Source organism: Brienomyrus brachyistius, chromosome 14 (assembly GCF_023856365.1).
Source record: "Brienomyrus brachyistius isolate T26 chromosome 14, BBRACH_0.4, whole genome shotgun sequence".
Taxonomy (NCBI): Eukaryota; Metazoa; Chordata; class Actinopteri; order Osteoglossiformes; family Mormyridae; genus Brienomyrus; species Brienomyrus brachyistius.
Window position 1 is genome coordinate 24,856,233 of NC_064546.1, and position 140,423 is coordinate 24,996,655.

The 140,423-nt window shown below is 46.9% G+C and overlaps 6 protein-coding genes and 1 long non-coding RNA gene across 18 annotated transcripts; 4 read left to right on the plus strand and 3 right to left on the minus strand.

The window, feature by feature from the left end:
* Positions 1-657: 657 nt before the first annotated feature.
* eipr1 (EARP complex and GARP complex interacting protein 1) lies at positions 658-17,028 on the minus strand. Of its 2 annotated transcripts, XM_048975335.1 has the most exons (9): positions 16,871-17,028; positions 16,374-16,457; positions 12,531-12,663; positions 10,784-10,940; positions 7,973-8,072; positions 6,328-6,464; positions 2,257-2,424; positions 1,394-1,561; positions 658-1,136 (listed from the first exon to the last, which is right to left on the minus strand). In XM_048975335.1, the coding sequence occupies exons 1-9, from the start codon at positions 16,910-16,912 to the stop codon at positions 962-964; spliced, it is 1,164 nt and encodes a 387-aa protein (XP_048831292.1). In that variant the 5' UTR covers positions 16,913-17,028; the 3' UTR covers positions 658-961. The 2 variants fall into 2 exon arrangements, with proteins under 2 accessions (XP_048831292.1, XP_048831293.1); XM_048975336.1 differs by lacking the exons at positions 10,784-10,940; positions 12,531-12,663; positions 16,374-16,457; positions 16,871-17,028 and adding an exon at positions 10,070-10,256.
* A 131-nt stretch (positions 17,029-17,159) lies between these two features.
* On the plus strand, positions 17,160-32,718 carry trappc12 (trafficking protein particle complex subunit 12). Of its 3 annotated transcripts, none has more exons than XM_048974408.1 (12): positions 17,160-17,215; positions 17,824-19,051; positions 19,477-19,593; positions 24,771-24,884; positions 25,582-25,720; positions 26,871-26,983; positions 27,079-27,151; positions 28,222-28,295; positions 30,291-30,389; positions 30,839-30,942; positions 31,369-31,456; positions 32,044-32,718. In XM_048974408.1, the coding sequence occupies exons 2-12, from the start codon at positions 17,834-17,836 to the stop codon at positions 32,290-32,292; spliced, it is 2,388 nt and encodes a 795-aa protein (XP_048830365.1). In that variant the 5' UTR covers positions 17,160-17,215; positions 17,824-17,833; the 3' UTR covers positions 32,293-32,718. The 3 variants fall into 3 exon arrangements, with proteins under 3 accessions (XP_048830365.1, XP_048830366.1, XP_048830364.1); XM_048974409.1 differs by having other exon boundaries at positions 17,204-17,257; XM_048974407.1 differs by lacking the exon at positions 17,160-17,215 and adding an exon at positions 17,301-17,473.
* On the minus strand, positions 28,290-30,284 carry LOC125707336 (uncharacterized). 3 transcript variants are annotated; one of them, XR_007382258.1, is made up of 4 exons: positions 29,472-30,284; positions 29,343-29,428; positions 29,128-29,170; positions 28,290-28,955 (listed from the first exon to the last, which is right to left on the minus strand). It is a non-coding gene; the product is annotated as an uncharacterized LOC125707336 (long non-coding RNA). The 3 variants fall into 3 exon arrangements; XR_007382257.1 differs by having other exon boundaries at positions 29,085-29,170; XR_007382259.1 differs by having other exon boundaries at positions 28,948-29,041; positions 29,085-29,170.
* Positions 32,719-34,233: 1,515 nt separating the features above from the next.
* Positions 34,234-36,848, minus strand: adi1 (acireductone dioxygenase 1). The gene is made up of 4 exons (XM_048974410.1): positions 36,692-36,848; positions 36,141-36,260; positions 35,698-35,877; positions 34,234-35,567 (listed from the first exon to the last, which is right to left on the minus strand). Exons 1-4 carry the CDS (start codon positions 36,806-36,808, stop codon positions 35,433-35,435), a joined length of 552 nt encoding a protein of 183 aa, XP_048830367.1. The 5' UTR covers positions 36,809-36,848; the 3' UTR covers positions 34,234-35,432.
* On the plus strand, positions 36,805-62,972 carry LOC125707332 (filamin-A-interacting protein 1-like). Of its 4 annotated transcripts, XM_048974404.1 has the most exons (9): positions 36,805-36,929; positions 37,954-38,015; positions 38,574-39,181; positions 39,607-39,667; positions 50,451-50,699; positions 52,055-52,228; positions 53,139-53,317; positions 57,818-60,605; positions 62,057-62,972. In XM_048974404.1, the coding sequence occupies exons 5-9, from the start codon at positions 50,457-50,459 to the stop codon at positions 62,252-62,254; spliced, it is 3,582 nt and encodes a 1,193-aa protein (XP_048830361.1). In that variant the 5' UTR covers positions 36,805-36,929; positions 37,954-38,015; positions 38,574-39,181; positions 39,607-39,667; positions 50,451-50,456; the 3' UTR covers positions 62,255-62,972. The 4 variants fall into 4 exon arrangements, with proteins under 4 accessions (XP_048830361.1, XP_048830360.1, XP_048830362.1 ...); XM_048974403.1 differs by lacking the exon at positions 39,607-39,667 and having other exon boundaries at positions 39,036-39,181; XM_048974405.1 differs by lacking the exon at positions 36,805-36,929 and having other exon boundaries at positions 37,991-38,015; positions 38,587-39,181.
* A 2,433-nt stretch (positions 62,973-65,405) lies between these two features.
* On the plus strand, positions 65,406-71,502 carry LOC125707868 (cell cycle control protein 50A-like). Of its 2 annotated transcripts, XM_048975249.1 has the most exons (9): positions 65,406-65,831; positions 66,066-66,155; positions 66,536-66,855; positions 67,255-67,374; positions 68,362-68,469; positions 69,102-69,189; positions 69,289-69,435; positions 69,759-69,965; positions 70,382-71,502. In XM_048975249.1, the coding sequence occupies exons 3-9, from the start codon at positions 66,607-66,609 to the stop codon at positions 70,573-70,575; spliced, it is 1,113 nt and encodes a 370-aa protein (XP_048831206.1). In that variant the 5' UTR covers positions 65,406-65,831; positions 66,066-66,155; positions 66,536-66,606; the 3' UTR covers positions 70,576-71,502. The 2 variants fall into 2 exon arrangements, with proteins under 2 accessions (XP_048831206.1, XP_048831205.1); XM_048975248.1 differs by lacking the exons at positions 65,406-65,831; positions 66,066-66,155 and having other exon boundaries at positions 66,397-66,855.
* Positions 71,503-75,896: 4,394 nt separating this feature from the next.
* col12a1a (collagen, type XII, alpha 1a) lies at positions 75,897-133,504 on the plus strand. 3 transcript variants are annotated; one of them, XM_048975375.1, is made up of 66 exons: positions 75,897-76,191; positions 77,172-77,279; positions 81,504-81,620; positions 82,041-82,184; positions 82,674-82,727; positions 83,050-83,313; positions 83,959-84,123; positions 84,268-84,441; positions 84,551-84,841; positions 85,025-85,627; positions 86,739-87,017; positions 87,157-87,432; positions 88,433-88,705; positions 95,015-95,284; positions 97,313-97,582; positions 98,275-98,467; positions 98,567-98,691; positions 100,470-100,619; positions 100,728-100,847; positions 100,945-101,109; positions 101,213-101,359; positions 101,840-101,982; positions 102,929-103,058; positions 103,341-103,486; positions 103,787-103,916; positions 104,018-104,151; positions 105,531-105,660; positions 105,878-106,017; positions 106,138-106,270; positions 106,373-106,393; positions 106,482-106,621; positions 107,809-107,938; positions 108,726-108,865; positions 109,213-109,342; positions 111,330-111,472; positions 112,568-112,697; positions 113,002-113,144; positions 113,649-113,778; positions 114,153-114,272; positions 114,432-114,578; positions 114,751-114,867; positions 115,516-115,668; positions 115,791-115,865; positions 116,395-116,534; positions 116,651-116,774; positions 116,979-117,122; positions 117,208-117,372; positions 117,480-117,518; positions 117,860-117,998; positions 118,930-119,072; positions 119,400-119,509; positions 123,889-124,035; positions 124,214-124,291; positions 124,777-124,863; positions 125,279-125,332; positions 125,675-125,770; positions 126,177-126,230; positions 127,385-127,438; positions 127,653-127,706; positions 127,931-128,002; positions 128,688-128,723; positions 128,819-128,885; positions 128,982-129,164; positions 129,645-129,722; positions 130,926-131,096; positions 132,391-133,504. In XM_048975375.1, the coding sequence occupies exons 2-66, from the start codon at positions 77,210-77,212 to the stop codon at positions 132,543-132,545; spliced, it is 9,345 nt and encodes a 3,114-aa protein (XP_048831332.1). In that variant the 5' UTR covers positions 75,897-76,191; positions 77,172-77,209; the 3' UTR covers positions 132,546-133,504. The 3 variants fall into 3 exon arrangements, with proteins under 3 accessions (XP_048831332.1, XP_048831333.1, XP_048831334.1); XM_048975376.1 differs by having other exon boundaries at positions 131,368-132,538; XM_048975377.1 differs by lacking the exons at positions 81,504-81,620; positions 82,041-82,184; positions 82,674-82,727; ... (10 more) ...; positions 98,275-98,467; positions 98,567-98,691 and having other exon boundaries at positions 75,911-76,191.
* The last annotated feature ends 6,919 nt before the right edge of the window (positions 133,505-140,423 follow it).

A 140,423-nucleotide genomic window follows, 5' to 3' on the forward strand; every position in this document is an offset into this window, starting at 1 on the left:
CACGGCCCCCCCCTCAGCCACCCCCAGGATGACAGGCCCTCACTCACATGCTGAACGTCTCGGGGGACACCGCAGGGGCAGAGGACATCATGGGGGTGTACTGAACAGAATGCATCAACCCGAGGGTTGTCAGTCTGCCTAGGGTGAGCTTGGGGTTAGCGGGGACCCCTCCGGAGTGTCATATTCCCTCTGCAACCCCCTCCCCGAGAAATGGAACAGGCCACACACAGACTCTCGCATCATTTACGCAGACCTCCGGCTTCCCTTGACAGGGGGAGAAATTGAGGTGGGGTGGGGGGAATGAGACACAGTAACAGCTCTGTGCCGTGTCCGAATGACACCTGCCAAATCCACAGTGAGGAGGTGCAGGTGTGTGTGTGTGGGGGGGGGGGAGGGTGTTACACAACATGGTTTATTCCCATCTCCCACCCCTCCCCTTTTCCATTATCCAAGGCGCAGTGTCCGCGGAGCTCATTATCAGATCATGTCAGTATTCATCCCTAATAGCCATGCCCGATTTCCCCCCCCCCCCCCAGCTACATCCCTCTGGTTTCCAACACTTACACCACTCCCCCCATCACCCCAAATCAACAAGTCTTTATTTTTTTCAAAATCTGTCCTAAAATGCACAAACCCATACACTTAGCGGGCAGGAAATAATGTTCATGCCATAAGCTTTTTAATAAAATATTACAGTATATACATAATACAGCACTGTTTCTATATGTCTGTGGAAATCTACCCTTCCTTTCTTCATTTACCATGTATATAGCTTGTGCAGTTAACAGCGCTGGCCTGAAGGGGGCGACTGAAACAGCCTTTCTCCAGAGAACATCTCGCATTGATGTTGCAATGCACAGTTGTCTTCGGCATAGGGAAGATGGACTGACAAGCACGTGAATGGGTACAGAACTAATGAAACTCTCCACTGAAGGGCCTGGAAAGTGGGGGATGGGGGCGTCTACAGCAGGATGCGGTACTTGAGCGCCCGGGGAACCCTGTTGATGACCAGCCTCCCATCGTAGCTGAGGGAGGCGAAGAGCCATGGGTCAGCGGAGGACCACTCCACTGCGTAGACGCTGTCCTCGTGCTCCTCGTACGTGGCGATGATGCTGTCCTGGAGAGGCGCTCTGCTCCTGCAAAGGGCAGTGGAGGGGGGTTAGGGGTGAAATGGAGTTGGGTCCTCCTTGTCCACCTTCGAGACCCAACCTGAGTCCAGTCCGGGAGGGCAGAGTGGCTCTTACACTCCTATACTAGGTGAGGAGCTGGACAGAATGTAGAACGCAGGCTTTCCCTGTACTGGCCTTGGGGAAATTAGCTCTGTTAGCATAATAAGCTCTTAACAGAACGTTCCAGACTGAAAGCCCGGGGGTAGAGGGAGGAGGCGGCGTACTTCTCCTCCTGGTGGTTCTCCTCGGCGTCACTCAGCTCGTCCTCATCCACCAGGTGGCCAAAGGGCTCAGAGGAGATGGACACCATGTTGGACAGGATGACCCGGCTGTCGCTGCTGCCTGTGAGGACCAGCTGGTCGTGGGAGTGGTTGTACCTCACGCTCCAGACCCTGGGAGGACATGAGAGGGACGCGGGGGACGGGGGCGTTGTAAGATAAGCCTCTCTGGTGACAGAAATTCAGCGAACCTGCCCCTTAATCTCTGGCTTAATCTGTTTCCTGAGACAATCCCCTCCCCAAACACAATGTGCCCCCCCCTCCCCCCTGCTACCCCCACCCGGTGCCGGATCCGCATCACCGATGCCTTTGCTCGTTCCGCCTCCCTTAATCAGTCTCCCTGCGTGCGGCGTTTGCCGCGTCTCTGCCAGCGAGGTTAGCGGGCGTCCGACTCGCAGCGATTAGCCGTTAGCTGTGTGGCGTGGACTCCCCGCGGTGCGTTGCTCACGCCGGGGCTGCGTGGGATCCCTAATGAGGACCCAGACGCTGCGGGGGGGGGGCAGGGGGTGCGGTCTACGGCATGCTCTGACTCACAAAGCTGCAGACGTACGGTGTGATGTGCAGATGAGACGTCAAACACGCAGAAGCAGCACCTATATGGTACCTATATATAGGAATTATACATTATATAAATATAAATGACATAAATAGAGGCTGAGAGAAGAGGATGCTGCTTTAGCTGCCTGCCTAGGTGTGGGTTTGTATTCAGGAGATGCAGAGGGAGGCAGGCGGATAGACAGGTAGATAGATTTGAAATAAAGCGATACCCCCCCCCCCTCCCCCCGTGCCCCCACCCCCGCCGGGCTCACCAGTGGGAGTGCTCCTCCAGACTCTTGACGGGCTCGTTGATGCTCCGCACGTCCCAGAACCTGACCTTGCAGTCGTCCCCACAGCTGGCCAGATAGTACTGCTTGTTTGGATTGAAGTCCAAGTCTCGTACCAGCTGCCCGTGGGCGTTCTCGATGCAGTACATCTGACTGTAGCCCCAGATTGGGGGGGGGGGGTGGAGATGGGAGGGGGAGATGATGGGCGATATCATCATGCTGTGCAGGAACCGCAGAATCCTGAAACCCGAGCCAGTTCCCCCTTAGTTCTCTTGATTTAGTCATCTGCACCGGATCGGATCAGGAAGGGTGTGCCCTTGTTGGGGGGGGGGGGCTCCCAATGCTAAGGTGCACCTTTCATTGCCGGCAGTCTCCTCGCCAAACGCTCGTCTCATTATGCAATTAACGCGGCAATTAAAAATCTCATTAAAAATGGAGGGAGGGAAATGACCCAAGGGGGCATGGGGGGCTTCAATTAGGTCAGGATTAAACTGAGCATTTAGCCGGGCCGCCAGGCGCACGCCGGGTCGGACTCCATGCCCTGACAGGATCTGGCACCAGCGGAAACAATCATTAAAAAACTGTAACAAAATCATCTGTCGCATTTCTATGGAAACAGCACCCAAAGCCTCCCAGGTCTTCATAACATGCGACCCAGGGCCCAGGTCTGGATCCTAGCTTAAGCTCGGAGCCTGGATGGTGTTTGGTTCGCATCCCCCAAGCGGGAAAGCCGGCTGGGGAAATTCTGACAGCTCTCTACCTACAGCAGCATTTGATTTGAAGCTACTACCCCCCCCCCCCCAACCCTCTAACACAGGTGATCACGGTGACCCCAGGCCATGTGGTTGGGGGGGTCGGCAGGCATCATAAACTCCCAGCTCCGGACGACAGGAAATGGAGCAGGAAATTATATTAGTCTCACGGTCGCAGCCCCTTCCGGGAGCTTCCATCCTAAATATGAAATCGGAATCCCGCAAAGCCGGTCATGGAACACGCAACAAAGTTATGGAGATTAAGTCTCCCATCCCTAAGCCCGTGGACACAGTGAAACCAACTCTGAAGTCATCCTTCCTTAAAGGCAACAGAAGTTATTACAAGACATCCGTCTCCCCGCTATGCCGATAAATCACTGTGTGCTGAGGGGATAGACTGGATCTTTTAAACGTTTTTGCGCAGGTCCCTGTTTCTATGACAACCACGGCGCACAAAGTCATTTGCCGCTTTATCGAAATTACTCCACGGCCAGAGACGGGGCACGGGACGGTGGTTTGTGGCGGTGTGGAGACACGGCGGGATGCATGGGGGAGACGTCAATGCGTACAGGAAATGATGTAAAGGACTGGCAATCAGGTGTCAAGGCTGTCAGGGCGACAGGTCATGTGACCCCGTAATAAGGAAGAGAGAAACCGAAAAGATGGGGAAGAACAAGCTTAATTAAAATACCAAATTGAACCCTGAGCATCTGATTCAAACTTGCCTGCGTGGCCAGGCTAATCCTAAAGGAACAGACATTTTAAGAATGGTTCAGGCAGCGCACAAGACAGCTAAAGGCCGAGGATCAGCCTGGAGTGGGCAGGTAGGACCGTTCGCCAGCGTCTTTGGGCAACAGCACAGTGTGGAGACGTCTGACGGGGCAGAGTGGCGCATTACTGACCAGCCATAAAGGAAGGACTAAAGACAGCTGGCTGGGCTGGTGTTACCCACACCTGGTTGTTAAAGAGAGAGAGAGAGAGAGAGAGAGAGAGAATCTCTGCCATTCCACCATGTGTAGCCTGCAGTGAAAAGACGTGGCAGCCATTTTGTCTGGATACGCCGGCCCGCGGAGGCCACCTTTCTGTGACGCCATCGCTCTCCACAGGTTTTCACTGTGCTACAGAATATGGCTGTTAGAATATGTGCAAACCGGGGGTGTGACAGAAGATGGCGCTGAGGACGGGGTGGGGGGGCTGGGGAAAGGCGGGGAGCCGCAGCTGATGTGAGCCCGGAGGGGGAGCTCCGGGTGGATTCCGACTTTGGGAGCCCCCCCCTGGCGTGCTCTGCCAGTGAGCTCATGCCGCAGGGCCGTGTTGTTGCAGACACCCCCCCCCCCCGCTTGCACTCCAAAGCCCAATCAGCTAACCCCAGGGACAACTGGAATGTCACAGCAAGACGGTGCTCCTGGGGACAGGAGCGACCTTCCTGTTAAGCCACACCCCCTCCAGGAACGGGGCGGGGCTTTCGGGGCTCGCCAACATGTTGCCGAAAATACTGAAACAAAGGAGATATGGCCGCAGTAAGAGTAAGGGGGCTGCCCTGCTATGTTTTCCCGATCCACAACCTCCTGGGTCTGATCCAGTCTGCTGTTAAAATGGCGGAGATACGAGACACGGCTAAAGCAGTTCACTGTACAGCCCAGCAAGGTGCACGGGGGGGGGGCATGACGCAGACATGGGAAGTGGGGGGCAGTCGTGTCTGACAGGGTTGCGCCCCCCAATGGGACGCGGCGGGACTAGCCGTCACGCTCGCCTGGGCAGCGGGGGCCTCCAGCTGACAGGACGTGTCAAAGCCTCTTCCCCGGGGTCACGTGGTGGGAGGCGGCAGAGGGGTCAGGTGCTGGCGGCGGTCGAGCATGGAGGCACCGTACCTGTCTTCACGAGTGGTTACCCTGGCGACGTGACACACGGCTCCGAGGAGATGAGAAAGTCTAGGGTGTGAAGATGAGCATGGTGGAGGTGTGGGGGTGGGGGGCAGTGTCAGGGCTGCCCTGGAGAGAGAGCCCCCACGCTGTCTGGGTCAGTGGCCCACCCCCATCTCCTGGGTTATCTGAGATGGTGTCCCCTGCTGTCGTTACAAAATGGCCCCCTACCCAACAGTATGGTCCAATGCCACAGAGAAAGCCAGGGGGCGCTAATGAGAGGGATGGGGCAAGGACAGGAGTCACCCGGCTGCCACTTTCAGACAGCTTGTACGATTCCCAGCCCCCCATTTCGGAGACATCTTAGTCAATAAGACTAGAGAAATTGAATTTCAAATATGGTGCAATGAAATCAATTAATTAGGGGCGGGAGGTCTGCTCCGGGTGACTTTGATGGATTAACGGAGCAGAAAACGTTCCGAAATCACGCTGGTGACGGGCGCTAGATAACCGAGATTCCCAAACGGGTGCCCAGGGTGTGAAGACGGCAGAGCGGCTCGAACCCGGAGCCTGCCCAGCATGACACGTCTTTTCCCAATTAGATTCATGGGTTTCCTTGTTCGCTCATCTGCCAAAAAAGATGCAGGCGACGATGCCGCCCCCCCCCCCCCCCCCCCCCGTGCCTTTCTAGCCCCGCCCTCCAGGGTCACGGCTAACCACAGGAATGCTCCTGTGACGCCTATGATGTTCGCTCTCAAATTATTCTGCAGTAAAGGTAATCCAGTGCTTTGCAGAGTCCAATTCTAAATCAGGTACCCCCCCGCCATGTACCCCCATCCCAATTTGAGCTCAGTCGACGCCCGGTGCCTCTACTTTCATGCTTCGATCAATAGCACAGAGATTACTATTCCTTGGGCGAAACCCACATGTGTGCCGACCTTTCTCCATCACCCTGCTCACGGATTCCGCCTCCCTCGCTTGGCGCGCTTCTGTATCTATGATTTATCGAGCCGCTCCTCGCGCCTGGGCCTTCGTTAGAGCGCGCGCCTGAGAGATAATCGTTTCTGATTACTGACCTCACACGCGCCATTAGACCTCATAGACCCATGTAGACGGGATACAGTGATGTGGTCGCATTTTATCCTGCATTTTATCCTGCAAGCACCAAGGCTAGACTATGTGTCTCTAGTGGCTTTTAGAACAAAACAAATAAAATGGGACTGTTCCTCTAACTGTTATGAATAAGGCTACTAAGGGGTGGGGTGCTGGGGGGGGGGGGGGGAGGTGGACAAATAAACTCCACAAAGAAAGACTGCAGCTTTTGTATGGACTTTCCCTGGCACAAACGTCAGCGGCACTATCAAAATAATCGATGTGATGAGGCAGGGCTGACAAGAGGCTCTGCATGAAGGGTGTCGGGCCGGGGGGAGGGGCGACATTACCTCATGCTGCGAAGGTCCCAGCCGCGGATGGCCGTGTCATTGGCGGTGGCCAGCTGGGTGCAGTTGTGGTGCGGACTCCACTTCCCTGAGGTGAACTTTATCTGACCTTTGCCCTCCAGGGTGGCAGAGCTGGAGAGCTGGGCAGTGAGACATTCATTCATTCATTCATTCATTCGCTCACTGGCATTTAATGGGGCCTTTACCGGAAAATAATTGCGTATATTTTTGCCTGGCCCATAAGAGTCTGATTCCGAAATTCATGAATTAAATGTATTTTTTTCTTCCCAAAACGAGGACAAAAGCAGGATGTGACCAAAGCCTCCATGCTGGGTGGGTGGGATTTCACCCTGTGCATCTTGACTAAGCAGAACGGCAAAATAGCTTAAGGTCAGCTATCGACCGGCCGAGTCGTATCGACGGGCAGAGCCAATCGATCGGAGGACCCAGCCAGGTCGTTAAGGGGATCAGGATCCCGACTTGCCGTTTAATTGGCTACGAAAAGCGAGGAGCACATCCTCCCAGAAACAGGGCGCGTACCGGCAGAGAGCGGAGCCCCGTGGGTTCGAGCTGGGAAATGTTCAGGACGTGCAATCAGGCTGCATCTCCAAAGCGACACCGTCTCACTTTAAATACCTTGAGAAAATTCCAGACGCTTCCTTTTGTGATGATTTCCTGTGGCCCACGCGATGCCAGGGGTTTAAAGGACACGGGCCGTTTGTTTATCGTGACGCGTGCCCGGGGACTGGAAGTGCTCGCCAAGACGGACGACCGTGGTTTATTCTCTCAGACCTTGGAGACCGACCAAGGCCCCATCAATGTGCTGGCTTTTATCGATCGGGACCGGCGCCGGCCGCGGGGCGGAGTCCTGCAGGGAGCCTACAGCATCCAGCCACTCACCCCGGGCCGAAGTCTACCATCCTGCCAGTGTGTCCTATTACATGGTTGACGGTCACCATGGCTGAAAAATGAGGGGGGGGGTGCGAGTCTGGTCTGTGGGTGGTGGGGGGGGCCTGCGGGGTGGCTTCTCTATTCCTGATGCTTCATTAATTAACGGTGCTTGTTTGGGAGGGGGTATGGTGGCGGACTGTCTTAGATGAACACATCAGACAGAAGGGAGGCGAGTGTGCATGTGTGTGTGCGTGTGTGTCTGAGCTGAGCACCGCCTGTGGGGAGATTAGCATTCACCCCGAGCACTGGAGGAATCTCGCCTCGCCGGCAGTCTGCCCCCCCCCCCCCCCCCGCTCCATTTTTAATAGCTCCGGCGCCTTCAGAAGGCAGAGTCAGTCAATAGCGAGCTCTTGCCGCAGAGCTGAACCACGGGGGAGTGTCGGTGCCCCACGACCTCGCCGTCCAATCTGAGACACCCCTCTGCCTCCTGCCGTGGTTCACAGCCCCACAGACACACCGCTCCCCCCCCCCCCCAGTAATGGTGGCTGTAAGGCCAGCAGGGGGCTCTTCTGCAATCCCGCTGTCCCGACTTTATGATGTCATAATGATGGAACCCTAACATTCTGTTCTTTCAGGTGCTCCTGTACACAGCGTGAGCATCAGAAAGCCGGGCGTGTTTCCATGTTCTCAGGTTAGGAGCGTGCTGAATGCTCCGCAAGTGCTCCTTCTGGGTAGGGGGGGGGGGGTCTCTCCTTACCGTGGCCTGCGTGGAGATCTGCTGAAGGTCCCACAGGTGCACGTGGTTGTCTGTCAGCGTGATCACCCGCTTCCCGTCGCCCATGGGCTCCCAGAGGACACTGCAGGAGAGCGGGCGGAAATTTAGGGCCCACGGTGGTTCAGCAAGCGCGGCGACGGACACAGACACACAGGCACGCAAGGGCAGTCCCACAAACAAATGGGGTGCTTTAAGGGCAGACGGCATCTTCTTTTTGTCAGGGCCATAAATTAACCTGCGGTAGGTGCCTTAATTCAAGGCTGTAAAGGCATACATCATGAACTATGCCGAAAGCGTGCAAGGGGGAGATAAAACTGTGTGTGTGTGTGCGTGTGTGTTTGGGCATGACAGGTCGGGCCGCAGTAGAGAGTCCTCGGGAATTTCATCCGAGTCTGTAATTTGCATCAGTTTGCTGAGAGGAGGCGGATTGGCCCACTGCATGCTGGGAGGGGGGCGCATTTATTGAGGCTGTAAATCCCAGGCCCAGGACGAGACAGCTTTTACGGCCCTCCCAAGGTGCTGGGAGTCATGGGCCCCCGCTGTACGCCTGTGACAGCCCCCCCCTCCCGGGTGGAACAGTACCTACCTGGTCTCTTCCCACGTTCATTTATTTCATGAAATCAGGTCCGATACAAACCCAATGTATTCTGTGCTTTGCCATGTATAATAGAGACCCTCCCAAAAGTATCAATTAATCCTTAAAAGGAGAAAGGTGGCTTTTATGGGGCCAGGGGCTCATGGTGGGGGGTGGGGGGGGGGGCTGACCTTGACGCAGACGAAGGGACAGTCCTCTCTCAGCAGGACACGTAAATATTGCTAGGCTGGGGTGTACTTTAAAGCACTATATATTTTTAAAGGTGCCAGAAATGCCATTCCTTCAGCCCCCCCCTCAGGCTGAACTATCTGGACCTGCACTCTGGGAGGTGGGGGGTGCCTGGCAATCGACCGCGTGCCCCTGCCACTGCTCACTGGGCCTGTTCCATTACGCTGGGCAGTATCGACTGACCCATATATCGCTCTTCAGTCCTACTCAATCTTGGGGCCCCATCGATTTGCACCCCCCGACAGCCAAGCACACACTGATTACAATCCCCCCCGCCAAAAAAAAAAGCAGCATTTTATGCATTTTATAATTCATATAACCGGCTAAATTCGGAGTTCGCAGGCGTGGTGGGGAGCGTGGATACGCCTGCACAGGTGGTGGGTGGGGGGGCAGCGGAGGGTCCTGCTGCGAGGGCCAAGTGGGGTCGCCACAAAGATGGAGGAAAACAAATCGATCCATCAGCCAGAGCCCTGTCACTATGCCAGCAACAGCCAACCTCCCACCCCCTGGCCATACTGGAGCCGCCCATAGGACAGCGGCGGCTCCGAAGACTCCACCTCTGTTTGGGGCCAGGCCAGAATAGGACCATGCGTGCAATCCCTGTAGTCTGCAGCTCACGTTCAGGGTGGGGCCACCTGACCCTCCCCCGCCATCCCCCCCCCCGCAGCTTCACAAGCCGCCAGATTACCCAGCGGCTTTACATATTTAAGGATTTTCAATTTCCAGTGTGCCGGAGGCACGCTCAGCGGCGGGGAACGGCGTGACGTCCTGCGGACAGATTTTCCTCCCTCCGCGTTCAGTGAAGGAGCCGGAGAGCAGGTGGGGCAGGCGGGCGGGACGGCTGCTGCCTGGTAATTGGGGGAGTGGGGTGGGGTGGATGGGGGGGGTGCCTCAGGCCACACCATGACAGTGAGCTCCCCGGGTCCGGAGCGACAGACGGGCCACTGCGGAACTGGAAGGCTCATATCTGTCCGTTAGAGGCGAGGAGAGACTGTATCACCGGCTTGAAGTGAAACCCAGAGCCCCCGCAATGGCCCCCTCCACCCCCGCAATGGCCCCCTCCACCCCCCCGAGCAGGGAGAGGTTCTGCAGAGCACAAACCATCCCGAAATCCAAGGTACAGCAACCCATAAATCACAGGAGAGCAGTGACAGCCCCAACCTGCCGAAAACAGACAGGCGCCTGGGCCAATCAACACCTGCCAGGTCCGGCGGCCCGGCGATCCCCCCCCCGACGGCGCGATACGCCAACCCTACCCCTGTCGAAAGTGGCAGGCAGCCTGGGGGCACAGGGTGCGCAGAATCCCCGGAACATCTGTTCTGGGTGGACCTGGAACGGCCCAGATAAATGTCAGCAGCCGACGGCGGGCCAAGCGGAGAGGCACTCCCAGTGCGCCACCTTCCTGGGATGAGGGCTCGGTGGGGGAGACAGGTGCAGGAGCGTGAGCCATTCCAGTCTGTGGAAGTCCCCCCCCCCCCCGCGGCGTTCACAGAGCCGTGTGTGCACGAACTGTTAACAGGCACCTTGGAAAAAAGGGGGGCGTGGCGCGAACAAACCCCTCTACCCTTTTTTAAAACTGCACAGTCCTAATAAAATTCGCCACAAGTGATTTGAAAGAAATCCTATTTACGGAGCAGATATTCCCTGCCTGATAACCATCGCGGGCCAGTGACTGGAACATCGCGTGAAAACAGATTAGGTTTCTGTCAAGCTTTTCCTCTCACTCCCCCTGACCTGAATGACGACAGCATATGTCCATTCATCCAAAACATCCGGCCAAGGCTGCTCCACACTATGTAGGTCAGTCAGTGGCCTCCCCAGGGAAAAACAACAGCAGAAAAAAAAATCAAACTCTAAACCCCATCACAAGGGGGCGCCGGTGATGCCTGTGTGCGGTGCGGCAGGGTTAGCATACAGTGTGTCCATGGTGTTGGGGCGGGTGGGGAGGAGGGGTTAAATCAACACCGTACCAAGCCGTGTTGCCGTGGGCTATGTTGTCAAGGTGACAGAGAAGCTCCAGGCTCTGTGGGTTGTGCGATGAGTCGTCGGGGGACTCGTGGCTGCCCGCCTCCCAGTCATTCGGAATCCTCCACACTGCCGCACACGTCGCCACCCGGCTGTCAGAGGCTGCGGGAGCATGTGGACAGCCAGTCAGCCCGCGGGGATCGTCCGATCACGATGAGCCTTTTTGCTGAAATCCGAAAACAGCTAGGCAACACCGTATCGCAATTAACAACATCGTAAATAATGGTACGCCTGCAGTTTTATTTGGGAGGGAGGAAAAAAGCAGGAGAGCTCGACCTGTAGGATTAGACAAGGTTAATCCTCACTTTGATCCCGAACCATAAATATACTTTTCATTAGCCGCGAGTCGTACAATCGGAAAGCGTGACAACGCCCTGCGAAAACATCATTAGCATCGCGCTAACGGCGAATCATAACCGTGGCAACAGAGAAAAGCACCGGCCATCCATAATGGCGAGGACGCAGGATTCCAGAAAACGCACTCGGATGCACCATGCAGTTCAGATTCCCGATTAGGTTATTATTTTAGGGACGACCCTTAATGAACAGGAAGGGAAGATTAAAAGAGATTTTGGCAGGTCTCCCTAAATTAAATAGCTTCCACCATGCCTCCTCATATCAGCTGCCTGACTTGAATGAGCATCACCCTCAGACCCTAGGACATGCTGCCCCAAGTGGCCAGTCGCGGTATTTCACCCTACCGAGTCGCTCACTGACGCTGATTAGCAGCCGCGGTAATGACAACAAAAGGGAAATATGGTAAATAATAATCAAGACAGAGACAGCACTGCTATTCAGCCCATAACTCTGCAAATGATCCTCCATTAACTGTAACACTGGAAATAGCATGCTTCATAAAAGGGATGGTAACTATGGGGAATAACTGGATTGCATTGGGATTTTAGGCGCGGTGTCAGGTGAGGATGCTGTTCGCACCCATCCATCCTGCACCACTCAAGAAACGTAGAAACGCTATCAGTGCAGAGCAGAGTGAGACATTAATCCAAGATTAAACTTAAAGGAAATCAGAGATAGGCAGCGTTTCCTGCGAGGTCAGTGATGGATCCAGGACTTTGGTGGAATCTGCCTTTGTAAGGTGGGAAATTCCTGAACGGAGGAGCAGGGGCATGATTAACTGGCATGGAGCACGAGAGCGAGCGGGCACCGCCAAGGCGATGGAGGGAGCCAGACAGTAGTCACACTCCGCCTCTGGGAACGAAATGAGCATCACGGCAGGCTCCCAAACTCCGGAGGGCAGTGGGTGAGCTCAGCTCCGAAGGGAGGGAACTGCTTCAGCTTCGTGAGACTCTGGCATCATGGCGATAACTCGAATGCAGCCGGCACCAGACGCAATCAATCGGCTGGGGGGGGGTTGTGTGGGCGAGGGGGGTTCACGTTTTCCCTCGCTGTGGTTCAGATTGCCATGAAACTGGCAACGCTGTGGGCTTCAGTCTAATAAACTGAAATTTTAATTACAATCCCCCCCCCCCCCCCCCCCGTCAACCAAATAATTTCTTCACGTTCATTGAATTTTTTAATTGCCCTGTGGCGACCGCAGGCTAAGGGAGAGGCAGGGCACAGCGCCTCCCTCTGGCACTTCTGCAAACAGTGAGTGATGACACTGGGGGGGGGAGGGGTGGCCTATTTCAGAGGTCCGATGGGCAGAGATTGGGTAGGGGGGGGGGTTCTTACTTTTGTTGTAGCATGTCGTCAGCACGCTCTTGTCCGCCGGACTGGCACCGATGTGCCGTATCTCCCCTGCCTGGTGCAGTGCCACGCTTTTGTTAATGATGTTATTCTCATCATCAAAGTCGATGATGTGTATCTGCGGGAAGAGAGGTGGGGGGGGGGGGGGCAGGGGTGTAAGAGCGGGAGCGTGGGTGGCAGGTCCTCAGGGGGGCTCCAAAAGCAGCACAGCACCCCCCCCTCCCCGGTGACAGCTACATGAAAACGGACAACTCCATGGGGACTGACCAGCTGCATTTTCATCTCCCCTAGTCCAGAGGAGGCTCCTCCTTTACACACATAACATCCCTTAAAAAAGCTCAGGAGAATCCCCCCCCCCCCCGGGAACCTCCCCCCCACCCAGCCACCCCAGCATAAAAATCTCATTGGACATTGGACAAAAGCAACAATAACATTTCAGATACACCGCTACCTTTAACGCAAAGCGATTTTTGCCCATTTAAACGACGGTATGATTTCACCAAAGCCGCTCAGGTTAAGTGCGGCGAGTTGCGCTTCTGCATCTATTCAAGTACATCAGAGCAACAGCGCGTTCGTTCAGGGGACAATTTCATACTGCGCTAACCCATTAAGCCAACACTATGCATATATTATCCATGCTTCCCGTCAGAACTAGCCAAACCGTTTGTCATGGCACCCAATAGGACGCTCCGTCAAAATACGCACCACGAAAACACAGCCGTTTAAATTTCGAAATTCGTTATCCTCCCCTGCCTGGCAGTCGCAATCATGAGGGACAGTCATAGCTGTAATTGGTTATTTTTGTAATCAGTGGCAGGCAGACAAAGCGAGGACATGCTGGATTCCATTTGACGGGCACCATTCTGAAAAGCCAGAATCAATGGCTTCCGCAATTTTTGCCATGATTATACACAACGATAAACAACTTGCAGCCTCCCCTCTGATGTGCAATTTATTGCAGATAATTCTACAGATATAATAAAAAAAAAAGATTATTCTATTTTTATCCACAGGGAGGCTTTTAATTACTTATTAAGGTTTGGAAAATATGATAAAGGGGCCTGCACACATCAACTCAGAAAAAAAATTGTAAAACTGGACACGTTGAATGTTTTCCTGTGCTAGAAGTCAGGCCTCTGGGTGATGACACACCTCATTTGCTTACAGCGTACGGTGGCTGCAGAGGCTCAATCTTAGCATTGATTCTCCTTATTTTTAAACTCAGCCTCTCAAATATGCAAAGTAGGAGCCTGAATGCAAAAATGTTGGTTTGGTCTGTGGAAACACTCTCACTGTAAGACCTGACAGACTAGGTTCCGACGCAGGGGATTCTGGGTAAGCGATTGATGAGCAGCACTAGACAAGTGGTGCATTACTTCAAAATCAAGGCTCCTTAATGAGATGTTGTTTCAGATTATTAACTGGTTGCACCTGGCAGTAACCGGAGCGGCGCGCCTTCCCACGGCGGCTTTTTACGAGGAAGGCCGCCTTGCCAAGACAGACGTGCTGACACCTCCTTAGGCAGCTCAAAGTCAGAGGAAGCCATTAACCTTGGGGTGGACCACGCCGAACAAAAATTATGACGCAAAGTTATAATTTTATGGTGGATGGCAATACAAATAAATTCAGATGGCTGGACAGAATAATTGGTGCGGGGGAGCGGGGGGAGGGACGGGGGCTGTAATGGGGCCGGGAATGAACCGGCGGAAACCAGGGAAGCCACGTGTGATTTAGCGAGGGGTTTATATCCGAGTGGCGGAGACGTGGAGTGAGTCATCCCACTCAGGGCCTGGGAAGCTTCCCTGGCATTTTAATTATGTCGAAAAAAAGGGAGAAAGAGACAGAGGGAGAAGGTATGAAATGGCAGAGTTCTGGCCTCCTCTGCCGGGGCCTTCATTAAGACATCTCAGTTCAGGGGGATGAGTTAAGGGCAACCCAAACGTGGGAGACCAGAGCCCTGTCAAACTGAGGCGTTTGGTCTGGAAAACAGGCTGTGACGTTTAAGCCGGAAGCCACAAAATTATATATATAATTGTTAAAGAAAAAGGGGAGGTAAAGCTGACTTGGCATCCCGAAATCAACAGGTCTTGGACAGAGAGAATCTGGAGACGGAATTACCTCCAGCAGCACAGGCTGCCCACCTTTGTACCCTAACTTCCCTGCATGAATCACTGGCTTCTATAAGTAGCTGGCCGTATGGAATTTGAAACCATGTGAAAATAATGTATAAAAGTGTATCTGTAAATAAAATAAAAATAAACAGATCATAGGCACAAGAGGATGACTTCAAAGGGGTGAGAGGTGATGGGGGATAGGTTGTCACACATGGCCACCGATGCTGGAACTGGGGGGGGGTGCATACCTTCTCATGAGGTTACACTGGCCTGTGGTAATCTACCCACCACCAGAGGTGGGCGACATGGAGTAATTGGGGCCAGGCCAAGCCTGACCGGGCCCAGATAAAGGCAGAGGTGGCGGGAGGTTATGGCCATTGATGTGAGACGGGCCCAGCAGGCCCCAGGAGTAAAACCGCCTCACATTAAAGGGAGACGGCAGGTGACCCTCAACCAATCAGAAGCTGACTAACAAGACCCTGCCGACAACAAAGCAGAGAGTGGTGTGGCGAGCTGCTTCTGCCATTGTCCTGTGGCTCTTCGGCAGCAAATAACTAAATACGACAATAAATCACATGCCGAGAAGCACCGACACGGAATTCATATCGGAGCAGATTAGAGCCATTTTCAGCCGGGGCCACAGACAACCGCATCCAGAAATGGCAGAAACCGGCAGTTCACAAGCGCAGACGGATGGAAGAGTGTGCCCTCTGCACTGCAAATCCCTGCACCCCCCACCCCCAGAAAGGGTGTCATGGAGGCACAGTAATTAGGAGATTCTGATCTTCAGAAACTGCAGAGAGCACTAGGCCTTTGAGTCCAGGTTGAGCTGTTAGCTGACTGTGACCTTTCCACTGAGGCAGAGGGTAATTGGCTCGGCTCCATGAGTGGGGGAGGGGGTGTTTGAGCTCGGTCAGTGTCTGAGGCTGTACCTGCGACTTCTGGGGACCTGACTGTCACTCCTGAGTGACCATGTGAAGACAGGGACTGACATTCCGGACACCGTAGTTTACTGCCTGTGAGTGAAGTGAGTGAGAGCTTGGCAGCAGTTCTGGGGGGGGGTATCTTCATTAAAGGTAGGGGGAGCATTATCAAAGTGGCCACATGCAAAAGAGTAACTAGCAAAATGTTAATCACTATATTTGTGAGCCCATATAGTTTTTTGACAGCCAATAAACTAGTAGGTTTCAATAAAGCAGCCATACAGTGTCATCGATTCCTTTCTGTTAGATGTGTCAAGGAGACAGTGAAGCAGGAAAATTAAGTTAGGTGTCCTTGCCACAATTTAGATTAGCTTAAATCCAATAAGTTACCCCGATAAGCCAGTAACCCCACTTCGTAGTACAGGCCACAGGACTTAACATTATGTGCTCTTTGGCTGTTCTGCAGGAGAAACTTGTCAACACGTTGGACAGCACCTTCATCAAGAAACCACTTGACAACTCCTGATTCACACTGGTCTATAAGACAACATACCTGTACAGTCACAGGGTGAAACATATCTTGCAAAAAAAGCTGTTTTTCGACTTCAAACAATCAAAATACATCCTTAAAAATATGTCGCGGTGATTGCAGCCTGGACACAGGTAGCTTGACCCCCTAACGGGTGCTGTGCTCGTCACTCCACAAAGACGAGTCGTTTGTCACGGCAGATTTTCATGTGACAGCACAAGCTGACAGGTACAGGTGTGGCAGACGCTGTGGTCACACTTACCTGGTTATCGAATTTCAGGGACTGCGTGCCCACAAGGAAACGAATGGCATCTGTCTCGGCAGTCTGGGCTGTCAGTGCCCGAGCCTAGGGAAAAGACGCATAAGGGAAAAAGCGTGTTACAGAATAAGCTTGATTCCTCACCTATCGGATACCACAGGCGGCGTTTACAGTCGTGTTCAGGTTTTTAGGGTCACGCCTCCGTTCCAAATCTGACATTATTATTTAACCATGATTTAATATTCATCCATTGTTGTCTCCTAATCGCACAATTGAAGGGTTCGTAGCAACATTTGAGCAATAAAGAGAATATTCCTGAACTATTTGAAATAATCTGCGATTAAATTCCGGCAATTAATTTTTGTTTGATTAAAGCTTAATGTCAAGAACACAAGTCGTTATATAGTGATCAGCTTTAAAATTATAGTTGATTATTTATCTACTCGACAGCGAACTCGTTATCGTTTTTGCTCAGATATGCTGTGAATTTGGTACTATACCTGAAATTCAAGACCATATATAACAGGTGCATCGTCCTCCATGATCGGCAAAATATAGGTTTACTTGGTCAGATGTCGATTAATTGTGCAGCTCTATTCATTTATGCTTAGTCTTCTTGCTGGCGGAACACTTCCGCAAACCACAAAAATACTACGCAGATAAACACACGAAATGTACGCAATTAACACGCGTTAGAAGGGAACATGGCGTATGAAATACCGTATTTTTTTCCGGGAATAGCGGCAGTCCTTTTGCCGTAAAGTTTGGAGCCTATGGGTTTCCGTACTTAAGGCTTGCAGTGAGTTTTGCGCATGCGCATATCCTATTGTCGTTGTCATCCCAAGGTAAACCGATGGTGTTGTATTACTTTACCTCTAAATTATTAGGTACCTGAATAGGTGTTTGTATTATTTTAAAAAACGAAAATTAAGCGACGATGAAATTGACTTTTTAAGATATATTTTATGTATAACACACAGTAACCTGTCAGAATGCTTCTCTTTGCTTCTCTTCTCAACAGTAATGTTATGGTTATCGTGACTGCCAGATAACGCAGCTAGGTAGCTCTCTAGCTAACATTAATCGTGTGGTTTATTTCTCAGGTAAAATCTCGGTTTATGCTTGAATTGTCATTACTAGTTGTTGCTTTTCGTTAATACGTTAGTAGCATAGCGAGAAAATTCTATAATGGATATGGCTGAGTTACGTTTATTGCGTTCGTGGAGTTTTCATGTTTAAATTGTTTACTCATGCTGTCTGCATACGTGTTATCTTTTTCTGTCTAGGTGAGTCGTATTAGTGACTTGGAGGATGTGTAGTCATTTCATGTAGTAGAACTGACAGAGACTGCACCGATAATCGGTGTAATTTATACAGTGTTATGAATAAGCCATTCTTTATTTACGGTGGATTGGTCAGTCCACTCACATGACTTTTCTGATCTTATTGGCAGGGAACGAACGATGGAGAGCCATGAAAGTCAGACTCCAAGGCCCATGTCCCTGGACATTGTTGGAGACACAGGAAACAATCAGAGCGGAGACCCTGCACTCTCAGAGGCGTCCTCTGCTCAGCCACCGGAGGTCGTCTTCCAGGAGGAGAGCATCGACCTTGATGGCGAGGCCTTCATCACTCCGCAGGACGACAGCTCTTCTGATAACATGCTGGACAAGTTGAACGACCAGATGATGGAGAGCGTCATGATATCGGACTCTCCCAACAACAGCGAGGATGACACCGGCCACATGGAGTCTCTGCTGGAGCAGTTTGAGGACGGAGAAGACTCGGAGCCCAAAGAGTCAGAGCGCGTGGAAGAGACGAAAGAAAAAGCCATGGTTTCGCCTAAAATAACGGTGGAGGCACCGCCGCCGGCATTGGAGGACGAGGCGGCAGATGAGGAACAGCAAGTGTCTGCGATGGAAGGGGAAGTGGACTACACCAAGCCGTCGGAGGACACGCCCAGCCCGATTAGCACAGAGTCGCAGGAGCCCCTCAGTGCTAACAAGGTAACACCGAAGGAGGAAGCTATCCCAGTGTGCACTATCTTCAGCCAAGGGAGCCAACAGAGGGCACCAGGCCAGGCTTTGGCACCCGATGGCTTTCAGCCAGCACTGGTCAAGTCACCGAGCTTCAGTAGCAGCACGGAGGCCTCCAACCGACTGGCCCCACTGGTCTGTCAGCCGAGCCCCAGCCTTAGCAAGTTCTTCACCGACAACGGGCACGTCAACCCTGCCTCGGACTTCTTCGACTCCTTCACCACGTCCTCCTCCTTTATATCCGTCAGCAACCCCAACGCGGAGTCCATGCTGCCGGCCGGTGTCGCCGAGAGCCAGCCCTCGCCTTCTGCCGTGTCACCGCCGGCTCCCCACACCACGCCTCGGAAACCCACCACCCCCAGCCTCCTCATCGCTCCCCCTGCCCCCGAATCGTCGGCCCAGCCGGGTTCCGCTGGGACGACCCTACAGCCGGCATTCTCCCAGCTTCAGGCCGTTTTTTCTGGCAGTGACGATCCGTTTGCCACGGCGCTGAACATGAGCGAAGCCGACCGCAGGTATGACGCATGGCTGCCCTCCGACGAGACCCGGAAGGTTCTGATCTCCGTGGCAACTCAGCAGCACAGTCCCGTATTCGTGGAGCGGGACCGACTCTCCATGCCGGGGCTCCGGTTTGATAACCTGCAGGTAACCTAGGCGACGTGACCCCACCCTGCCCCTCCCTCGACTATTTAATTTTCCTTTCATCGACTAAATGAAGAATGAGGTTGTGTTTGGTTCCATATTGTCTGAGTGTCTGGCTTAAGGATAATTAAGTTCCTTGTGCTTTTTAATTATGCGTAGTAATGAATTGGCCATAAATTGTGCATAATTCATGCCTAAAACATAATAAAAATTGCACGTTTTAAGGGCTAATGGACCCTATTGTTAAATGAGAATCTGGTCTGAAACACATCTAGAAAATAGATTTTTTTTTTTTCTTCAAAATAGGGAATTAGTTAAACTGTAAGAAATAGCATGATAAAAGTGCCCCGAAGAACCAGTTCCGATTGTGTTACTGATAGTTTGGGGGTGATGGATTTATTTATTTTTTTTTGGTTTCCATGTCGTAGGGAGATGCAGTGAAGGATCTAATGCTGCGGTTTCTGGGGGAACAAGCGTCCATGAAGAGGCAGGTCCTCACCGCCAGCTCGGTGGAGCAGTCCTTCGCTGGACTCAAGCAGCTGATCGTGAGTATCTGTCTGCCTCCTGTATGGTAGGGTGTGATGGTGAGTCTGCAGTCAGGCGCTAGAACTGCAAGCTGCAACTGGATGTAAAATCATCCAGCAAATGGCTTATTATTAATGTTCTGATCCTTTAGTGTTTTATTATCTCGCCGCTTTATGTAGAGCAAACTGCGACCCGGGTTGTGCCATTGAAGATGATTATATTTATTTTCACCATTAAGGAACTTCTGTTCTATGTCCAACTATTAGGATTGTTAATGATGGTTCTAAGGCTTATAATTAGCATGAAAGAGTTCACACCTATGTAATTTACTATAAGTAATTACAGTCTAATTATACTATAGAAATATAGCATCTACTGTAGTATCTAGAATGTACAGAGGGTAGTCAATGCCAGTATTGTGTAAAATGGATATATCCGTATTTTTTGCTGGTTGAAAATTGCTGTTGTGTCGGCATGTTTAAGCCACATGGACTCACTGTGTTTTGATAAATAAAAATAAAATACAAAATGTTGAGGTGTAGTATATCAGAAATCTGATAGGGCAAAACTGGTGTTTATTTGTTGGGGGTTCTGTCCATTATTTACCATTGACGGAATGGCAGCCCGCTGTGAAATGCACACCCAGTGCTGTGTTTCTGGCTGGATTCGTTGGATTGATCCACATATGGATGGTTCAGTTTGCACCTCTTCCCCCGCAGTCAGCAGACTGTCCGGGGCTCAGTTACGCTCCGAGTTCTGTGTCAGAACTTCCTCCGTGTCATTCTTAGTGCCACTGCCCGCCAGTGGTTTAGAGGCAAAACGAATCAGACCTAAAGAATGCCATGAGCCTGGGGGGGTGGGGTGATCATCTTAGCAAGGGATAAGACAGGAACCGCAGAGCACTTCCTGGATCATGCACTCCCCCACAGAGGGGCAGAGCACCCCTACTGCTGTTTTTCTCCGCGCTAAGAAGCCTGCAGCCTCTGCATTATGTCGCCCCTGTAAAAACTCTCAAAATCCTTAAAATATGCCCCCTCCCCTTAAAAAAAAAAAAAAAGGGGGGGTGCGCTGTGTGCTGCGTATCTGCGATGTTAGCCTGCATTCCGTGAGACAGCCCCCCAGTTTCAGATCCGACACCCACTGGTCAGGCTGTTTGTGATCCGGACCCCTTCCTCAGGCTTGGTCAACAGCGGCAGAGCCCAATGCAGATCTCTGTGGGTACAAATGCGTTTTCCCAGCGTGTGGGGGCTCCCTCCCGGGGCTGGAGTGCCTTCGTTAAAATGTCAGCCGGTTTCACGCAGCGAGAGACATTAGAGAAATAATCATAATCAGTTTAAAAAATGGGCCTGTGAGAGATGGTGCTTCGAAAATACAGCAGCCAGGCATCCACTAAATGTAGGTGAGCTTTCAGGGTAATCTCCCCCCCCCTCTTTGTGCACCTTGAAATCCCCCGTTCCCCCCCCTGTTAAATCCCTTCCTCAGCACGGGTATACAGTTATTGCCCGTGAAGATGAAAAAAGCCAGCTTTAAAATTGCCGGAGTGCAGCTTGTGATGTGGCTGTGTATTTTTGGGCCTGGTGGAGGGGGGCACATTGTCCCCGCTTAGTGTGACACCTCGCTAACACGACGCCCCCGCCTGTTCACCTTGGAGTCGAGGCCCGCGAGCGGTAGAATGAGGTGTCCCCCGACTGGGATCTGGCTGTTCCTGAAAGGCGCTGATTAATTAAGGCTTCTGCGTTGGTTCTCCGTCAGGTCCGGACGACGTGGCAATATGAGCAGCAGTGACGGGGAAGCGGAGCTAACTTCTGAATGGGAACTGCCCGGTCTTTGTTGCCGGTTCTGATCCAGTGACCTGCTTATCACATTGTAATACGCAGTTTGTACTAGCAGGGGGTGTAAGAGCATTGCGATGTGAGCTTCCTGTCTTTTTCGCCATAGAGCTCATCTTTAGTATGCTGTACCACCCCCTCCCCCAGAGCCCACAGGCAGCTGTCAGGCGGCTGGCGAACCATCGCCATAGCGACAGGGCAGCTTCTCTCTGACACGTTCCGCGGGCATCCTGAACATCCACCCACTACCCACCACCCCCCCCCCCCAGAGGTGTACCCCCCAGCATCCGGATAGTCAGCCATTTGTAAATAAAAGATCGGTTTGCTTGCCACTGCCCTGCCCCAGCCGACACCAGGCCCTGAGTCTGCGGGTGGGGGATCCCTGTTTTGCCCCGCAGCAGGATACTGAGCCGAGCCGCGCGCCGTAATCCGGCATCAGCACGGCGAGGCAGACTCCCGCAGCCTGTGAGTCACCGCGCCGTGTTGAGAGAGGGGGGGGGGGGGGGGGGATGGACGTGTTGGCTATGGAAGAGTGAGTCTGGTTTGATCTGAAACCTGCATTTGAGACGGTGTCACGTTTTGCGAAATGTGGCTTGTGTTTGTGTCATCTCTGCCCCCCTGCCAGGCCCTCGGCCCCCTCCCCCACCGTGTTCTTCCCCCTGCCCTCTGGCAGGTTCTCGGTACGGGTGTGGCTCAGATTAGCTGCCCCTCACCCCTCCATCTAGGGCGGACAACCTCTCTGCTTCCTGATGGGCGGTACTGGGCTTGTGGCCAGGCTTGGCCAGCACCAGCCATATGTCTGACGGGGAGGGAACGTGTCCCTCGTCACTCCACCTCGTGATTTCAGAGGGAAGGCAAGGCCCTGATTATTCTGTGTGGCAGAGAAGCAGCTGTTCTCGAGCTGGGCCATAGACCCTCTGCTGGTCCTTGCTCGTCCTTGGGGGGGGTGGGGGGTGGCATGCTCTTGTTACCCGTCTTACACAGACATCGTAGGACTCGGCTGCCTTGCTGAGGCTGATACCTTAAGTTGTGGTGCCCACCATTGTGGGGTATCCCGCGGGCACGGCACTGGCGTGTGACGCCCTTTCACAGATCACAGAGCTCCTCTGCTTACTGGGGGTGCCTCCCTGCCAGGGCACGCTGGGTGCTTCTGACTGCTTCTGTTTACCTTTATTTTTATGTGAAGTTGTTTCTCCGAGGGGGGGGGGCCTCTTGACAGACGGGGCAAAGGCCTGTTTCCTTGCCAAGGCAACTCGACCCGAAAAAGTCCTTGGCCGGTTCCGCTCCGCTGGTGAATGATTGGACACTCCCCTATCCCACTATATGCTTTCCGTTACCTGCTTTTTGGAAAGGGGGGAGGTGGATTTAGACTCCTCTACCGGTCTTTTGAGTTTAATGCACTGCAGATACCGATCCGTGGTCATATTTCAGTTCCTCTCTTTCTGGAGGGGGGTGCTGGGCGCTGCAGTTGGCGTCGCATCCTAAACATGCCTCCGGAGGAGTCCGTGGAACCCAGCGTGATAAATCGACCCTGTCCCCCCCCTCCCCAATCCATCCCCGCCTCGAATGTCCTGCCTGTCACGGCGGCCGGAGCAGTATGGAAATGGGAAAAGTGGATTAATAATTAATCGCCCCCCATTATTCTGTGTTTTCTTATCCCTCCTGTTTTAATTGAAAGGACCAGTCTCTGACATGGGCCAATCCATTTTTAATGTGGGGGGCAGCCCTTCCCTTCCCCCCCCCACCCGCGCACTGACACTGACGGTCCCACGGCGGGCCAGCGCGGACCTGACCCGCATCTCGATAGGCTGGCGGTACCGCGCCCAGCTGTTTGATGCGTAGCGGGCAGCCAGCGGTGGGGCGGGCCGTGGGAGGAGGGCTGCTCTTGCCGTGGGGGCCCAGCGGCACCCCCTCTCTGTACACTCTGCCTTGCTTCTCTGCAGTGCATCCTTTCATTAACTCAGACCCTGTTTTCTCTCTTGCTCTCTGTTCCCTATTTTTCCTTCCTCCCTTCCCTTGTTTTTTTCCGTCTTTATCTCATATCGCTGTATTATTAAGCGCGGTCTTGGTACTAATTAAAAATGATTAAAGTTTTAAAATTTGTGAGAATGCTAGTTCCCTTTCCTGTCTCTTTTCCTCCTCCTCTCTCCTTCCCCTCTTCCTTATGACGTTCATCCACCCCCCCCCCCCCCCCCCCACCCATTGAACAAGTTCTTCTGTTGGGAGGTGCGCTCAGAGAGCCTGATGGATGGGATCCGTGACACCGATACGACCCCATAATGTCACTCGTGCTGCTCTGCCTTTAAGCGGAGAAAGGCATTGTGGGACTGCACACTGACATGAGGCTAAGATGTAACTCCCTCCCCGGCTACGTGCCTCTCAGCTGTAATCAAATGCCATCCCTAACCCACCTGCTAATTACCTGGTATTCTTAATGGCCTTTCTTCATATTAATTATTACATTTAACTTTCGGCTGCTTTTGGGATGGACGCTGTATGTAATTAGCCCATTACGGAGAGAGCAGTCTTTAAAAGGGAGGATGCTGCTTTGGGAGTTTGGGCCAGGGGGGATTCGAGGGGTTCTGTGCGGTCGTGAGGTGTGAGGGCTAGATGAGGGCAATGGCGGAAGGCAGCCTGCTCAGCATGACGCTTCTCCACTCTCTGGCTCCCCCCAGTGGCCGGACTGCCATAAAGAATATTTCTCGTCATATTCATGCAGGGCAAGCCGCAGTTCCAGTGCTATTAGTCGCAGTCCCGCTATGGCCACGGATGCCCTGCTCGCTGGCTCCCCCCAGTGGCCAGACTACTGTAAAGAGCAAGTCTCGGTGTATTTATGCAGGACGGGCCTCGTTTCCAACATGCTGGGTTGCGATCCCACCTTGCCCGCAGACGCCCGGCTGTAATGTTTCTCTGCTCACTGGCTCCCCCCAGTGGCTGGACTGCTGTAAAGTGCACATCTCTGTGTATTCATGGAGGACGACCCTCAGTTCCAATGTGGCGGGTCGCGATCCCACCATGGCTGCCGTTTTCGGCTCTGTCCCATGGACTGCAGCTGCTTTCGCTTGTTTTGCTGACAGTCATTTTAAGCTTCATTTCCCACCCTAATGATGATTTAGGGTTGCGGGTGGCCCAGTCTGCAGGAGAGGCTATGCTGCCGGAACCCCTTAACCCCACCCCCACCCGCTGCAGTTGCTCGGTTTAAAAAAAATAAAAAAGCATAATCAGAATGGGTGTGTGTGATGGATGATGCTGTGATCACATCCCCGGCACCTAGCTTACCATCCTTCATGATGCAGAGCCCTGGCTGTACCTGAGAACAAGCAGCTGTTATTCTAATGGGTTCATCTGCTCCCCCCCCCCCCCCCCAGAGCACCAAGAACTGGAGGGCTGCTGTGGATCTGACAGGCCGCTTGCTGACGGCACATGGCCAGGGCTACGGCAAGAGCGGCCAGCCCACCACCCACACCACCGACTCCTTGCAGGTGAGCACCCTCCCCCCTCCCCGAGTCACGTCCCGACACCCGACCCCCCTGTCTGCTCCCCCAGTCTGCCTGGTCCCTCCTTCCCCCCCATGGGGGCATTGTTTGGCTCAGCAGGTTGCCAGTTCGAAGCCCATCGCCCTTAACCCCCAGCTGCAGGGGTGCTGCACGCTGGCTGACCCTGTGCTGTGACCCCCCCCCCCCCAAGTCTGCTCTCACCTGCATGTGTGTCTGTGTGTCTCATGGAGAGCATGGAGGGAAATTTCCCCGGAAGGATGAATTGGGTATCCACTGTCCTGTCCAGTGTTCCCTCCACTGCATATGCAGAACCCTGCAGTTCTGCATATACTGTCTTACAGCACACGTCACACGCAATTATGATGCGACAGGCATCGTGTGTCTTTTAGACTTGGTCTTAAAGAATCTGTATGACGCACGACTGGTCCAGGGCGTCACCCCAGAGCGTCGGAGAGTCTCCGGACCTCCCTCCTGCCCTTCTGTAAATGCGGTAGCCGTGTCATACGCCAAGTTACAGGCTCCCCCAAGGATGCTTTCTCCTGTCGAAGGCGTGCTGGGACCGTGAAGTGGCATGTAAAATGTCAGCGTACGCACGCACACACACGCTCACACACACACACACACTCACATGCCTGCCTGCTGTGTCAGATTGAGAAGCCGATGACATTCATGTCCCCCCCAGCTGTGGTTCGTACGCCTGGCTCTGCTCACGAAGCTCGGACTGTTCCAGAACGCTGAGCTGGAATTCGAGGCCTTTGGCAACCTGGACCAGCCAGACCTGTACTACGAGTACTACCCCACTGCCTACCCTGGGCGCCGAGGTGAGCCGTGGACCGGGGGGCAGAGATGGAGAGAGATGACTGGAAACAGCCGAAAAAGGCAGAGAGCGAGAGGGACAGACAGAAAGTTAGAGATGGCAGATGGGTGGAGAAGAAGAGAGAGGAACAGGAGCTTCTGGAAAAGGAGACGGGAAGCAGGGAGAGAGTCTGACAGACAGAATGACAGGCGGTGGGGGGGAGAGGAGGGGAGGGGGGGCGAGGGGAGGCCTCCTCAGGAGCCGCTGGAGAGGCGTGGGGCGCTCATGCTAATCAGTGCAGCATTCGCGGTGCTGGGGCGGTGGGGGGTGTGGAGCTGAATTCAGAGGAGCTCAGAGCCTCGGGCGAGAACACGGCGACCCAGCCTGCACCTGCACCAATACTGGGGGGGAGGGGGTGTTCACCCATACCTGCCCCGCTCGTCAGGCGCCCTGCCGCGTGACGGACGTGTTTGCCGAAGCAGGTGCTGTACAGCTCTTCACGCCGCTTAGGGGCGAGTCGGTGAGGAGAGATAACGTCTTTAAAAGTAAGAAATAAAGAATCCCTCAGCGAGGGTGTGTGGGGAGTCTGCCGTCTGCCGGGACTGACAGCCGCTCTGCAGCCCCTGTGGAGGAGACGGCCGTTCTCAGCACAGTCCCTCCCGGTTTCGGCAGAAAGGCACACCCCCACGATTCTGGGGGGGGCAGTTGTCGTGGATGATGACTCGCCAGACCTTGAAAGATGCAACCCGATTGGCGTGAGAGGCTCCTGAAAGCAGGACCTCGGATGCATCGCTCCTGTCATGGAGATCAGGTGGATGGAGCTCATGGGATTTGAACCTCACCAGGGTTTTCGGGGGGGGGGGGGGGGGTTGGTTCTAGTTCCATTCAGCTACTGCAAAGTTTACTTTAGCAGTAGGTGGCAGTAGCAGAAAGACCTGTAACCTGATAAGTCAACTTTCTAATCTCAGAAGGGATCTTTCTGCTGTACCTTATAGTGGGGTATTAAAGCTGAACATCTCCTATGAAAAACACTCACTACAGTACGTGTGCAGATATAGTAGCTTTAGGTAAATAGCTAATGCTGTCCTATAGGGATATCGATGAATGGTTCGTTTTCCATTTGGCGGAGTTGTTTCCCATACTGCACCGCTCTGACGAGGCCCCGCCTCCCTCAGGCTCCGTGGTGCCCTTTTCCATGCGGGTCCTGCACGCCGACCTTCCCCAGTACCTGGGCAAGCCACAGGAGTCGCTGGACCGGCTGCACAGCATGAAGACAGTATGCTGGCAGGTGAGCAGGGGCTTGGGGCAGGGAAGGGGAGGAGGGGAGAGGGTGGAGGTGGAGGCCCACCGAATGACACTCGACTCCGCGCTTCTTCCAAACAGATTTTGGACAACTTGGAGCAGGGCTCAGCTGAGGACGGTAGCATGATCAGCATGACTCAGGAGAACAGGCAAGGTATGTCCGTCCAGCCATCTACCCACCCACTGACTTTATTATCCAAAAATGTGCCAGGTGCATAGAAACAAGTTAAATCACACTGTCAGCCGCTTAGAAGGGACAGAGCTTCTCCCGGCTAAGAGAAAGCTGCTTTAGGATGCTGTACGTTTATCGTGCAATTAAACAACCAAACAATTAAAATAGCAAATCTAAAATAGTGTTTTATACAGTTTGTGGGTTGGTCAGTCGCTGTAAAAATAGACCTTTCCCACTTCCACCCCGTAGTCCTGTGTTCCCTCTTTTGGATGCGGCGATTGGACACAGAGATGAGAGGCAGCGTCTGTTAAGGCAGCATCATAGGTGTAGGTGGGGGGAGGCCAAGCGGAGACCTCTGACCCCAGAACCGCTCCCCGCAAGTAGGCAGGGTGGTACTTTAGCTCATTCTTCCTCCAGTCTCGCCGACACACAGAACCCTCCCTGTGATCTGCTCTGCCACCCCCTGCCCCGCCCGGGCTCCTTGGCATGCGCCCAGGTCTCCGCCAGACAGCCCTGCTCCCGCCCCAGCTGGCCCCTTCTGTCTGATGCTCCTGCCTGCACGCAGGGACATCTGGCTGATCTGGAAAAAAAAGGGGACATTATTTCCAACATTTGCATATCCTGTCGACTTAGTCTATAATTTCCTCCCCCGATCATGCAGGGAAATGCGGACATGCCTTTTTTAATATTCCTGCGCGCGGGTGTTTTGCCCACCCCCCGCACCCAAAAAAATCCATTGGTCTTGCTCTTCCTGGCTGCCCCCCGGTGTTCAGTGGCGGAGTTACATGCCCCCTCGCGGGAGCCCTTTGAAGAATCACCCATAATTCCCTATCCTCACACTGCCGCGGCATGAGAAGAGGCAGCAAACGTGGAATGAATGAGGGAGGGGGGGGGGCTGCTCTGTCGTCTCCTCCGGCCCCCCTGCATGTTTTCCCTTTTCTCACACAAATAATTGATGGTTCGGGAGGGAAAGAAGGTGGTGGTGGTGGGGGGGGGGGGGGGACACTGCAATTTGCCATCACTGTCTCTGAAGCTCCTCCGGTCTCTTGCAGCCTCTATTCAGCTGTGGAGGTCACGTCTGTGCCGAGTGATGTACTCCATGGCAAACTGTCTGCTAATGATGAAGGTACGTGGGCGGCGGGGAGCTGCAGGGTTACCGTATTACCAGGCATACGCGCGCCTTCTGTTTCCTCCCCCTTCCCTTTCCTTTGAGCTGTGGAGGGGGATATGTGGTGGATGCGAGCCAGAAATTGTGTAGATAATAGGGAGGCTGAGAGGGTAGGAGTCACGTCAAGGGGCCAGGATGCACGGGGAGTGTGTGGGTTGGGGGAACGGCGAAGCCGGCGGCGGAACAGAGGATTATGGGACGGCGTGAGCGTCTGGCGTGTGACGGAGCGGAACCTGAGGTATGGGGTTAATGGTGAAGGTGTCGAGGAAGATGGGGAAGAGGAAGATGCTCCTTCGTGTGGGGGAGTGAGTCAGGAGGATGATCCGCAATGGGGTCATTGCATGGTGATGGCAGTGGGACCCCTCTGCGATATTAAAGCCACGAGACCTTGTAACCCCCCCCAGGCTTAAACCAGCCTCATTTCATTATTAGCTGGCCAGCTTCCAGTAATCTAAACATAAGCTTATGGAGCAAGATCCCAGTACACATGGTGCGTCAATTCAGGGGGCTTTCAGCGCTATGTGGCACTAACCAGTACCCAGTACTCAGGGTCTAATCAGTACATGGGTGCTAACCTGTACCCAGTACCCAGGGTCTAATCAGTACATGGGTGCTAACCTGTACCCAGTACTGGGGGTCTAATCAGTACATGGGTGCTAACCAGTACCCAGTACTCGGGGTCTAATCAGTACATGGGTGCTAACCTGTACCCAGTACTCGGGGTCTAATCAGTACATGGGTGCTAACCTGTACCCAGTACTCAGGGTCTAATCAGTACATGGGTGCTAACCTGTACCCAGTACCCAGGGTCTAATCAGTACATGGGTGCTAACCTGTACCCAGCACTCAGGGTCTAATCAGTACATGGGTGCTAACCTGTACCCAGTACTCAGGGTCTAATCAGTACATGGGTGCTAACCTGTACCCAGTACTCAGGGTCTAATCAGTACATGGGTGCTAACCTGTACCCAGTACTCAGGGTCTAATCAGTACATGGGTGCTAACCTGTACCCAGTACTCAGGGTCTAATCAGTACATGGGTGCTAACCTGTACCCAGTACCCAGGGTCTAATCAGTACATGGGTGCTAACCTGTACCCAGCACTCAGGGTCTAATCAGTACATGGGTGCTAACCTGTACCCAGTACCCAGGGTCTAATCAGTACATGGGTGCTAACCTGTCTAATCAGTTTGTGGGCAGTAACCTGTATCCAGTATGCAAGGTCTACTCCATACATAGATGTTAAGCAGTATGCAGGGATTAACTAGTAGCCATTACACAGGGTCTAACCAGTATGTGGGCGGTAACCAGTACACAGTGTCTAATCAGTACATGGGAGTTAACCAGTATTACGCAAGGTCTAACCAGTAAGCAGGCTGTAGCCACAGAGGACTTGCTGAGCACAGTGTCCCCAATCAAGTGGCAGGCAGCCGGCCCTCCCCCCATCCCCAAGGTGAGGTGGCGCCTCTCGCACCCCGATGGGTATGGCTGTGCTCCTCCGGGTCGCTTTTGCCCCACGCCTCCTTCCTGCCTTATTCTCCAAAGACACGATGCAAACCTTGATTATTAATTACAAGCCAGGAGCAGCGCAAAGGCTCCGGCGCCTGATTGCTCCAGCTAATCAACCTCTTTGTTTGGCACCGGTGAATCACGGATAGGCTCGTCTGTGTTTTGTGGTGAGTCACAGCGCCATCTGCTGTCCAATGGAGGTCACTGCTGAGCACACGCGCTATGTGTTCCTGCCTCAGTTCCTTCATTTTCAATGTGAAATACGCGTTTCTTAACTTTTAGCAAGTTTGATGGCAATCTTTGTTTTTTTAGAAAAAGTAATCAATCCGAGCGCTTACCTGGCTTTGGATTCAAGTCCGGTGCCTCCTGGGGAATTTCGTTTGCTGTCACTGATTTCCCCCCCCCCACCTCAGTCACTCACTGACCTCTATATCCACCCCCCAGGACTACGTGCTGGCTGTAGAGATGTACAACTCCATCGTCCAGCATGAGCCTGAACGGAAACCACAGCTACTCAGTGGCATTGGGAGGATATTCCTGCAGGTGACCCCCCCCCCCCAGCCCCCAAATTTCATCTTTAGTGATTGTACTATTATTTCGACAGTCATGCAAAAATTGATTGTCTATCCACAGTACATCAGCAGTTAATGTATTATTATTATTAAAGAAAATATGTAAACATTAATGTTTGTTAATGCTAAAAAATATTTTTGCTTTTAATTAATGCAGTAATCATTTTACCAGAGCAGTTCTTAAGGGATCAAGATGTGTGCATGTGGTCATGTTTCTCTCCCGGGTTGGGGGGTGGGGTCGGTCATCAGTCACCCCACCCATACGAATACCCCGGTGATGCCCCGTTCAGCCGCGGTTCCACTGAACTTCCACGTCCCCTCCATCTCGCGCGTCCTGAGATTAGCTGTATTTTTAGAATATTCCCACTACAGCACCTGGCAGATCTGCCATGTTTGGCTGTGTTTCTATTCACACCTCAGATTGGAGACATCAAAACTGCAGAGAAGTACTTCCAGGAAGTGGAGACGGCATGTCAGGCCAAGGGGGACAGCCAAAGCCTGGACACCTACATCCTAACAAACAGGTGGCCGCTTTAGCCGCAGTCTGGAAAATTCCGTCTGTCCGTCTCTCGCTCTCTCTGTGTCCGTCTCTCGCTCTCTCTGTGTCCGTCTCTCGCTCTCTCTGTGTCCGTCTCTCGCTCTCTCTGTGTCCGTCTCTCGCTCTCTCTGTGTCCGTCTCTCGCTCTCTCTGTGTCCGTCTCTCGCTCTCTCTGTGTCCGTCTCTCGCTCTCTCTGTGTCCGTCTCTCGCTCTCTCTGTCTGTCTCTCGCTCTCTCTGTGTCTCTTTGTCTCTCCATCTCTCTGGCTGCCTGTTTGTCTCTGTCTTGCAGTCTCTGTGCCTGTCTGTCTCGTTTGTGTGTGGCTGCATAGTAATTCCATCAGGGATTCCTTTATCATCGTGATTCAGTCTCGGGGGGGTTTTCCCGTGGGCTCTCCTCCACTCTCTTCCAGGGCATTCGTATACCTCAGTCAGAACAGTTATGCCGAGGCCCATGCGTCTTTCTCTGAAGTTCTCAAAATCGACCCCAAAAACCCAGTGGTACGTACCTTTCCGCCGTTTCATGTTTGTTTCGCGTTTATTCACCGTGCGAGCAGCTTTGAAAGGCAGAGTAGCGAAAAAACATTGCCCTGTGCCAAGCAAACATTGATTCTGAGAAGGAAAGGGAGTCTGAGGAGGGTGTTATTGCAAACCTTTCCTTTCTTGGAGAGTGCAGGGGTAGATTTCAAAATCTTATGGAAATTGAAGTTTTCCATTTTGTAATCCATGAGGCATATAAGTGTTCTGGGATAATGACACGTTTACATTTGCATCTTATTTATTTAAGTCGCTTTTATCCAAAGCGACATACATTTTTCAGAGAGCAGGTTCAGCCACTTCCTGGGGCAACTGGGGGTTAAGGGGCCCAACGGTACAATCACTCCGGGATTTAAACCAGCAACCTTCTGATCACAGGCTCAGCCTTCTAACCCGCTGAGTCACACACCACCCACCATATTATTTCTTAATCAGCCACCTACACAGAAGGCGGCGCTCCATTTCTGAGTGTCATGCATGCGTGGTGGATGCACACAAATGCAAAACAAAAAAAACAAAAAAATGACTGCACGCGATTCGCTGTCCCCCAGGCGAATAACAACGCGGCGGTGTGCCTGCTGTACCTGGGCAGGCTGAAGGAGTCCCTAGGTCAGCTGGAGGGACTGGTGCAGCGGGATCCGACTCTCTACCTGCACGAGAGTGTGCTCTTCAACCTCACCACTATGTACGAGTTGGAGTCGTCGCGCAGCACGCAGAAGAAGCAGGCGCTGCTGGAGGCGGTGGCCTGCCGAGAGGGTGACAGCTTCAACGCGCAGTGTCTCAAGCTGGTCTCCAGCTAGTCGCCGCATCCCCAAAACATTCACCGCTGCTGCATTAATACACAGCAACCCAAAATGGAAGGTGTACAGTAATCCTGGAATACAGGCCCGCTGCCCAGGCCCGCTAATTTCACGTAAGCATTGTGGCATCCATCCAGTTGTGTTTTCGTGTGGAATTTCCCCCATCCCGGTGGGTGGGGGGCTTTTAAATAAGCGATGAATGCCACTCGGCGTTGGCCTCCATAAAAACGGAATGTAATATACATTATTAATCCACACCTGTAAATATTTTACTTTAAAAAGATCACTAAAATCTTGCTCGGGCATCTTTTTCTCACTGTAAAGTTTCTGTGATTTTTCGGCTATACATACTGTGTTGGTTGTGGACTATGGAAAACAAATGGAATGCTATCAATCCAAATATACTTTTACTGGTGTTCAAACTAACCGATTTAAAGTACTGTGGCATTATTCAGCTGGACCGGAAAGTGATGTGGGAAACTTTTAATCATTCACTGGGAATTTAAATTTTGCACGTACTGTGTTTTTAGCGGGAGGGCGACACAATGCAATTTCAGCACAGAATTTTGTTTGATTTGGTGGAACAGATTTTCCCATTGACTGGTACAACCAGTTATTCTTCAGGAGGAAACAAAAAAATCACTGCCTTTCACATCAGGGTATTTTTAAGGTCTTCAAAATGCCGGTAGTAAGATGTGTCACATGTACGATCAGCTCTCAGGGCCAGTGAATGGCCTGCATTCCTGACCCCTTGACATGGTCACATGGCAAAAAGTTATGGCTACTTCACTGGATATGTTATTTATGAGTCGGAAAATTAAGTTACTCCAGGGATGCTGCTAAGTGTGAGGACAGCCTCATTCCGGGCCGTTCTGTGCCCTATTTTTTTCCAGGCCTTTGACAGGAACCCGTTTTTTTTCCACGCTGTACATCAACGATGCCACTGACTTTTTACGGCTCGCTTCGAAACTGGAACCCTAACTCGCATTAACCTCGTTTTTCGGTCTGGCTAAACATGCTCTCGGGCTGGGAGCCACACACCTTTAACCATATTTTAATGAATGTTTCCAGGGATGGAATCTGAAAAATTACCGCGCCTAAATGCCCTCGTACGCGCCGTGGAAACGATGCAGGGGAAGGCGAAACAAAGCACAAAGAAACATGGCTCGCTGGGACCAATTACCTCCAGGAGTCCCGTTTTGTTGCGGTAAGCGTTTAGGTCTTGGAGGGGCTTTCGGAAAGCGCTCTGCTGGGAATCACACGCAGGACCGACACAGACTTCACCGCGTCGTGTCGACCCAAGCGAAGCTAGCGTGTTCAGGGACGCCATCGTTCATCCCAAACGTTTCCAGGCATATCCACTGGCCTCATGAATGCAAACATTTTTGAATGCAAAATTTTTTTGCAAACATTCAGCAAATACAGTATTGCAGTGCTGATGTTAGAGTAACATGGAGAATTTATTGGATGGATGAGACAAATTAACATGTAGGCACTGTGATATTACAAAAAAAAAAACAACAGTACGTGTCAGTACTGATCCTCAAGGGCCAGTTTCAGGCTCTGCTTTTTTGCAGTTATTGTCTTTAAGTAGCTTTGTGGATAAGGAGTCTCTTTGCCAGACTTTTTTCATGTCAAAGGTGATGTAATGCATCTGTGGAACTGCCCAGTCAGATCCATGACAGGCAAACACAAGTGCTCTGTTAGGCAAAGCTTGTCCCACTCTCCTTATTGAGGAAAAGGCTCCAAAAAGACGCTGCGTGCTGCTTCAAGGCTGGCAGGCGGGCTGACCTGCTTCTCCCCTGCTTGGGCGCCCCCTGCCTGACACTTTCCCTGCTCTGGTAGTTCATTAAAATCACAAAACACACCCTAGTACACATTCTGTGGACTTAAACCATACTGTTTGGCATGCTATATGCGGAAAAACCACAGTGCACAGGCTGGGTGTGAAAAACAGTTTGTGTTGTGAAATCTAACAGTCACAAATCCTCAAAACTGTCAGTTTTATACAATACTCTGAGCTACAGACATATGTAGATTCAGTTTAAGTTCCCACCTTGTATTTGAAAGCAACCATAAAATATGATCTGCCTTGGTCACAATTTTTAATGCATATACCATAATTCCCCGTGACCCAATAGGATAAGCGGTTTGGAAAATGGATGGATGGATGGATGGATACCATAATTTCCTTGTTTAAAGCTATCCGTCTTTACATATACCATCAAACTGTATACAGACAAACCTCTACTTATGTAAATTTGCCTTACACTACCAGTAAAACGTTTTGGACATGCCAAGCCATCTACAAAGGAGAGTGAGAGCGTCACATCACATGACCTGTTCACCCGACCTAAACAAAGTACAAATGGTTTTGGAGGAATTTGACCAGCGAGAGAGGGAAACGTGGCCTATGAGGGCACAGCATACAGATGGAAATCCTTCAGGAGAGCTGGAAAAGCATCTCGGGAGGCCACTTCATTGACCTGGCGTAGAGGAGACGTTAAGGTCAACCAGTCCCTGGAGTAACTGGGGTTAAGGGCCTCGCTCAAGAGCCCCATGGTGGGATGACTCCGCTGCCTCGGGGATTTGACCCAGGAAATAAATCCCCGCTATACACATTATTTAAGGGAAGCACTTGCGAGAAGCATCTGACAGGTTGGCATAGCCAAAGAAGACAGGCAGCTGCATCCTCACAGTTATTTTCTGTCTTGTGCAGGAAACATCTATTCAAATTAATGTAGTGCTTCATACACATGTAAAAAATCTCATTAACTAGGTGTGTCTTATTGCAGTATTGAATATGATGTTTACCAGGGAATTATATTGTGTATTTTTTTATATACCTGTGTTTACAACAAATGCCTGGTTAGGCTATGTTGTATAACGGTGGAGGGGGATCTGACGTAGGTAAAATCTTGACTTACATGTGGGGCTGAAGACTAGTCGCCTCGCGAAAGTCCAGGAGTGTCTGTGTATTAGTGGTTACATCGTGACAATTGAAATTAAACTTTTTTTTTTATTTATATTTTCATTTCCCGTAACATAAATTTGACAAGTAGTTGTCAACCATTAGCACACCACAGTACAAAGATGCCAGCTATATTGACATACACCTCCCCCAACACGCCGTAACTGAATTAAGCTGACCCGGTTTCGGCGACGCGCCTGAGCGCGCTCACGTATATCTTGCGGGCTTCGTGTTCGTCTGCTGGCCGGTTGTATGCCTTCCACACCGGCTCCCCAACAAAGAGTCGCATTGCTTTCGTGTAGTTCTGGGATCAGAGAAGAATCAACATATACGGTGAGGTTTTTTTAAGTAACTATGAAAGATCTTAAGATACAACGAATGGAAGGCAAGTGCTCAATTATGTGCGTCCTATTAAGGGGACAGCCGGAACTCACGGTCTCGTCCATAGTGAATCTGTGATAAATCCCCGCCGGTAACGTAATGAGGTCCCCCTTCGCCAAAGCTATCCTGATCCACCGGTCATCCGCGTCCCGGACATCGAAGTAAGCTCTCCCGTCCAGGATGTACCGGATCTCGTCATCTAGATGCAGATGTTCTTCATAAAACGTCTTCAGCTAATGGGAATATATACATTATAAGGTCGGCGTTGCATCTGTCCTAAAACTCAGGCAATCAGATGAAGTGGTGACCGAAAACCTGCATATTCACTTTACTAGTAATGAACCTGGAGACGTGTTTTCTTGTCTACAATCCGAAATTTTTATTAAGTAATAACTACCACAAGATGTAAGCGCGCAAAACAATGCATGACAAACTTACTATTTCAAGCATTGAACCTGAAAATGTAAATGTTTAAGGGTGAAGTAAGACTGCTTGCCTTCTCCTCATAATTGGGAAGTTTGTCCCGCTGGATGGTGATGATGTCCATGTATGAATAGCCCTGCTCATCGCGGATCTTCTGCAACTCGGGGTCCGTCTCGTATATATCTGCATTTAACTGCAAAGAAAAGCCTTTCGTGTTTAATTAGAGAAAAGTAAACTGCATTAGATCACTTGGATGGAGTAATTATCCACGCCAATGCCCACAGCTATGACCTAAGATCTTCCTGATCTTAAATGTTGTACTATGCGTTCCTAAGTCTAACATTTTGTACTACTAACAAAGTTCGTTAGGTGCATGGTTTGGGATACCAGGTATGACGTACAATACTTAATATGTACCATTTTAATATTTTGCTAAAGTATTTAGAAAATCTGGATGCCGCTGGAAGCGTAGTGGACTACAAACAAACGAAAATTGCAGTAATCGGTTAGTTAATTTGCAGCTATTGCGGCGTAATACAATACAATCCCATTCAACTTTGAACAAGTTACGTAACGCCACGAACACGAAGACACTGTATCGAAAATAAAGAAGCGCTACCGAACCTTCCAGTAAAACACCCCTAATTCTTTCAGTTCTTCCGGAGACACTGGCTCGTTGGGCTCCTTCTTGTGTGGCAGCCGGGGATCGCTGTCACTGTCGTCCATGAACCACGCTTCCATCGCGATTACTCGCACCACGTGACCGCGGACCACTTCCGGTAACAGGATTGTTTTCTGATCAGAGCCTGTTATTGTAAACCAGCAAAACCGCTATTAAACCCTGTCTGCCACGGCGCAAAAGGTAATAGAAATCCCTTTCGTGCGTTTGACACATGATTAATTGGACTTGCTTTTTAAATATGAAAATCCGGTTTTTAGAATTCGGGCAGGTGTAATGCACTATATTGCTTGCAATTAATGGAATTATTATGAAATAACGTTGGTATTTACTGACGTGATATTTCTGTTTTGTGCTGACAAACACTTCACATGCCCACTTGGTGGCAGTAAACTGCCTTCTCACCGTTATGGAAGTAAATGAGAAATGTATGATTAAAAATATTCCTGCACTGTGGGAACTGAACCCCTAGATGTTCATCATAAATTCAGCAAATACTAAATCGATCAGGGAGCTTAAAATGAATAATTTTCCGGATATCGATATACTGATAAATAGATATTTATCTGTTTTCCATGTGGCACTTATTTAATAATTTTAAAGGACGACAGTAAACACTGGCCGATGCAGCCTGCTTTCTCCCATTCAGAAAAGACAAGGCCTGGCCATTCTATGCCCAGGCGGGGAGGTGAGCGAGCCCGTGGGAGGGGTCTCTGGGCCCACCAGCTTTAAACGGCACAGTCACGTACAGCTGGGACAGCCTCACACAGCCAGGGACGCCTCTCTGCTGGAAATAACATCCTCTCTCTGTGTTTACAAACCTGGCAGGAAAAAATGCTGTATATTCTCTGAAAAGGCTTTAGCTCCCTCTCAAACATTGACAGCTGCTCAGTCTCCTTAAAGGAAGCCATTTGTTTTTTCATGAATCTGTTTCATGAATCTACGCCCTGCACAGGCCTGCAGCAGACACTCTTCCATTCAGCAGGGCGGGTTCAATGTATGATATGGATGCCAGCTGTATCCTAAATGGTCAGTTTTATGTGAAGACCTGGAACAAAGGTTCCCGAGGTTCATATTCCATCAGCGACACACAGCCAGCGTACATTGCCCCCAATAATATTTTCTGGGGGCAAGTTGGGGGTGTCCTTGGTAGATTCATAGATTCATTTGTCGATCGCGTGGCTTGTATTTAATTTTTTCGTTCCAGATACAGACCGGGGTCTCCCATCTGAGTGCTGCTGACCTGGAACATGCTGAAACACACATTAAGTATGTTTTACACTAAAGCATGTATCTTCGTACGGTGAAAGGTTAGGATGAAGGTACCTTTCACACAAACAAATCAATCAATTTGCAATAACTGTAAAATGAACGTCACGCATGTTAATCCAAACCCGTTTTCTAGATAATCGGAGTTCTGATGTGGTCTTAAGTCCTGGGCTGTCTGGGGTTGACTGGGGACTGATGGATCCCTGAATTAGTTTCCTTGGTTAATGTTTACACTAATCGAACTGGGAAGATAAACAGCATATACGAATGGACAGGAATTTGGCTGTGTGTCTTAAACTGTGTGTGTGTAAAATTTATAACATATATTATTTACTTTTTTATGTATTCTGGTAATGATGGGTCCTGAAGTCCTTGGGTTCTGCAGTGAGCCTTCAGACCCAATATATATCATTCTCTAGATATATGTTCACTTATGTTTTTAAGAAGTACAAATATTCCTTCAAAATTCAAGTACTGTTTACATGTCGAATTTCTGAGCACTTGGTTGTTTGACTCGAAGAACTTTCTTTTAAATATTTGCTTTTCTTATCTGTTGAGTTTACTGCTGCAGGTGCAGCGTTTTAATTGTGATGCGAAGGGGATCAGCTCAAGTACAGGCAGCCAAAAAGTCTGTTTTTCACCATGTGGGCGTGGGCTTAACAGAGAGAGAGAGAGAGAGAGAGAGCGAGCTCTGCTTTATGACGTCAGCCTGCATGAATCTACAGCTGTAATACTGAGCTGTATGGCTAGCAGAAAACGGTAAATAAAAACAAAACAGATCCAATATCATGACATCACAGTTTTCCATTATATATGAAACTGATGAAGTGATTAATTGTGTAACATAAAGTGTATTTCAGACTGTAAAGGCCTAAAATAACAGAAACTGAGGTAAGTAGCGTTACTTGTTTCTTTCGGTAGAAGCCCAGCTGAAACACATCTGATAAGCCTAATTTTTTTGGGAATGAGTGACCCTTCACCTCCCCTCCCTGTCCAATCCTTGCCCCCCTCAAAAAACAGGGAGAGGCTCATTCTTCGCCTGCTTCGGGCTGGAGGGGCCGGACTGGACCTCTGCGCTGTGTGTGTGGGGAAGGGGGGGCTGGATCAGCTGTCAGACGTCCTGTGAGAGGCCTCCCCCCCCGCCACTGTTCAGCTGCTTCACCTCCGTGAGTAACTGGGAGGAGCCGTTAAATTTAGCCTGTAGCCGGCGTCTCTGGTCCCTCTAAGTCTGGGCAGCGAAGATGGGTGAGAGGGACGTGCTCTGATAACAGGAAGGGTCCTACTTCTCAACTCTGACAGTTAATTCTGAGGGAGAAAATGAACCTTTGAAAACGAAGGCTGCTGTGAGAATAGAAGCTTCTCTCTCTGCCTGTCTGTCACTCTCTCTCTCTCTCTCTCTCTCCCTTCATTCTCTGTACATCTCTGTCAGCTTAGTAGCCAGGCAAAAGGAGCACTCCAGCCTCCCTCACTGTACAGTGCTTCCTGCATGATCTCAATACTGGGGCGGGGGGGGGGCAAGAGAGTGGGAAGAGCTGAATAAATAAAAGGAAGAGTCCAAAGCCCTTCTCGTGTCATGGTGTCCGCTTTGAAGACGAGCAGCTGACGTTGAAGACGACCTGGCAGTGTCCCTCATCTGGATCCAGTGTGAACAGGTAAGTCAGGAGATTCTTCTGCCGTGGAACCCTCTTAAGGTGCTGCAGGTCGGTGTCTCCCGTCAGACCAAACCAGAGATCGTCCACGAGCCTGTGCTCAACAACTGCTGTGAATTCCGTTACTTGAATAAAAGCCACGCTTTTTATCTGACGATATTTACTGGTTATTACTATCCAGTTTGACCATAACGGAAACAGATGTCCGATTCGAGTCCTTTTATGGACGGGATGGATTATCTCTGAAATGAATGTTTTGAATGCACCAGATCTCCGTTATGAAACAATGTGGTTGTAAATGCAATTTGGTTATTCGCATGATTTTTCTATAAATATGAACGACCGCGACAGAAACATATGGGCACCATGAGAATGACAGGATGGTAAAAGGAACCAGGAGGATGAGCTTTCTGTGATTGGAAGGTAATCCCTGCATACTGATGAGCCCAGTGCTGCTTTTCATCATTTTCAAAAACATTGGAAAACAAATGTTGCTCATGAAGAGTTTATAAACTGTACCCTTCAGGTGCAAAATGGATGGGTTCCTTATATGAAACGTCTTTATTGTCCAAATATGAAATATTTAAAGTTTTGATCCTTTAAAGTTCACAAATAATTTGTCTTTTGGCCTATACAATATACTTGTTAAATGGTCAAAAATGTTTTTTTTTCTTGACAAACTGACTAATTCAATTTTAAGGTGAATCCATTTAATATATGCACTCTCCTTGAAACTGGCAAACAAGATATTATTGTCTAACTAAATTTCCATTATAAAAAAATGAACTTACTGGTTGTTTTCTACAATGACTGTTAACTTAAGATGAAGCATTTCTGATGTTCGTAGAGACACCGCGTCAAACCTGGAATACTTGGGTCACTGTTTTTTTGAATCGCAAAATAAAACTTAATTGGTTAAAACTTTGGGACCAGGATTCGAACCCACAGGATGAAATGGCAAATTAGTAATAATCTTGTGAAACTGCACTGTCGTGTAATACTTTGCCTTGTTGTTGACTGGCTTTTTTTTTAGCTGCACAGATGATGAGATGATGAATCTAATATACACAATAAGTAACTCTCTGCGGGTGAATATATCAGTGTCTAACTGGCCTCGCAGCGTTCCATCTTTCCACATGGAAAGACCAGAGAAACATTCCGCTGTTGTTAGTTTTTTTACTACACAATGAGCTTTGCAGTGCCATTGAAACCTTGTATTCACACAGGTGCTGTGTAGTAAAGGGGGGCTTGTGACTTGCTATCAGGGGAGTAAATGTTCCAGAATTGTCTTCCGCTGGTTTTTATTCCAAGCTATTTTCATCCTTTTCATTTTCGGCACCGTGTTTCCCTCCATAAACATTCGGGCTGTTTTTCTGGAAGTGACATAACCGTACCTAAAGCAGAGTGGTGATACTGCCATTATGACGCTAAGTATGACTGATATGTGTCCTGTTCCAGGCTTGCCAACATGTTGGTTCCAACGTTTGGTGCTGCGAAAGTGAGCAGTCCATAGAAGGAGGGAGTGTTCGCCCTCTGCGACCCTCGAGAAGGTGTTGAAAGGAAGTTTAATACGGTCCATAGCTCCAGGAGCGTTCCCAGCTGAAGACTCTAACTCTCTCATGAGTGTCTTTGGCAGCTCGCTAGAAAATGCGCAGTGACTCGACATGCTGAAGTTTACTGAAGGTCAGCCTGAAGTTGTAAGCAAGTTACGGCATATTTTAATATTTCTGCATGTTTCAGACAAGCAAGAAGTCTCAGAAATCCTTTTTGCGCCTAGCACCTACCGCTGACGTACGCATATGTCCGTAAAACCTGCCGTACTTCTGCTTCACCTGGTAACTGTCTGTGCACCAGCTGCACTGCCCTACTTATAATTTACGGTATAATATTCCAAGCACTCGTTTTTGAGGCAGACAGGACTTCAGTACTTCATGACAACTGTATGATGACAGAGGAAGTAGCAGCATCTGTTTGTAATGTTGAATCTCCTCAGCGATGATAATGTCTCCTTGACAACACACATACCAGATAAATAGTTTATTTTCATTTCATTTGTTCCCTTGTGTAAACAGACCAGATAAGAGGTTAAAAAGCTGTTATTCCATCATTTAGGATCTATTACGGCATTGTGGCCGGTAAAAGAGAGGCTGTATTTTTCGAAGGTTTGAGTTATTTTGGTGATAAAGCTGGTGAAATATGAAAGAATGTCAGTAAGAAAAATAATTCAAAGAAGGAAAAAGCAAAGCGGAAGGAGTTAGACTCAGTAACATCTACCTGAGGGTGGAAAACAAATCTTAGGAAGGCAGGGTTGTACTGGGAAAGATTAACTTGTAATTCTGGGAGGGGTGATGTTATGTCAGATGTACTTCCTGTTATGGTTTCATTCTGCATCCCGGACCGGCCTTGCGTCAGTGCCGAAATGCTGGGCTGTGATATGACCTCACTGCTATAAACTTTTATCGAACAGAAGGGGAGGATGCCGGTAGGAGATGAGATCAGGACAAGCGCGAGAGCGTAGCTCGGTATCTGTCCGAATCCAGTGCAGGATACCAGCTCACGTCAGCTGAAGACTATTCCCTTACTTCCACTTCGCGGTCAGCGCGGCTGCAACTGGAGCAGAGTGGGACAGTCCCAGGATCCGCTGACGCAAGTCCTGCGAGAGCAGAGAGGGACAATAGTAAAACCTCGGACACTATCCAAACATTGCGTCTACACACCAGGCAGGACTATAAGACGCCTCAGGGGTTTATCTGACCAGATGATCAGTAGCTTGGCCCATCACCCTCGCAAATGCTTCACCTTCCACTCGCGGATAATCATTTTCTCCTTGACAAATCGTGACCGAGAGATGCGCCGGCGAACGGAGGATCGAGAGCAGCCAGGCCGCACGGCAGATAGGATCGAGGCATACCAGACATGTAAGGTTTTGCTGGCCATTAGTCATCTCTGTGGAGGATTTGCTCACACATTCTTAGGGCGGTGACTTCACAGCAACTCCATCAGCAAGGCATGTGAGGCCAGGCTGCATTTGACCAGTGATGTCACTGCTCTGGTCCGGAGTCTTGCAGGTCCCTTCGTGGTGTATTGGGAAGATGAAACAGCCCTTATCTGTGTGGCACCACCATCCGTTTTGCTCGTAGTAACACTTTCCTTCTCCTGTAATCCTGTCCACAGTGGGATGTTCCATCCTAGCTGTCTCAGTCAAAGGGGGGGGGGACCCTGAGATTTGGACTGGTAATGAGCAAACGCTGGGGGCGAGGCCCCATCCACAAAACCAGACTAATCTCATGGCTTGGTCTGGGATTTTCTTTAATCAAAACTAAGCACTGACAAGGAACAGAAGCAATGAGCGGATTCCTGTTTCAGGCAGCCCGCAGGCTCAGCTTCTTCGGAGAGAAATTTATTTCTTTATTTGAGCAGGAGGAGTTTCAAACCCCTTATCCACAAATGTTGACGTGTTTTATTATGTTCCCAAGCCTTATTGCAGTTTTGTTTTTTTGTTTGTGGTTTGTTTGTGGTTTGTTTGTTTTCGATGAAAATGCACTAGTTTGTGCCGTAGAATTCACAGCCATCTGATGGGCTCTGCTTTTAGCATCCAGGAAATTGTTCGAGCTGACAGCCTTACCCTGCTGATTTCGTGTATCTTGTCCGGCATAATTTTCACCTGGTGTCAGCTATTCTCTGACTTGTAGGTCTATTTATATATTAGCCTGAACTTGACGTCTAGCCAGCAACCTCTAGGCTGCCTTTTTAAGGTGCGACCTGTGTGACGTCATGTTTGCACTCGGAGAGCGCTGCTCAGGGGTACTTCGGTACCCCAGCCAATTCCAAATGTCAGTAGCCTCTTGAGAAATTCGAAACAGGCTGCTGCTTAATCAGCCAGGCCTCTAAGAACCAAACCCTTCCTAAGGACTGCAAAACACACTCTTAGTGTCTCACTGTCCATTTGGTCTAATTGTTGCGTTTTTTTTTCTATGATCAGTATCTCACTTGTTATTCATTACTTGTTCCTTCTGCGGTTCCTTAGTTGTTCACAAAGGTTTACAGAATTAACAGATATAGTAACGTAGTAACTGCTTAAGCCAAAACATGCATCATGATTCATTAATGATGAATCAGCATGAGATCACTATGTAACTATGTAACTAACTACTTGCCCCGTCAAGTAGTGTTACCATTATACGTGTTGCTTGCACTAGAAGAGTTTACTGCCTTATTCCGTCACGCATGTGCACAGAGACAGTAAAGTCGACTTTGACTTCAGTTCGACTTTCTACTTGGTTACCAAAGCAGCATGAGCCCCGAGTTCTGTTTGGACCTCCTCGGGCTGATCCGAGTTGCGAAACTAGGCCGACCCCGGGCAACAGCACGACAACGGGAAGGTCCCTGATGGCTCTTTGTGACAGCAGACAAGTGAGGGGGGGGCCAGCTGACTGCAGGGGTGTAACGTGCTTTCCAGAAGAGTGGTGGTATGCTTATACTGACCTTTTTATACCAGCTAAGGCGCTATTCATGTAAGGCACCTTCCCCTTAAGACACAGGTCTACAAGGAAGGGGCTGAGTCAAGGTAGGTGGGAGAGTTTGGTGCGAGACTTGATTCACCTCGATGGCTTTTTTATTTCGATGGTCTGTGACATTAGTGCTGTTTGGCTCAGTCTGATAACTGTACCTGCAATCTGCACTGTTGCAGTCATCATCATCATCGTCTTTTCATCCTGGACTTGAACCTGCTTGCTAAGAATGTCCGAAACCTTCGAAGTCTGCAGGTTCTGTTTCTACTAATGTCATTTGAACTTAGACGCAGATTATTTTCAGGAAAGGGGTGTGGGCACTGATGTGGGGGTGGGGCATCTGTGAGGGACATCTGAAGACAAAATATGACAGCTGCCACGGACTTCTTTCTATGAAGTGCACTAATTAAAAATGCTATGTCTTAAATTACACAATAATAATCATGGCTATGATTCATGTATATTCATGCAATTCTTGCAACTGCTAAATTAAAATGTTCGCAGGTTTTTTTTTCTTTTTCTGGAAAACCTGCATTCCACATTGTATTTTCAGCATCACTCAGAGCCTATGAAAATTGGTCGGGGAAAGAGTCAGGATTTAGTGGGGCGGAGCCACTTTGGAGGGGCGGAGCCACTAATGGCTTTGTGTGTGGATTCTGCATTTGGTTTATTTATACACAAATTAATTTTGTAATCCTATCACGTCTCTCTACCGGTACTTGTATCTACAGCACGTTTGTGTGTTTAGGGTGCTTTATGGTGTTATGGTCTGCGTTGCGTTTGTTTGTGTATGTATTCCATATCGTGTTATGCACTTAGCCGGAATGCTCCTGCAGCGTATACAGTGGGATGATGTCACTCCCGCCACCTTCAGTTATGTTGCTATTTCTGAGTACTGAGGTGCTTGCTGTGTACTGTGACCTGACCCTGAAAGGTGATCCACTACCTCAGCTGGACAAGTCAGCATAAGCGATATGAGTAGGAATATTAATAGAAATATGCCACTATATACAGTGGAATTTACTGTATGTCTTTAATACTGGGGGGTACTGTACTTATCTGGGATTGTTCTGCCAGGGAATGTGGAGAGTTTTCACTTTCCTACAGCGTTTCTCTACTCACAGGAGACATAATTACACTTTGACTAATTGCTGACTGTATGGGGATAGTGTGGCTTTTCATCTTGCCAGTCATGGCATTTCCACGGGGAGGCTGAGGAGCGGGGGATTCCACCCACAGACCTGGATGTTCTGAATTTCTGAATCGGGGGAGGGAAAGGCTATTAATGGCCGATGCTGAGATCTGTGACCTGTAGGGCTGCTTAATCTCTCCGGGGGGGGCGGGAGAGAATCCCCTCATGGCTGACATGGTGTAGGCCTCAGGTTGGGCATCTTTGGAAATCAGTAGGAGTAGTAAGTTGCAGCAGAGTAAGATCAGTGTATTTACTCAGGCACTTCGGCGGCGTTAAAATAAGCAGAAATGCTAACAATCTTTCTAAAAACAGCCAGGACACGTCACATGGACAGTCACACGGCGGTGTTTGAAATGCACACGCCGTCTGGTGTCACCGGGTCAAGCTTTGTTTTGACTTGTTACAGGAATGTCGGACGAATCTGGTTTCCTTCAAAAGCCCAAGACGTTCTGAGAGAGGATTTCATTGAAGCCGTTGAGCTGACGAGCTTCGCTTCCCTCCTCATTGTCTTCTTGCCATCGTAGCTCTTTCTCCTGAGTTTCTTTTCTTTCCCTAGTGCATCGACTTCTATTATTAGCCTCTTTTAAGTTATATTCTGCCTCAGTAGGGCTTAGCAGTCAAAGTCATCTCCATAGAGATCAGAGGAATCATAGGAATGCCATGGGTCAGAACCGCGTTCTGCAACATGTTAAACGGAGGACCTTGCAATTTGCACCAAGCTAAAAGCCAAACACATGGTCCAGGCAGCATTTCGGAGCCTCCTTGCTATGGGACCAGCACTGTCTCCTCTACCGAAACGCCCGACGGATTGAGCTAGGAGGCATCGGTGTGTTTTCTTGCTTGGTTTCAAATGTGATGGGATTTCTTTGCTGAAAAGGCGGCTTGTTCGGGTTCTGTTGGATTAAGCCAAGCAGCGATTGGTCAACACCTAGTTCGGGCAGGATTACCGAGTGCCGAAGATTCCTCTATCGCATCACTCGCTAAGAGAACTCGGACTGTTCCACGAAGAAGCACACCAGCTAGAATGATCTGGAGGGAGTAGTTTTGGCTTGTGCATTAAACCACCCTTCTCCCATCATGGTAGACAGGAATACTCAAAGCAGAAGTCAAGATACAATCTCACGTCGAGGTTGGACCACGTTGTGATAACCAAATGCATGCCTGCTGACTGAATCGTGGCTTGACTTCCACTGTGCAAATTACCTTGTGTATGAGTATGGAGACGGCCTAGGGATTTGGTTATGAGTGGAATCCGTTAGTATGCTGATCACTTATAAAGTGATACGTCCTGCAGTTCCCTGGTGGAGAGTATGGGGTGGAGATAATCTATAAATACCTTAGCTAGATTCGTCTCCAGGAAACAGCTGGGCCAGCTAGCCATCTCTTGCCTTGGGTACAGTTGGGTCCATGTTTGGCTCTGACTTTCTCTGAATGCTTGACCTTTCATGCCTCCAAAGGTTTCAGCATTTGCTACTGGCACAGAGGACTGCAGTTGCTTAGAATTTTAGGGATGCTCACGTTTAAGGTTAGGGCCGGTCTGGGGATTTGTTGATGTCGTCAAAAGGAAGGACCTGACGGAATATCCTGCCATGAGAGGAGTCTTTCAATACCAGGTCATCAAGGTATTTTCTAACTCAGCGTTTGCCAATCTGGTTCTTAAGGAACCTTCTAGCTCCTTGCCAGACAGTCTACATTTTTGCTACCTGAGCTACTTGAGCTGGGAGGGAGCAAAAACGTGGCCTGTCAGATTGTCAAAGACTGGACTAACTTGATTTATTATGTGAATAATTTTTATCAAACCATGGCTGTCTTTAGAAAGAAATGCTGAAAATAGTTCTAGAACTTTCTGTTGTCTCTTAGTAACAGTGCGTTGCACCTGCATTTCTGCGGGAATAATGTCTGTAGGAGTAAAAGTATCAGGAGGGAATAATCAGTCCAGATAAAGGTTGAGGGCCCACTCATTACATCACTTTCTTGGCTACTTGGCCGGACACCTCCCCCTCCCTCTAGGTAACTCTCTACACTTTACACACGTCCATTGTATCCGGATGGTCTTTATTGTTAAACATGGACATATGTAAGTGCCCCCCTCAGACAAAGGGCATGTCCCAGTGGGAACCTGCGGAAATGAAATCCACGTATGACATTCCTCCATGGGTGTGGAGACCACACAAGCTTATGATTCCGGTATTCATGTATTTATTTGGTACTTCTCTTGGATATTGGTTTGATCGTTTCATTTACTGCATGTCTTTTTTTAAATTTGGATTTAGTTTTTGTCTCTCCCCAGTGACGGTTTGTTTGTACTAGCTAGATTTTTTTTTTATGTGTTCTGCTTTGTTATGCTAATACTGTAGCTAATTAGCAGAATTTTGCCTGTAACTGCATGTTATATGTGACTGTTATCTAGTCGAACTCAAAAGCTTCACTGAGTTTGCTGTCATTCCTGAGCAGACCTGTCAGGGTGGACCCCCCCAGGTCCATGAAATAACAAGAAACAACACTAGCCCCCACAGATGTATCGTTATTGCTACTAAAATAAAATCATAAAGAAGCAAAGCTTTGCATTCCTTTGGTTGTGTATTGATGACGAGCAGTTCTGACAGTCTGGATAAATGCAAAAATGTATTTAGTTCCCTTGTTCTGGTGTGTGCCAGTGTTCCTGCAGTCAGTTTGGACTCACGCTAAGCGTCCATTTAGCCAAAGTGTGCATATGATTTTATCGTGTCAAGGTCCAGAGGATCGTGGAATGAAATATCTGCTGTGGAGGTTCAAAGACCTGATAAGGTAACTGTTTGTGCCTTTTGAGATAGCTGCAAATGTGCTATTTTCTCTCGCTGGAAGCTGAAAATGCCAAAAGATGCGCATTAAGAGGAAAATGTTCGGAATTCAGTAGCTGAGACTCTGTCTTGATCAGAGCATAAAGGCGCCTTTTAAGGATGAGGGGGAACTGCAAGAAATAAATACGGTAGCAGAAGACTATGCATTTAGTCCTTTCTTTCAGGCCTGCATAACTTCTGTCAGATATTCATCCTGCCGAACATCTAGCTTTAATGGGAGCTATTCGGCGATAAAATTCCCTTTGATGTCCCTGCTCTCTGCTTTTCTGCCTCCAGGTTTGGTTTTAAAGATCCTGTGAATGCTCGTGGTGAGACTAGGGTCACACTCATTAATGCGACAGGGGTGCACTGTAGGTGGGGGTGGGGGGGGGTATTTTGTGAACAAGCTCAGAACATTGCCAAGCATTACTCGGAGGTCAGAGGTCGCGTGAGATCACAAGGGAGGCACGACATACTGGTGTCTAATCTGTAAGTAATTAAAGGTACTGAAGTCATACTTGAATGTGGGTTTAAAAACAAATCCACTGCAACACTGATAGTGACCCAGAAAATCCACACCAGTCGAAGGTGCCGTTTGATGCTTTTGTTCACAAACACTCATAACAGGCATCTCAGTGTAATTCTGCATATAAACACTCAGTTATGGTGGACAAATCTAATCAAACAAACTTGAAGCTGTATATTTAATCCATGTTTTTAACACAGTTTAATGGAATGTCTTCTTTCACGCCGATATAATTATACATTTACCTTTAACCTTTGACCTTGCTTGACACTTCTTCAGCCAACGCCGGGCTATTTGGTCACTTCCAGACCGCTGTTGCATCCAGCACCCGGGGAGCAGTGAGTGTCCTCTGGCTGAGGAGGTCACAGACGGGATTAGTTTCGCCTGCCCGCGTTATATATTACTGTGCCGCTCTAGCGTCTCGCCCAAATACGCTCTCCGTCTGCCGCGAGATTATCCGTCACTCTGGCAGTTTCTGCAACGGAGGGGAGGGGGTCCCAAGGGCTCCATAAATGCTCCCGAACCCTTCCAAAGTGTCAACACCGTGCGTGAGAAAGCGTTCTGTGCTGGGAGCACTCGGCCACGGGCTCGCATCCTCTTCCCGGGGGCCCTAGGCCAGACTGCGCGAATCGCCGTGATATCCCACCAGCTGCTCCGTCTCCGTGCTCGTGTGTCATTAACGTGATCGGTGTCTGCGAAGGGGGGACGCCGAGGCAAAGGTGGGCTCCACCAGCACAGCCCCGTGCCCAGAGGCGAGAAACACACTTCCTGTTGGGCCCCCCCGAGTCCTTTCAGAGTCATTTAATAAATACGCTCATAATGAGTATCTGATTTGGGCTATTTATTACGATATATCTAACCCCAAAAACCAACAGTGCATTACAGTGTTTCTTGAGTATTTTGTATTCAGTGACTGTCAAACTGAATTAATATGGATATTATAAAAAAAAAAAAAAACATCCAAAATGTTCATTAAACCCATTTCTCCCCCCCAAACGTTTGCACACAGATATTATCCTGAATTTAGCACATTTCTGCCTGTACAAGACATCCGGCAGTCATTGCCTGGTTGTCCAACTGCTGCTTTATTTCCTATACTGACCGTAATAATGTCCATAATTTAAGTATGCAAAGCGTGACTGCAATTGAAACTTTAATTACTATTAATCAGCGATTTTCACGGGTGTTATATAGAAAGTACCTTTGATTGAATCAGATTTTTATGTTTGCGATATAATTTGCGTAATGAAAAATGTTCATGCTCTTTGGTTTTTGATTACAGTGTTTATCATCTCTTGCGCTGAGTACCTTAGGGTGACTTAACGCTCCAGGGTGCCGACATCCACCGTGATCATAAATTTCTTCTAGTAAAATTCCTTTGATTTGACAACATGGGTGATTGTCACCTATCAGTTTTTTCGCTGCATTGCATAAATAGTAAAAATGCTTCAATATCTGTCCTGTTTACTTTATGCTGCCATAACCTTTACAGGGGTGTGGGCAGGGTTAGAATGCTACGCCTGTATCTGGAAGGTCATCGGTTCAAACCTATTTCCAGTAGCAACCTATTAAACCTGGGTAGTAATATTGTAAGTTTAATATGAACACAAGGTACGCCTCTGTCTGGATTGCCATTGTTAATCAGTTGCACCATTGACAGCACTAAGGTCGGCGATTCAGAATAGCAGAAGGCAGCGATTTCTACTGTAGTTCAGTCTCTGCACTTCTCTCTGTGCAGGGTACCATGAGATCCAGATGCGGTGTGGATGACCCCCCGGGTGACATTAAGGTCGGTGGTCCCTGCCTGGCCAGTGACATCCACGAGGATGGGAAGCTCAACAGCGATTCTCGACAGGAGACGGAGGTCTCAGGGACCCTGAAATTACCCCAGAAGTCGTCCCTGCTCCCCAGCCAGAAACATGGGCTGATGGATCTTTCCAAAGAAGACCTCGTCCGTTTCTTGGGAATTATGGAGGGAGAAGTGCAGGTAGGATTCTGAGCGGAGGGGCATGGCCTGTTCATCAGCTCCCTGTTACATAACTGTGCTCAGTGTTTCCCAATCCAGTCCTCACGAACCCAAAGACGGTCCACATTTTTGCTCCCTCCCAGCTCACTACCGGAAGGGAGCAAAAACGTGGCCTGTCTGTGGGTCCGAAAAGACTGGATTGGGAAACGCTGCTGTACACTATAGATGGAATATGCTCATTCTCCTGTGTCTGCCTTTCACATCCAACTGACCAATGAAATGATGTTTTATGATGTCATTTATTTAGGTAGGATTTATATTTGTACTACTTTGTACTTTGTATGGATTATGTTATATCACTGATTTTAACTATTTAACATTGATAGCTAGCTAACTGACATTAAACATTGTTAATTGAGTATAAAGCGAGATTGGTTTGCATCTTGCGTCACTGACAATCCCCGTAAGTCTATTTAAAACAGACCGTTCACTGACAGCTGTGTAAAGACAGGTTTCTGTTTGTGATGCTAATGTCTCATGTTGTTTTAGGTTAACTTTGTAAAGCAGCGTTGGAGAAAATGTATTTTTTCATGCTCTAGAAATAATGGATTTTTGGTGATGCGTGATTTTCATTGGACGGTGATGATTTGTAACATTTAGATAAGAGTGCTTCCTGCCAAGCTGTTCATTGACTCGAGTTGGGTGATTTTTAATAAGGCCAATTTTAATAACGCTCTGTAACATTTGGAATCAGTTTTTAGTTATTAGAAGACTCACTTTTATTGTCTTAAATTTGAAAATCTGGGCCACAGCGCTTCGTTACAGTTTTTCGAATTAGCAACAATATGACAAGTGTCGTTTTCTTTCATGATGGGTAGTACCTTCTGGTGACCACTAGGTGGGAGTAATGCTCTATTGTATTAGGTGCCATCTATGAAATAAGCTATCAATTGATATGCCTTGCAAGATATTTATTGTGCCTTATGATTTTCATATAATTAGAAAATTGCTGGCCAGTGTTTTTAATAAGCACGTTTGCATTTTTTTGTGAATTTTAATGGTTGGTTTAGTGTGTTATTTGTTGATTAGAAAGTTTTGTTTTACTTTGGGTTTCTTTTTGTGTGTTTGCTGTACGAGTGCTTTCTGCCACTTGCCAGGCTGTTACTGTAAATAAGAAACTGTTCTTAATGCTTTTTTTAAAAAAAATTACAATGAACTAGAAAATGTCACTGTAGCTCCATCTAGTGTTGTGCTTTGATACTGCAGCTGTACCGTTGGCACCGAATGTTACGATCACTATCATTACGTATTAAAATTATCCGTCTATGGTGAGCTGGATGCCTTCGAGGCTTTTAATTAATGCGTTTTCCCCACAGGCCCGAGATGACATCATCCATATCCTGGCCTCCCAGCATGCCCCACCTGAGGCCCTGGAGAACCACTATGCGTCCGCCGGCCACCTGGAGGCGTTGCAGGCTCTGCACCGAGACGGCTTCCTGTCCAACCCCAGGCGTCTCGGAGATCAGGTGTATGAGAAGCCGATGGCTGAGGTGAGTCACTGACAGGGAGTCACTGGTGTGGAGAGTAAGATTAAATAAGTACGAGTACGAGTGCAGGTGTGTTAGAATTCTTTGCTTTTCGGATATGCGCTCTTGCTCTGCTCCGCTTTGGGAGACGTGCACATACAGCTCTGGAAAAGTTTCACTCGTTTCTCAATTTATGGCTGTGCGCCTGTGTAAAATATACCTTTTTTTTTTTTTTTTTGCAAACTTCAGCCTAAGTCTTCTCTGCTTCTCGTTACTGAAGGGCTACTTCCCTGCTTTATGCGACTCCAGTCATGCATCCAGGAGCCTGTCATGAACTGTCCTGGCAGTGCACTTCACACTACTTAATGTTTCCCATCAGGTCACCTGACGTCATCCTCCTTAAGTTGATGGTCATCTCTCACATTAGAAAGTATCTTCTGCTGGTTTTTGGTCATTGCCAGTGTCTCCTGCTTCACCTTATTCCTGTGTCCTGCTGTCTTAGAAACTTTGAGCCTGGAAGCAGCCTGCCTCGCAGTGTAGCCTTCTGCTGGCAGAACCAGGATTAAACCAGGAATTTAAAAGGCTGATTTAAAAAAATATACAGTGGTCTGTTAGTTTTAATTTAATTTATGGATTAGACCAAAGGTTGGAGTCCAAGCAGGGAATCAGCCATTTATTTAGCTGGAGTATTTTGGTTGGTTAAGGGTCTTGCTCAAGAGCTCAAGAGATGTGACTATTCTACCAAGGATGGGATTCAAACTGGTGACCTTCTGATCCCTGGCACAGATGCCTAACCCACTATTTGCTTTCCCTTTAAAAGATTAAAATTTGATACTCATGTCCTGCCCCCCGCCCCATAATGGTTTCTATACCAGCCCTGCGGACAGGGTCAGAGAGAGGCCGGTGCTGACGTGTTGGTCTCCCCGTCCCTTAGCTGGATAAGCTGGAGGAGAAGCACCGCGAGGCATACCGGCGCATGCTGAGCCAGCTGCTGCTGGCAGAGAAGTGCCACAGGCGCACCGTCCTGGAACTGGACAGCGAGAAGCGGAAACATGGGGACTATATGGCCAAGAGCGACGACTTCACAAACCTGCTGGAACAAGAGAGGGAGAGGTGAGCGGCGGGGGAGACGCAGACCAGGGAGGGAGGGGGCTGGAGACCGGTGTAGGGAAGCACAGAGGGCTTGGACGACACCAAGGTGGGTGGTATAGCAGGTACTGAGCTAGCGGCAGGCTGGCAACAGCGGGATCTTGATTTAATCAGTGACTGGGCCGATACCTGGCAGATGAAATGTAGACAAATGTGAGGTGATCCATGCAGGGAGCAGAAATATAAAGTACAGATATTTTATGGGATCCACTGAAATAAAGGTAGCTGATTATGAGAAAGACCTTGGTATGTATGTTGATGCTTCCATGTCCCACTCTCACCAGTGTGGGGAAGCAGTAAAAAAGCCAATAGGATGTTGGGTTACATCTCTAGGTGTGTGGAGTTTAAGCCAAGGGAGGTGATGCTACGGTTATGTAATTCCTTAGTAAGACCCCACCTAGAATATTGTGTGCAGGTTTGGTCACCAGACCTTAAGAAGGACATTGCTGCCTTGGAAAGGGTTCAGCTTAGGGCTACGAGAATGATTCCTGGTCTTAGAGGAATGTATTATGAGGAGAGGTTAGCTGAGCTGAACCTATTCAGCCTTCAGCAAAGGAGACTGAGGTTCTTTTAAATCAGAACTAGATAAGACTATTAGTTGAGTTCACCCCAAACGAGCCTAATGGGTCGAATGGCCTCCTCTCGCTCGTAAATTTCTTATGTTCTTATAAAGTTGAAATCCCAGGACTGGAAATGTATGCAAATCTTATGCAAATGCAGCTGATTTATTTTCAAGGTACAAACAGTCAGTCCTCAGATAATAAACAAGATCTGTTCTGTAAAACTGGCAAAAAAGGAAAAAAATAATACAATACATAATAATTATAATTATCCATTAATAAAAAAGTAACTATGTATGGTACTGTACAGCACCTCAAGCTGACAAACCGCTGAAGCCATGTAATGTTTTCATGAAGCGTCACAAGTAGTGCGTATGCTCCTTATTACAATATTTAACAGAAATATTTAATATAATCTCGCAGTCTGTTCGTAAGTACAAGGTGTCCGTCAGCTGGACATTCTTCACCTGGGGGCTGCCTGTACGTAGATTTTTTTTAAAGGAGGCCCGTGCATGCAATTCCTAAAGCAATTGGCATTAAGGGCTTTACTCAGGCACTCAACAGTGAAATCGGTCTTCCTGCTCAGAGATTTGAACCAGCAACCTTCTGATAAGAAGCACAGGACCCTAACTCACCCATATATCTGTCAGTTTCTTTATGCAATGAAGACCCATGGTTAAATAAAACCCGGAGTAATATGGTATATAGACTAATGACTCGAGGGGTCGATCTCACAAGTTCAGACCTTTTGCTGCCAGGTGTTGCTTGATTCTGTGGTTGAAGCCCTGTGAGTCCTGGGGGGTGGGGGGGGTGAATTTGGGAGCTGCTGTAGGGGAACATGGTCCAAAGTCTGACGCGTTCTGGTTGAATGACACCACACTCCTCCATTCTCCAAACATGCCAAAGGTCTCCCGGGTGTCACGGTTCGTCAGTCACCCCCTCCCCAGCTGGCTTCTCTTCAGCTGAGAGCTTTTATAGCATTTTGACCCAGGGGGCTTGAAAATAGTAACGCTCTAGCGACAACTTTAATAGTAATATGTTTTATTTATATAGCGCCTTTCATACAGTCAAGGACACTTTACAAAAACACATTTAACAAGGCAGGCAAGTTACATAGACGAATAATATTCATTGAATAGATGTGTTTTTAACAGGAGCTTGAAGCGGATAACAGATTTTTCCATACGGAGACTAAGAGGAAGGGCATCCCAAAGTTTAGGAGCTGTTACATTAAATGCTCTGCCACCCATCGGATGACCTTAATGCACAGGCAGGAGTGTATGGGGAAGAGTAGCTCAGACGGATAATGAGAGGTTGAACCATGAAGGGCTTTGAAAGTGATGAGGGTCATTTTATATTTGATTCTGGAGGAGACTGGCAACCAGTCATGGAGGACTTTGGATCTTGTTTCCAAAATTCATTTGTAAATTAATTTTTACATTGTAAGTTTACGTCTGGTCAGATGAAGGTGAAGGTGATTTGGACGTAGAACACGTGGGTTGACACCCCTTGTAGCCTGCAGTGCCCCTCCCCCCATGGCTCTGCCCAAAATACGCCCCCCACCCCAAGGAGCATATTCTTGGCCTTTCAGCACCCTGACACCACACATTCCTTCCTGCTGCAGTCATACCACACCCCCTGCCTGGCATGTCATGCTGCACTGCCGCTCTTTCAGCTGATGTCACAAAGGGGGTGGGGGTGGGGGGGGGTCGGTCACATTCGGAAAGCAAAGTGGGGGGGACACTGCCTTGACCCAAACCACCAAAACAAATAATCCAGCTGTGTTTTTTTTTTTAGGTTGTAAAGACTTGGGCCTGAAATATCCACCGTCTGTCTATTTATTTTGCGGACGGGTTTAGCCAAAGGTACGTGATTTTTCGGAAGCCGGGACAGCCAGTCCCCGGAGTGAGTGGGGGTTAAGGACCTTACTCCGGGGCCCAGTGAAACCCAGTGACATCACTCTGCCAACTCCAGGATTTGACCCACCAACTTTCTACTTGCAGTGTCCCCACCGCTGCCATAGGGGAAAAACAAGTCACAGAAGACAGAGTGGCACAGTCTTGAGGACCTAATGACGGAATAGGATGGAATAGGTTACTCGTCTCTTCATTCTTAACCTCGAACCAAACTCTGCACCTGCTGAGTGATAGGTGTCCGTTTTCGTCTTGCCACCCTGGCGGCGATTCCGTCCCTGTCGCGGAGCTCGTTACCGCGGGAGTGGGAAGTCCTCACATGCTATGAGAGGCTACAGTCTGACGCTTCCTCTCACAAGACAAGCGCGTGAGATTTTATCGCGGGTCATCCAACACGACGTCCGCACGCTGTCAACGAGACGTCCCCCACGGGGCAGAGTGAACATCCTTTCAAACATTCCCCATTTATATAGTCTGTCAGCGAGGCTTTGGAAGCTAGTCAGCTTCAAGCATGGAAAGGATTATTAGAATTATTAGAATTTTAAAAGCACACGTTCGGCTTTCTGTGGTTGTCTGGCTACGGTTCAGGATCTGCTCTGGCCTGCTGCTGCCACTGGTCCGTCTGTGATCTCTGTAGATATTATTTTCCCTCTGATTTCTGGTTTCCTTTTGATGGCTTGTCACGTGGAGCTTTATGACAGTCCTGCTGAAATGATGGACTGTGAGCTTAAAAGGGATTCCTCAAGGAGTGGAAAAACTTTTTCAGGATCTGCTTTCCTGGGTTTTCCACATCAAATGTGTGCAGTCATGAAAAAGATCCTAATTTAGCTATCCAGTTTTATATTTCAGTTTAATTATTGTGCAAGATTAAGGGAAAAACTCGAATCACTGCTGAAATGAACGTTGTTCCCGGCTACTGTACTATTCACCATTAATCCCCACTAATTTGGGCTTTAATTGTAGCATTTGCCCTTATGTTCTGTGCGTTTCTGGATCGTTATGGTTGTTTAGTACATACTTTAGGTAGTCATTTGTGTTATTAAACGCAAACGTTGTCTGCAGTGCTGTATTCCATTGGGACAAAGTTCCTTAGATCAGTTAGCAAAACAATGCCACTGAGAGGGAGAGTTCAGGAAAATACATCAGGAAAAAATAAAATCACAAGGAACTCCCTCTCCTGGCACCTCCTCCACAGAATCCAAATTAGGACGGCCCCATTCTTGCCATATATGGGAGGGGTGACATCATCAGGCAGTGGTCCAGTGCTGTTTCCCACAGCAGTCACCTTCACTGTTGTGGTGACGTGGTTGGAATGTGATGGTCAGCTCCCCGCGAAGTGGCGGCCCCGGCTGATCTGTTCTGGGGGCTCTGTCGGGCTTTGTGCAGCAGGGAACCTGTTTGCCTCACACCTGCCTGTGGTCCGTCTCGCGCGGAGGGTAAGTGCAGTTTGCCGGTTCTCTGTACAGCCTACACAGAGAGGCTGGGTAGGGGGGCTCCGTATGTCAGAAGCATTCTTTCTGGTAGCGGTGCCATTACAGGAGGTGAGGACCACAGCGCATAGTGGACCACTTGTTGCTGGCTCATTAGAAGTTACGACACGGAGGTAGACTGCACTGTGGGGGGGCAGGGGGGGGAGGGCAGACCTAGTTACACATCTACCCTCTCCCTGTCCTGTGTGGTTCCATTTCAGTGACACAGGTACAGCTCTTTGCAACCAGGCGTCGATTTCCTGCTGTGAAATTCATTCAAACCTGACTGGGTCAGAAACCCAACATGGTATGGGGTCCGCAGCACCCCCACCTCCCCCCTTTTCCACTTTCACTCGCAGTGAACTTGAGGGCTGATATCTTGTATTTGTGTCAGGCCACATATCTGTGGTATTAAGGATGTCCGGTGTTTAATGTTTCTTTTAGTGTGGTTGGAATTTTATGATTCTTGATACAGTTCTAAGACAAACCACACCTCACGTGTTTTAATTTCTGCACCATCAGATTAAAACGATTGCTGGAGCAGGAGAAGTCCTACCAGACCCGGAAAGAGAGGGATCACAGTAAGAGGCTGGAGAAGGTTAGGGCGGAACTGGTCAAGCTCAAGTCCTTTGCCCTGATGCTGGTGGATGAGCGGCAGCTTCACATCGAGCAGATTGACCAGCAGAGCCAGAAGGTGCAGGGCCTGGTGCAGAAGCTCCAAGACAAGGAGCAGAAGCTGAGTCTGCTGAACCGAAGGGCGAAGGAAGACGGCCAGAAGGTGGCGAGGCTGGAGGCTGAGCTGGAGCACAAGGCAGCCAGGTTCGGGCAGGAGCAAGAAGAGATGACCGCCAAGCTGACCAATCAGGAGTCCCAGAACCGGCAGCTGCGGCTGAAGCTGGCCGGCCTGGCCCGCAAAATCGAGGAACTAGAGGAGAGCAACAAGGTGCTTAAGAAGTCTGAGGAGGAGCTTCAAGAGCTCCGAGACAAAGTCAGCAAGGGGGAGTGTGGTGATGCCAGCCTTGTGGCAGAACTGGAGAAGCTACGCAAGACAGTAATGGAGATGGAAGGCAAGGATGAGGAGATCACAAAGACGGAGAACCAGTGCAGGGAGCTGAGGAAGAAGCTGCTCGAGGAAGAAAGCCACAGCAAGGACCTTAAACTCGATGTGGAGAAGCTCCAGAAGAGGATGACAGAACTGGAGAAACTGGAGGGGGCCTTCAACGTGAGTAAGATGGAGTGCTCACAACTGCACGCCAGCCTGGAGAAAGAAAAGAGCTTGTCAAAAGAGCTGGCAGGAGAACTGGAAATGGTGATGAATCACGTGAAGGAGCTGAAGAGTTCAGAATCAAGGCTGGAAAAGGCAGAGGTGAGCTTAAGAGATGACCTTACCAAGCTCAAGTCCCTTACGGTGATAATGGTGGAGGAGAGGAAAAACATGGCGGAAAGAATCCGCCAAGAGGAGAAGAAGAACTATGATTTGAATAAGATGTTTAAGACTGAGCAGAGCAAGGTCATGGAGGTCACTGAAAAGCTTATCGAGGAGAGCAAGAAGCTGCTCAAGCTGAAGTCGGAGATGGAGGCAAAGGTCTCCTCTCTCACCAAGGAGAAGGATGATCTAAAGACCAAGCTGGCAAGTGAAGAGGAGAAGTGTAAAGATCTGAGCTCACATGTCAGTTTGATGAAACAGAGGATAGAGGGAATTGAGGAGACTGAAAAGGAAGCTTCACAAAGCAAGATGAAGATGGAGCATGGGGAATGCTCAGACTCTTCGGACCAAAATGACAACCGAGTTAAGGAACTGACCTTGGAAATTGAAAGGTTAAAGAACCGCCTTAAACAGCTGGAAGTTGTGGAAGGAGACCTGATGAAGACCGAGGATGAGTATGATTTGCTAGAGAAGAAATTCCGGACCGAACAAGACAAAGCTAACATCCTCTCCCAACAGCTGGAAGAGATGAAGAGTCAGATAGCAAGGAATAAAGCTATAGAGAAAGGTGAGGCCGTGAGCCAAGAATCGGAGTTACGGCAGCGCTGCAAGATGGAGGAGGCAAAGACCAGAGACCTCCAGGTGGATGTTTTGGCCCTCAAGGAGAAGATCCACGAGCTGATGAACAAGGAAGACCAGCTCTCCCAGCTGCAGGTGGACTATTCTGTCCTTCAGCAACGGTTAGTGGAAGAGGAGAAGAAAAGGACAAGCATGAGTCACCAAGTACTCAACCTCACGAAGGAACTGGAGGTCACGAAACGCTACAGCCGTGCCTTGCGGCCCAGCATGAACGGCCGGAGGATTGTGGACGTTCCCGTGACATCGACCGGAGTGCAAACAGACATGGTGACCAACGAGACCTCCGAGGAGGAGAGCCCTGCGCTGTTCATCAGGAAATCCGTCCAGGAGGAGAACCACATTATGAGCAACTTGCGGCAGAAGGGTCTGAAGAAGCCAGTGGAGAGCCCACCCGTGCTGGAGCGTTACCCTCCTGCGGCCACCGAGGTGACTATGAGGAAGTCCTGGATCCCGTGGATGAGGAAGAAGGACGGAGTGACGCATAGCAGCCCCGAGAAGCCAGTGCACACCAACGGAGAACAATCCCACTCTGAGCTGACAGTGTCCCAGAAGCAAGGCCAACCTCTGCACATTCGGGTGACCCCCGACCATGGGAACAGCACAGCCACCCTGCAGATAAGCAGTCCTGCCAAGGACTTCTTCTCCAGCACCACCGTCATCCCCACTGTGGGCCTTCAGAAGCCTCGTATCACCATCATTCCCAGTCCGTCCACCATGTCCCCAAGCCAAAAGGCTGGTGAGAGCCCCCGAGGTCCAGAGAGGGCGAAGTCCCCGGTCACCATAACTACCATCTCCAGGGCTAAATCACCTGAGGGGAAGAAGGCATCTTTATGTGAAAGACCCACCTCCCCAGTCTCCATCATGACCGTCAGCACCTCTGCCATGCCTGACCTCTCGAGCTCGCCGGAGTCGCAGGAAATGACGATGGGGCGGGCAGTGTTCAGGGTGACGCCCGAGAAGCAGACTGTGCCCACACCCATCAGGAAATACAACTCCAATGCCAGCATTATCACCACCACAGAGGATAACAAGATCCACATCCACCTCGGGGCGCAGTTCAAGAGGCCCCCAGAAGCTGGCAGCCCTACTATCACCTTGATGGCCGAGAGCAGGGAGGCAGCCACCGGCACAGTGCTGCGTTCCCCCCGACACTGTGCTGCAGCCAAGACAGCATCCGGCAAGGTGACAAGCAGCATCACGATTACACCTGTCACCTCTGCACCTTCCAGACAAACACCATCCCTGGTGAGTATCACCTTTGCACACAAATCTCCAGATAATGGTCTGGTTAGCGTTTATACTTTAGGGAGATAAATCCTGCCTTTTTAATCATTATTCATTGAAAAGCAGGAACTCCGAAGTAAAATCAGCTCACTGTTGCACCCTGGTGGGAATGTGCTTATTGTACCTCACAGGCTACAAGAATCTTGCCTGGTTAAAACTATAAATAAAGATACCTGATTTTTTTTAGCCGGGGTGGTATGGTAATGCCGTGGTTGGCACTGTTGCCTCACACCTCTAGGACCAGGGTTTGAGTCTCTGCCATGGTTCCATGGGTGTAGAGTTAGCATGTTCTCTCCATGTCGTTGTGGGGTTTCCACTGGGTTCTCTGGTTTCCCCCCACAGTCCAAAAGCATGCTGAGGTTAGTTGGAGTTACCAGATTGCCCGTAGGAGTGCGTGAGTGTGCCCTGCGAGGGTTTGTTGCCCATCCTGGGTTGTTCCCTGCCTTATGCCTCAAGGCTTGGGTCCCCCCTGTGACCCTGAACTGCACAAGCGGTTACAGAAAATATGTGGCTATTTCAGTCTTGTCTTTTAAATAATATGTATTTTAGCAAATAAATTTTGATAAGTATGAGGACCTTTTGTCTAAACAAGATGCCTGTACAAAGTTACTATAGCAGCATTGTATAAGAGAAGACAGTTGTGGTGCTTTGCAGTATCTGAACGTGCCTGGCCTAGTTTGGAGATGGATTGTCTGAGCTGCAGGAGCGAGCATGAACGGTGAAAGCGCGTCGGCCGGGCGCCGTGGACTGTTACGCTGTGGGGTATAACAAGGCCTTTGTCACGATGATGGATGGCGCGGCTGTGAGCGTTTCATTAGAGTCCATCCTGACGAGACGGTAATGAAGCAACATGGAGCTGTGGAAGACGGGTTCCATACACCGGCAGTTCCACACACGCTTATCACTGTCACCCAGACACAGACACACAGTCACATCAGGGCTGCCTCTCGTTTTCCTGTTCTTCTTTCTACCTTATGAGACACACTCACTCACCATCACCGTAATCTGGGTCTCAGGGTCGTACATGATCCATATCAAAACGATCAATCAGGGTTTATTTGTCACTTATCAAATTATACTCGGTACAGTGTTCAGAGAAATGCTTGGTTGCCTGATCTCCAGGACTGTGAAAGAGAAGACATGCGCAGAGACAAAACATTAAAAGTTAAACAATAATAAATATCCATAAGTAGATCAGAAGTTTTTAGTGTTCATTTTTGTTATTATTTAGAAGGACTGCGTGCTCTTGGCAGTAGGAGAAGTGTAATGAACAAACTGGTTAGTATTTCTTGGCTGGTTTTGTGCAGTAGGACTTCCAAGTGATGTCCTGTGTGCTCCTATAAATCCCCTCCTCCCACTCCTCACTCCCCAGGGCGTGTGCATATTCATTCCCCTTCTCTCCTGCTTTCCAGGAGGGGCAGCCTCCGAGGGCGGCGCCCACCCGCATCCCCATGTCCAAGGGCATGAAAAGCGCCAAGGTGGCTATTGGACCCCCCAGCATCTCCTCCGTGACGAAGGTGGAGTCACGAGTAGACGGCCAGTCGATGAAGATTGAATTGAAGAGGTCCACCGCTGGCATCTCTGCCCCTCCCACAGGAGGAAAGGGCTGAGGACCCTTTTTATGTTATTTATGTGGGTTGTGCTGGTTGAGGAACCTGATCTACCTCCCCTTGGTAGCCTATTAGAAAATAGGGAATCTACTGTACCATGGGCTGGAAGACCCACCTGTCCTTTACCTGCTCCCATGACAGTAACGGGAAGACCCACCTCTCCTTTACCTGCTCCCATAACAGGAACCGGAAGACCCACCTCTCCTTTACCTGCTCCCATGACAGGAACCGGAAGACCCACCTCTCCTTTACCTGCTCCTATGACAGAAACAGGAAGACCCACCTCTCCTCTACCTGCTCCCATGACAGGAACCGGAAGACCCACCTCTCCTTTACCTGCTCCCATGACAGGAACCGGAAGACCCACCTCTCCTTTACCTGCTCCCATAACAGGAACCGGAAGACCCACCTCTCCTTTACCTGCTCCCGTGATAGAAACAGGAAGTGAGCCACCAAAAGTACCTGTCAAGCTGTTAAAGGAGTTATGGACAAAATCACAAAAAGCTTGTCTGTCTTAATATAAGTCCATGGCTCGAGTTATTTTTTAAATGGAGGGTTTGTCTTTTGCATGTTAAGTTTTTTGGGCTTGCATCCATGACTTGTCTCACACAGGGGCCTTTGCTGGTTGATTTTTTTTTGTACCACTTTTTTGATATATTATACACTATCCATTTGTTTCATATGAGGGAATAAAGTTTTTAAGAATTTGAAAAAGTTACCCTCTGCGATGTCATGAAGATGTACAGCACATTACTTATGCCTAAAAAGTAGTGAAAAACAAATAATGGTAAATTATTACACACCAATTACAACAACCGGTATATAGCAGCAGAAGTTTTTTATTAACAAATAAAATTAAATATATATCTTCTTATATTCCATAACATATGGTATTTGTCAATAACATTACAGGTGCGTTTGGTGGTGCGTTAATACGGGCAAGAAGTGCGATCTCAGTGTTTAAACTATCATTATACAATTATGGTGAAATATCGATAGTAAAATGCTTAAAATGTTTTACCCTTTAGACTTCCTCACGAAGTCAATATAATTTTTTTGGGAATGATAGCTCTGAATAGCACAAGCGGAAAATGGATGGATGGACAGGAATGCCAGACTATGTATTATGGCTTAAATTCATATTCTTTTCATACCCAATGGCCTTTTGGTATTAAACATTCCTCTGCCATAAAAACATCATATTTTCCACGTGACTAGATAAGCAGGTCTGGTCGTGACCCTCAAAAGACCAAGCGGACTTCAAACAGACGGATGATTTCTATCCAATTAACCAAATCCGACACACTGAATGAACTGAATGCAATTAGTGGATCACAGATTTCAATAGAAAATCAGAGCTGAATAGGAGACTGTATCTGCAGAGCTACAGTTATGTAAATAATACTAAAGAGACTCCCATAGCAATGGCATACAAGACAGTTTGGGGACACAATTAAAATATACAGGCTATACGCCCCAGCCTCAAAGTGAATGGGAACCAAAAACACTTGTTTCACGGTTTAGTACAAAAAAAAGAAATGAAGATTTTACAGTGTAGCTAGAGTGGAGGAAAGTAAGCATGTGTGGATAAATACTGAAATATCGATTCTTCGATCATAACGGTTCGTTTTTGGGATCTAACGTTAAAATATCGGCATTTTACCAAGTATTTACACGATTTAAATCATTATATTATAATTATAGGGAAACATGTCATGAAATACTACCGGGACCTAAATGTTACTGTGGGAAGGAGTTTGACATCGGGGACCGAATTTGCCCCGGCGGGCGGGGGTGGGATTGCAACGGGCACAATATTCACATATCCTGAAAGGATGCGATGTATGACAGATTTTAAAACCATTGTGAATAATAATGATTTCATCATTTTAAATAATACATTTTTTCTCTGGGGTACAGTTTCACAACTAAACAACATAAAAACAACATTGAGCCATATGATAAAATGACTGCATCTTCGTTAGGTATATATTTAATCCTTACGCTTAAATTGGCTTCAGTGACGCCCGGATTCATAATGAAAGATAAGGAACGCGCTTTCGATTAATTGTTTTTTAGGGGGAAGGGGGATCCCCCAATTACGCCCCTGAGTGTTAGGGTAAGAACTACTTCTCCTTCCGCCTGCTGATTATGTGGGAGAAGCACAGTTTTGCCAACTCTCCAGAGACAAACAAGCCGAAAATAAGAGCACTGTGCAAAGTAAGACGAAGATATGAAGGCTAAGAATAAGCCCAGTATACATGACCACGTGGAATACGGTTTGTCCTGTTTCTAATAACGTGGGATTCACAAGAAGCATTACAGCAACTCAGTGCATCAATACCATTGCTCTTGAAAATCACAGTGCCACATACCATGGTATAACGTATGGACAGCATGATGGTATGAAAAATTAATCAAGATTATGACTCATGATGACTCAAAATTACAATCCCAGCAGAAAATTACAGCCCGGCATATTCTAAACCAAAGGCTACATTTGATGGCATGCTGTCCTTCGAGTTTCAAGATATTTTATATATATAACCCTATGTCAGCTGTCAAGTGGGCAGCTTGTGGTTCAGTGGGCTAAACCTGCGTGCTTGTAATCATGAGGTTGTTGGTTCAAGCCCAGTTTCAGCATGTATGCAGTTCCTTGAGCAAGGCCCTTAATCCCCAGTGCCTTGAGCACCCCAACAGGTGCTCTTCTTGGGCTTACTCTACAACGAGCAAATTGAGGGAGGCATGAAAACAATTTCTGAATCAATAATGTAAAGGGATAAAAAAAAATATATATTATTATTAGATGTCAATCGTCTGATCAATGATGGGCTGTGACTGTAATATTATTATCATTAATGTCTGAATTTCGTCTAATGATGAACCTGTTTATATAATAAAAATTCGGATTTGATAAAAAAAAAAAAAAACTAAACCAACAAGTCAGAACAACCCCCAAAACCGCAATGAAATTATAAGCAACTTCAGGGGGGAAAAGTCCAAACTCGCTTATAATAAAGGGCGAAAGAACTCGCGTGCAGGTCTCTGCAGAACGGAGTGGGCGGTTCTCAGTCATGCAGACCAATAAGAGCAGGCGGATTTCAACCGATTAACCTGATTGGCTAATAAGAGGAGTGGGTACAGTTGGTAGAGCGTAGGTTCGGGACGGAAGCAAGGGAAAGAAAACATGGCTTTAGATAGTAATAAAATAATAAGGACGCAAATTTCGACGTTTGTCAAAGTACTGTCCGACGGTACAGTACTTTTGTACACAGCTATTCCGGTATTTACAAATAGATTTTGAAATCTAGCATTGTACTAGGCCTAAACCCAAAGTACCGCAGTATACCGTATTACTTTAATACCCCCCAAGCCAATCCAAAGTACATTTTGAAATGAATCCTAAGCAATCGCAAGCCAACTAGCTATATCTCAAGTAATAATTGTATCAGATAATCTGATTCATAGTTCGTATGTGCTATTTTTCTCCGTACTTATTATTTTACCATAGTGTACGAAGTTGCATGATTCAGATTTTGGTTGTTAGCATAACCAGGTGGGCGACCTAACAATGCAGGTAAGCCTTGTTATGGGCAGTACGCTGCAGTTTTGAACTATAGGCTATTATACAAGATACACGGGTGAACCAGTTTCGTGTTCAATATTTGTCAATTTTTCCAAGGACTCTGGGTTGCCAGGTTCATTTTTAAAAATCACTCTAAGTTTATCGCATCTGATTTTGCAGAAGCCCTGCCTGACTCTTCGAGGCATAAGTAAGCTAATCATGTTCGTCCCTGCTTTATTCACCCAGAGGCGGTGTGGTGCGTTTGTGAGAAAAAAAATAAGAAAAATCAGTGATGAGATCAAAATATCAGTGGTTTCGCCAATCCTTAGAGGAAAGGTAAGTGCACGTTAGTAACTCCATGAATATGGGTAGGCTGGAACTGGTTTGAAATAGACGTTGCAACTGCATATAAAACGTACTTGCATGCATTAAATTCCTGTATATTTTTTTATATAAAATGTATATATAAAAATACAGCCTAAAACTACAAAATAAATACATTATTAGATTTAAAAAAATGGATTGTTTAGGTAATGTTGTGCAGAAGGTGACGTAAGGCGTCCAGTAGGGGGCGCTCGCGTTATAATGACGCTGTGTCGCTCAGCCTCCGCGGCGCTGCAGGTCTCAGACGCTGGGGGCATTTAAAGATGGATGCTTGTTTGCGCTGAATGTCTGTCGCTGCTGTCGTCTAATTAAATCCGCTGAACACCTTTCAGACACCAGCCAGGCGGTTAGAAGCGATACCCGCTGCTTGTTTCTCCTGTCAAAGACGTAGAGAAGCGCAGCCATGATGGCGTCCGGGTACAGCGCCAAGGAGGAAGACGGCCACCATCCCGGGGCTTCGGGGGCGACCGGGAGCGGTGTGGCCAAAAGCAAGAAGCCCGACAACACAGCATTCAAGCAGCAGAGGCTGCCCGCCTGGCAGCCCATCCTGACGGCGGGCACCGTGCTGCCGGCCTTTTTCGTGATCGGCCTGATCTTCATCCCCATTGGAATCGGCTTATACGTAACGTCCAACAATATAAAAGAATTCGAGGTCAGATTAAATGCATGTGTTCCTTCGCTCCCTGATCGTGTTTTTGCGTTTTAAGATCACCCTAAATTGCTTTGGGCTTGGTAGCGACGTTGTGCAATGCTGCTTACTAAATAACAAAAGATTCAACCTTGCAGAACAAGTTCCAGCGGAACTGCTCTTCAATATTATACCAGATAAAATGTAAACACTAGTTGCATTGGGCTCAGCTGGAAACAACTGCAGCTCTCTGACGCCTGATTGCAAATCTGCAGTAATTTTTACATGGCTCTTTAAAGGAGCTGTCAGATTATTTTTATTCATGGTGAATCCACCAGGCAGAGCTGATTTACTGGTCGTTTTTAAAATGATTTTGCCTTTAACCGTTGCCTGAAAGACGCAGCGTCTCTCGTGTCCTTGCAGATCGACTACACGGGCGCTGACATGTCCAGCCCGTGCTTTAACTGCTCCCAGGGCCCGAGCTGGAACAGCACATGGCCTTGCCACTGCTCCATCGCCTTCACTCTAGACCAGCCCTTTGAGGTGAATTATAACCCACTAAACACCTTGACTTAGATCTTACCTGTGCATGTATTGGGATAGAGTGATTATCGGGTCAGTAACTTTGTGAAAGTAACACGTGATGTTCATTAAGAAAACGAGGGTCCAACCTTAACTGTCCGTCTTTTGAACTTCCGGAAATTAGACGCCGTTTTTACCCTTTTTGCGCAATTACATCATGCAGTTCTATGAATTATACATTGTAACAATGAAAGCTTTTGTTACTTAAAGTTTTCACGTGGCTAATGGACCTGGCCTTGTTCTTTGGGTCGATGCTTTTCTATTTTTAAATCTGTCCTTGTAGTAATTTCCCTGCCTGCACAATTGATTGTTATGAAACAAACCGTCCCACAATCACAGCATATAGTAACTGTATTACAGAATAGTTTGTGATATTTGACGTTTAATTTTTTTCAGATTTTATGACAAAAAGAGTCACATCACAGAACATAAGTTCCAAACAAATAACTTTCTTATACCTTTTAGATAAACTCAGTGGATGCAAATCCGTGTTACATTAGATCTAGTGCTTTCAGTCTAGTGTAATGCTGATACAATGTGATGTGTCTTGAGAATTTAAGTTAGACAATGTTTCTGTCACGGGGCGGTTCGGGTGGACAGGCGATCGTGCGGGCGGTGGTTCAGAAAACCAGGCTGACGAGCAGGATCGGGGTAATCGGGGTTTATTCGGGAGAAGGAGACACGGGAGGCGAGGGACAACCAACACCATGTGCACAGATCACGTAATGACGGACAACGATCACAGGCAAGACTCAGACTTAAATACACAGGACTGATCACAGTAATCGGACATAGGTGGAAACAATCAGGGAAACACACGTTGGCAAGCAGGGGGGCGTGGCACACATGAGGAGCCGACGAGCAGGGCATGACAGTTTCAATATCAGTATATGCTGTCACTGAAGAGCAGTTTTTTTTTGTTTGTTTGTTTTATCTGTTGTTCTCCAGAGCAATGTGTTCATGTACTATGGACTGTCCAACTTCTACCAGAATCACAGACGTTATGTGAAGTCGAGGGATGACAGCCAGCTCAATGGCGACAAGTCATCCCTGAGGGTAAGTGGAACCCCGGGCTTCGGCCGCAGAGGATTCTGGGATGATATGGCCTCCTGATGCGTCTGGTAGCATTCAACCGTGAAAGCACTGCGTTTGCTGAAAGATGTTCTTTCTGTAAGAGATGCCTTGATACCGTATATATTACAGGTGCTCCCCTGTTTACAGTGAGGTTACGTTCCCATGAACCCATCGTAAGTGGAAAGGATATTAATAATAAATCGCATATGAATATGATAAATACGTGAATAACTACTGTTACTAATTACTGCAAGTAACTAAACACCAGTAATTGGTGTTTATTTGTTTAAACGAGAAAAAAACACCATATTATTTAACCATTATTAAACACTGTATAAGATATGTACACTTGCGGTCGTGTGGCTGGATGGATGCTGCCTCATGGCAGATCAATATCCGGGAAACAGATCAAAATGTAAAGCTGACTTCTGAATGACCGTTGCTTATCACACCATTTTAAAGTAAATAAAATAAATATCGTGAACTGAACTATCAAAAAAACAAGGATCGTCTGTATTTCTGTGTTTTTTTCCTGGGCTTTTCGTTAATGCTTCACCTTTCCTTCTACTGGATGTAGATTGTGACCCATATTAAATGCAATTTCTCGCGCACAGAACCCAAGCAAGGAGTGTGAACCGTATCGCACTAGTGACAACAAGCCGATCGCCCCATGTGGCGCTATTGCCAACAGCCTTTTCAACGGTAAGACGTCTGTCCATGTTATAAGTATGAATAGAGGTAAGAAATCCATTGTATGCAGATACAGCCGCGACTGCGAGCTCCTGGCTTTCTTTCCCCCAGACACTTTGGAGCTGTTCTATATTGACCCCAATGGCACTAGAACCCAGATTCCCCTGATGAAAAAGGGGATTGCGTGGTGGACAGACAAGCACGTGAAATTCAGGAACCCTGGTGGAACCAACTTAAACCTCAGTATGGTCTTCCAGGGTAAGCTGATATTGATGTAGTTTTTCTGTGTTGGCTTTTCTACCCTATTGTCCCATAGGCGACGTTGGGTTTTGATATCAGGTAAGTGCAGTGATTTGAGGATATGGGCTCATAACCTTAAGGTCGTTGGTTCAAGTCCCCTTCCTCCTATGTTTAAAGTTTAAACTAAGAGTCAAGCCACTGGATACAACCATCTATGTTTTTGGAGATACCTCTGAAGGTTTGGGCTTTGTCCTCCTATAGGTTAGAGTTCCGTTTGTTCCGTATTTAAGCTTAAACTGTAAAATGTAAGCTAAAGAGATTTGGCTCCTTCCCATACATAGGCACCGCTAAGCCTGTAAACTGGCATGAACCCGTGTACGAGCTGGACACAGACCCCGAAAACAACGGCTTCATTAACGAGGATTTCATAGTGTGGATGCGCACAGCAGCCCTGCCCACCTTCCGCAAACTCTACCGGATCATCCAGAAGAAAAGTAACATGACCCCCACCCTGCCCAGGGGCAATTACACCCTAGATGTCACCTACAGTATCCTTCTGTCGGTCAAGACTTTTGAAATTATTCAATTATCTGGCTAATAGTCGATTTCATCATTTTCATATTTGAAAAGCAGTGTTTCTTAAGCCGGTCCTTGCGAACCCCAAGATGGTCCACGTTTTTAATCCCTCCCTACTTCCAGCCCACCTGAACCAAACAGTCGAACAGACAGGCACTCCGAATACAGGAGCAGAAATGTGGACTGTCTGGGGGTCGCTGAGGACTGGGTCGAGAGACATTGGTCTGAACAACAAACACAAACATGTATGGAGTAGTCAACAGTTTTCTCAATAAGGCCCTGAAGTTGTTCTCCAGTAGTTACTATGTGTGTAATGTTGTAGGGCTTCACTGCCATCTAGCTGAAGTTGTTGCTCGTGATGCCATCCCATCCTTGACTGTGATCCCAGACTATCCCGTGCTAAGCTTCGAGGGCCGCAAGCGAATGATTCTGAGCACGATTTCCTGGATGGGGGGGAAGAATCCCTTCCTGGGTCTCGCTTACATCACTGTGGGCTCCGTCTGCTTCTTCCTGGGTGTGGTGCTACTTATCATACACCACAAGTATGGGAACCGCAACAACAGTGCCGACATCCCCAACTGAGGCCCGGGTGCAGGAAGCCGCACACTCCCGTCCCGCGGCTGGGATGCCCAGCCAGGCTCGCTTGCTCGTTAGACACCCAAAGCTCTCCTCTTAGTGGCACGTTTGGAAGCCTCCCCGGTTGTGTGTGGGGTCCCCACCGGGTCGTTAGGAGTCGCACTCTAGTGAATGAGAATATTATCAAAACTGCTGAGAGATTTTGCTGTATTTAAAGGTCACCATTTACCGAAATAGTGAACTGTATGTTTTCTTTTGTTCATTGTCTCTAAATGTATCAGTGTAGATGGTGTGTGGTTATGCTGGAGTGGAAACTACTGACTAGTAAATGACTTGAAGAAGATGTAAATAAGCTGCACTAATGTGAATGTTAAAAATGTACGATTTTGAATGTGTGAAATATGCAGATAGCCAGCGGTAATGCCCTGTGTGTCATTTCATATCAAATGCACAGGATGCTTTGGCTCTTGCAATATCGAGATACACTGCGTTGCATGTTACAGAAAACGGCAGCTTATCCCTGTTAAGATGTTCAGTGAAATGCTTCATTCCTGAATTTGATAAACTTGAATTTAAGAAGTGTAGGGGGATCTTTGTACAAATTGTACTCTGCTTTGTAAAAGCTTGTCGCACACAGCCATGTGTTCCATTACTGTGAAATACAGTTGCTGTGTTTATTACAAGCGCATGACAGCTTAAAAACAAGGAGGAGTTTGGACCAAATTATGACTTATTCCTCTGAACTGTAAGCTTAATTTACTTCAGTGGAGTACGGCTATTTAATGCCCATTAAACTATAAATACAAGGGGTTTAAAACGTATTTTACATTTGGGCCTCGTAGTCATTTCTGACCTGATTCAATATTTCCCTGAGCGTAATATTCTCACATTTCATTATTTCATACGGTCAATTCAATAAACCCTGCAACCCAATATTTTGGTATTTGTTTTTTTTTATTCGTAAATGTTGTTTCGTTACACGTCAGCCCGTCTCAGTGGAAGGCTTGGGTCTTCTCTGTCTGCTCGCACTGTTTCAATATGCATGATGCATATTAAAAATGTGTATGTCCTGCTTGAAAACAAAAATGCGTGGCTTTCAGGATGCTGAGTAGGATGACATTAGGACACGGAGAAGCAGAGTGACGGAGGTTCGCGAAGCTCACCTGCCTGCTGACATCCAGCGCAGGGGAACGGGCCGATGCGGCGTAAACCTGGAACCAGCTGGGGAGCTGCGCAGGTTCCGAGGGGTTTGCACGTTCTAAAGGAAGCATGTCTAAAATGCTGAGGAACCTCTGGGTAGGTGAATGTCGCTGCCTCCGTATTTATCCGTACATGTAACCGGCACCGAGACCCTGGGTTACGATCGGTTGGGTCGCGACCTTGGTTTCGGGTTCAAACCCGTATCACAGCGTAATGGATGCCGCTCTGTCGTGTTAATGTATTCTGATAAATATTTCACTGGGTTACTTACACCTGATATATTCACACAAACAGGAAAAAAGTAAAGGTGGGTGACAAAACAGGATTGAGTAGCTACGTGAATCATTCGTTTTCGTTCGTTTAAGACAAAATAAAGATGGCAATATGCGGACATATAGAGCTTGGTATTGAGAAAGTGCTGTTAATTTCCCTGGTTTTGAAAGGCCTTTCGGCAGATCTCCAGACGGACCCTCTGCACCAGTGCAGGTGGTCTTTCCAGCTGAGCCTCTGATGCGGAATACGGGGCTTGGATCCATGCTGGGCTGGATCAGACCCAGGCCTGAGAGAGCTTCGACACGCCCTGCATGCCTTTACACGAGACTTCGCCCTTTCAATGCAATGAGTATGTGCATCTTAGTCATGCGGCGTTAATTTGGTTTAACTGAAACTCCAAATTACACCGGTTACGGTAATATTGGGAGTAAAGAGAGGTGATTTATATCTTGATCCTCGGGGCAACTTTTGATATTTTATCCCTAAATATGTATTCGGTCTTGGCTGTTCAGCTGGAACTCCCACTGGCGTATAATATTAATTCTGAATATCTAAATAGGGCAGCGCGATGCCTGTTCACCTAAATGGGGGGTAGCAGTGATAAGCTGCTGTACAGGCTGTCCATGGGACTTAGTCGTGGGTGAGATCAAATATTAGCTTATAATACGATTGTTTTATAATTTAAATGATTTAACTCAGTAAATTTCAGTATATTTTCTTTGTTGATATGTAATGCAGTGTAATTTTGTTTTGTTAAAACTTTCAGTGTTAGATTTTGGTCCATTATAAAGAAACCAATCTTACATGATCTGATGATTTTCTTAGCAATTGTTTCATGGTATGTAGATGTTTCGAAAGGTGAATGTTCATTCCAGACAGAGCTGAGAGCGTCACTCTGAGTAACAGTCTGGGCGATGGTTCATATTGGAATTGCATCGTGGGTAAGTCCTGCTCTGTCCTGTCCCTTCCGTTTACTACAGGATCCAGATACGTTATACATGAAGTGGTTAAGGCCTCATTGCAGAAGAAGAGTGAGTGAGTGTTATTTTAGCCCATTTAATCCTCCCCCCTCCCCACACAATCACCCGGGGTGTTTCCACGGTTAACGGAAACAGTGACACTTTCTAAAGGAATCACTCGTCTTTTTTTGTCTCTGCATGTTGTACTTCAGAAAAATAAAATCGGGTTTATTGCCATGTTGCTTTTTTTGCGCTAAACCAAATGTTCTTACTCCTTTGCACTGAAATTAAACTATTCACGAGGCACCAGCTTACGCTCACAGTTTGGCATTTACAGCCGGACGCTAATGCGACTCCGATGTTCCGCAAAACCTTCATGGGCTTTTTATTTTCTACAAGTGTTACCTCGTTTGAATAACTTTTGTCTGAGAAGCAGAGACGAAAAAGTCTGTCCTTGTGCATGAACCGGTCTGTTTGCATTGGACCCAAAATTTCACATTTATGTTTTTGTTGAGTTTGGAAACGTTGCTGAGTTCGGTAAAGACACGAAATGTTTGTTATTGTTTGGGGGTTATTGATTGTCTAATCTTTCGTTTTGCGTCCGAAATTCTGCATCGTCTTGTTCAATGTTCACTTCACATTCACTTGTTGCCCAATTAGCTTTCGATGAGGAAACACCCTCCTTCACAAAGGCTAATTTGTCTCCAAATTAAAAACTTGGGTTGTGTTGCCCTGTATTCTGTGAGTTGTGCTACCTTCTTAAAGCACTGGCGACGTTTTTCGCATCTCGACCTCTAACAGGCGTGACGGAAAACCACAGGCCCACAAAGCGTCTTCAGAAAGATAAGAGTAATCCTTGTCTGTCTGATAGGATGTTCACCTGGTGCTTTCGGCTAGATGAGTAAGCCGGTCGGTTCTGGCTTGCTGTCAGACGGAAGGTCCCGCTGGCCTGAAATCAAGGTGTGGCCGGCTGTCGCGGTACACGATCTCAGCGAGCCAGCACGCCCCGACAGGCCGAGGGTTAGGGAAGGATTTAGACCGGCCAATATTGTGTCCCATTCGCATCTGGGATGATGTCACCCCGTACAGTGAATAACGAGTAGCCGTGTCCAAGCGGGAGACATCAATGCCAATTTCCGTTACTTTCATCCCTCCGTTGAACGTGGGGAAAAATAGTTCAGTGCTCACTGCGCCGAATGTGCTGAATTTCCCCGCAGTGCTCGTTCCTGTTTAGGCAAAACGGTCCAGAGACGTGTCACTGCATTTGAATTTTACACAAGCTGCTTAAACTTGTCCTTGTAATTATCTCTTCAGATGCTTTTTATGCATGAGCACGTAAACTGCAGAGAAATTCTGTATGGCATGTCATGATACTGTGTTTTTCCTTAATTAATTGAGCGTAATTAGCTTTAAAATCATATCAGATGTTCCTCCAGCTGGTTTTCCTTATCCACCTGGGGGGTGGGGGTGTCAAAGCTTTGGCTGTGTAGGGACAGGCCTAGGCTTGGCAAGCCCAGCTGGCAGAGAGTTCGTAACATATCGCAAACACCGTGGCACCATCTCATCGTACCTGCTGTAACAGCTATGACCTGTGCTGCTTGCCACATTAGGGTGTCCCTGCCAATTAATGACTTACGGTAAATGTAGGGTATCGCTTTTCCTAATCTGCTGAAGCTGTTAAAACATGAGCCTGCATTATCCTTAGATCATCTTTAGATTTGATTGTTTTTTTGTAAACTCAGATTTAGTCGGTTGTAATTAATCTTTTTTCAAAATGTGCTCACGTATATTAATGGTGAAAAATTTGTAGGCAATTGCAGTGGAGGACAATTTTAGGGACGTGGGGGTGGGAGGCAGGCAAGACAACTCCATGGGGGCCCACACCCCTATTTCAGTCTAAATTAATAATATCAACAAAGATATTTTAATATTAACAGAAAACTTCTATTTTCAGTCATGAACCATTAGAATTTAGTGATCAGTGGTCAATGTTGACACACCACAGCACACAGTAAGGAAGGTTTGTCGTGTGACCTGTGTAATCGGGCTCCCTCCCAGCTCAGGCGTGCCTTGCCTGACACATCACCCTTCTGTCACTGGTGTGTGACTGACTGCTCTCCCTACCTGTTAGCCAGGATACTGGTTTTTCATGGGCCAGCTTTTTTTTGAGATTCAGAAGAGCACTTCACTTGTCTTGGTAGTAATAGCCTGAAAAGACGCTCTTTAATTGAATTTCTGCATAAGGAGTCCTTATTTGAATTTGAAACCTTGGAATTCGAAATTTGGGACTCTCAACTGACTGTTTGATATTCAGCCACTAGAGGGCGATATTTACCACAGGATCATTGTTATACCGTCATTATGGTAGGAGGTATTAGCCGGCTAACGAAATAGACCTAAGAAGGTATGGGCTCTTCCCTTACCCCGGCCGAAAATAGAACAATAGGAAAGGGACGGCAACCGGCAGGCTGCAACTCCTCAAAGAGTGGAACTTCTTACACGTCGTATCTCTTATAGCCACAAAGCACGTAAAATCCAGCGCAATTTACCAATTTCATGGTTTTCACTTAAGGCGTCTTGAGAAATGCTTTCTCCTCCACCCGCATTGCAGACATTTTTATGTGTAAAAACGGGTACCTATGGGAAAAAAATTGACAAATGAAATGAATGTTTATTATCACTGGAAGCTTAATTTGTTAAGAGGTTATTAAATGGATGGATGCTTGGATAGAAAAGAAACTATTTGCCATTGTATGTCAAGGAAAGTATTTCATGATTAGTCTACCAAAACCAAATCGGGTTTTCCCACAATTTACGCAGAAGACCCGTGGGACAAAACACCCATGGAAAAAAATTATGGCCAATGAAGGGGGAGAGTAAGAGAAATATGCAATAAGTCACAGGAGCCGCGCGAGTCAAACCGTGCAAGGTTTCCCGCACGCGTTTCGTAAGAGCACACGATAGTAAAACGAGAATTGGGAACACCCCCCGATTAAGTAGCAGATTGTGGGGAATTTCTTCCCACTTGGAAAGAAGCTTTCTTTCTGGGACACTTGCAGTCGGACCTCCAAGTCAGCACGAAACGTCTGCCACTGCCCCCGAACGCGTCGATCCGCTGTTGGAGGAACTTCTCCACTGAAGAAATTACATTTTATTTTATTTTTTTGTTCCAGCAATCAGTTTTCCACAGGTTAGAATTCTGTTCAAAATGATTTCCTTCAATTGCTTAATATATACTCACAATTTGACTACGACCAAACTTGACTTGAAACCGAGAAAGAAATCTAAGTTTTTGTTTTCCACAGGGCACGTGCGTCTCATTAGAAAATCAGATGCTCTGGAAAATATTAAACTTCCATTATCGTGATTTGGAGGCATGTGTAAACTGAACGAAGGAGCTGGGTATTAGAATATAGTCTAATAAAGCTATAACAGTGATCTGTTCGTTAATTCAAATCCTTCGACCAAACGCGGTTATTTAAACGATTAACAATCGGGCAAACGCGGACAAGAGACGGAAATGTTTGCATCTTGAATATTTTCATATACGATTTTTAAACTGTTTTAAACATTATTTTTATTTATTTGTCCAGTGTTTTAGCCTAAAACATATAGGCTCCAATAAGCTCAAATTCTTTGATAAGTTCTTGAGTCTGCCTATCAGATAATAAAAAATATATATAATGGATAACCTGCCTTGAAAGATTTTGCATGCTGTGCACACGTGTCGTTGATGTGTATCTTAAAATTTCACTAAATTGCATCTAATTCTTATTGCATCGAATTCCCCACTTGGTACACTTAGGATTAGTTTGGGAATACCTTCAGTATCCCCGTCACATCCCTATGGAAATGACGTTCAGCTGTAGGCGCGCTTAAACCATCGAATGCCTCTTACCTTTTCACTTAAAGCGTTACAGATCTGAATTTTCAGTGATCTATTTATTAAATAGGAAACAGTTTTATGAGCCACGTTTTTTAGATAAATACCTGATGCTCCCGATTATCACCACTTAACAGTAAGACGCATTACAGGGAATTTAGCTGTTAATTTATCGGTGTCAGTTACAGCAATTTATCGTTAAATCGTGTAAGTTCTGGGCGCAAAAGGCACTGAAAGGTGGGAAGAGCGCGCGATTGCCGCTAACTGGGGTCACACTTTCTCCGCAGATCCATTCATGTGCTGCTGAGCTAAAAAAGGCTGCAAAATGAAGATGGGGCTGTTTCTAGCAGCGGCTGCGCTCCTCGCAGCGCTGATGTCCTCAGCGGACGCGCAAGGTAACGCTCCCGCGTCCGTCTCGCTCCCCCTTCTGTCCCCCTCTTACCCTCCGACTCATTATTTCGCATTATTTCTCAATTCATCTATCCAGAAGTTCCGATGATTTCTTGTTTCATCGCACTGGTTTTTGCAAATGTAAAGGGAAAAGATTATGGAGAATATTTATATGTGTCTATTAATCGTGTTAATCTTTGGTGTTGGATTTTTTTTGCTTAATAAACAATACACACAGAAACATGGATGTATGTGATTCACTTAAGTTCTTATGCACTGCGTCTTTTAAAGTTAGGCCTATCTGTTTGTCGGAATTTAGCCTACATTTGCGGGCTCTCCATCTAATTAACCTTTGCTTTTATCCTGATTAGTTGTGCATTTTGCGTCCAAATGTTTTCCAGTTTAATCTACTACAGGGCATCAGCAAGCGCAGATTAACTGTGAGAAACCTGCGCCCTGCGGTATGCAGTCGATATTCTGCATTTTGTTAAATAAATGACAGACTAGTCATGCATATCCAATCTTAATTTCACCGTGTCTGTAATCTGGAACATGAAGTCGAGGAGCTGAACAGGACGAGCCCAGTTTGGCCCGGACGCTGGGCGGCGCAGTGCCACTGGATCCTGCGTACGGTATCGTGCGGATTCGCAGCCAGCGGCAACCCTATAAATCACACAGGGGTCTTGGGTTAAGGCTCCAATTTCGGCTTCTGCTGGAGGGTTGGAAGCTTGAGGTGTGAGCTGAAAAATACGGCACCTCGGATTACCAAGATCTTTCCCTTTTTCAGTTTTTGGGCTAACTGTTCACAAACGTTATTTACTTGGGCCTAAATTCATTTTTTAAAAATTCCTAATAATTTGGGGGTTTATTTCTGGTTACCCGTGCAATCCTTTTCCACCTTTACAGTGTTATTTTAAAAAGTATGCAGAAAAATTGACAGCGTTCTTTTAACAACGGGAGTATATTTAACACTGCCGCTGTTAAAGTAACGCTGCAAGTTTTCTTTGTGGGAAAAGTGGGATTTTTGAGTTTTAATAAATATAGACCTATGTAATTGTTATTCGATACTCATAAAAAGGGTGAAGAACTGTTAGAACTGTGTTTACTTCTTTGCGGTTCAAACAATGTGCTTAGATTAAAAAAATACTCCTAGGGAATCAGGTAGCCTAACACCTTTTTGGCAACGGTGTTTATTAAAATTACCCTTCGCATTATTCCCTTTAGTTTCGCCTAACGGGTCTCCTTCCCGTACTTACAAACGGAGGCTCACCAGCAATCTGATCTGTCGGAGTAGTGCTCATTAAACACTTGAAACCCAAGAAAAATGATTAAAAACAGAACGCAAAGGCTGTCTGTGTTTTTATGCATCCTAACTGTAGGTGTCCAAAAATAGGCCCAATAAAAGCCTTTTCGAATTAATTCCCCTTTACATCGACGTGTCATTTCTATAATTCTTAATGTTTTTCTGCTAAACTTTAGAACTAGATTTAAGAGAACGACGATGTCACTAAATATTTTGTAACTCGATAAAAAGTGAAGAAAAGTCGTTATATGCCACAATGCCATTCGTAGTATACGGCTACTGTACTAAGTAAAATCTGCAATCATTACTGAAAACCAATAGAATAATTCAAATTTTCCATTGAAATGGAAAATGAAGTGTCCGTCCCATATCTTTCCATTAATGGCATGGAAAGATGTAACGTGAGTATTAGAAATTACGCTTTTCTAAGCGCAGAAACAAAAAGCCCTTTTAAGCTTCTTTTGGCATCTTTTATAAGTTCCCGTCCATATGGGAAGTTAATGTGCAGTAATGAACACTGTCAGCACATGCTGCGGAATTACTTTGGCATCTGCTCTGCCTCTGGTAGACACGATCCATCCGAGGCCTTTGCCGCACTAGTCGGGGGCTGAACAACCGCCTGGCTGAATATGGAGACGCGCAAATGGCTGGCCAACATACTGCCTGAATAACGAGAGGTTAAAAAAGTGTCTGGCCAAAATAACTGCCTGCATAGTGAGAGTGAAAGGTAAAAAGATTTGGCAAAAGTGCAGGACAAATAGTGGGAGATCTGGCCAGGGTATTGTAGAGACAGTGAGAAGCGAAAACGTCTGGTAAAAGAGTTTTTTATGGTTGACACATAAAAGAAATTTTGACATGATTAAAAAAAAAAAGGTTTTTTTTTTTCTTTTTTCAATTAATTTATGTAAAGATAAACATCGCTTTTGAAGGTGGGTTGAAATCCCCACAAGCAAGTTGTTTTAACCCTCAGTAAAAAAGATTTCTGGTGTATAAAAATCAATTAAACAAATAAATAAACAAGGCATAAAGCAGTTTTTAAATCTCACGATGCTCCTTTTTCTGATAATTTTTTGAGAAAATGTTATTTTTGTATGAGTCTGGGCCACGTCTGCTTTCAAGTGTGGCTTGCTCAGCGCTCCTTCAGGGAGTTTTTGAAGACTCTCCCCCCCCCACCCCACAGTGGGTTTGGAGAAGGGAAGGGAGCACGCAACGCCCCCTCCCCTGAGTTGGTCGGCCAGGTTGGTGGTCCTCCTTTTTCATGTACAGATCATGCTTCCGCTCGGATCACCTTGTTGTCCTGCCTGTGCGTCACATTCGTTCTGAGCTTTGGCTTCTCAACACTATTTTACAATGATATTCTTGCTCCACCCCCCCCCCCCCCCCCAGATTCCCCATCCCCACTTCCAGCAGCCTGGCTTGCCTCTTCAGTAAACAAATCCCAAGCCGGAAACATGCAGCTTTCTCTCCCCCTCTATTTCTGTAACTAATCGTATCGCTGCTTTTTCACACACGTTTATGTTAATAACTGCAGACACAGATGCTTATAGATGACCCTGCATGTCAAAAGCTGAAAGCAACGTCATTTCGTCTAACATTGATAAAGAGTCTTTCTTTAAAAATGTCAGGCATTTGAGGTTTGTTTTCGGCGTTGTTTATTTCTTCAGACCTCTCTGACCTCCTTGATCTGTGCTCTTTACCAATATAACCGAAGCTCCTTTCTTTGAAGAACTTCATCCTCTTTCTGCGATGTGGGTTCCCCTTGCCACCATAATGAAAAAGCCATCTTGCTCTAAGCTTTTCCCTCTTACCAGCTAAACAACCCTGAAAATAAATACCCCTGTCAACTTGGCCGGGGGTTGAATGGTGTCCGTATCAGCTTGTGGGTTCGATAACTAACAGCACCCTTAAAATAACACGATTCCTTTTCCTGGAAGTGGAACTGAAGTGGGATGCATGTGCACGGAGTCCCATAAAAGAATATCATTCTAAAATATGTTTACAGTCTTCATGTGTGGTCCTTGTGCATGACCTTGTGACACCCAGCTCAATGTGGACCATGCAGTTACTCCATTATTGTATTTTTCGTCATTTTGTTTTGTACACTTCCTCTGTATTTCGACTGTCTCTCCGTTTGGTTTGTGTACGCCGTTCACCATCGCTCCATGCCGTCTTGTGCGTACAATGCAAAAGAAAGTACACAAGGGTCTCTTGCGACGCATTGTGTATTCTTTTACGAGGTTTGCAATGGATGTGCCGTTGACTGTACGATACTTCACCCGTATGTCAATATATGTATCTGCACTTTATATATATATATATATGACATATGGTGCTATATTATCTTCGCCACCACTGTTGCCCGTAATCCGGCTGCCACGAGTCCATTGTATAATCGGTAACTCAGGAATGAAAAAAACCGTGCATCGTTGTGTGTGACGTCATGTTTTAATTCAACTCCATTCCATGTGAGCGGCCTAGCGGGGCTTAATGGGCATGTGTTGTGTTGACTTGCATTCAGCATGTTGAATCCACTCGATGTTTGCAGCTATGAAGGTTTTGTGTTGAGATGTTGCGTTTTTTTTTTCCCCTCCACTGTGTCCTTGAACCTGTGCTTGAGCTGCTGACCGTGGATGCCTGGTCTGGCAACTCAAACAGATGTCATTTTCCCCCCAAAATGGCGTCTTGCATCTATGTCATTTGTTTTTTTTCTTTTTTTTTCCTTTGTTGCTGTGGTGCTGGTTTCTGTGCGGTCACCTCAACATCGAACGTATTTAACTTCAGTCTTTCAAAGTGCTTTTTATGCAGAAGCCTCGTGCTTCGCTTACAAAAGTTAATGTACGTGTTATATCATGACGTATTACTTTATTTTTTGTACCTGCCTTTTTGTGCTGTGAATGTTGACATCGATTTACCCTTTTGTTTGCAGTTCAACCCCCCTCTGACTTGAAATTTAAAATTTTAAATGAGAACTCAGTGGAGATGTCATGGAGGAGACCTGTAACTCCAATACAGGGTTACAGAGTACAAGTGGTGTCAGACACAGGTGGGTGCCCCCGACGACTGTGGTCCTTGGTTCTTTGGTCGCCATGGAGATGACAGGGTGACACTAAGAGGGGAGCTCTGCGATAAACCGGTTACTCACCTCAGAGGAACCATAACGGCAGCTTCAAACAACTTTCTCTCTCTGACCACACAGGCAAAGGCTGCAATTAAATTCCAAAGCAGACATGAGAACATGGGAGAGAAAAATGTAGCCCAGCCTGGCATGAACTTTCCAAAAGAATTAAATGTGTTTGCCCAGCATTTTTAAAAAATTCAGCCACTTTGAATGATGTACAGAAAGGTGTTTATGTTTGTATTCTGTTGGCACCAGCTGGGCTCAGGTAGTGGGCTGTTCTTTGCACTTGTCTCTCTATATGATGATTGCAGAATATCCTGCTTTAATTCTGCTTCTTTTCTTCAGATGAACCTGCCAGGGAGTTAAATCTTCCAGCTTCTGCTACTCAAACATCCATCACGAATCTGACTCCTGATCTAGATTATGTAGTTACAATAACTTCATTTTACGGGGCGGAGGAAAGCATTCCCATCTTTGGCCAGCTTACCAGTGAGTGTGATGCCGACACCGGGAACCCTCCAGTGGCCTGAACGCGGTGGGGGGTGGGGCTGCCTGCGGGTGCAATTTTGTTATTTTACTGATATGCAGTGTCAAATGAGCCGCCTTTGGCCTGAGCCATGTATGTTCCGGAATGATCCGCGACATGTTTTCCATCCGTGGTTTGAGTAGTGGCGATAACATTGAATGAATGTCACCGGGAAGACGTGACAGTCGTTCGGTAAATTTCGGGAGGGAGTTTGCCGTTGAACACGGATGTAAACGATAGTGCTCTGCATCGTCAGTGTGCTGGGCTGATCGTTACTGTTGTTGGTATCAAGATACAGGAGCGACTTGAAAATGGTTTATTATGACACGTCGTTTTGCTTACATTGCAGAGCGCAAATGTAACAAGGATGTGTGTGCTGGTGGGTAGCGAGCGGCCGTCTACCCCATTAGCTGCTCTTAATTCTTGCTTTTTGTCCGTTTATTTAATTTCAGTTCAATCCAGTGACACGTATGCGACGCGGAAGCCCCAGGTGTCGGATGCAGTCAGTAAGTTCATTCGTCATTCTCTCTCCAGTCTGGCCTCTTCCAAACGGCAAAGCTAACTAACCCTCTGGGCTCGGCACAGGTGTCCTCCATGTACACTTGTGAGGTTAATTCGTTCGCAGTAGCGCGGAGAACGAATTAAAACTTTTGTTGTTATTGCCCAAAACTAACGTTCTAGACGTAGCAACTCCTAGTGCGGAAAACTTGAAATCTTCCGCTTTTCATCTTTTAGTGGTGTTTTTAAGCGTTTCTTCATGAATCTGTTTGTTTTCCAAGTCAGGCGAGAGCTGTGCTTGACCGTTTTGCTTCTGAATTTATTTCCCAGCATGCTCTGTCAGCGCCATCACAGACCTGGTCTTCCTGGTGGACGGCTCCTGGAGCGTGGGACGGGAGAATTTCAAGTACATCCGTGGCTTCATGGCGGCCATGGCCGGCGCTTTCGACATCGGGGAGGACAAGACCAGGGTGGGCGTGGTCCAGTACAGCACCGACACGCGGACGGAGTTCAACCTGAACCAGTACTTCAAACGGGGCGAGCTGCTTCGCGCCATAAACACCTTACCTTATAAGGGCGGCAACACCATGACAGGTGAGCCACACTGAACACATTGTCCTCCTAAATGCAAATTCCTGGAGTCTCATTTATTCATATGTATTGCTTTAGCCACTCATTTATTTTTTGCCGCAATTGGCGTAGTTTATATGAGTGAGAAATATGTGAAATATAATGTAAATGTTTTAAGAGCAAACCTCTGAATGTATGTTTCATTAATGCCGTTGGATGTAAGGATGCATCATCTGAGAAAGTGGTTTCAAATAATGCTTCATGAACACAATGACATTTATAATCCTCGCTGACTGCGATCGCACTCAGTCCAATGCTTTTAGTTCCATAGGTGACTGGTCTGTTCACCGCCAACACTTTGCGGAATCCTTCGCTTCCTGTTTCTATTCGATTTATTCCCTATAAAGTTTAATTTATGTTTGGAAGCCATGGCCAGCTTTGCAGGATCTAGTTTATCCAGGTAATAAAGTAATTCTTTAAGACCTAGTTAAGGCCCCCACGGTAAATTTTGCTCATCGGGTAGGGAGGTGGTCCCATGATATATTTTGCCAGCCCTCCTATCCATCATTCCCAGTATGCCAGATGGCTGGTCTATCCCTGAATATGCTATGCTATGCTATGCTAGGATAGCTTTATTTGAATACTAAAGGCTTTATTATGTCTCTGAAGGTGACGCCCTGAATCATCTGCTGAAGAACACCTTCACGGAGGCAGCCGGGTCCAGGAAGTCATTTCCCAAAGTGGCCATGATCATCACAGATGGGAAATCGCAGGACCCAGTGGAGGAACATGCAAGGAAGCTCAAGAACATTGGGGTGGAGGTTTTCGTCTTGGGTATGGGGCTTTTCCATTGTGTATTTACAGACCCGATAATACAGTAATATTTCCCAGAATGCCGTGTTTCCCGTTGTGATTCACCAGCACATATTTTTGTTGGACCATTACTGACTAATGACGGGCCATGACTGTCCATTACAGGCATCAAAGGAGCAGATGAGGATGAACTGAAGGAGATAGCTTCCACGCCTTATAAGAACCACGTCTTTAATGTCCCCAACTTTGACTTGATCAAGGAGGTGCAGCGGCAGCTTATTAATGAAGTGTGTGCTGGAGTTGAAGACCAGCTCGCATCCCTTGTGAGTGGAGAAGAAGGTAAGAACATTACATGAAAGCTGACGAGAAGAACCGTGTCAATAGTGGTTGATGAACTGACCTGACCTGACTGGTGGCATTAGTGTGAGTTTCTTGTTTGACTTCCCAGTGGTTGAACCGGCTTCAAACCTTCAAGTGACTGAGATATCGTCCAAGTCCATGCGCGTCACCTGGGATGCGTCCCCTGGAGATGTGACAGGGTACAAACTGCAGCTGCTCCCCATGCTGGCTGGGATCAAGCGGCAGGAGCTGTACGTTGGCCCCACGCTGACCTCAGTCACCGTCAGGGACCTGGCACCCGAAACTGAGTATGAGATTAGCCTGTTCGCCTTGAAGGGCTTGACACCCAGTGAAGCCATAATGGCCATGGAGAAGACCCAGCCCATCAAGGTGTCCTTGGGTAAGAACATGTTCAAGATTTCCTCATAGATACCAATGTGCTCCAGTCACCAACCGCTCTATCGGATACTTCTCTTCCATTTATGCCAGCATTGTACACCTAGGGTCTAAATTTAAGATTTCTCCGTTTTCTACTCATTGAGCACTATTCAATGGCCTTTTAATGTTTTCTCCCTTTATCTAGAATGTTCCCTTGGAGTGGATGTACAGGCAGATGTTGTCCTCCTGGTTGATGGCTCATACAGCATTGGATTGGCCAATTTTGCCAAAGTTAGAGCTTTTCTGGAAGTGCTGGTGGAATCCTTTGACATCGGACCCAACAAAGTTCAGATCAGCTTGGTGCAGTACAGCAGGGATCCACACACCGAATTTGCCCTGAACACGCACCATGACCGCAGCGCAGTGCTCAGGGCAGTGAGGACCTTCCCCTACAGAGGAGGCTCCACCAACACAGGCAAAGCCATGACATACGTGAGGGAGAAGATCTTCGTGTCCTCCAGAGGAGCGCGCAGCAACGTGCCACGGGTCATGATTCTAATTACGGATGGAAAGTCCTCCGACGCCTTCAAGGACCCGGCCACCAAACTGAGGAACACTGATGTGGAGATCTTCGCTGTAGGTGTGAAGGATGCCGTCCGCTCTGAGCTGGAGGCCATCGCAAACCCACCTGCAGACACGCACGTCTACACAGTAGAGGACTTTGATGCCTTCCAGAGGATTTCCAAGGAGCTAACTCAGTCCATCTGCCTGAGGATCGAACAGGAACTCCTCAACATTAAAATGAGAAGTAAGTGCTCTGTCATACGTGTTGGAGATGGTGTTTGCTAGAAGCCATGCTATCTAGCTCCATGTCTGGGAGAGCCAAGCATTGGTACAGTATTTGAGTATTAATTGGGTATGACACCTCTGATGGGGACCTGATGGCTGTAGAAAGGTGCTGCTGAGTAGCTAGTGTGAGATCTGTCCACTGTATCAATCACCTCTTATGTCATCATGCAATTTTTCCTGTTAACTGCCCCCATATTGCTGCCATAATATATTTTTTTTCTCAAGAATAGGCTTGGTGAATAACTAACTAAGCCCAGGCTAGTATATTTTTAAATCCATATGACACAGTCTTACATCATTTAGTGTGTAACCTTATGGGTTCCATAGGTCTTCACCAAATTGCTAGTGCCTGTCTGTAGTTACTTCAGAGACTTTGGGAGCATGTTATTTTGGGTAAGTTTCATAGCCATATGACGCCATTTGACTATGATACGTTTGTCAATGATCAGCAACCAAAACATAAAATGCTAAAGGCGAGAGTGTGAATGTGTTTTTCTTGTCTGTTTTCGTATGGAGATTAATTACAGCATTTAGCTTCAAATTTAGAATGAGTTCATTCTGGCACATTAGCCAAAGAGCAAACAAGTGCAACGTTTCCTGTCTCATAGACGTCCACTTCTTCAGATATCAAGACACTGGATTCTCAAGAGGATCAGTTACACAATTTGTTATCGTTGACTGTTTTAAAATCTATAGCAACGAGAGCCCTGGTGTTTTCTTGGACCTAATGGTGCTTCTCACTTTGTGGGTTCCTGCACAGCAAACGTTTTTATTTTCCAGTGTTTATCTTCTTGTTGTTTTCACAGCCGATGGCTTGCAGATAATATCTTGAGACTGACAGAAAGGAATTAATGATTCTTAGGTTCAGATCTGCCCATGAACCTCTGTGTGATACTGACACTCTGTTGTTTATCTTTCTGTGCAATTGTTAAAAAAAAAAACTGTCATGTGACTTCAGAAGAAGGTCCATCTGCCTGAGGAGTATTAAAGGAACATCAAAGATTTGTTTTTCGTCCGAGCTGCTGGGCACAAACCAGTACTGATAAATGGTGATGTGCTTTCCCTTTCAGAATTAATCTCACCGGAGTCCCTGCAGTTTTCCGAGGTGACTTCTAGAAGCTTCCGCACCACCTGGGACTTCAAAGGGACGGACGCTCTGTCCTTCCTGGTTCGCTTTAAGCCCTCGGCGGACGTGATGGGGGATTATGTCACCCTCTTCATTCCAGCCGGCACCTTGTCTGCCGTCCTGCCTCACCTTACTCCCTTTACCAAGTACGAGGTCAACGTGTTTGCCCAGTACGAGCAAGGGGACAGCTTCCCCCTGACTGGAGAGGAAACAACACTGGAGGGTAAATCTCCATTTTCATAATCGCCATCCTATCAAGCAAGAATGGGCATAGCTAGCAGTGTGTATGAGTCACCGGAAAGCTTGATTTGTTTGGAGAAATGTCTTGCACTGTTCCTGACCGCCGCTACTCTCCGTTGTAGAACAAGGCACAGTGAGGCGGCTAAGGGTATCGGATGAAACGACAGACAGCTTCCGGGTCTCCTGGCAGGCCGCCCCAGGGTCTGTGCTGAGATACCGGTTGACCTATGTGCCGGTCCAAGGTGGCGTGGAGATGCAGGAGGCGTTCACTGAAGGGCCGCTCACCTCCATTGTTCTTCAGGAGCTGTTCCCCATCACCACCTACCGCGTGTCTGTGTCTGCGGAGTATCAGTCTGGACCGGGACAGCAAATGTTCACCGAAGGCACTACCAAAGAAGGTGAGCCAGCGGGTCTCATGCTCACTGCGAGGCCCCGTGTGACCCTCTGAATTCCATTCCCTTGTTTTGTTCTCATGTGGCCGCTGTTGTCAGTTCATAGTTTGAAAGTCAAAAAAAAATAACAAGGAACAAGAGACAGACCTACAACTCCGGTCATCTTCAGCGTCATCGTGGGTGGAATGCGTTGAATAAGTGGTACTTGAGTACAGTGACAAACAAGTCAGGCTATTTTCAAAAGTCGTATTTAAAGAGGGTGTCTTTTCAGTGTTTAGACCGTCTCAGAGACATATGTTTAGTGTTGATTCATGTCACAGCCGCTAAAACACACACACACACACACACACACACACACACAGCTTCTTTTCTCAGCCTGAATGAGAGCCCGCATGAGACATAATTCCCCCCTTTTTGTCCTCTGCTGCCAAGGTCTTCGTCAGAACTCCTGCTTGAATATCAGAGTTGCGTTCCCTGGCTAAGACAAGAGCCAATAGATGGCAGAGAGGCAAATGCTTACATTACAGGCCTCGGTGCTCTTGAGACACTCAGTATACTGGTGTTTGTTTGAGACTTAATTAATGAGCTTATTTGCTTTTATTGGGCTGTTGCCTGCACTGATTGTGTGTTTTACCTCCATGTTAAACTAAGCGTTGAATTGAGGTAGTTAAATTTTTCAAGACACCTGAAACTGAATTTGAATTATAAAACTATTACCGATACCAGTCTCTCAATTCTGCCTCAATTTGATGCTGTGTGAAACAAACCATAATATATTGGAACTGAACTTCAATTATGTGAATGATACCATAGCAGAAATGCCTCACCTTGACACAAATTTTCTTTATGGTGAGTGATCTACTCCATTGGGTGTGCAATTCAGCAGTGTTGGCAGGAACCTCACATGCTGTGAAGACATGAATCTGAAGCCTGTGTAGATGTACTTCAGAACCAGAGGAACAGTATTGATAATTAGGTTTTAATGTTGTTCTTTTCGGTTCCTCAGCACGGGGGTCCCCTCGAAACCTGCGGGTCTTCAACGAGACCGTGTCCAGCATGCGGCTGTCGTGGCAAGCTGCACCGGGAAGGGTACAGCAGTACCGTGTGGCATATAAACCGTCCGCCGGCGGAGAGGGCAAGGAGATGATGGTGAGAGGTGACACCACCAATGCCCTTCTGAAGAACCTGGAGCCCGATACGGAGTACGAGCTCTTCGTCAGCGCGCGCTACACCTCAGGCCTTGGCGACCCGCTGATGGGAAGCGGAACCACCCTGGAAGGTACTGAACCCGATCTCTTCATCATCAACCAACAGCACACTGGTTAGTGATTGGGGGCAGCTGACAGAATAGCAGCTATTTACAAGACCTTGCAAGTTCCAACTCCCAAAGAGCTCCTGAAATTTGTATCACTAAGCTCAGTACTAAACTAGAAGTACCCTAATAAACCTGTTTGTCTGCATCAAGGGTTCAGAGGATCATCCAAGCAAGTTGGAAAACAGCTCCAAGCACAGCTGCACAACAAATGGGAACCTAAATATGCTGGAGCTGATATGTCATTCTCCCCTTAGGTATTATTCTGCCCTGTGGGGTGCGATCGTATTACTCTGCTTAACAGCCTATAATTCAGTTCCTAAAGACAGCCATCAATAATCACATCATAAGCTCTGGTAGTACTGAAACCCTTGTTTAAAGGTTCTGCAATCATGCAGATGTGCATGGAGAGAGCAGGCCAGTGCAGACCCCATGTTTCCATGAACAATGATGTTCTGGGCAGCAAACATCGAGCTTAGGAATCGCATGAATTTGGGTGCGGTGGCGGCCTCCGTCTGATGATTTATGGGAAGGTCTGCCTCGTAAAGGAAGAGGTCTCCGGAGTGTCACGCAGAGGCAGCTGCACTCGGTCGAAATGCGCCGTCGCAAGGTGCCGTGCAGGGTGGCATTCTTTCATTAAAATGGTGGATATGCGAACAGCGATGCAAATCTGCGAGGCCTGAACGGGATTTTCCTGCCCTGAATCCAACTCGGGTCGTTCAGTAGAGAAAATCACTTATTGCAGTTCTGCACATTTCTCTTACGCTGCTGATTTTCTCGAAGGGCGCGTGATCTTCCCATCTCCTCGGGGTTTCCTACAGAAACTTTCCTGGACGTGTCTCCCATGCGTTTCCACTAATCAGCAGAATTCCATTTCTCACTGGATTAGGGGCGTTCAGACTGACGGTCATTTATCTGGCTGTCACTTTCATCCAGAGCGACTTTGCACTGGAGTGCAGCAGTAAGTGCAAAAATCTAAAATTAATGAAACGCAGCTGGCAGCGTACGCAACCATGGATGGGGACTAATACGGTTGGCGGGATGGGAAGGTGACGTCATCCGGGGTTTATTATGGCGAGTTTATTGGATTGTTTAGAATGACACTAATAGTTTTCTGCAAATATTAGTCTTGAGAGCGCAAACGGATGAAAAATGGAAAATGAAATTCGGTTCAGTCGACCCCGGGAGTTCCTACTCAGCGAAAAAATTGCGCCGGTAATTTTGCATGCAGGTTTTTTTCTTGGTAGCTTCTGTTTCCTCCATCCATTCTCCCTGTCCATTTAAACATCCGTATCTGTAGTGCAGGACCCCAGCAACGTACGCTTTTTACTGTGGAGTCTAACACACCACCCCAACAGGAGAAAACCCTTTGGCTTTGTTTTCAGTCCCTGTCATCAGTAAAAACATTTTGAAGGACTGGGCCTGCAGTAGGTCTCTTTATCTCAAGACCTCGGTGTTGGGTCGGGGGGGGGTGACCTGGCAGGAAGATCGAAATAACAAGTAGTGAAAGGAGACCATCTGTTCCTAATATTGCTGCGTTGGCAATTAGTAGCATGACTCTGGTGGATAAAGACTCTGGGTAGCATGAAGTCTTGGCTTGGGTCACGCTGTTTACCTCCCGGGGGGCACGTGTCAACAAAACGGCTACTGGTTATCCATTTCAGTGCTCTTAATACAGCCATGAGATCCTGGTCTGCCGCTTGTCGTCTTGGGAGAGGAGCAAAAATGGATCATGAACCATGGCCTCTGTGTCGGGTGACAGTGTGGAAGCGGATGCCAAGCTGCTCCATTAAAAGTGCGGAAGGCATCTGAAAGCCTCTTTCTTGTTTACTGCTACGCCACTGGCCAGATGTAGCACTGCACATACACCCAGGCCGCCTCATTCTCACGTGCTACGTCAACCTGGTGTTAGCACTTAGTCGTAATACTTCTGGCCAGTTGCTGTGCGGGGAAAGGAATGTTGTCTGTGACACCTAACATATCCTACACTCCATCTTTCCAAGATGCATACTATGAAATGTTGCATGGGGGCCCTCTTCGAGCCACCGAATGCGAGCAGAGCTGAAGCGTGAGTTGTCATGTGCGGATGGTGCTGATGCTGTGCCTTCAGTGTCGAGTGTTTTGGGTCCAAAGTCCCAGTTGTGGATTAGAAGCTATGAAACACGATGGTAGGACAGCGCCTCTGGTGGAGAGCTGTAGCTTGGCTGCGTTTAAAGACCTCAGATACCCGGAATTAGGGCAGTGGAAGCACATCTGGGGGGCTCTTTTTTTGTCTGTTGCGTGCTCACTCCCAAGTCTTGCTCATGAAAACATCTCAAGGAGAGTCGTGTGGATTCTCACGCCTTGTAACGAGCATGGCGACACGCATCTGTGCTCTCAGCATCATAAATGTCTCCAGCTCAATGATGGTGTCCCACGCCAGCTCTGTCCCCCATCAGCTCCTGAAGTTACTGACTTCCCACACTTGTCGCTTGTGTCTTTTTGCCATGGCAACCGGATGTTTCTGACTGCCCCCCACCAAACCCTCCCCACCCCATTGGACAGAGAGAGGTCTTTTGGACCTGATATCGGCTGATGTCGATATTTGTGGCAAACGGATAAGGCTTACGCAATGGAGACCTACTCCCACATGGCTCGGAACGAGGCAGAATGAGTCTGGCGAGGAAATCAGGCCTGCCATTCACCGCCCAACACTGAATCGTTGTCATTGACAGTTATGTAAAGCAGCCCGTGGGATCATGGCATTTTCCGGCCCCTCCCTGTCTTCAGACAATAGCGCGTGCTTCATTAGTCGGCGAGCACTTTACGCGGTTCTCTTGGATGTCTCTCGGCCCGTCGGATGTGCTGACTCAGTGAGTCGCCCCCCCCCTCCAGCCAGTCTGCCTCGTCGTCAGAGGCCCCAGGGTTCCCCGTGGGGGTGCTTGCTGAGTCTGTTCCCGTTCCGGACATGTTCCTCGACGTCATGAATAACACACTGACTGCTTTGTTCCTGGTTCTTCTGGGAGGTCAGAAATCCACAATGGATCAGAAAATCCATCTGAAAGTCGTCTCGGCTGCGACGAGCACCTTGCAGGCTGCCGCTGGAAACAGATGTCCAGCGCAGAGACATTACTTATGTCACATGGAAATGGGCCTTGTAGCTTATTTACAAGAAATCATTAGGCTTTTTTGCAGGATGATCTACCACGAAAAACAGAAAAGGGGTCGTTTTTCCTTGAACTAGTGCTCAGGTGTTGATAGGGGCACATCAGCCTCTGCGGTGTCGAGTAACACAAGCGCATACAGGTGTTTTTCATTTCATTCTGAGGCCAGAGTTCAGCTCGGTAGGTCTGAACACCGCAGGCAGACCTTGTAGCTGTGGAGAGCTTGTTCAGGGTGAGTAAGAACATACGTGAATCCCCTCAGAGGTATCTACCTTCCCCCGCGTTCCCCAGACTCTCACACTGGCGTGACCAACCGGCCCGGCTTCCTGCGGTCCCCAGAAATGAGCAGGAGAGGAGGTGGGTGAGGGGGCGGATAGCTCTTCCATCTGTGGAAAAGAGAAGGAGAGAATCAGCACCAAGGGCATCGGTTAAATAGGCCGATTTTTACGAGCAGCATCCGGAACATTCCATCGGAGAGGCACAGCAGGGCGGCTGGTGGGGATTCGGTGCCGGAGCTGGAGAGAACTGAAAAGAAGCAGGGTAAAGGCACTGAGTGGGTCTCAGTTACCCCTGCAGAATGGGGGGGGGGCATTCGTGCTCCTGTCTGTAACCAGGCTCCTGCTCTCCAGCACCAACTCTGGCCATCAGAGAGATTAAATAAGTATTCCAGACACGGGCCAGAATCAGAGCACGTACGATTTGCCTGGTTAAAAATGACGGCGTGACGTAACGAGGACTCCAGCTGTGACGGGTACACCGTCTGTAGTGCGTAACGCATTTTAGTAAAAGTGCGTAGCAGGTGGTGGTTGTGGATTAAACCGGAAATTCGAAACGCGATGCCCAATTGAGGGGAAATTACGCTTAAATGGCCTTGGCTAGCGGAGATCGCCACGTTGTCGAGGAGTTTATGGCAACAGGAGAGCGACGGTGCCGATTTCCAATAATCAGTGCATGGTCTTTGCCACTGGCGCGTTACGAGGGGCACGGAAAGCTGGCCGGCACGTTCCCGAGTGTTATGATAGTGTCGCTTTCCACACAGCACCGTAAACCAATAGCTCGGAGTGTAAGTGTTAAAAAAACTCTCCTGTGCGCTGAGGCGCCACTGGGGAAGGTGTTGAATTCAGTGTGGTTCTGGTTTCCTGTCTGGGGTTTTAAGTGGCTCTGGAATATGTGACAGAATGCCGGAGGAGGCCCCTGAATGTGTCGGACCCACATGTCTGGGTGAGAGAGAGGCTGAGCGCATGACACACAAATCTGATCGGATGAGAGGGAGACGAGATCTCTGCCAAGGCTGTGGTGGATCCCCCTGGAGGATTTGCACTTACACGCTGAAACTTTGAATCACGCAGCCATATTACTTATTTAGCAGATGCTTTCATCCAAAGCAAGAACCTAGAAAAAACAGAGAGAGAGCCCCTTGAGCTAAGGGTCTTAGTCAGCAGGCCCAGCGGTGAAATCATTTTGATAACCCTGGGATTTGAACCACCAACCTTCTGATCATAAGAACAACAGCCTAGCCCTGTGGACCCTTCCCCCCAAAAAAGACTCATTTGTTTTTGCTCCAGCCGAAATATACTTAACTTTTTGAAGTACATACCTGAAATACAATGATTTCAAGCCAGATTATATTAAACATTGTTTCAGGGGTTATTGAATCTTTTGGTAGCGATTCAACCTTCTGTAGTACAGTTTTGTCTCATCAGTGCCGTTCAGTATATAAATGTTCCTGAAGAGCTTGATCTCAGTAAACAACTAAAGCGTCGTACGGTGAATTTTTGGACATCTGATATACGACACGCAATATAAGATGATGATGTTTTTCACTGGAGCTTCTTTGGGAGTTGGAAACAATTAGTTTGTTACATTAGTGGGAGATTTGGATCCATGTGCCGTACATATTAATAACAAAAAAACCTGCAAAAAGCATTAACCTGCAATCCTGTTACTTTGCCCGGCTAAGGAAAGCCAGTCTGGAAAAGGATGTCGGTCTGGCACCTCTCACTGGAATGCTCCAGTAATTCCAAGTCCCACTTATTCTTCTTAATGCTAGGATCAGGCTTTAATATAACAGCCATACAGAGGGTCTGTAAGCATTTACATTTGAATGTTGAAAGTGGGGTTTGGCAGTGTCTGTGCTAGACACTAGAAAGGAAGTTAATCCTGCTGAATTAGGAGGGTACATTTATATATGGTGTTCTGAGAGGCCTAAAATGGAGGTAAGGAGGTAAAAAAATGACCATACTGTGATTTAAAAAAAAAAATCCTCTTCAGCAAGCCATATGGCTGGACCAGATGTCACGGGAGGGTTTCTGGGGACATTCTGACCAGGTGAAAATTGTCACAGCTGCAGGAGAACTTAGTTCTGGAAATGGATCACTGAAATAATACTGTAGGTCTGAAATTCCTTGGGGGTGGAATTTTTTTTTAGGTGGGGGAAAAAACTGTCCCCCCTACACATAAGTTGTATCGGATCTCTGCAAGGTCAGCCACCCAGCAGCCAAGAGGCGTTAACGTGAATCTACTTGTCGCTGTTCATCCCCTGTGTCTGCCTGCAGGGAACGTAAAACAATTACAGCTTATTTTTTTTTAACCTCCAAATGTGACTGGACTGGACTAAGGGGCTTAATAAGATCATCCCCTCCCTTTCGCTTGAGGGCTTGCTGCTTTCTGGAACATGCAAGTTCATTAGCAGATGATTAACGCCTGAAAAACCAGGACAGGTGGCTTAATGCCTGCTTCAGTCAAGATGGTCAACACCAAGCGGGCTTAGAAACAGTCTAGGCAATTACTACAATGCGAAGATCACACAGGCAGGCAATGTTATAGTTGATAGGCAAGTGGTAGGTATTATTTATTTAGCAGATAGTTTCATCCAAACAACTGATAAAGCAGGATAGTCCAGTCCCTGGAGTATTTGAGGCTCAGTGGCCCAGCAGTGAAATCTCTGCCTAACATGCGGTTTAAACCAACAGCCTTCTGACCATGGGGACATTCCCTAACCCAAAAAGCCACACACTGCGCTGCAACAAAGATTTTAATTTACATTTGTAAAATGATTTCTTAGTCCCTTAGGGTGGTGATATGACATGTTTCCTGACTCATCAGTGATATTTGGTTCTTTATTTTTCCCCAGAACTGGGTTCCCCTAAAGATCTGGTCACCAGAGATGTGACAGACACCAGCTTTGCCGTGCTGTGGACCGCTGCCCCTGGCAACGTGCTGCGTTACCGTGTCACGTGGCAGTCACTGTTCAGTGACGAGTCTGGAGAGAAGACCGTCCCTGGCGATGTGACCAACACCGTACTGGACAGGCTTACCCCGGAAACTCGATACCAGGTCTCCGTCTACGCCACCTACCGCCGTGGAGAGGGGGAGCCACTCGTCGGAGAAGAGACCACAGATGGTATGTTGATCTTTCCTTCTTATCTTGTACCTTTCACAAAAGTCGTTCCCTACAAAAGATGCTGACAGGATGAAGGTATATTGATTCATTATACATATTGTGACTTGGTCAGCAAGTCCCAACCCAAATTCACGATGGGTTGGGGGGGGGGGGGGGTGTAGCTGGTGACCAAAAACTGAGAAACCATGCCGTAGAGTAGTGTGATCCAATCCAGTCCTTGGGTACCCCCAGACAGTCCACATTTTCCCAGTACAGGTGTGCTGGGAGATTGTCTGTCTGCGATATAGTACAGTGTGATTATGTAAGTTATTAGACCTCTGTTGTGTTCTAGTTAGGAAGTCCGGCAGGGAAGGGCAGTGGTTTTCCGCAGGCCTGTATTAAACCCCATCAAGATGATCCAGTTGAGTGTTAGCATGACGGTACTTTGAATGTTCAGTGCCGCTCAGGTTTCAGTGCTTGGGGATCCAGCCAGGCTCAGGGGGTCAGTGACCCCCATCTGCACTGGAAAAACAGTAAAGGATTCTCGCCTAAACCGTTTGGAGAAGCCCACACTACCCAGGTGAAGCTCTCGTATTTTAAGTAGGACTTTTTTTGTTTAATACCGGCAGCGGTTGAACTCTTGCCCCCCCCCCATTAAATCCTTTGTCTGGGAAGCGGTGACGTGGGTCTCACAGGAATGCAGGGTTGTGGGGGTCCCACGGTGGCGTCAGGCGGCTGTTGCATGCGCGTTCTAGTGCTGGTTCACGTTCGGTCAGCCATGGTGATGCATCTGTGTGACACATGATCTACTGGGCAGCACCTGATGTCTGTTACGCCGGAGGGTGTTCAGAAGTCCGCCTGGAAAAGTCCGTATATCCCAGCCAGTTCACATATGAAACAGGAGGTGGAAAACGCTATTGCTGACAAGTAGGAGCCATGGGGAATTCATGAAACGTGCTGACGGACAATTATTAAATAGGTATTTTATTTATTCTGGAAAATAGGTTCAGGTACAATTTAAATGGGAGACAAGTCAGGCATCTGTTGGGATTTAAAATTTTTTTTTCCATGGTCAGTGGAAAAACTGGATTCTCAGAAACGTGTCGTGTCCGTTGAGGCCGACGGGTGCCCTGGAACATTGGACGTCACTCGATTTCCTTTCATAAAAACCCTCCCGGCCACTTCTGGGCGTGTTAAAAAAAGAATTTTCCTGGGATCATCCCCTTTCACACTTTCTGCCTTCTGCTAAGCTCACTGCGGTCACCGTGGGTTTCGAAAAGATGACGGAGGGGAGAATTTGCAAGCCTGTTAATGGTGCGACGCACAGCTCAAAGGAATCGCCTGATGGGCTCGGGGGTAAAAGCGGGCCGCGGATCGCTGCAGCTGTGCTGTAAAGCCCCTGCGTTTGACCAAAGGATTAACACCTAAAGCCAGGGAATTAGCAATCCCTCTGTCAAATGGCAAAATTCTCATGAAGCTAATAACTTCACCACAGACTGTGCAATATGTGCTTTAAAGGAAAATAATGTCTTGGCAAATTTTTAAACATCATCAGGCGCAGTGGTTAGCATTGTTGCCTCATACCACTGGGAGCAGAGTTTGTGTCTCTGCTGTGGTTCCACGCGTGACCATGTTGCATTTCCTCACTCTGTCATCGTGGGGGTTTCCTCTGGGTTTCCCCGATTCCCCCACAGTCCAAAAACATGCTAAGGTGAACCGGCGGTACCAAATTGACCATTGGTCTGAATCGTGTGTGTACCCTGCAATGGGTTGGCACCCCAGCTTGGGTTATTTCTGGGATAGACTCCAGACCTCCCCCCGCCCCCCCACCACCAGCCTACATAGGACAAGCAGGTATATAAAGAAAAACAGAATCCATCCATAATCCATCCATTAACGGCTAACTCAATACAGGGTCGCGGTAAAGTTGGATCGTATTCCACCAGGCATAGCGCCCAAGGGTTAGGATAGCTGGGATTGGATTCCTTCAGAAAAAGAATTTAAATGGTTTTTTGCTAATTGGACCTTTTTTTCTCTTTATCCCATTAGTTTCTGCTGCAGGGAAAGCTCTGGTGGTCTCGGACGAGACTGAGAGAACCCTGAAGGCCACCTGGAAGCCCGCTCCGGGCAAAGTGGTGAACTACCGGGTCTCGTACCGGCCCGAGGGCAGCCAGACGCGGCCGATGGTCGCCAAGGTGCCCGGCACCAACACCTCCACCATCCTGAGGCGGCTGCAGCCCATGACCACCTATGACATCACGGTGGTGCCCGTCTACAAGCAGGAAGAAGGAAAAGCAAGGCAAGGAGTAGGACGGACACGTACGTTGGTCTATAATTAAGCACGTGTGACGGGAAGCAGGGCTGGGCGACCTGGCGGCACGGCAAACGTATCGCAGCTACTCCTGACGTTCCGTGGGTTTCGATGCCCAGGAGAACATCCTGGCTGCTTTCTCGAAGTTTACGGTCAGACGCTTAGCAGTGTTTAGCTCCAAGTATTTCACAGATAGCAGCGATTTACTAACTTTTAAAAACCTGAGGTAGAACTCCACAAAAACGGCAACATCTAGAAGGATGGTTCTGGTAAACCCAGTACTTCTTTAAAAAAAAAAAAAAAAAAAAAAAGGAAGATTGTGATACGTACCGTGCATCAAAAAAAATGCCTGAAGATATCCTGGCATGACTTTTGAGACCATGTCACCCAACCCTGGATAGAAATGCTCTGTATGCTGTATGTGTGGGGTGGGAGACAGGGGGTGGTTATTGCACAATGTGAAATTCCAACATGCTAATTACTTTAACGGGATACCGTTCGCTCTGTGCACTTTAGGCTGGAAAGGGTTTAGCTTTCTCTCCTTGTAGCACATGAATATTAAACTGACGCAGATAGTAGTAAATTCAGACTCCTGTGTAATTCCAGCATCATCTTCCCACTTGTCAGCTTTCCAGGTCTCTCCTCTGTGCTGATATCAATGCATCTTCTTTGTTTCTTTGTTTGTTTGTTTTTTGGTTAGTCTCACCGTACAAGTCGCCAAGAAACCTGCAGACATCTGAGCCCACCAAGCACAGTTTCCGGGTCACCTGGGATCACGCCCCAGGAGATGTGCGTGGCTACAAGGTGACCTTCCACCCCGCGGGTGACGAGGTAGACCTGGGTCAGCTGCTTGTTGGGCCCTATGACAACACCGTGGTGCTGGAGGAACTGAGGTGTGTGAAGAAATCGCCGGAAGTCGACCGTCGCAGGGCGGAGCACGGTCTGACCGGTTGGTGGAATACTGACCCAGAAACCATGGTTTCTACTCACAGGGCTGCAACCAAGTATACAGTGAGCGTGTTCGGAATGTTTGACGGAGGTGAAAGCATGCCATTGGCTGGGGAGGAGAAGACCACCCTCTCTGATGGGCCAGATCCCCCACCATTCACTGTGCCAGGTGGGAACCGCCCCAACCAATCCTGCCAATCAGGATGTCCAGAGAAGGTCCTACACTGGAAACATTTGCTACGGTTAAATCCCACGTTGATACAACTTGCCTTTACATAACATACTTTATATTATCTCATAAATGCTTTACTTATACTCTTTAATATCACTATAAAATATTTATAGGTTTTCCAATCTGTGGAATACAACAATTAAAATACATATATAATTTTTGCAAAGTGAGACATTTTTTAAAAGAAGCATTTTGTTCTCTTTTTCCATTTCAATTTTGGAAAATATTTTGTCGTTTATTTTTCTTCCCCCTTCAGTAGCCGCAGAAAGGATGAGTTTTGCTGCATGCCTTCCCACTGAACGTACACTTCTAATGAATATGCCATCTGCTAGATTCTTTTTTGACACATCAAGTTTTTTTTTTTTTTTTCGTACTAAAGCAAAATGGAAAAAAAAAATGTCTGCTTGCAATTACAAATGTTTTACAACCTCGCACATCTGAAGCACTGGCCGCCATTGGTTAGCGTGAAAATGGAATCCGTTATGTTTTTCATATAAGACTCCAGAGTCCCAATGACCTTGGGCTGAAATTCCTTCCATAATCAGTAACAGTTGAGGGAGAGAATCCGTCTGAAAGGGGCAGAACCCAAAGGTGTGAAAATGAAGTAGGAGGGGCTACATTATCCAAATGATATCCTAGGAACACTAACCTGTATTACTCCTGCAATACATTTCTGTCACAGCAAGTCTATTTTTCCAGGAGCTCTCACTGAAAGGATACTCCTCTGTTAAAATAATTTTCACAGTGGCAAGCTTTAGCATGGATCGAAATAACAGGTCCCCTTGGAATGACTGAAAGATAAACATTTCAGTGAAAAAAGATCCAACGCAATCAATCTAAGACAAAGCACTCCCGGTTTAATGCCAAGTATATCAATGACAAATACCGGAAACGATAGTTTGCTAATTTTGTCGGATATAAATTAACACCAGGCCAACACCTGCTTTAACTGATATATCTTTTCAAAGACTTTCGGGATCCAGCCTTTAATAATTTTTCTTTTTATTACTAAGTTACTGAGTAAAGGCAGCCAGCACAAAACGATCACTGAGCACAGAGTATCCGCACACATTTTTGGACTTCTGCTTGACGGGGAAAAGCCGATAAATCAAATGTCATGTAACTTGTTTTCAATTGCAGACAGTGGCAGATTGCGCAACGTGTCTCTGCCCTCTCACGCATTGGAGGGGAAAATCCTTTTCATCCTGCAGGTGTCTGGAATAGCAAGCGCCGGACGGACGAGGAATGTGCAGTAATTCTCGCTGGAGAGCATCTCGTATATCTTGTGTCAAGAGGGTGTCTTTCGTGATTTGATGGAAGGAATGCCCTGCCTTCTGGTCTCGGCAAGGCTGGAAATTTCACGAGATATATGGAATTGCAAGCAGGAAGACACTATGAACAGCAGGACAACTGTAATGCTTTTAAAACTGTAATGATAGGAAAGACTGTAATTATGAATTGAAGTTGTGATGGAAAGTGTGACTTTGGTTGTGTCTGTTACATCTGCTGGATAGTGTGAATCCATTACATCCTCTTTTGACTTCCCCCTGCTTCTTTCCTACTTGATCTTCTGAAGCTTCAACAGGTGTTACCTTGTGTTGTCTGTCTTGCTCCATAACCCATCAAGAAGTTCACCTCTCATTCGTGTGTCTTCAGTCCAGTGGGGAGAGTACGTTTCATTGTCTGATGTGGTCTGATGTTCTCTGGAATCTCAGAGGTGGCGTGCAGGACCACCGCTCAGGCTGACATCGTCCTTCTGGTGGATGGGTCATGGAGTATCGGGCGTCTGAACTTCAAGACTATCCGATCATTCATCGGCCGCATGGTGGGAGTGTTCGACATTGGACCGGACAGAGTGCAAATCGGCAAGTGATTCTGCAGCACAATTTGAAGATTCCAGAAGTGCTTCTACAGTTTCCATGTTTGTCTGTAGATGCTGACTGTGTTGCTCTGTATTTGATTGCTTTTCACAGGTCTCGCTCAATATAGTGGTGACCCCAAAACTGAATGGCACCTGAACACTCATAAAACTCGGGAATCGTTGTTGGAAGCCGTAGCCAACCTACCTTACAAAGGAGGCAACACCTTGACAGGTGACTTTTGTAGTTTCAAAATGGCCGCATTTTGTAAACTGTGTTTTGACATTCCATTGTTAATGAAACATCACATGCTTTAATCTCGCTTCCTCAGGTCTGGCTTTAAATTACATCCTTCAGAACAACTTTAAGCCTAATGTTGGAATGCGGCCAACCGCCCGCAAAATTGGAGTGCTCGTCACTGACGGCAAGTCACAGGATGACATCATCGTTAACTCCCAGAAGCTACGTGATGAGGGCATCGAGCTCTATGCCATCGGTGGGTATATCTTCGAGTTCCAAATAGCCCCGAAAGCTTCTGTGTGTAATTAAATTTGAACTCCTGGAGAATGAGAAGCATCAACAGTAAATGCTGATTTTAGGTGTCAAGAATGCTGACGAGAACGAGCTTCGGTCCATCGCCTCAGACCCGGACGAAATCCACATGTATAACGTGGCTGACTTCTCCTTCCTCCTCGACATTGTGGACAGTCTCACAGTCAACCTTTGTAACAGCGTGAAGGGCTCAGGTGGGCCCTGTCTCCTCCTCCATCTCCACTGCTCTCAGCTCCGCTCTCTCATTTCTAGCTGTCCTTCAGTTGCCCTCCTTACTCCCTCTTGCAAAACCTGGGCCTTGACTGATGCCATGACACAATTTATGCACATCATCTGAACTCTGACTCAAGCAATCGCATGTAGACAAGCTTATGGCTGACACACGCTGTTTGTACTGATCGTCAAAAGAATCCCAGCACAAGTCCAGGATTTATAAACAAAGTGATTACTTCAAGCAATCGGCATCAATCCCATTTAGTGTGTATAAACAATTTAGTACGGGAGGCTTAGAGGCCCACCAAGAGCTGCATGAACTGGTTTCCAAAGAGATCCAATAGACAACGTGCAGTGTCATGAAATGTCAAGTGGTGTGTGTGAGGACAAAATATACAAATCTCTCAGAATGTTGGCTATTTCATCACTAATGTTGATGTTTTCCTATGTTTTCTTGCAAGATGCTGGAGTAGGGGCACCTACAGACCTGGTGACCTCTGAGGTGACCCATACCTCCTTCCGGGCCACTTGGACTGGACCCAGTGAGCCGGTTGATAGATACCGCATACAGTACATGACGGTTTCTGGAACCCAACCTAGAGAGGTGAGCCCTGTTGTTTATCAACCAGTACCTTGACTGTAGAGCCCTACGGTTTTCTTGTTGACCTGTAACTACCACAGGAGTGTTTGCTCTCTGTCCTGCATAATATTCTGGCTTTTTTGCTTCTTAAATAGCACTTATACTTAGGTGAATCGTCTGTGCTCATGGTAGATGACAAATAGAATGAGAGCAAATACAGTAAGATTAGCTGATAAATCGCTACAGCTTGCGTACAAGCTCCCATGAGTGATGTTATCACAGCATAAGAGTATCACATTATCGGAGATGTTCCATAGCTTCAGGCAGACATTCTTGGACTGAGGGTTTGAGGTGACGTGATGGAGACATCGCCATTAGCGTGTCCAGAATATTGCTACATGAGCTGTTCGTTGAGATCAGATTGATCAGAATCCCTATTTTTGAGGTCTTCATCTTTCACCCTCTTTCCCCCGAAAAAAAGTGGATCTGGCCCCATTCCACACACTTTTACTAGTGCGAGCCCTTTGCCAGGACCTGTCTGCGTAATAATGATGGGGTTGACAGGGAGGTTTCCATGTAATAGGCCTCAGGGCTGTTGCTTCGTCTTCAATTACATAACAACTGTCTGGATAGAAGGTTTTCAGCTATACTCCTATAAGGTTTTGTTTAAAATAGCCAAATTAAATACTTTGCCTACTGGCAACAAAATGATTCGAGTCCAATGAATCTGGCTTTTATTTCTAATGGTTTTGACTATGAAGCGATATGCTCTGCAAAGCCTTGCTTTGTTTCGGCATGCTTAACTGACAGTAGCAGAAGTTACTATGAGCTGTTTTAACATAATCCTATATCTCAAATTTGGATGTTTTGTGTTCCCTTAGCCATGGCGTTAAACTTGACGTGTAATCCGATTGGATTCAGGTTCCCAGTGACTGACACTTTTACCAATGGGGAATCTTTGTTCCTACAGATGTTTGTTTCGGGGACAGTGACCACTGCTGTGTTGAAGAGCCTGACCCCCTTGACAGAGTACATCGTCAATGTTTATGCTATGCTTGAGGATCAGACCAGTGAGCCATTGAAAGGCACTGAAACTACCTGTGAGTGTCCACCATTGTCCTTTGAATTGTCCTTTTATTCCATACTGAAGCAATACAACTTTTATTATTTATCTTCTTTTTCCTTATACAAGCTTACTGTGCAGTTGTGTGTCATATTGCTTGTTGGACTTCTTCACGATCCCTGCAAATGGATTGTTGGGGAGGGGCGGCAGGTCGGGGCCTGGTAGGGTGGCAGGACATTTATAGTTGGCTTCAGATGTTGGGGAAAAAACGCTACATAAAAATAAATTCAATTGATTTCTCCTTCCTTGGTTCAAACAGTGCCCCTTCCCTCTGTGAGGAGGATGACGGTCTATGACGAACAGCCTACCACCATGAGAGTACGCTGGGAGGCTGCCGCCGGTGCTACAGGGTACCTGCTGCAATACATCGCCATAAATGCCACCGTACCCACCACACAGAAAGAGGTGAGGTCAAGCCAGGCCAACCTGGGCCATTTAGCTGTAAATCGATGCTTTGAGCTGAGCTTGACAGTAGGAAGGTTTATCCTGTTCTCTGGAAACTCTTTCACATCAGGTGCCGTCAATCCCCATAGCAAAAACGAACAGTAGGCTCTTTCTTGCTGCTGATTCACATGGTACCTGATACAGCACTGTAACTGGAAAACGGATGCCAGTGCAACCACCGAGAGTTTCCGTGGTCGTGTTATTTCTTTCAAGCCATGCCACACTATCCCACGATCATGTGCAACCTTGTGACTTTTACAGCTGCGAGTCGGCCGAGATGTGACCACAACCCTCCTGGAGAGCCTCATCCCCAACACAGCATACACACTGTCCATCTTTGCCCTTCACAGTGGTGCAACCAGCGACCCTCTGGCCGACCAGGGTGTCACCTGTACGTGAACTCCCTGAATTTTTTCTCCCCATTTGAATGCCATCAAAAGGTTCTAGAGGTTGTTCGTCTCTTACTCCAATCTCTCTGTCGTCCCCTTGCAGTACCTCTGCCCACTGGAAATCTGAGGATCACGGACGTCACCCACAGTACCATGAATCTCGACTGGGATGCCGCGCCAGGGAACGTGCGCAAGTATATCATCACATACAAGCATGAGGACGGAGAGGCTAAGGAGGTAATTCTGAGCAGCATTGTGAAGTAAATCTGCATCAGGCTTTCGCAGATAGCTGCGGTTAAAACAAAAAAAATCATCACCCGTTTCTGCAAAAAAGCTACATTTCCCACATTCCCAACAATGGCAGACAACACCTGATTTGAAAGTATTGCCGATTAAGCAACGTCCTGCAATTCATCACCTTAGACAGCCGGGTGTGATGAACTACGACCAGTGGGCCAGCGAAGGTTCGGGTCATCCAGATTCACGTTGCAGACATACTAGAGAATAATGCTTCGGGAGATAAATTGAAAGAGCAGACTTTGTCTGAAGGACCGCTGAAGTGGTCGTCTGTTTTTGGGGGCCTTGGGTTTGACTTTACAGCCTGGGCTTTCTGGGAGACAGTGGCTTGCAAGGTCCCTTGGCCCATCAGACCACATCCTGCGACATCAATCAAAGCTCGGCTCCCCTCGTAACCCGTCGGCTTGGACTTGAAGTAAAAACCGGGCCTTGGGCCCCAATGGATTTGTGCTCGGCTAAAACCCTCACGGAGGAGGCCGCCCGAAACGTGGCGGCTCGGCTCCTTGATGGATGGCGTGTCCCTGGATGAGTGATCATGGCTGGGTTCTTTGGGAGAAAACAAGAACTTCACAATCAAAACCCATCGCTGTGGATTTATGTATGAGGAAGCCTTCTTTGAGATGTAGATGGTTCCAAATTTACAGCCTTAAAAAGAAAGCATTACCGAGACGTTACCAAGACTGCCTCGAGAATTACGGCGACTTTGAAACCCTTCGCAGTGGACTCTGGGTGGCTGTGTATTCATGGAAAGCTGTGGCTACTAAACAAATGAGGCGTTTGATCCTTGTTTCTTTGGATGCTTTTTTTTCCTACCTGAGGACACCACTTGAGGATTACAAATGATTACAAGATCAGTTTCAGGTTTCTCTGCATTTATCATTCCCTCAAGCTTTTCAACACATCCTTTACGTGGTATAAAAAAGCAGTCAAGCTATTCATGAAGGAATGGATTCCAAGAGCTCATTTTCCAGTGATTCTCCTCCACATCTCAAATAACAATTGACTGCTGTTATGGATATTATGCCACTCAGTACACATAATCATATTGAGACATTATGAGCTTCTGGAAGGGGTGTCCTGAACACACCATAAGAAAGAAACTTTCATGTCATGCTAGTTTACTCCGACTTATAGGGAACCCATTCAAGAGTTATGAGTCACTCTGAACTCAATCAACATTGACGACTAAAATCTAAAAAATAACTCCCATGCTATGTCTTGTAATGAATTGTAAATAGTTTTTGGCAGGAAGGCGCTGTTAGTGTTAAATGGTATAAGATATATGATTTCAACTCCTTTATTTAAATTTTTATATTCAGACCGAAGTCTCAGGTCATGTGACGACCACGGTGCTTCGTGACCTTATCTCCCAAACCGAGTACGATGTGGCAGTCACCCCAGTGTACGATACAGGATCGGCTAACCCAATGCTCGGACATGCTGTGACTGGTAAGGAAATTTCCAGAGCCGCTCCTCTTCAGGGTCCGCGCCTGGTAAATGCTCACGTGTCTTGTTGGGGTAGCAGCCTACATGGCTGCAAGTAGTCTGGTCATACACGGCCCTTTGTTGGCTTGCTGCCATTTTTTATGCTAAAAATATCTCAGGAGAATTTGATTTCTTCCCAGCACTAGATTAAATCAATAACTATATGCATTTTCTACAATAGGCGTTGTCCCTGCCCCCAGTAACCTAAGGTTCTCAGATGTTACCTTGAGCAGCTTCATCGCCCATTGGGAGCATGGTGCCCCTGATGTGGCCCTCTACCGAATCAAATGGGCCAAGCATGGCCAAGATGACTTTCAATATGTAAGTGAACCATTAGGCATCGGAGGCACTGCCTTGCTGTCTGTGAAGGATCAGCAGCCGTCAGGCAGTTTTTCCACCGCTGAGAGCTGTAGTTTTGTGTTCTTGTTTCCTCTCCTCCAGTCCATCCTGAACAATGACGACACCTCCTACTTGCTGGAATACCTGGATTCCGACACGCTGTATGACGTGTTCATCACAGCCATCTACCCCGATGAGTCGGAGAGCGAGGACCTGATGGGCAGCCAGCGCACATGTACGGCAGTGGGGAATCACTTCCAGATAGACACACATCCATCTTTACCTCGTTTTGCTCAGCTAAAATTGTAACGGAAACCTTTTTTTCTTCTTCTTACAGTGGCAGACATTCCTACGCCTGGTAAGTACTTTGAGACACTTTTTTCCATTCCTAATGAATCACTCGCAGAGTAAGAAAGTGTGAATTTGGTTCCCGGGTTTGTCTCCAGCACCAACAGGCCCCCCCCAGAACCTGCAGGTCTACAATGCCACCACCACCTCCCTGACAGTGAAATGGGACCATGCCCCAGGCCGCGTCCAGAACTACCGCATCACCTACAGACCGGAGGAGGGGGGCAGGCCCCAGATGGTATGTGAAGTGTCCGCTTCCCTAACCTGTCTGTCAGCCATTAAGTGACCTTTATAGCAGTTTGGAAAGTGAAAGACATGACAGAGAACTTCATGGAGAAAACTCCCAGAAGCCTTTGCAAATTCACTGCCTTTATTTGGGTTTTATTGTGGTATTTTAATTGCATTGTGCATATTCACAAATGAGTTTTGTATAGTCCAGATAGTAGCTGTCTAATCTTAGGAGAAGATTTTCACATTAGGGGATTTCTAAAATCCGAAACTGGACGGGAACCTCTGGAGATCCAGATCGGATGTAGACACCCTTTGTATTTCTTCAGCAAGCATGGAAAATACTCCGAGGTGTGCAGCATTTCATCCGAAATGAGAAACGATGGAAGACGCACACTTCCTCATTGGTCCTTAGCGGCTGTTAATAAATATGCTTCTTGGTGATTCGTTCCGTCACGGCCCCGCCCTTGAATGCACCCCTTTCTCACTTTTATCCCACCAATGGCTCCCCATCTGGGCCAAGCAACAACTTTTACTGCACTCTCTCCCCTGCCAAGTGTCAGCATAGTAAATCCAACATTCATGCTTCTCCAATCACCCATCCGCCTGTTTTGTAGATCAGTTGTAGATTTACCTTGGAAGCGAAGACGGCAGAATAACAATAGGACAAAAATGCAGTCTTGAGTCGCATTGGGGGGGAGGGGGGGTCAGAATGCCACTGCCACCATGCAAGTATCCGTCTTTGTCGCGAAACGACCAGGTTGTCTGTGATTGGCTCTTGTAGGGAGGCCAGTGAGCTTTCTGCAGCTGGTTTAGCGATGGGAGTTTTTCTGAAGACAGCTTTTTGCTGCCAAATACCAATAGACATCAAGTGCCCAGCAGACAAAGTGTTTTTGGATTAACAATGGAGTGTTCCTCTGCTTCCAGATAAAAGTAACTGCCATCAGCTGTATCGGTTTACGTTAATGAAAAAAATATCTCCATAACTTCATGTGAAATCTAGATTTGCTGTTTATGCAGCAGTGTGTGACACAGCTAGCAATTTTGAAGTTTATTTGTTTTTGTGAGATTATTAAGCTGTCGGCCTCGGGGAGCACTTATATGAACGACTCGCGTCTGTGAAGAATTGGGGCAAAAATCCGACACTTGTGACCTGAAGCTGAGCAAATGTGGGTTTTTTTTCTCTCATTTAATTAGACCCAAATCGGAGGCAAGAAGAACAGCGTGGTCCTGCAGAAGCTGACTCCCGACACGCCCTACTTCATCACCGTGGCGGCGATATACGCTACCGGCGAAAGCAAAGACATTTCTGGCGGGGGCAAGACAAGTAAGCGCACATGCTGCCCTCTGCAGTTTAGACCTCCTGTTAAAGTCCGAAAGGTCTGTCGGACCATGAGCACCACTGCCTTTAGAGCTGAGATTTCTGCCATCCTTCATCTTGGCTATATACGTTGCATCAGGGTTGCCAGCTCTCGCGTGCTCTCACACTTTCAGACTGTCACGCAAGAGATCTTCCGGTAAATCTAAATTATTCTATTATAAGCCTAAAATTAGCTACATCAAAAATGTCTGGGTAGTTTGCAAACCCTACAGACTATTCACAAGGTAATAAAACCATCACATACGTGTGCGTGCAGACTTGTCCCGAACTGAAAATATCACTTCAGCCAGCTGACCAGAGTTGCCGACCCTGTGATGTCCGTCATGTAAACAGTAATGCAGCATTGTGATTTGGTTCCCGATTTCTATCAAGTCCTTAAATAGAAGATGGCAATTTTTATTACGTCACTGTTGAGCATATGTATTCGGTATTCTACGCTTCCCCTTCGATGTCAGTATCTTGAGGAGCTGGCGAGCGTCTGACACACGCACGTCGTGCTCCCACACGCGCGTGATTGCATCAGTTATAAACACTGATGTCATTGATGCGTTGCAGAAGAAACCACAGCTGTTTCTGGGCGCTTGGTAGCATCGCTTACAGAGGGGCAGAAAGGCTGCCATCTGTTCCCTGAACAGGCTGTATTTTCAGCCTGCATGAAGGGGATCAGAGCTGCTGTCCAGCAATCCTAAAGAGAACCAAATGTCCATTGTCATCGTCATTGTCTACACTTCAGAGCCATTGGGTGGAGTGAGGAACCTCCAGGTTACTGATCCCACCACCAGCACACTCAGGGTGACCTGGGAGCCGGCAGAAGGCAACGTCCGCCAATATCGCATTTTCTACGTTCCGGCCACAGGGGGCGATGAGGAACAGGTACATTATCGCTGCCATTTGTCCGCAGTCTTTAGCAGCCCATCTGTGTTTGGCTGAGTGTCATTGCAGCAGTTGATTACTCAACTTCTTAGAGAAGTTAAATTCTGTGACATGGTCGTAGATTCCATTTGGAGATGGACCTGTCCCTAACACCTTCTCATGAACCTTTTTGAGTCTGGCCATCTGCCAGAAAGTTTAGGTCGGTTGTGTCGTCCAAGTAAACCTTATTGACTCGGTAAGCGTTCAGTGCCTTTGAAGCGTCATGGGGTGGGAGACCTTGTGCTTCTCTCACTGCTCTGGTTTGTCCTGCCTGAGTAACCACAGCCATGCTCTCCTGTGTTCACCAGACGCAGGTCTCCGGGACCACCACCAACACGGTCCTGAGAAACCTCATGCAGGACACCATCTACACCGTGACTGTGGTGCCGGTCTATGCCTTGGGCGAGGGAAAGCGCATGTCGGAGAACGGAAAGACCCGTGAGTCACATGTTAGGAGGATTCTGAAGGCTTCATGTGGAAACCCTTTGAGATCATATGGAGAGAAATCCCTCCTGTTAAATCACCATGCACTAAACGATGCCTGGAACACAAACCCATAAACAGTATTTACTATAGGGATGCACCGATCAATATTCATTTAAGATTATCGGCCTTATACCGAGTCTCAGACCGATACATGTATTTTCCAGCAGCACACAGTGCAAACTATAAAGCATAAGTACATTAAAATGATTAAATGCTATGGCGTATATGCTCAGTAGGTCTGCCGTGCAGCAAGGAAAACAACCTTTGTTAATGCAGTTGTTTTTATCAACATGGTAAAAAAATCTAAATGTTTTTGGAACTTTCACATAGAATGGGTTTATAAAAAGTAATCATTGTAATAATAAAATAAAGATTAATTTAAAATGAAAGGTTTTAAACCAGAAAACTGAAGTGCAGCAATTTCAATGAAATCAACATGAACAGAGTTCATATCAATATGAACAGTTTAAACAAAAAGCGTTATTACTGTCGTGTGAAGACGTACTTTTTTTCTTGAAAGTTTCCTCCAGTGCAAATTTGTGGCATTCAACGAAGATCTATTAGTACCTCCTCGTGAAATTCTCAATTTGCAGACAAGTTGCAGTTGCACAGCTCTCGTTTTCAGTGTAAAATATTTCCACGCTGCAGACATCATGTCGCGGTCCATCTTTATAAAGCAGCCGTATTGCGGCACATGCACTGCGTACAGCATCACGGGTGGGGGAGAAAAAACGATGGGGAGATGATCTACTCATTAGTACCGATCTCGATCAGTCTAAAATGCCTTGATGGTGAGTCCTGATCCAATCCTGAGATCGGATCGGGACATCCCTAATTCACTATATTACATAAATATAACGGGAAACATAAATCAATTAATTAATTATCCATCTGTCCAGTACAGGGGGGACGTGATAATCATTCTGGCAAAGAAAAATAATTCAGAGAAATTGCAGTTTATAATACATTACTGAATAATCAATTTATAATTCTCATTATGTCTCTAACGTCTGCACAGAGCTTAAAAATTGGATTATGCATAGGATGGACTCCAAAACCCATGATGCATCTGTTCCCATTTTTTGCATGTATATAGCATAGCAGAGTTTGCTTATATGGCACATCTGACTGGGTTTGGGATGGAATTAAAGGTAGCGATTGGCCTCCATTCCTAGGCCAGGCGTCCGCTGCACTGAACCGTAACACGGAACAAAGGAGTGCTTCTTTTTGAATACGGGGCACGGCCTCTTTGCTGCATATTCCATCCTGTGTGTTTTTCTTCTCTCTGCTTGAGTTGGACTCCTTGCTTAGTTTGCATAAACCGTCTCCAGAAACTGCCAGTCAGCAGAGGCAGGGACGCACATGGATATAAAAGACCTCTTACACCAGTTCTCTGTTGCTTCTTCATTCTTTTTTAATGAGAGAAGGATAATTACTTTATACTTTTCAGTTGTTTTAAAGTTACGCCGTTCCTCCCCAGGTATTCTTCAGCAGCTAATCATGCAAAATAGTTTACGTTTATGCTGACGGTTCCGTGTGCTAATTTGCTTTAATCCCTGAAACACTTTGATAACTGCATTTTATTCATTAGAGTACGTCAAACTTCTTGCTGCTTGAGCTGTCCTGGTTGTACCACATCTGTTTAAAATAGATATTGATATATTTCAAAGTATACCAAAGGACAACAGTGTTATCTGAGGCAGGTTCTTAACAGGAAAGCAGAGCAGTTAAAATTAAAATTGTTGGAAAACGATCACTGTGAATCTCACACTCCGTGGAATTGCCTCAGGACAGGTTGTCTGCAGTTTGAATGTTGTGTGGTCATGTGGTCTGACGTGTGGTCATGTGGTCTGACGTTGTGTGGTCATGTGGTCTGACATTGTGATTGTGTGGTGTCCTCTGACCCCTCCCCCCTTCCTGTCGTTTCCTCCTTGCTCAGTCGTGCGCTCGGCACCCAGGAACATTCAGGTGTACAACCCCACCACCAACACCCTGAATGTGCGATGGGAGCCCGCATCAGGACAAGTGCAGCAGTATCGAGTCTCCTATGCTCCGCTGACTGGGACCAGGCCCTCAGAATCTGTGAGTTTCCCGGGAAGTCTTGCGCTGGACCTCTGCAAGCTGGGCTGTCTTCCTGCTGAACTTCCAGTGAATTACCAATGATTGAGTGGACTTTGATTTTGACCAAAAATATTATTTTGGGGGCATGTTTGGCCTGCTGAAAAAAAGTAAATGAGGAATATTTTTTATAATGCTTTTAGATCCTAAAATAACAATAGTAGTTTTTTTTTTACAGTTACTTAATAGATTGTGACTTATAAATAAAAAAGATGGACCATCAAGCCATGTTAGAGAAGCCCTCTCAAAACCAACAGGTTAGAGGACTGGAAGATTGAGGCTTTTGGGTAGGCTGGTGGTTTAGGGTCTTGAATTAAGCTCTGACCTATTATGAGACAAGGAGTAAGTTAAAATCTAAAATGTTCTGCATTTCAAATTCTCTTTTTTATATATTTTTCTTTTTAGAACTTTGAATGTGTTTAAAATAGCTATAAACAATAAACGCTTTAGAGGTTTACACTGCAAAAAATTTAAGCACATTCGTTTGATTTTAGTAAGTAAATAAACTTTGTCAAAAACTCATTATAACAATTAAAGTACCATTTGTATTTGCGAGGGATATACATATGAAAATGTTGTTAATCCTGTATCATATGACACTGTTACTATTGATCAGGTGTTGCTAGCATGACTGAGATGAGAATGCTTTGGTTACCTTTTTTAGCGAGACATTAATCCAGTATAATCTGAAACAGACTTTCCGTGTGAGAAGTGTTAGTCTATCCCTTTAATCTGGCAAAACACCATGTGGGATGTATTGTGTGGAATCAGTTACAAGGCAATAGAAATAGCATTTTTGGTGTTGACTTATAGCAGAACCACATTAGACACATGGACTTAAGTAGAACCACATTACACACATTATTATGATTTACCATGTATACTTAGAACGTGATTAATAAAAAGTATTTTTTGCTGAGGGTCACGTGAGGTTATGGGTAGGAGGATCTATGTTTATGTTTTGTGTGATCAAGGATGTATTCCAGAAACACACAAACATTCATGGGCCAAAACCCAGGTGTTTCTATCCTGAAGAGCATCTTCCCTTGTTGGCTGCAGGTCTTGGTCCCAGGAAATACCCACAATACCTTGCTGCAGCAGCTGATCCCTGACACGGAGTACTCGGTCAATGTGGTGGCTCTGTACGCTGACGGAGAGGGACCATCGGTCGCAAGTGATGGCACCACATGTAAGGCCTTCTGGTGGTGCGGGGTGGGGTTCATATTTCCTGCTCCATGTTTCCTGGCTCCTCAAATATCTACAACCCTCATCCCCCACAGTGTTGCACCTCTGGAAACGCTACCCTTCTATAAATAACCAAAATGATATCTCAGTTGTGCTGTTCACTGGCAACCGTTAAGACTTTTTCCAATGCGGAGGGTTTTGACTTCTGTGAAAAGAGAACACAGTTTTTCGAACTAGGATGAACGCGGAAGTCGAGATGTATGGCATCTCGTTGACTCCCCCCCCCCTCCATTTTTTTAACACTCCAGTGCCCCGCAGTGCGCCGAGGAACCTCCGCGTCTACGACCCTACCACCAGCACCCTGAGCGTGAGTTGGGATCATGCCGACGGGCCCGTCCAACAATATCGCATCGTCTACGCCCCCACCACTGGTGATCCCATTGAGGAAAATGTGAGTATCTAAGTTGCTGGGTGACACAGTACCAACCTGGCTTCCAAAGGCTTCGCCTTGTCTGTGGTCATGGGGTGGACATATGTGTGCTTCACCTTGTCTGTGGTCATGGGGTGGACATATGCGTGCTTCACCCTACTTGTGTTCTTGTGTACCCATTTACACCTTCTGCAGCCTTGCCCCAAATATCAAGGATGTGTCAGTTGCATCTTCACCAAAAAAGACCAATTTCATGATTCAGTGTGCATGTTAATTTTTGGGAGACAAGTTAGTAAGACCAATCTTGCCAAGACTACAAGTACAATCTTTTACTGCAATTGCGTTCTTGGTATAAAGAAACACCAAGCCTTGGGTTCCTTATGCTACTGTAGCACTGGATGGCCACATACACTATTTTTTAGAAGTGCTTTTTACAAACTACTGGAACCTTAAAGTCGTATATATTGTCTTATAAAAAGCTCACACTTATTTTTAATGAATACCTCTTGTTCACCCAACCCTCAGGTATCTGTCCCTGGGAACAGAAACAGTGTCATCCTGCAGAACCTGCAGCCGGACACCCCCTACACCATCACCGTGGTGCCCATATATGCTGACGGCCCAGGAGGCGAGCTCACAGGACCGGGCCACACAGGTAACTGGCCCTTAATGCTACATGGCGTTAGAGGGTTCTCCAAGCCTAGGATCACTGAGGAACCTCAACACTTCATGAACTGAACATCCGTCTGACTCGGGGGTACAAAGGGAGACCGTTGTCTTCGATTTATCCATTGTCATCCCTGTCGTTTGGATGAGCAGTTTGGGGAACTGCTAATGCCAATAGCTGCTTACGGCAAATACATATGAAAATACAGAAGATCCTTGCAAAGAAGTGGAGCAGAAGCCAGGCTGCTTGCTCTATGTGTGTTTTTATTGAAAGGTGATTGCGTGGAAGTATGTGTCACGAGGCCGTTCGTTAAAATGGTCAGCTGATCAGTGACTCCCGTTTCACCCCCTCCTGCCTTTCAGTTGGCCTCCTGGAGCCTCGAAACCTGCGCGTCTCTGACGAGTGGTATACCCGCTTCCGCGTGTCCTGGGACCCTGCACCCTCCCGCGTCACTGGTTACAAGCTGATCTACCAGCCCCAAGGTAAACCTAGGGGTCGGGCACCTGGGAACACATCAACTGCTACATCTCCACTGGCAATCACTCCTGCCAGTGAATTATTCATTCTTTTGTATCGTCAGATTTATTTATTTTTTCTTAGCAGGGGCAAATGTGTGACTCTACAATATTTTGCACTCCTAGATAAGGACGAGACCATGGAGGTGTTCGTTGGGGACGTGACTTCGTACGTCCTCCACAATTTGCAACCTGGCACCACATATGACCTCAAGGTCTATGCCCAGTATGACGCTGGTCTGAGTGGAGCCTTAGTTGGACAAGGAACGACATGTATGTAGCTTCGATGTTGGAGTTCGACTCATTCTTAAATACTTACTGCTTTGCCATTGTTATCATTAAATCCAATCACAAAATGAACACTTCCTTTGACCACCAGACTCACTATAATTATATGTACTTGAAGGCTTATGCTATGCTACCGTCTTGCCTCCCTTCTCCACAGTGTACTTGAACGTCACTGACCTGGTGACGTACAACGTCGGCTATGACAAGTTCTGCATCCGATGGACGCCCCACAGAGCAGCCACCTCCTACAGAATCAAGCTCAACCCCTTTGACCGTAAGTAGAGCTAACCTGCCACCATCTATCTGGGCATGAAAACATACTGATGTATAAAGTCTTGGTTAGAAATGATAATATTGATGGAACATTCTTTAGTTCTCAGTGGAGCGTTTTACTCAGCATTTAAGGTAGTGAGTGGTATGTTTTTCCAGTGTTAAAAATGGGTCATCTATCATGTGTAGCTTACACACTGAACCCAGAAAACTCTGAATATGGTTTAATTTTGCCTCTTTCTGGTCAGCTTCAAAAGCATAATCAGGTCATTTAGGCAAATGGTTCCTGTACCAGGGATGAATTTTGTTCCTGGCTGAAATAGCTTGGCTTCTTTAAGTACCGCTTAGTCGTACCGTACACATTAATACAAGCAAGCGCTGTTGGAAGCTTTTGGTCTGTATATGGCAGTCATTATTGTTCACCACATCAAGCTCATTTGGGTAGTGCGAGAAGGCAAACATTCCGTAAAGGTAAATCAGCCACTGAATCGAGGACATGTGTGATTTTTATACTCAAATGTTGGGAAACAAGTCGCGTAGTTGTACTGCATGTAGGAGGATTTTGTTGGATGAAAAGGAGATGCAATATAGCTTCTTGAGCAATGACACTATCCTCAAATGTGGAACCGTGTTTGGTCTCCTGTGTTTGTAGCGTCGAAGCGAGGCCAGCAGGAGATCACTATCACAGGCTCAGACAGCCAGTACTGTTTCGAAGGCCTCTCCCCGGACTCCTTGTACAATGCCACCGTCTTTGCCCAGACGCCCAATCTGGAAGGCCCTGGAGTGAGCGCTAAGGAGCGGACTTGTAAGTGCCCGACTCTCTCGCTCCACCATTGGTTCATATCCATGCCAACGAAAGCACCTCAGTCAATATGGTCAGACTATAACATTAAGCCATGTTTCTTTTGATTTCGTTGTTTGTCGTAGTGGTGAAGCCCACAGAACCTCCAACGCTGCCCCCAACTCCGCCCCCACCTGCCACAATCCCTCCTGCTATGGAAGGTACGGACATGGTGTTCTTTTAGTTTATGACATTGGTGGGCCTACACTGAGGCTTAGCCACAGGGGGAATCCATTAGAACATTCCATACAGCGCTGCTATCCTTCAGGGGGAACAGAGACGGCCCCCAAGAGCACCCCGCTGACAGGGTGGGGGGCCCATCTGTCAGTCCTGTCTGCCTACTGAAGGCTAAGCAGTATGGAGCCTGCTGGGCTAATGGATTCAAAATGCGACGTGTGGTTAACCCCAGGCTATCAAGCACAAGCCAGCATTGCAAGCATTCTGACAAAAATGTGCAATTTTACATGCAGGATTAATGCACGTGGTCCTTCAGGGAAGGTGTATGTTGTAGCTGACTTGGAACTGTAGTTTGTTGCTATTGTACAATGTTAAAAAATGAACTGAACATTAAACGGTAAGCTTGACAGTCAGTGAAATTTGAATTATTGATTCAACTTCAACAACGTCAGTTATCACTATGTAATGAGAATTCATTGTCATATATTTTTTTTTATTATTTTCAATTTTCAGTGTGCAAAGGCGCCAAGGCTGATCTGGTGTTCCTCATCGATGGGTCATGGAGTATTGGAGACGACAACTTCAACAAGGTTTTGAATTTTGTGTTCAACACCATCGGCGCCCTCGATGTCGTAAACCCTCAGGGAATGCAGGTGTGTGAAGATGTCTTTCTTGGAAGCAGTGGAGGATTGTTAAGCAATTCCCTGAAAGCTCTGGTAGATAAAGTATGGCTACTGTGATTCATTACCTTTGACTTCTCGGCTTGCAGATATCATTCGTGCAGTACAGCGACGACGCCAAGACAGAGTTCAAACTCAACACCTATCATGACAAGGGGACGGTGTTAGCTGCCCTGCAACTTGTCCGTTACAGGGGAGGAAACACCAAAACAGGTACCCCCCACCCCCCGGGTCCTGCCTCATGTTTTAATGGATGAAACATCTCCATATGCTCCTTGGGCACCATGGGTGATGAGTATATAACGGCCAGCCGCCCATATGGTACCTGCTGGTTTCGTCACATCATGTAGAGCTATCTGTTGCCCCCTTTAAAACAACACAGTTCGATTCTGCACTCATTGGGTCTGTTTAATCTAGGGGTGGCCCTCAAACACGTTGGTGAGAAGGTCCTCACCACGGACAACGGCATGCGGAGGAACGTGCCCAAGGTCTTGGTGGTTGTCACGGACGGCCGCTCTCAAGATGAAGTGAAGAAGAGTGCTTCAACGCTGCAGCATATGGGTGAGTGTGTAAGGCCCTGTCCCCTCTCCCCGCCCCCCAGGATGTCAGTCAGGAGAGGTCTGTAAGTGGAGTCTTGCTCTTCCAGGTTACAGCCTATTTGTTATCGGCGTAGCTGATGTGGATTTCGCCGAGTTGCGTAATATCGGCAGCAAGCCGAGCGAACGACACGTCTTCATTGTGGACGATTTCGACGCCTTCGCAAAGATTCAGGATAATCTCATCACGTTCATCTGCGAAACAGCTACATCCAGTAAGACGGCCTTCATCTCTGTATTTTAAACCTTCCTCCCAAGGATTGTCATGGTTTCTCAGACTCCATCTCATAAAGTAATGCACCATCTTTTACTTCTACCTCAGCTTGTCCTTTGATTTTCCTGGATGGATTTACATCACCGGGTAAGAGGACATTTATTTCCTAAAGAATTCAGCAGGCCTAAGGCTATACAGCTGGCAGTTTTCACAGGGCTGGCATGTTTGTCTATAGCTTGGGGATTGTTTGAGAGTTTGAGACGTCTGTCCATTGAGAGGGGGGATGTGCAAAAAGAAAGAAAGGTGATCAAGTGTTTGAGAATCAATGAACCAGTTACAGTAGTGGGTTATGTTTAGTTTTAGTAACAATTCTACAGACAGCCTGTCCCTTTCCCGAATGTACACATACAAACAGTAATTTGAAACTCGGATAGCAAAAAGTGCAGAAACTGTCTTCGGTTCGATTTGAGCAATGTACTGCTCTGCAGGCTTCAGGATGCTAGAGGCTTTCAACCTCACTGACCGGACGTACGCCGCCGTCAAAGGCATCTCCATGGAACCAGGTTCCTTCAACAGTTATGTAACCTACCGGCTGCACAAGAACGCCGCCCTCTCCCAACCCACAAAGTAAGTCAAAGCTGACATTTATGAATCTCAGGATACCCCCCCCACCTACCTACCATGTACTACAGCCGGCTGGCAGTGATTATTTTTATAATGACCGAGCAGGTTTGCTGTTGTGAGTCCCGGTTCGTTTGTTGATGTGTTGGCCCAGTCCCACATGTTGTTGCAGGAATGAGGTGTTACCAAAGACACAACAATTTGTGTTTGAGTGAAAGATTGCCTCAGCAAAGCCCACCCTCCTGCTCCATGGGGGGAGCCACAGAGGTCACGACCTGCAGATTATTCACCCGGTGTAACATCTCCAGGCACCAGGAGGGCCGGGCGGATTGTGTCCAAACATCCACAGCCAGGCGATTCCTTTGTCAATTTGCCCATAATAGCTTTTGTTTAGTGCGTGTGTTGGAAGTCAAGTAAATGTGCACAAATGGAAACACTTCTTGAATTTTTTTTTTTTTTTTTTTTTTTTTTTTTAATACTTCCAATATGTTGTGACTCTTTAGGGACCGTTGGCATTCGTGCCAGATGCACGGATGAATAAATGGACTTTGTTTGAGTTTTTCCCCCACTTGCATGTGTACTCTGAGTCGCCCGGCTGCCTGTTTGCCCTGCAGTAGATGGTCAATAGTGATAGTCACCCCATAGCACTCACAGACGATGAGACATCAAATGAGGCCATTGGGGCTTTTAAGAACAGGACTGTGTGGCCTGTTTTATTCTGACTCAGCATGGCATTAGCTTTCTTTTAAGAGCAAACCTTGTGTGTTTTTTTTTTTATACCTAAACCTATGTTGGAATTTTGACCATTTTATACAGGACGCACACAGAAAATCTGACCTCTTGGAAACCTCCCAAAGTCTGTAATTCCTTGTCAAATGTGTTACAGCTCCAGTGCTTTTGAGTTTTTATTTAGACTCCGGAGTGTTATTTTTTGCAGGGAGATTCACCCAGAGGGTCTGCCACCGACCTACACGATCATCCTCCTCTTCCGTCTCCTCCCGGATACACCCACAGAGGCTTTCGACATTTGGCAGATCTCAGACAGCGGCAACAAACCGGAAGTCGGAGTCACCGTCGACCGTAAGACCCATTCCTCCTTCTAACAATAATAGCTGCCTGCCAGCTGTGAACATTGAGGTTTTTCTCCTTCCCCCATCTCCGTCATGAAACACCAGCATTAACTTAATGAGCTCCAGACCCCAGAGCTAAATTGACCTCTAGCAGTAATTAAACCCATACGCAGAAGCTACATATCTATGTATAGACACCCCCAGGACAGACCAGTGTAAAACAGCAGGCATTTACAGCATGTCTACACGACAGACTATTAAGTATTTCGCCTGAATGTTGTCTGTCAGTTACTCTCTGCACATCTAACATCTTCTCCTGCTTATTTTTCTCTTCAAGCATCCAGTAGGACAATCACATTCTACAACAAGGACACCAGGGGCGAGGTACAGAGAGCTACATTCGATAGCGAACCAGTGAGAAAGATCTTCCACGGAAGCTTCCATAAGGTGAATTTTTGTCAGCGGTTAGCATGCCGAGTCTGAGACTCCATTTTCAGGGACTGCTGTCATTTCTCAACTTGCTTGAAATCTTATGTGATTTTCATAGCTTGGGTTTGAAGTCTATCTGGCTAAGCCAGACCATTTAAGCTTTTTGTGTCATGTATCTGTCTGGGTGGGTCTCCTACAATCTCGCAGCCGAGTCCAGCCTATGTGTTCCGAGTGGGCCAGTGATTCCCATGCCTCCGTAAGCCACATGTACACAGCCATGCACACAGATGAACCGGCATCCCACAAGAGGAGTGACCAGCCTCAAGCGCTACCCTTCCTGAGCTCTTAGCAGCCTGGTGGGAGAAGCTATTATTGAAAACAGAAGAAGAAATGATGTGCAGAATCAAAAACTCAGCCGATGATGTGGGTTCGAATCCAGGCAGACTCTTGATGTGAGAAAGACCACTGCTTAGGGACCAACATGGCTTCCAGGCCCAAGGATACGATGACAATCACAACCCTTAGCGAGCTGGAAGCCTGATTCCTCTGACTCAAGGCAGTAACTCAGATGAGCTGCTGGAGAGACTATGAATTTCTTAGCATTAGTTGGCGGGCAGGTTTGGGTGACCTCCGTGACCCTTTACAGATGGAAGTTTACACGATGCGGATTTACAAGTGGTTTGATGGCGATTCATTGCAGGTTCCAGTCTGCTGTAAGATGTCAGGATTTAGCTGGATTCATTTTTTTTCAAGTTTGTTTTGATTTATTCTATAAAAAACTCGTGTACCTAAAAATGGTTTTATATTTATTTGGCTCTATTTGGCTTTGGTTGGAGGGACTTGCAGTTTAGACTAATATACTAAGAAGGTGCTTCTAGAGATTTTTTTAAAACAAAGTGCTGTGATTGGAGTTCCTCATGCGACAGTTCGACCCCGGATTGAACACCCCACATTTCTCCTCAACCCGTCTCCATCTTTTGCATCCTTATTAATAAGTTTATTATGTCCTAAGGGATGAATCGGGAATCTTCCCCAACAGCCAGGAGCGAGCCGCTCCAGCCAGAGAATGTTCTAGCTACTGTTTCCACAGTCTCAGCAGCGATCAGCCTCTGGGGACTTCGTCTTACCAAAATCGATGATAAAGTCTCGGACCATTCTGTTCAGGAGGAGGACCAAATGGTTTGAGAAAGAAAACAATTTTACTGGAATAGTGGAAGAACTCTATCTTCTAAAGGATTGAATGTATGTAGACCATAGAGTAAGATTAAAAAAACGATCAAGAGAAATATTTTCACCAGACTGTAAAAAATGTGCTGCCTTTGGTATGCGGTGCATGGAAAAAACTGGGTCACTTCTGTAGGCATTGAACGGTTGCATAAGGAAGCATGTGCAGAGCCAGTCTGGGTTTTATTCCCAACATCCTGGCTCTCTAACCATTTAATAGGTTTCTGGCCTTGCTCTCCGTCTCCAAATTCTGGTGGCTTTCTCTTACGGGGGGGTTACCTCATGCCTCAATTCGTAGAGCACATCACCTTGGACTATGAACTCCATCTCGCAGCACCCAACACCTAACTCGCTGATTTGCTTCCTCCGCCAAGATCCCTGTCCCCGCAGCTGTTCTCGAGTATCGACAGTATCGCTAATAACAATTGCGATGGTGGGAGAAAGGCTCGCCCGCCATAGAGTTAGAGGTAAAGCTAAGGGCTGCCTTAACTGATAGAGACACCGTTGAATCAGAGGTAGCGAAGGGGAGCTTCATTTTCACGTAGGGAATATCAAGAAACCATTTTACAAGCAGAATATTATATAAACTGGGAGGAAAACACTCCCGTCGTGGCAGTTGTTGGTACGCTGCACGTCCTTCAGAATGAGTTATGGAACTCGCGCCCCCCCCCCCCCCCCCCCCCCCCCGCCATGCATAAACAAAGCAGAGCCAACAGGATTTATCCTGTCGACCAGCATCTCTAATCCCTCCAGTTAGAATGGGCAGCTTCTCCTCTCCGAGTGCTTTGGAAAGCCTGTAGGTCACTTAATATATTTTAAAGGCACTGTGTGTGTTACCAATTGGAGAGTGATCTACCTTGTGCCATTTTTTTCAGAGCAGTTCGTAGATTTTAAAAATGATCCTTTGACAGACCCCGTTGTGCGATGGGAGATGCTGGAAGATTCCTTGCAGGTGAATGCTGACGGATTCCCATTCATCTCCCATGGCTTAGTCAGGCTTCTCAAACTGAGATGTTGTTTTTGGAGACGCGTGTGACTCTTTGTTAGTGGGGGCTAAGAGAGGACAGAGAAAAGATTTGCCACCCCACAGAGGCTCGCGGCCCCGTTTTAACCTGCCCAAAAAGAATGCGTGGACATTACCGTCGCCGAACGGTGCTCTGGCCGAAACTCTTTGTCATGTCGGACTGCACAAACTCACCATTATCTGGAGAGGAGGTGTCGGCCGGTCAGACTTTCCACTTGCGGCTCGGCCACAGCCAGCATTCCCGTGCAATAACGAGAGCGAGGACTGAGCGGATCGGAAAAAATCAAAGGGGCTCTTAATGTATGAGTTCTGGTTTTATTTGCTGGGAATTAAGGTGGGGGGAGGGGGGAAATGGGAAACGGGTATATTTTCCCAGGTCCTGGATTGGGCAGACCGTAGAGTCTACTGAACTACTCCCTGGTCGGTAAAAGGTGACATTTTGTCGGGAGGTCGAGAATTCCTTGACAGGGCCCTGACCATTGTCCTCTGTCCTCTTTGTCCTTCATTTTTTTCTGCCTTTTGAAGAATAAAAAAAACACAGTAAATCTTAACAGATTAAATAATTTTTTACATTTTATTTTTATCCCTCTCTGTGAAACGTCATCGTCGCTCCTGAATTTCTGAATTCTTCTCAAGTCTTTAGCTATGGACTTGTCATTTTCATATGGCACTTGGAAAGACAGAAATGCTGGCTTGCTCTTGCATGAGAACATGGACGCATAAAAGGCGTGCATATTTGTCGCTAACGCGCTGCACAGTTTGACGAGTAGAAATTCAAAGTTTTGAGCTTTGTAAGTTAAGATTATCTGCTCTTATTGTTTATTAAGACAGGACGCCAACTTCTGCATCAAGTTTTCTCTTAATGCAGTATTAATTAGCCTTGTCTTGCAATTTAATACCCAGGGGTTGGTGCTGGACTTAGCAATGTGTTGCTTTAGCTGTAGTCAAAGATAATGTGGGGAGATGGGGCACCCACAAGGCAAGGCCAAGAACAATAACATGTAGGCGTGAAGAAATCATTGAACCCAGTCAACAGCAGCAGAAACAGAACCATATGCTGGCTGTTTCTGGACACCCAGGAGCCATGTAAGCGACATTAACAGCTGTAAAGCGAGCGTTCGTAACGAAAGAGGTCAACTAATTCCAGACTTGCTGCAGTCACGTTGATAGCTGAGGGGTGGGAAGGACGGACGTTCCCTTAATGCAGAGGTGCAATATATTCTCAGTAAATTAAGTTGCGAGATGGTTTCCTGGCAGATTTGCAGCATTACTACCTTTTGTGTTAGAATTGTATGACAATGACACATCACCCACGCCAGTTAGCATTTTTCACACATTGCGAAAGAACGATAAAATGAGCGAGTACAGTATGTGCACCTTAATGATAGCGCTCTACATGCTTTGCTACTGTATTCACTGCAGAGATATTCCACACTTTGGTGATGTAATCTCTCATGCTATTAAGTCACCATGAGAGCGCCGTTGTGGTTGGTCAACCATGGTCTCGGTTGCCAGGGAGGTTTCCCATAATGCTATGTGTGTGGTTTCCAGCACCCGTATCTCAAGCTGTGGTTTTGAAAAATGCGCCATAATGTTAGAATGTTAGCCAACTGCATTACTGGTTGTGCGATAGACACCCTCCCACCTCAGACATTCCTACTGTTCCTCAAAGTGCAACTGTTTGTAAGAGGAGCATTTTAACGGTGTACCACGAAATGACATAATCGCTAGATGTGGCAAAGCCGTTCTGGACATACACTAGAAGACATTCAGTATGAAACCTTTCTGCGGTTGAGATTTATGGAAAGGGCCTGTGTACTATATACCACATGTAAAGCGGCGTTACCACACGCTGCTGGAAGGAAGGGAGGTGAATGAGGTACACTCTCAGTCCATAGTGCAGACGTATGTATTTTTCGTCGTGCTATGAATGGAAAAAAGTTGCTGACACAAAGTTTCCTGTTACAGTGTAACCACCAGTATTACCTTACAGTATGTAATAATGTACAATTAACTTAAACCCGCAGGGACAACACTGGAGGGGATATGAGATTTTTTTTTTTTTTTTTTTTTTTGCAATTATCATTTTCAAAGAGGAATAGATTGAGTGACGTGAATGGGAAACTCATGACTCTGTGTGTCTCCGCAGCTGCACATGACCGTCACTCCGAAGAGCGTCAAACTCAACGTGGACTGCCAGACGGTGGCCGAAAAGGAGATTAAGGAGGCCAGAAACGTGTCTGTGGATGGCACTGAGACCCTGGGAAAGATGAGGAATTCGAAAGGTTCAGCAACAGTGAGTAAAATCCCAGACACAAGTCTCCGAAGTCAAAGGCCGAGCTTCCAGTCCTTCAGAATGCTCCTTCCTATTGATCCATTTGCATTGACTTTGTGACTCATTGACTGATTTTTTTTGTGTGTGTGTGTGTGTGTGTGTGTGTGTGTGTGTGTGTTTTGTGTGCTGTGCTCCACAGTTCCAGCTCCAGATGTTCGACATCGTCTGCAGTGCGGGCTGGACCAGCAGGGACAGATGTTGCGACCTGCCATCGACGGTGAGAATTTATTTCATTGCCATAAAAAGCTGTGTCCGTGTCGTCAGTCTTAACAACAAGGTTCCATATGCAAAACAAAACTCCGTCTAAATCACCTAAATCGAGGAACGACCACTAGTGGACAAATTCAGGTTTCCTGCGGTAAATCAGGGTGCAATTAGCCTAGAATGTTCATCTGTTAATAAACGTGATGGGCTAAACCGTCGAGAAATGCTGCTGCAGTATGTGTCTCCCTTCAAGAGGTTCAATTTGATCATTCGTCGTTCTTTAAGATAAGTGACATGTAGAGAGAGTACATGGTGAACACTTCCTATCCTGTATGTGCATCAGCCTCTATCGGTTTAAGACAGGAAGAGTCTGAAATACTCAGGAGATACCCTCAAGGAGCATGGAATTCTAATCAGGGAGGGTCTGGGCCATGAGGGAAGCTTGTCCACCCAGCTGATTGTTATCTCTTCCTCAATCCCACCATCTTTCACCATCAGAGAGATGAGGCGAAATGTCCCTCTCTTCCCCACTCCTGCACATGTGCTCAGGATAGCATCGGACCTCAAGGACCCCCAGGACCTCCGGTAAACTCATCACACGTCTCCGTCTTGCTCGAACTACACCAGCCTTTTGGTCCCCAATGAAACTGTGCGAGTGTTCAGACTTTAATTCTGATGGGTTAGACAGATCAGCGTAACGCTACATGATAGCGGGGATTTTTGAAATGTTCGCATTATGATTACGTAAGCATAAAGCAACTGGATTTATCTGTGACTTTAAACACATTAAACACACACACTGCATCCTGTGTGATTAAAAAATCTATATGATGGTTTAATGGTCAACTTCAGCTTATTTACCCGGGTTGTTTCCTAAGGGCATTATTAGCCTAGTGTGTGAATCATCGCTGTGTTCATAAAGCTGTAACGAAGTTTTTTTTTTTCCAAAAAAGAGCAAACATTCACCGCTGCGGTGTGCCGTGTTTCCTTGTGTCTGTAGGGTGGTCCTGGTACAAAAGGACCCCGCGGCGAAAGGGGAGACCTCGGCCCGTCTGTAAGTCGCCGGTACCGCTTTACGTTTGCGTCTCCCTTCTTGTCGGTCGCGTGAAGCAAAAGGCACGTTTGGCGACGGCACCATTTCAGTGAAGCAAGAAATTGACAGACGTGTCCCATAATTCCCTGAGTCAAAACACTTTAGCATGACAGCTACTATAAACTATGAAACAATTACGCTCCATTGAAGCAACAGCTGCTGGCTTCCAATAGCTTCTTCCCGCCAGCAACGGGCTGTTCAGTCTAGAGGTACTCTTGAGAAAATGGCCTTGGGAAGTCAGCTGTTTGGCCCTTAATTTGACTGTTTCTTTGTTTTTTTTGCTTGTTTGTTTGTTGGTTGTAGGGTCCCATGGGCCCACGGGGGGAACTGGGCCTGCCAGGACCAATGGGGCCACCAGGCCCACAAGGACCCAACGGGTTGTCTCTTCCCGGCGAGCCGGTAGGTCACATGCAGAAGAGTTTCACTTGTTCGCCTGTTTCCAGCCTCATCTCTCCTGTCATAAAGCACCAGTTCATGACAAGAGTTATTGGGCTTTTGGAACAACTGTAGCGAAAATCCTTTACTGTCAGTATATCTCCTGCCTGGAAATAATATCACATTGTTTAAAACCGCCGTTTCATTTTAGCAGGGATGCATAAATTAGCACACATTAGATTATCCCCAAGTGCGGATATAGAAATGGTAACAGGCTTAAAGTAAGCTGCTGATATTTATCTCTCTGTGATTTGTGACAGTGTATTTTTCCCCGAACTGAACAATTGCCCATTCATTGGTATTGTGGACCATTTACGTAATTAAACAGAAATACAATACGTTTTCATCGTTCTTGCTTGTTTCATGGCAGGGCCGCCCGGGACCCAAAGGAGACACTGGTGATCCCGGTCAACCTGGACGCCAAGTAAGTACAACATCGGAGCTTGGCATTTATTGAAAGGGAAACCAGAGGTAATACACAGTATAAAATAGTTGTGCTACTTTGGAACCCTTCCACGTGGCAGGTTTTACTGGGGAAAAAAACTCATTTTTATTTAATACACACACTGATATAGCTCACACTGGCCCACAAAATAGTGAGATGGTCACAATGCTAAATCTGCCGCTACCTAGTACTCAAAAGCCCTCTAATTTTTGATGCAAATTAAGTAAGATTGCAACTGTATAGATCTCAGTAGGAAATTTTTGCTTTGTAATTTGGATAGATATGGTCCATGAAAGGGGTGGAGGTGCATTTTGGGAAATCTCAAAGATTACAGTTGGATTTATAGCTTGCTGATTGCACCACAGAGAAATGACGCATAGAACGCTAAGGGAAGAAATGTGCAGACAGCCGTATGTAGATGACAGGGGCCGGGGTTTACAGGAATGGAATGGGAGTCCCAAGCCTATATGCCACCGTGGGCTGGATTCGTGGAGTATCTGTTACCCCTCTTCATTTTCCCAGCTTTTAGATTAGAGTCTCAAGGAAATGGTCTAACCTAATGGTCAAAGGAGGCTCAGCAACCGGGAACCGTGTCTTTTGATATACAAGGAGCTACAAGCTTCTGTTTTCTTTCAGAAAGACGTTTTACTCCATGTCAGATGGTTCCAATCTTTAGCGTAGAGATGAAAAGCAGACTGTTGGAAGCCTCGCAGTCACAAAGTGATCCTCTAACGAGGACTATAGGGGGCAAGCCGAACTGTGGTTATGAAGCAACACTCGTGTTGTGTTGTACAGCGAGGGGCTTAAACCAATTTCCCCTCGGTAACATTACTCACCCCGAATGACGGCTGTACAGAAGGGTTGCTGTTGCTGTAGGAGGATGACATTGACAGGCGCCTATGGATAAATAATGACCTGCAGGCTAACTCCACTAAACCAAGCTAGATATGCTTCATTTTTTGGTAGCTAGAACCAAATTATCGGGGATAGAATGAGTGCATTTGCATTAGTGCAATGAAATTTATGAAACGTATGGCCCATTCATTTTACTTTACTTTCTTAAGTAAAGTAAGTACTTTCTTATTGTCTTGACTTTCTTAAGGACTTTTTTTAACAGTGTTCTATCCTCCTAGGGTCCACCTGGACAAGCTGGTTCTGTAGGCCCGGTTGGACCAATCGGACAAAGGGTAAGCCAACAATCATTAGCTGATGATTTACAGAAATGCTGATTTATTTTTTTTTAACCCTGAACTGGCTATAATGACATCATAAGGCATTAAAGTACAACATTATATATTTACTTATGGGCATGATTGTTTTCCTTGTAGTACAGTAAAGTCAAGTCATTAAATCAATGGAGGCTACATGAATGAATGTTGTCCTTGGTTTGCATTAATGTAGGGGCCCGCTGGAAAAGAAGGACCCGCTGGACCGAGGGGGCCCTCAGGTCCAATGGTAGGTAACCACTGAAAAAAACACAGGACACATTACCAGTGGTTTGTTTTTCTTGCACACGTGATTAATTCAGACCATGTGTCGCTAATAGGAAATGCATGCTGTTTCCCACAGCTCCGATGGCACAGTCTTGCAAAATAAATAAACTCTAGACATCCTGAGAGCATGCTGGCGTTATCTCCTGCATATTGACTGATTTGCACACACTATCATTCCTTCCCTAGGGAAGCCCCGGAGCTCCTGGGATGCCAGGACCTACTGGAAAACCCGGAAAGCCTGGAGACACAGGGCACCCTGTACGTGCACGTTTTTTTAGTTGCTAAAATGACCCTGGAGGTATTTTGAGGGTCCAAATAAGATGCGTACATGATTGACCACAGCAAGCTGGATAAATACAGCTTGTACCAGCTCATTGTTATCCAGAATATCAGAAGGTCAGCTTTGTGGATTGCAGATGGAGTGTTAGATATTGGTGTTATACTGTATATTAGCACGTTTTCATATGGACTGACCAACCATGGCAGGAAGCAGATGTGTTAAATTTCACCATTTTACAACTGAAAAAAATATACCTACAGTTATTTGTGCCAAAATGTAGATTCCAAGACGAAACTGCACAAAGCTTGAATGGGAGTTACAGATGCATACTTTTAGAAATATGCAAAGTACATTTCAAACCGAACGGTACCATGAGGCCCTTTATCCGCATGTTAAAAGCTAGAATGAGTAGCTGTCTAGAGATGCCCCTTAATATATCATATTACGATAAAAGAACAATGGATTCACTGTTGAGTTCTTTACTTGACTGTTTATTATATGGGTCACTATAATATGGTGGTCTAAGAATGAATGGAAATCAGCAGTTTTGTGCATTGAAACAAGTTTAAGTTCTGCTAGATCTTATATATTTTTTTTATTCATTGAGTGATTTACAGCGTCCAGAGCGGCTTTTCTTAAACATTTGACTTTTTCTTATTATAGGGAGCCATTGGCCTGAAAGGAGAGAAGGGCGAAAGGGTTGGTAACGCAGACCTGTCCACGAAGTATATTTCAGTGTCAGAGCAACACCTACACTTTTTTTTGGTGTTAAAATATGTTCATGTCCGTTTTAGGGGGACTTTGCGTCTCAGAACATGATGCGCTCCATAGCCAGACAAGTCTGTGAGCAGCTGGTCAACAGTGAGTCGCCCAGCGTTTGTTCTGTACTGAAGCGAGTACTATCACGGTTAGATCGAGTGTTGGCTGACTGTGGTCCTCGCCAATGCTTTTATTCAGGTCAAATGAGCAGGATCGACATGATGTTGAACCAGATCCCCAACGGCTACCGTAGCAACAGTCCTGGTCCTGCTGGACCTCCTGGGCCTCCTGGGAGTACTGGGTCTCGTGGCGAGCCAGGTCAGCCTGGAAGAAGTGGCTTTCCGGGAACTCCAGGTTTGCCTGGGCAGCAGGGAGAGAGAGGTGGGTCCTTTTCCGACCTTTATTCGTTGCTGCCTAATTCACATACAACGGACGAGGTATGTTTTTTAGCGTCTTGGATTTCTTATTTCCGACTCTAACGAATAATTCAGGCCTGATGAATGTTTTATTCCTGCGGACGTTTCACGGTAACGGTAAGTTATTCTCAAAATTTGTGCAGCCCAGCGAGACGCCGATATCTCCGGCTCCGTGCACGAACACTTGCATATGTCCCCGATGTTATGGTCTACATCAATCTATCTAATGTTACGGTCGAAAACGACACGACGGCGCGTCACAGGCCCCGAACAGCAGGTTCGGTCTAAGAAAAAACAGGTTTTCTGTCTGTCTCACAATTTCCACTTTCCAGAGCATTTCCAGTGGTTTCTGAAGGATGGAATGTTTCTGTTGAACGCATGGATGCGTTAAGTTGTGGAGATATTGACGCCGCTTAACTGAAGAGTGGTTCTCTTAATGACTTAGGGGCACCTGGGGAAAAGGGTGAACGAGGTAGTCCTGGGACTGGAATCCGAGGACAGAGAGGCCCATCCGGACCACCTGGTGAGTGCTTCTCCAAGAAAACCCTCGCTGATGCATGTTCTAAACAGAAGATATCTGTTTAATGGTCGTGCAGTGGGTGGTGTTCTCCCCTCCGCATACCGGGGATGGATGAGACGTTCATTTCTTTCTCACATATAAAAACCATTATTTTTTTCGCAGCTGTTTCCAACATGCCGCCTTAGTAAATCTGTCATAGGGCTTCTTTACGACGTCACATTCCTCAGCTGAGACCTAATTTTTTAATAGCTGTAATATTTCATTGTGCCACTGAATCGCCGATCTCCCGGTTGAAATATTAGAGCCCCAGTTCTCAAAAATAGTAAGTCAACACGCATCACAAGTTTCATTTGGAAAGGTAATCATCTGCCCGCAGTCTTTAATCCTCACGTCTAATGGTTGCTCATACCTGTTTGAAAGTCAGACACTTCATACAGTGACCACCGCTAAAAAGCTAATTGGAAATGTGTCCAGCCATGTTAGCAGGAGTGCATGGAATTTTAGGCATCCTTGTCCATAAATTAGTTAAGTACTCCAAATACTCCGATTGATTTCACTATAAAAATTCACACACATTTAACTTTTTTCGTAACTCACTCCTACACACATCTTTCATTTTCTGGAAAACTTGCTCCATAAAGCGAAGTTATGACTTCATTCCTCCAAGGGGCTCGGGGCATTGAGTCCGATACAGTCATCCACCTTAATTATAGAACAGCCAGCCTTCCCAAAACCACTAGATCCCCACGGGGCTATGCTTTATTCCACAGAGACTTGGAAATCGCAGTCACTCAGTCATTGATGTCTACGGACCAATGGGATACGGCCAAATCCTTCTTTTTCCCCATAAATAATGAGGAACACTGCCAGCAAGCGAGCGAGCTGGTTCATTTCTTTAGGCTTTTTGCGTAGCCCTTCATACAATAGAGTTTCCCCTGGCGGCTTCATCCACAGCACATGTGCTGCTGCGTTTGGGGAGCGAGAAGCGTGGGGGGGGGGGGATTTCATATCCGCTGTATCCCGTCTAGACAGAATGGGGCAGGGGGTAGCTTTGCACAGATCTGGGTTTGTCTCCCCTTAATTGAGCAGTCTAAATATTTAAATTGCAGTGGTACAAACCAATTTTCCCTTCCACTTCCAGTTGGGATTGGATGGTGATGCCAGTGGATCTTGAGTGTTTGTTTTTCTCCCCCATTCCCTTTCCAGGCCCACAAGGCGAGTCGCGAACAGGACCTACAGGCCCCACGGGCTCCTCCGGGCCTCCTGGACCCCCAGGTCGTCAGGGATCCCACGGCATCCGGGGTCCACCTGGTCCCCCCGGATACTGTGACTCTTCCCAGTGTGTGGGCATCCCTTACAATGGACAAGGTTACCCAGGTAGGTCGCTGCGTGCCCATGCGTAACAGGAGTAATACTGCGAAAATGTGACGCTGTACGGCGTTAAAATATATGACGTGATTTTCTGTAATATTTACACATTTCAGTGCCAATCTATAGCACCTATCTCTGACTTAAACTGTCGTTGAAATGTGATGCAATGCTATTGCCAGTAGTCAGACAGTCTGACTCGCTACTATTTTTTAAAAACAATGAAAAAGAGGAAAGTGAGGTTTCACAGACCGCTAACACGCTCTTTAACCTGTTTCAGGTTCGGCATAAGTTCATTTTATAAGCCGCCTGCGCTGCTTTCACTCTGAAACCCGGCAACACAAACAAAAAGTCCTGTTTCTGTGCTCATGTGCTTATGAGGGGCTATGGATAGCCACCGTGGATGTGATTAACGAACGCGGCTGACCACCGTGAAGGGAACCGACTGGTACTAACAACACTTTTACAGCAGACATCATGGCCTAGTGGGCATGTTTGCATCTTGAGCCCACACAGCAAGCAGAAAGAGAGGGAAATAGAGAGAGAGAGAAGCAGCTTCTCTCGTGGAAGGAGCATGTAAAACTACTAACAAGGAGGATTTATAACCAAGAGCAACAGTGTTAACATGGTAAACGTTGAGATGAAATCTGTAAATAAACTAATTGTGCATTGTAAATGATTTTTCGTTTTCAAATGAGTTAACATCCGTAATGAGCTTGTGCCTTATAACCTGCTGCTTGCTGAATGCTCACATAACCTTCTCATTCAAGCCTGATGTGACATATCCACCCTCTGCTCGGTCCAGACTGAAGCACGCAATGTTTGTATATTATAATCCTGGGGCTCTTTGTAATACCATTTACTAAGATTTTGTACGGTGCTTTTCTCTGTTGTTTTTTCTGTTTGTTTTCTTTGCTATGATAAATTTATTTCTAAAAGGTACTAAACACTACAGAATAATTCAGGGGTGATTTTTGTATCAAATCCTGCGAGGGTTTAAATTACATGTTAGTCAGTCATTTGCTTTTTTTTTTTATGGGAATGTGGTTGTACCTGAAGAGTCTTTAAATGCTTGGTAGTCTGTTGTGTGATCAATACTTACCGCAGTGCCTTACTTGAGAATTATTACGGACACTCACCTGTCACAGCCACACAATTTGGCTTTTATGTAAAAGACTTGTATCCTAGAGTGGGATGGTTGCCACTGAGTAATGCAGCCAAAAGCCAGAAGTGATGGTATTTCTGCATGCAGAGTTGCTGATTAAATGCATGTTCATTTGGCCAAAACGATATTTCCAACCAGACCGCTTCCAGCCCGGGCCTGAAACCTACGTAGTGCCAATCCCAGTGGAACCCTCAGAAGATTATGAAACAGAAATTCAGTCTCCTGGTTACTCACGAAACCAGCGTGGAAAGCGCTCGCTATCAAGAGTGGGATCCCAAAGGATAGCGCCATAAAACAAAATCGAACGGAAAAAAAAAAAACACGAGGATGATGCCGTTTTTTTTGCCGTCATTATTCATTTTCTATTTTCCACATATGCTTGCATTGAGGTAAATTTGCACCGGAGTGTAAGAACATACCTTGGGTAATGCGTGACTGTGGCAGTGGCGAATATCGGTCGAATTTGCGAGTCTTTCATTGAAAACCTGTGAGCTTGCTCTCTGTACCCTGAAGTGTCTCCGCTTGTAAGATAACTGTGCTAATGTGTTTACTACAGTCCAATGTTTAATGCAGCCGTGTCAAAGTTAGCATTCACATGGAAGGTCAGTATGTGTTTCATCGTTAAGGCATCCGGCACCACGAGGTGTAGCTTCCACTCAGCATTCATCACGGTTCATCACAAATGTCTCCATGTAAATCTGTGTGTGTTGGGTCACCATGGCTGTATATGGGGTAACTGGTTTGGGATCTACAAAAAAACAACAATTAAAACATCAAAACTGCAGTTAATTTCTTTTTTATTTTAGACTAAATATTTATCAGTTTTATTATACCAACTCACAGCTCATTTTACCAAAGGTGGAATTGCATGTCTGTGTTGTATATTTAGTAAGGGTTTTTTAAAATCAGAATATAATAGTTGTTTTTTTTTTTTTTTTGTTTGTTTAACCGATATTCAGCGCAGTTGGAATCGGCTGGCGACTCTATGGCTATAGGGTTGCCGTTTTAACTGCAAATTGTGAATTTCACAGCCGTATTTTCTTATTTATTTCTGAAACAGAAGAGGCATTTTTCAATAAAACTACTGAAAATGTATCATCTGTGTCCATTTCACATTTGTAAAACTGTTAAGAAAAGAAAAAAAAAAGGACAACGTTATAAAGAGGGGAAAAAAAATTGGTGACATGCAATGCAGACTGTGAGTTTTGGGGTTTGTTAGCCGAAAAGTTGTATTAAAGATGAACCATACCTACTTGACTGGCAGCCGGTCTGCTTATTCTGTACACTCGGCCATTGTTAGCGTTCGTGCGGATGAACCTGCTTCTTGTTGGTCAGTTAAGTAAGGCCATGTCCACATCTTTATTTACTTTTAATATTTTAGGTCCTTGTAGTATATGATGCACTGTGTTCGTGGTTCCCATCCGCATAAAAAGAATTGCCTGTCGTCGACGTCTTCTCAAAACACTTTTAGTTCATGCAAGAAAAATAAAATGAACCTCATTGTTTTTTTTCTTTGTCTCGTTGAATGGCGATGGATATGAATTTGGGCGAAAACCAGTTTCCAAATCCAAAGCCTGCCTTTCATACTGAATCCCAATGCAGCAGAAACCAGTTAGTGCTGGGAGGAAAAAAACTAAATATTGAAACAAATAGCCCCTACCTGAAACAAAAAATAAACTGAGATGATACCAGTAGAATTATTAAACATTTTACTAAAACATTTAATTCAAAACAACTTAGTTGCATAAGGATTTTGACATATATTCCAACATGTTTTTCCTGACCTCACAAGGCTATGTCTGACAGAAAAAAAAAAAAGTATTCTTCATTAAACATTGTCAGGAGGCAAATGAACATCTTTAAAATGTTAAACTTAATAGTGCACTACTGTAGTGACCCACCCTGTTCCGCTGTGATGGGCTTGTGATTTAGTTGGGCGTGTGCCGCATCATTTCACGATTAATTTAAAATGAACACAAGCCTCAGTGTTCAGAACAAGTTCCTGCACATTACACGATGACCTGTCCTTCACCGAGAAGCATCTAAGAGCACTTTAGTTTCAGATTCCGTGAAGGTGGACACGTTCAAATAGACCTTTTGAAAGCTCATCCTTTGAAGTCTCTCTTGATGGTAAATGGTACAGGATTTTCCAGAGGTAAAACATGCAGAAAATGCAGAAAGCCTTTGATAGCAGTAAAATTACAGAGCATGCCAGGGATGGGTGGGATGGAACGTGAGACACTGGATGAAGAAAAACATTAGTGTCGCAATCTACCTTTATACTTCATTCGTCAAAAAAAATGTCAATTAATCCACTCAAATATAAACCCCAGTAAGAGAGACTTTTATTGACATTAAAATCTTTTAAAGTGTATTTTGATGCTTAGCAGAACAGAGTGTTTTATCAGAAGTTTATTACCAGAGTATTCCCGCGAAGATATGGGTGGCAAGCTTTTAGACTCTACACATCAACTGTAGACAGTTTAATCCAGTAAAAGACTTTGTGGTCTCATGTCACTAGATCTTACCGATGTAATTATTCATGGTACGTGGAAGATAGTAAAAGGGTAATTAGCACAACACAACTAATATTATAATACTGTTAGGCCCTAAATGTACTGAATAGGGGTCCAATTTAGCATGTTGCTGACGAATATGCTAATAAATATGCTAACGGCTTCATATCATAGGATTGTAGCTACAGATTTCACGTATTTAAATGGGTAAGCAAACCACGGAATCCTTGTCAACACTGTCATCCCTCAATTCTTTAGTACATAGAAAGCAATGAAATTACAAGCGTGACAGACCACTCAGGTCACACCTAAATTAAAACACAAATTACCTGTCTTTGTAGTAGGTGGGGGGCAATTATTACTTCTGACACTTTATGTGTTTTTACACTTCGACATTGATCTCGTGCTTCGGCTCAGTTAATGTCCCCATCAAATGCCACTTTCACGCCGGTCCAGTCATTACTGCCTACTGCCACGTGTCGCCGAATATGCCCTGATTGTAAGGAAATTCTCTACTCTAATTCTCCACTCGGCGTTTCTTGAGGGGAAGGAATTCTGCACTTTTTAAAAGGTCCTCTCCGAAGCTTGTGGTGAGTCACACGACCCAGGTCCCCTGGCAGGATCACACCGTTCACGAGATGCCAGGCACTTGGCGTTTCGCACGTATGCCTCATACCTGCCGGGCCAGCAGTAAAAAGCCCCTTTCAACTCGGCCATTTCCATTAAAAAATACAAATAAATAAATAAATCAGCCTTAATGTACACCTCTGCTCCTCTCGAGCGGTCTGTTATTTTGCAGACCGGCACGTACGTGCTGGTGTGGAGGTTCTCTCAGATCCAGTGCAGGGTGTTGGAATGCTGATGTGTGTTTCCCTCCAATAATGACATTATGACCAATCACTTTTGACAATGCATCAATGGTGACATTAATAGCAGCTCAGTGTTTGTATAATGCTGGTGAGTACTGTCTGTGCCTTCTAGGAAGAACCTGCTAGAAACTGTAACGCATAAGTCATGGTCACCAACTGTCACTCACATCAATGACTCTCACGCTCATGCAAGAAATCTTACAGTAACTCTGTATTATTCCATTATAAGCCTAAAATTAGCTACATCAAAAGCTCTGGGGTAGTTTGTAAATCCTACAGACTAGTGATTTTAACTGTTATGTACATATGTGTGTGCAGATGTGTCTCGAATTTAAAATCTCACTGCAGCCAACTGACCAAAGTTGGCGACCCTGATAAGTACGCAGGTTCTGCTCAGCCAGCTACAGGTTTGGACAAAGCAGATGGAACTGGTGGACTCAGGCAAAAGCCTCTATACGTGTGACACGGTGTACCTTCGTGCTTTCATACTGGCAACTGGCAGGTTTTACAAGGTCAACTTCAAGCGTGCCAAAAAACGAAGAAGAAATCCTTTGAATTGCACTTACTTCCTCCATTCTCCTTTCCAGTGACTAAAGTGAGGTGAAATAATTCCGATTATTAAGATGAATGGCGCGTAGTCTGAAGAAAAGGGAAAGAGATGGGGTCGCATATGAGCAGAACACCGTATGTAAACACACAGGAAGAACCTCGGTGAGTTCCGATGCTGATCTGGCAGCAGCCACAGGTCACCACACTGTTCGGAGCCTCTGAATCACAGTCGTTATTTAATCATTTTGGCATTCAAATAATTGCATGATGGATCTTGCATGCGATAGCGTGACGAGTCCAAGAAGATGCTTATTAACAAAGCAAACACGGTCTACGTTTTCCAGTTCACTTACACTTTTTCCCAGCAAAACATCGCATTAATGATTTAGCCGAGTCGGTCCATCCATCATCCAGATACTGTACAGGGTTGCAGCAAGCCGGCGCCTGTCTGGGCAAGCCCGGTCCAGGAAGTCGGCACTTCACAGGACACATGAACAATCACACACTGCGTGTAATTTAGAGATTTACCTCACTGCGTGTTATTTGACTGTAAGAGAGAACCTGCAGACAACATGCAAACTGCAACCCTGGAGGTGTGAAGATATGGAGCCGTTAGCCTAGCCGCTGTGTTGCGACTGTGACACCTCTTCTTGTGCGTTGCGCCAAGTGCCAAAATAGCAACACTCTTCCACCATTTCTATATAGAGGAGTGAAGGTATTTCTCGTAAGATCTTGAGATACTTGGCACCTCGATGCCATTAGCATATGAAAGGCAGTATTTTGTGGAATTACAGCAGCTCAGCAGGCTAGTATGAGTTGCTTGTGATCGGAAGGTTGGCAATGTGATATCGCCCTGAGCAAGACCCTCCACTGCCAGTCTCTCTAGGGGCTGGCAGACCCCACCTTTGCACTTCTATGTCTCTCTGGATGAAAGCATCTGCTACATAAATGAAAATGTAAATTGCGTGGGACAGACATTATAGCGAAAAAAGTGGGCCTGTAGCTAAGTTTTCTCACCATACATCAGGGACAAGAAATGCTTATCCTTCGTGAAAGTGAGGATAATTGTTTTCAGTGTTTTACTCTAATGTTTTTTTTTTTTTTAAATATGCTTTGAAGGGCAGTTTCATGACTTACTCTTTGTCTACATTTATTGCAATGCCATTCATCGCATGCTGGTCTGCCAGAATCCGCAGCTTTCGAACTGCATCTCTAATTATTCTGTGGCAACTGTTTTAACTGGGATATTTTCCAATGATTGTTCTAAAAAAACTTAAATGGCTCCAACCCTTCATCTATATCATCTCTGAAGTCTGGTTTATTGTCAAAAAAACGTCACCCCATTGTAAATGTACACACATCTAACACAGAGTACAATGGCAAAATGAAGACAGAATATCTGCTAAAAATACTCATATATGTAAAACGCATGCAGAAAATCACCGTATACTTTAATAGTCCTGGGTTTTTGAATTTGCATGTTACCTCTCAGTGGGTGTCCTGCTTTTTAAAAATAGTTGAAAGACTACTTTACTGTTTTAATTACAAACAGTAGTTATTTACATGCTTTTGCAAGTCAAGAATGCATGTTGTCATGACAACTCTGAGAGAGCAAGAACGGAGCGTAGATCAGAATTCTGTGCAGCTGAAATAATTTTCTACGAGCAGTCTAGCCCAGTACAGTTTTTACAGTGCCTAAGGGACACTGCGTCAAGCTCGGAGAACAAGGATACAAAATGAAGGTCAAAATTTTCCGTCAATGTTCTGATTTCCCATCCTTCATTTTACTTCAGTCAGAGGATCTTAGGTATTAATGATACTTCAGTGACAAGCAAAGGACAATTTACAGACGGCAAAAATACTAACAGACTATCATCATTTACTTTTCATGACATAATATCTTCAGCGGGTTTGAGAGGTTGGGCTGACCCCCATCCTGGGTTGTTCCCTGCCTCGTGCCCATTGCTTCCGGGATAGGCTCCGGACCCCCCGCGACCCAGTACGTTAAGCGGTTTGGAAAATGGACGGATAGATGGATGGGGTTTGAGAGGTATAGTATCAGTCTCCAGAGAAACATGGCATCACTCAGTCAGTGTCTGCACGGCACCTAGAAAAACCACATTCAGAAACCAAGCTCTTCGCCGAGCAGCATCACTGTAAGTAGATTCTCGCATCCTTTGCAAAACATTACGTTGGAAAAAACGATGTGTAATCATTTATACAAACATGGCAAGCTGTACGGTAAGTTGGATTAAGGCTACTGCATTCTTTCCCATAGCTGTGTCCATGTGAGCTGTGGTCTATCCTCTACAGATGCCAGAACACAAAGCAGTACTGTTCCGACATCTTCAAAGCTGATTCATCATGCCACTATACAGTTTGGACAGCATTCTTCCTTCCACCGCCGCTTCCAAGGAGTCCAGACTCGGTCCTGCGATGAGCTTAGCGTTCCTCAAAGGTTTGGTCAGGCTGACTATGTCTATGGTGTAGGGGGCCAGCATCAAACAGGATTAAATATATGTGCTAAATAACAGGATTAACTTCCCTGTGCTCCCCTGAAGCCCAGCTTCAGTAAGTCTATCTTCCTAGCAGTAGCTCATCATTTCTCTCCCATTTCCATAGCTCTTTAAGTTATTTTCCAGCCTCCGTTCGGTCCTCTACCTAAATTCAAGTCAAGTCAGGTCAAGTCAAGTCAAGTGCGTTTTAGTGTCCATCCATCCATATGTAGGTATACAGTGGCATGAACTCACATTCCTCCTGGACCGCATACAAACACAACATACAAACAGCGAATGTCAAGAAGAGGGTTTTCACAATTAAAAAGTGTAAAACACAGGACAGTGTTTATGTAACACTAGGTTATACACACACACACACACACACACACTGTAAGTACAGCAGCATGGGGGGGGTGGAGAATGTGCATTCCCTTCACCATAGCCTAATCTCCGTTCTTACATGGGACAGCCCATCACTGTCCTCACTGTATGGTCCACAGATCAGGTCCCAGTCCATCACCTGCATGCACTCTTACAGAGTCTCCATCGTGTGTGTGACCACGCTCTCGCTGACCAAGGGGCTTGCATGTGATGAAACGATGTACAAGGTAACGATCGAACTGCTCAAGCAGACTGAGTACAGCTGTATGTGACTTTCACTTTGGCTTCTAGAAAGTTCCGCATCCATGGCTGTTCAACATATCAGGTGACATAGGCGGCCGACCTGCGCCGCCATATTCTGTGGGGGCGCCACTTAGCAAACCAATTTCACTTTTTTTAAATGGGGGCTGTTAGTGGTGAACCTTGCCTAGGGAACCACATGAGCTTCAACTACTATTGCCGTGGTGTGTGTGTGTGTGGTGCAGTGGTTAGCACTGTTGCCTCACACCTCAGGGACCCGGGTTCGAATCTGCGCCTGGGTCACATGTGTGTGGAGTTTGCATGTCCTCCCCATGTTGTTGTGGGGTCCCCCCCCCCCAAGTCCAAAAACATGCTGAGGTTAATCAGCATTACCAAACTGCATGGGTTAGCCTCCCATTCTGGATTGTTCCTTGCCTTGTGCCTGTAGCATCTGAGACTGGCTTTGAAACACCAGCAATCCTGCATAGGACAAGTGAGTTTCTTTGTGCTGATGGATGGATGGATGGATTTATGAATGGAAAGTAGGGTGACCACCTAATCCACGGCAGGGGGGCACTATGAGCCGGGACAGGGTTTGTAAGCCACAATTTCAGTTAAAAAGATCTGGGGTATACTTCAGTGCTGAACTCTTGCTGTGTGCTGATTGGTCAGTCTCCTATGATCATGCACGTGTCACTAATGTTAATGTGAAACAGCTGGATGAGTCTCTCAATCAGGGAAACAAACCAGTCAAAGCACAAGAAGAACTGAACTAATTAGCCGAGTACAGGAGCCTCTCAGATCTAAAGTAGTTTGTGAAACTTGAAGTAGCTCAAAGTGTCCCCCCTGACATGGACTAGATGGTCACCCTGAAGGAGAGACGTACTGTATTGCTGGAAATGGCACTGTGATGTTTTCCCAAGTCCAGCTGAACATTTATGAGATAAAATAAACTTGATCAGTTTCATTAATTTATTATTAAACATTTCAGCATCAGGCTTTATTTTGTTGAGTGGTGCCCTGCAGGTTATTAACCAGAAACACCATTCAGCTGCAACAAAAACAGCAGGATTGCTACCAAGAATCAAGAGTTTACAAACCATTTAAAAATATTTAAA

What these genes read in the sequence shown, in the direction of transcription:
- eipr1 (XM_048975335.1), bottom strand. Translation starts at nt 16,912, where the DNA reads ATGGAGGACGATGCACCTGTTATATATGGTCTTGAATTTCAG. An exon ending in GCCCACGGCAACACGGCTTG is followed by an intron (nt 8,073 to 10,783) that starts GTACGGTGTTGA and finishes GCTCTCCTGCAG; the next exon opens with TGTCCTCTGGGAGCCCATGG. An exon ending in AGATCTCCACGCAGGCCACG is followed by an intron (nt 6,465 to 7,972) that starts GTAAGGAGAGAC and finishes CTCACTGCCCAG; the next exon opens with CTCTCCAGCTCTGCCACCCT.
- trappc12 (XM_048974408.1), top strand. Translation starts at nt 17,834, where the DNA reads ATGGAGAGCCATGAAAGTCAGACTCCAAGGCCCATGTCCCTGGACATT. An exon ending in TGAAGACAGTATGCTGGCAG is followed by an intron (nt 26,984 to 27,078) that starts GTGAGCAGGGGC and finishes TCTTCCAAACAG; the next exon opens with ATTTTGGACAACTTGGAGCA. An exon ending in ACCTACATCCTAACAAACAG is followed by an intron (nt 30,943 to 31,368) that starts GTGGCCGCTTTA and finishes ACTCTCTTCCAG; the next exon opens with GGCATTCGTATACCTCAGTC.
- adi1 (XM_048974410.1), bottom strand. Translation starts at nt 36,808, where the DNA reads ATGGAAGCGTGGTTCATGGACGACAGTGACAGCGATCCCCGGCTGCCA. An exon ending in TTCCCAATTATGAGGAGAAG is followed by an intron (nt 35,878 to 36,140) that starts GCAAGCAGTCTT and finishes TATTCCCATTAG; the next exon opens with CTGAAGACGTTTTATGAAGA. An exon ending in GATTCACTATGGACGAGACC is followed by an intron (nt 35,568 to 35,697) that starts GTGAGTTCCGGC and finishes CTCTGATCCCAG; the next exon opens with AACTACACGAAAGCAATGCG.
- LOC125707332 (XM_048974403.1), top strand. An exon ending in TTATGGAGGGAGAAGTGCAG is followed by an intron (nt 50,700 to 52,054) that starts GTAGGATTCTGA and finishes TTTTCCCCACAG; the next exon opens with GCCCGAGATGACATCATCCA. An exon ending in ATGAGAAGCCGATGGCTGAG is followed by an intron (nt 52,229 to 53,138) that starts GTGAGTCACTGA and finishes CCCGTCCCTTAG; the next exon opens with CTGGATAAGCTGGAGGAGAA.
- LOC125707868 (XM_048975249.1), top strand. Translation starts at nt 66,607, where the DNA reads ATGATGGCGTCCGGGTACAGCGCCAAGGAGGAAGACGGCCACCATCCC. An exon ending in ACAATATAAAAGAATTCGAG is followed by an intron (nt 66,856 to 67,254) that starts GTCAGATTAAAT and finishes GTGTCCTTGCAG; the next exon opens with ATCGACTACACGGGCGCTGA. An exon ending in CCTCAGTATGGTCTTCCAGG is followed by an intron (nt 69,436 to 69,758) that starts GTAAGCTGATAT and finishes TCCCATACATAG; the next exon opens with GCACCGCTAAGCCTGTAAAC.
- col12a1a (XM_048975375.1), top strand. Translation starts at nt 77,210, where the DNA reads ATGAAGATGGGGCTGTTTCTAGCAGCGGCTGCGCTCCTCGCAGCGCTG. An exon ending in AGGACGGAGAGGCTAAGGAG is followed by an intron (nt 104,152 to 105,530) that starts GTAATTCTGAGC and finishes TTTTATATTCAG; the next exon opens with ACCGAAGTCTCAGGTCATGT. An exon ending in GGACCAGGCCCTCAGAATCT is followed by an intron (nt 111,473 to 112,567) that starts GTGAGTTTCCCG and finishes TGTTGGCTGCAG; the next exon opens with GTCTTGGTCCCAGGAAATAC.